Source organism: Bombina bombina, chromosome 5, assembly GCF_027579735.1.
Source record: "Bombina bombina isolate aBomBom1 chromosome 5, aBomBom1.pri, whole genome shotgun sequence".
Classification (NCBI taxonomy): Eukaryota; Metazoa; Chordata; class Amphibia; order Anura; family Bombinatoridae; genus Bombina; species Bombina bombina.
The window spans coordinates 50,057,019-50,201,197 of NC_069503.1; the positions used below are offsets into that span (position 1 = coordinate 50,057,019).

Below are 144,179 nucleotides of genomic sequence, written 5' to 3' on the forward strand. Positions count from 1 at the left end.
GAGCACTGGTCAGGATAGAAGGAATAATGTATGGGGCAAAATACCCTCAATTTCTTGAGTAAAATCTGCTACTCTCTGCCAGGAAGTTCTCAATGGGAAGAAGGTTTACCTTCAAACATGACAATGACCCAAAGCACACACCAACAATGACCACACAGTGGTTGAAGTACAAAAAGGTGAATGGCCTAGTCAGAGCCCAGACTTAAACCCCATTGAATATCTGTGGCATGACTTGAAAACTGCAGTCAACAAACAGTCACCATCAAATGTAACAAAACTGGAGTAGTACTGCAAAGAAGAGTGGGCAAATATTGCACTGTCCAGATGTGTAAAGTTAGTAGAGACATATCCCAACAAACTAAAGGTTGTAATTAAAGGTACAGTATAATATAAAATAGTTTTTTTTTTCCTTAATGTATTTCCAATTACTTTTTTTTACTAGCTGCAGAGTATAAAATGATGAGATTTGCTTTTTAGGGTTTGTGTATATGAAATAGCTGATTTTGTGTTTTGAAGCCACAACCTAATAGAATTGGTTGAGTTTGTAGGTATAATCAGATCTCATTACTTTATCACATTGTGTACATATACCTGCTTCTTTATCTTATATCTGTCCATAAACCAATCACCAATACTTGGATAGAACAATGGAACATTAACATTGTATTACCTTTATCTCTTCTATACCCACTGGGATTGTAATTTCTTCTGCTGTCTGTGTTTACACAACGTATCTATAGCTTGGCCCTAAGGCCAGAAACTTTCAGAATAGGTGGGGATACCACAGGCTATTTCAACTATGTCAAATGCCAATATAAGGATAAAGGAAATACTTGTAAACAATTTAATACACTTCCAGCATGTAAAGTTGATCATTGGGAACAAATTAAATGGAAGAAATATTTTGAGTAAACTGTCCCTTTAAAGCAAATGTGGTTCAAAAAATACTGATACAAGGGGGTGATCCTTTTTCCAACTCACTGATTCTGTTTTTGAATTGTTTTTTTTGCCTGATATGTTGGTGTTGTATCTTTCACTTGGGTGTTATAAGTTGCACTGAGTAATTACAACTGGATAAACAAAAACTGTGTCTGTCTTTATTTCAGGGGGTGATTATTTTTAATACCCGCTATATAGCCATAAATATAAGTGCATTAGAGCCCTTTGCCATATGTAGATGAAAACATGATAAAACATATGTATGCAATATTCATGTTTAATAAAGATTTTATCTATGTATTTTCATTTGCTAACATGAATATGCTACATTGTTTGCACAATGGATGCGAAAATGGGATTGCATTTGCGTAATAGTCGGGTGTTAGGTTTCTTTCCACTTTTTTTTTTCTCCATTGACTTCTATGGGGGATTACATGCATGCGATAATTTAAGTTAGGACTTTTTCGCTAGACCGGTTAACGCTTGCGCAAATTTTTTTTTTTTTTAACTTGTAATACGAGCGCAACCCGACAAACGGAAATGTTTTACCTTGCCACTTGTAATCTAGCCTTTTTTTAGTGAATACAAAATGTCTGACAGTGAGATTAGTAGGAAGTACAATTCCAATACTGTAGTATTAGATTTAACTTACACTTAATCAACTCTTATTTAACATTTCTTTTCAGGAATATTGTTGATGTGTAAGTGCCGCTCTTTCATAAATTATATTAAAAATGATTATAATATATTTGTAAAGCTGTAGTATGTCCCACTTATAAATAGATTGTCTACTCCTGAGCTTATATTTTAAAGTTTTTGAAAGATTAATATTTAAGGTGCAACTGTAACACCCACAGAGCTAACTGTACAAAATGCTTGTGCTGTATCAATAGCACATATGTAATAACCTAAACAGCTGATCTGTATCACATGAATTGTTATGTGTGCCTTTAATTATACCATACGTACAGTTAATCAGAACCATTATTTATTATTATCTGTCTAAACCATTTAATATACTTTTTACAGACACGGCCAGAGCACTGAGAGATATCAGGTATTGATGTAACTGGAGTGAATAAGGGAACCATTTTCCTGAGCACAGACATTGGAGCCTGTTATCAGCATGAACTCATATGTGTTAGGTGAGTAAAATAGATATTATGCTGACTTTAATTACTTTGAAATAGAATAGAGCACTCATTAAAAAAAAATTGTTTTTATGTTAATATATTTTCAATGACTTGTTATACTAGCTGCACTATATAAAATGTATCAGGAATTGCAATTTCAGGTTTATTTGTGTATATGAAGTAGCTGGTTTTGTGCTTTTAAACCACAGCCTATTACAATGGGTTGAGCTTCAGGTAATATCATATTTCATTATGTTATCACTTTGTGTACACATATTTGCTTCCTTATCTTATATTTGTCTGAAAAACTAAAGCTCAATACATAGAGAGAACAATGGAACATCATGTTATTATTTAACTATCCTGCACTGGCAGTGTAATTTCTTCTACTGGCCGTGTTTACTTAGGCTATTCAATAGCTGAGACTCCAGTATCAAAACTTTCAGTATAGATTGGGATTCCACAAGCTAAATCAGCTATTTCAAAGGCTGAAATAGGAGTAAAAGAGCTACTTGTAAACAATTTAATACACTCCAGCAGGTAAAATGGATCACTGGGAACAATTTAAATGGGAGAGCATTTTTGGGTGACCTTCCCTTTAACAGTGATTATTATTAAAAGTAATATTTTTTTGGCTGATTATATAAATAAAACAACTGCAACAGCAAGCTAAGAAACATCATAAGATCGCTGCTACTTAGCCTTTCAAAATATCTCACACTAATTATTAGTCTGTGATAATTAAGCCATCATATTCTCACCCAACTGGTTGAGTATGAGTCGGGCAGGGCTGTGTGTGCATTTGCTTGTACAATGTTAAATGAGGATGGTGGATGCCACCTCTTTTGCCCAGAATACAGATGTACTTGTTCCCTGGCTGAGAACATTATCCACCTGCACATTTTTTTATTTTATTTTAAAATATTTTTATTGAGGTAAAGTATGGCATACAAACAAATTATTTAAGCATTACATACGTACTATCACAGGAAACTTAGTACAAGATTCATCATACAGTGAATAAGATATAAGTATAAGTATTATTAGTAATCTCAGCCAATAAAATAACAGGGTAAATAGTGTTGATAATACTCTATATAAACATAATGCAATCCTGCCAATGTTAAATTAAGCCTCCTAGCACAATAAAAGGGCCACTCTTGGACCCCTGACCAGGTGGGATTTCTGTTACAATAGGGGGCTACCTGTATTAAAGAAGACCACTCATGGATCTTACTCTGTTTACCTCGGATTTTAAGTTTTGATATTGTCATAACTTATTCTCTAGGTAGGGGGAAGAATAAAATTGTTTTTCCTGTAGAGTAGATATACCATGAAAGTCTAAGATACAAGGACCTCTATGGAATCTAATCATGAATGGCATTCTAACATCAATAAAGCTGTATACCTTTAGAGGTAGGGGCGCATGTCTTATGGGGAACAGGGTTATGGTAACAACTATCATATCCCAACATGAAGCTAAGCTAGGATTTCTTTTTAATAGGGGTTATTATTAACACAGCTGTCACCAAATTATATACAGATATGAGACTTCTAATTGCTTTTAGGCAAATATAGGAACTCGCTGTCTCGGCCGCAGACAGCAAGACCCAGGTCATACAGAATGAGAGATAAAGGGCAATCACTCTCGGGTGCAGTTAGGGAGACCTAAATAAAAGTAATATTAATAAAATGATGGCTACACGATGAAAGAGAATAAAGATGTTTGACCTGCAAACATCTTAAAAGGGAAAGTTTAGTTATTGCAACTAGCTGCATTTACTCATGCCATCCCTGTTCAACTATTAAATCCTTTTTCTCAAGTCTCAATCTGTCAAATGTTGTAAACCTGCATATATGGAGTCTATCCAGATTAAATAGGCATCTAAATATAACCAGTTAAGAATATAAGGATAAACATACAGCTTCTAATATAGATGCTATTAAGTAATTATAAGAGGAGTATCGTCAGTTTTCTGCTCTACTTGTTCCATAAAATGACTAACTGGCAGGTACAAAATCACTGCAAAATTTATTAGCATTAAAGTACAGAAAGTATAATTAGAAGCCGTTCAATTGGGATATTGTGGGCACATTAAGTAGTTCTGTAAATAGACATTAAACAAGCATTCAACGTGTACTGTAATAGTCAACCAACATCTGCTAGCATGAAAAACATTTGTGATATCTCGCTCCAGCAGTCCCAATGAGTCTATAACTGGTAAACACATTAGGAATAAAAATGCAGAGGCATTATACCTCCAAACATAAGAACGTAACTGGCAACTGGAAAGTAAAAGTAAAACCTTGCGGTGCAAAATACCAATGAGCTGCGTTGCTCATGCATTAGTCCATTCATGACCATAGGTCTAGATCGTCTGTTAATGCTGGAACCTCCGTAAATCACCACCCAGCAGCTGTGACCACTGATAGCTTAATGTTTAGCCCACTCCTGTTTTATAATAAGCTAGTCCAGCATGTTGACCTGGATAGTTCTGGGAAACATTACGCCACATACTTGTCTTCCATCCGAGGCCCCTTAAAATGCTAGGTCTGAAATGAGATGGAACTAGGGCCAGAGCTGCAGCCGCAGCGGGTATGCGCACTTCACCTCCCAGTGTCGGCTTAACTAGCTTGAAGATCGCAGCATTAGTCTGCGCAGTGGTGCGTTGATCTAGCTCCTCTCCCATATCACATCTCACCATAGCTTCTGTAGAAACCGGAGCAGCAGGAGTTAGAGTAGGCAGAGACAGCATTACCCCATCCGTGTTAGTAAGCTCCATCTTGGGATCTTCTTTTCTGACAATGCCATTGTTAGGCTGCTGAGTGGGGTCAATGCTGTTTTCCCAAGCTGTCATAATAAGTTCCTTAATCTGTCTATATAAAATAGAGTTGTCAGGCTCCATTTGACAGATACGGTATTAGTTCCCCACAATGAATGGTGCAGTTGCAGTGGTGAAAGAGGTAGCACTGCTCCTTAATGACAGGTCTACAGAGAGCCCGCCGGGGGGTATAGATTGTGGTAAAAGTCCTTAATATGTCCTGGTAGTCCGGGTAGATGTGTAAAAATCCATAGCCACGAGGGAAGAAAGATGGCCGCCACTTGTATAAGTGCAGAGTAGAGCGCCGATCCTAATTAAAAAAATAGCATCTGAGAATAAATTTGGCTTACACCAACAGTTAGGAGAGAGTCCACGGTGTGTCCAAAGAATTTTTCAGAATTCGTCACTACGAAAAACAATGGATAGAGGTGTAAATTGGATAAGTAGGATCAGAGCAGCAAGATTATGCGGCCACTCTCATGGGCTCCAGACTCCGCCCCTCTCGGAGTGCTTAATTTATGATAATCACATAGCTGACACGCTGCTCTCCATACTGCCTAGTGTACCTTGTAAGTTTTTCATTCGTCCGATGAGTCCACCTGCACAATTTTAATGGGGACCTATAACATTTTTTAATCAATAATCTGTATTTTATTATATTATTATGATGAAGAAATATTTACATTATTTGTCTTCCGCTGTTTGAATTTTTGATTTACATGTTACTCAATTAAAAAATTAACACAAACCAGAAGACATTTTATGGAGTGTAAATAAATAATAGGATTTTTGATAAAGATGATTCTATTATGAAGAATAAACGTTTATTTTCTTTTTTCATTTCTTTTTATGTAGACAAACCCATCAATAGTTCTTATCCATCCTTCACGACAGGAAGCATCAGAATGATACCAAAAACTCCAAATGTCTTAAACACCAATGACTATTCACCAACATTGGGGAACTCACAGCAGATATTTGTTGAATTGACAGGAACTGGGCAGCAGTCATTATGTACAGAGAGTAATTTAATCATCAAACAAGAGGACGACATTTATGTCTTATCTAGTGAAATGATTATCCCAGAGGATAAACCACATGCACTTACTGGGTTTTCAAAACATTTAAAAAAAGGGGAAAGTCTTCAGTCTAGCCAAAAGATTCATACAAATAAGAAACCATTCAAATGTGCAGAATGTGAGAAAAGCTTCACATGTAATTTGCATCTCCTTGACCACCACACAGTTCACACAGTTGTAAAACCTCACACATGTACAGAATGTGGGGAATGTTTCACTTCCAAGGGAGACCTCACATCTCATAAAAATACCCACACGGACCAAAAAGCTTTAAGCCTTATACCTTATGAAAGGAACCACACAGGGAAGAAACCATTCATATGTACAGAGTGTGGGAAAGGTTTTAGATTTAAGTCTGATCTGAAATCTCATGAAAGAATTCACACAGGGCAAAAACCTTTCACATGTACAAAATGTGGAAAAAAATTTACACAAAAGAGTAATCTGAAAACTCATGAAAGGAGTCACACAGGGGAAAAGCCTTTCACATGTACAATGTGTGGAAAAAGTTTTACACATATAAGTCATCTGAAAACTCATGAAAGAAGTCACACAGGGGAAAAGCCTTTCACATGTAAAGTGTGTGGAAAATGTTTTACACAAATAAATAGTCTGAAAACTCATGAAAGGATTCACACAGGGGAAAAGCCTTTCACATGTACAGAGTGTGGAAAAAGTTTTACACATATAAGTCATCTGACATCTCATGAAAGGATTCACACAGGAGAAAAGCCTTTCATATGTAAAGAGTGTGGAAAAAGTTTTACACAAATAAATAGTCTGAAAACTCATGAAAGGAGTCACACAGGAGAAAAGCCTTTCACATGTACAGAGTGTGGAAAAGGTTTTGCACATATAAGTCATCTGAGAACTCATGAAAGGATTCACACTGGGGAAAATCCTTTCAAATGTACCGAGTGTGGAAAAAGGTTTTCACGAAAGGATAGTCTGAAAACTCATGAAAGGAGTCACACAGGAGAAAAGCCTTTCACATGTACAGAGTGTGGAAAATGTTTTACACAAATAAGTAGTCTGAAAACTCATGAAAGGATTCACACAGGAGAAAAGCCTTTCACATGTACAGAGTGTGGAAAAAGCTTTACACAAATGATTAGTCTGAAATATCATGAAAGGATTCACACAGTAGAAAAGCCGTTCACATGTAAAGAATGTGGAAAATGTTTTACACAAATAAATAGTCTGAAAATTCATGAAAGGAGTCACACAGGAGAAAAGCCTTTCACATGTACAGAATGTGGAAAAAGTTTTACACATAAAAGTCATCTGAAAACTCATGAAAGGATTCACACAGGGGAAAAGCCTTTCTCATGTACAGAGTGTGGAAAAAGGTTTACACGAATGGATAGTCTGAAAACTCATGAAAGGAGTCACACGGGAGAAAAACCTTCACATGTTTATAATGACATAGAGGGTAATACAGCAGAAAGTAGCATGTAGTGCTTGATGAAGACCAGGGTAGCTACCAATACCCTCAAAGTCTTGAAAATACTGTAATAGTCCACAGCACTGTGATAAAAATATCCTCTATTGGCACAAAAATGTAACAAACTAGTGACATTTGGGGTATCCCCCTTAATCATACATCTGATGTATGATTAAGGGGGATATCCCGAAACGTCACTAGTTTGTTACATTTTTGTGCCAATAAAGGATATATTTTTATTTATTTTTTCAAATCATTTTTATTGAGGATTTCAAGAATACAATAGCGAACATTGTACAACATAAAAAGAAAAAAGGAAACAAAGATGATGGTTAATTGCACTAAAAATGTACAAGATCTTCCACCGCTCATCTCTGCAAAATAATCATTTAAGACAGTGATAAAATTCGGGACTAACGGGTCATAACTGTCCATTCCCGAGGTGGACTCTAACGTTAAAGGGAGTGCTTTCCATATAACATGTGGACAATGTGTGTTCTTATAAGAAAGTGGATAGTAAGAAGAAGCAGAAAGAAGAGAAGTGTGGGGGGGGGAGAGAGGATGAATAAGGAGAGTGAGGAGGGGGAGGGGGAGGGGGGAAATGGGGAAAAAAAGAAAAGAAAAAAAAGGAGGGTGAGGAATAATGCTAATGCGTGTGAGTGCGCATTTACATCCACACGTGTACATGCAGGGCCATGCCTATGCAGCCATATGTAATGTCATAGCTGCAGGCAGCTCGCTCCTCCATAGGTTTTACCTGTTTGTTGAAAGATGTGTAGGTTAAGTCCATTCGTTAGGCCATTGAATGCATTACGTGATTAAACATGGTCTTTTTATGGAGTTGTATCCTGGGGGCGCACAGCCGGTTGAGCGGGAGAGTTGTACTTCTCCTATGTCTCGGTCAATAAACAGTGCAGGTCTAATTTGTTCGTTTTCATGAAGTGATATTGTTCCAGTACAATTAAGTCCGTCACCTGCGTACGCCAGTCACTTAACGTCGTTGGAGCTGCTGATTTCCAGCATTTTGGAATGAGCTTTTTAGCCCCATTGATCATTAATAGGAGTAGTGCCCTTGTGGCTTTGTTTTGAATTTTGGGGAGGCCCTGAAACATTAAAGTGTATATGTGGGGTAGTAAAGTAGTGCCTATTATTTCTGAGACTGCAGAAAACACGGTCTCCCAGTAGGGTATTATTATTGGGCAAGTCCACCATATATGGTACATTGTCCCACTCTGGCCACAACCCCTCCAGCACATGTCTGTGATCTGTGGATTAGTTCTATGTAGTCTTACAGGAGTGAGGTACCATCTACTCAAAAGTTTAAAGTGCATTTCCTGTATATTAGCAGAAGAGGATGCTTTTGCTGCAGTCTGAAATGCTATTCTCCAGTCGATGGGCTGTGTGTCTGTATTAGTCTCTCTATCCCACAATTGTGTGTAGGTTGTTAGTGACTGGTCATCACGTACTAACAGTAGCTTATATATAAGGGATATGGTATGCCTTGGGGAGTTCTGTTGTATGCACCATTGTTCAAAAGGGGTGAGTTCCCTATTAAACATGCTCTTATATCTATGTGAGGTAACAAAATGTTTGATTTGGGAGCGAGCGAACCAGGACGAGAACAAATTCTCGTCCCATTGTTGAAGAGTTTCCAAAGGGGCTATGTCACCCCCATCTAGGGCGAAATGCAATATCCCGTCTCTCAATTTATATGGTCGTCTATGTGCCAGTTTTTTATGTGTTAGTGGGATCCCTGGATGTTCTCTCAGGGGTAGGAGCGGGGAGTAAAGTGAAGAGATGGTTTTATCCCATTCTCTAAATGTTTCCCGCGTGATAGGGAAAGATTTCAAAGTCGAGGGTCTATGGCGCGGTTCGATCCATGCCAAAGTGGCCATATTACCTTTGGAGAAGATCTGATTGTCTAGATGTACCCATGCCTTCTGAGTATTGTTGTGATTATAATTTAAGATTGGGGAGACCCAATCCTCCTCTGTGTTTTGGCATATGTAGTGTTTGCCTACTTGTCCTGCCCTTCCTTCCCTGCCAAATATAATTATCAATAATTTTTTGTAGTTGAGTGAGATATATTTGGGGCAGTGGGATCGGTAGTGCCTGAAAGATATACAGGATCCGTGGTAGGATATTCATTTTTATTATGCCCATCCTGCCTAACCATGAAATGGGCTTGTTATTCCAGAGTTGTAGGTCATTCGCTATTTCATTTTTTAGCTTTTGATAGTTGTAAAGAATGATATCATTGTCTCTGCTTGCTAAATTAATCCCCAAATACTTCATGTGTTTTTTAGCTATTTGTATGTGGAGGGTATCTTCCATTTGGGTGATAGTTTGTGGGGTGGCTGAAATGTTTAAAAGTTCAGATTATGTGACGTTAAGGTGGAAGTTGGACACCTGACCATATCTATGTAGTTCCGATAGAATGTTTGGAAGAGTGGTTTCTGTGTTGGTGATAGTAAATAGTATATCATCGGCGTACATGATCATTTTATGTTCCCTATCCCCCACCAAAATGCCTGTAATGCTTTGATTGAGCCGTATAGAGACTGCTAAGGCCTCGATTGATAGCACAAACAACAATGGGGAGAGGGGGCCCTGTCATGTACCATTCATAATAACGAACGGGTCCGATAACATGCCATTGGTCCTGATCTTGGTGTTGGGATTGGAATATAGGGAGAACACCATGTTGAGGTAGGGAGTGCCAAAATTCATTTTGAGTAATACCTCTTTGAGGAAGCACCAGTCCACTCTGTCGAACGCCTTTTCGGCGTCCGATGAGAACAGAGTCAGCGGAACAGATTGTTGTTTGGCATAATTGATTAACTGGAAGACTCTTAAGGTGTTGTCCCTGGCTTCATGCCCTGGGACAAAACCCGCTTGGTCCGTGGATATTAGATCGGGGAGGTATCTATTAAGTCTAGTTACTAGCACTTTTGCCAGAATTTTGACATCAGTGTTCAAAAGGGATATGGACCTGAAGTTCCCTGGTTTATCTGGCTTCTTACTGGGCTTCGGTAATACTGTTATATGGGCCTCAAGCATGGAGGGGGGGTAGAGTTTTGGTTTTAGCTAATTCGTTAAATAGGGCTTGTAGGTGGTGAACGAGGGTGTATTTGAATATTTTATAATATTTAGGTGTAAGGCCATCTGGGCCCGGACTTTTCCCTGTTGGGAGGTTTTTTATTGCTTCGCATATTTCGTCTGATGTGATAGGCATGTCTAATGAACCGTAGTCCTCTGTTGTTAGTTTGGTTAGTGGTAAATTCGTCAAGTAGTCTTTTCTTAATAATTCCTTTGTGGTTATGTTGTCCTGCTTACTAAGTGTTGGGGCCCGGGGGGTCTAAGTTGTACAATTTGTTGTAAAAATCTCTCAGGGTATTTGCTATCCCCTTACTATCCTGCACTGTCCCTCCCTTACCATCTGTGAGTGTATGAATAAAGGTTTTTAGTCTTTTGCATTTTATTGACCTGGCCAAAAGTTTGCCTGGCTTGTTCCCCTGATCAAAATACAATTGTCTCAGGTATAGAGCTTGTTGTCGGGATTCAGCTGTTAATATGTCTCTAAGTTCTAATTTGGCCTGCTGCAAGTTATATGAGATGTCCTTATCTTGTGGGTTTGCTTTATGTGCCGTTTCTAATTTAGTTATTTTAGCATGGACTTGCTCATGACGGATCCGTCTTTCTTTCATGTTTTTAGCTTTCAACTTTAAGAATTCGCCTCTAATGACACATTTGTGCGCTTCCCAATTTGTTGTGCGAGAAGTATCAGTATGGTTATTAAATGAAAAATACTCCGTCAGTGCTGTGTCCAATAGATTCACTGCTGTCGGGTCTGTAAATATATGGTTGTCCAGTCGCCAAATGTAGTCAGGGGAACTTCCGGCCACACAATATCACATATTACTGGGGCGTGATCTGTCCATGTGTTTGACCCTATTTGACATGAGTGTATTATTGAGAGACTAGTTGAGTCAGTGAACCAGTAATCAATGCGAGAATATTTGTGGAAGACATTGGAAAGGTAGGTGTAATCCCTCCTCGTTGGATGGAGTGTTCTCCATATATCATGGAGGTTTAGGCTCGCTAGAGATGTTTTAATCGATTTCAATATCATTTTGGAGACACTGGACCCTGAGTTGGATGTATCTAATGTTGGTTGCAATGGAACGTTAAAATCCCCGCCCAGCATTACCGCACCCTTTGCATGATCTAGAAGTAGCCCAGTTATTTTTTTAAAAAAGCGGTGCTGCTGCATGTTAGGTGCATACACATTTAGAAGTGAGATTGGTCTCTCAAAAAGGAGGCCCACTAGAAGTAAGTACCTGCCCTCTGGGTCTTTGTGTGTTGATGAGATTTGAAAGTCTGTTGAGTTGTGCATTAAGATGCCCACTCCATTCTTTTTTTGGGGTCCCGATGCAAAGAAAGCAACAGGATACTTCTGTGATGACCATTTTGGCTCCCTCCCTCTCTGAAAATGTGTCTCTTCTAGGAAGACTATGGAACTGTGAATCCTAGAGAACTCTCGCATCGCTACAGAGCATTTCCCTGGGCTGTTCAGTCCGTGTGTGTTAATTGTCATCAAGGTCAAAGTATGGTCCCGTCTACGGGAGTGTGAGGTTTGCATTTTTGAGAAAAAAAACAACAAAACTTTATAGGGGAAGGAGGAGGGGAAGACTTACAGGGAAGAGGGGTATAAGAAGAGCTAGATAATAGGTAAGAGAGAGAAAGGATATAAGTAGCCTCTAGACTGAACAACCTGGAGCTATTGAAGTGAGCCTCAGATTGACAGCCCTGACTATCTATCAGTTAAAGAAATGAGAGAGTAGAAATGCAAGTGAGAAATAGAAAATCTCCTTGCTAGAGTGCACTATAAGAAGTTAGTACACTAATGGGGATGTGTCCTGGCAAAAGTGGAGGACTGTTATTTATGAGTTTGAGTTTTTCTTAGGGTATGTGGTTTTGTGTAATGGTCTTGTGGTAACTTGTATCATCTTGCCCGTCTTAATGGGTGCACAAGGTTTACCCTCAGGTGTATATGCTATTTTTGTGTCATGTTTTCTTTATGCGAGGATGGTGTGGTGTTGGTGAGCACTGTTGACTACGTGTGTGCGGGCTATGATAATAGATGTACGTACTTTCTGGGTTTCTGTGAAAATGCTGTATGTAAAAGGAAGAATGTTAACTGTGGACATGTCACTCACAACAATATTTACATCATATCACACCAAAGGTATAGTAAAACAATTGAAACAACATTCAAGATAAACAGTTAGACTATATTGTCATTTAAGGTATAACTGATCTCAACATTGTCCCCTCTTTGAAAAGTATTTTCTACAATTATTTAGAAAGTAACGAGGAGGAGCAGCATTGTTCCTATATTAATATCTTAGGGATTAGCCCAACATAAATAAAAACAGTCTTAAAAGTTGCTAAGATAACATTATTTTCAACAAAATTATAACTGGTCTCATATTTGTCCTTGCATTTGGGCATTGCCCAAGATTAGGCTGTAATACCCCGGGTGGATGCAGTCTGAGGCAGAGCATTATTATTCCTATTTTTATTGCCTCTATAACTGGTCTGTGGCAACCAGGTAAACAAATCAGGGTTCATAATGCCATTATACTTGCATCTCTGAAGTAAGGCAGCGACCTCCAGGAAGCAGCCGTTAGCAATATTGAGGGAGTCCAAGCTTTCTAATCTGTTTTAGTCCCCTGTCTCTGTGTGGGAGACTGCAACTTGTGTGGAAGAGCTGCCCTCTTCCCGTGTCTCATCTTGAGCATTTTGTGCTGCCTCTTCGGCTATCTGCGGGGGAGATGGAACCTCGATAGAAAGTTGTGTGCAGAATCGGGCAAGATCTTCTCTTGTTCTATACGTTACTGTCTTATTGTCCCTAGTGGCGACTATCGAAACAGGGAATCCTCATCTGTAGGGTATTTTATGTGCCTGCAGGACAGATGTAAGGAATGAGAGAGACCTGCGCTTTTGCAGGATGGTAGGGCTAATGTCACTGAATATTTGTATGTTGATCCCAGCGTGTCTGATTGGCTGCTTTGCTCTTGAGTATCTCAAAATGTCTTCCTTGTCAGGGAAATGGAGCAGTTTAACAATTCTATCCCTGGGAGGTGCTTTGGGTGGGGGCTTCGCCCTAAGCGCTCTGTGGGCTCTTTCAATAGGGACATCCGGTGCCCCGGGTGTCCCCCTAATGGTGCGGAAAAGGTATTCTAAATATCCCAAAACCGCATTAGGAGCAATGGACTCCGGTGCCCCCCTGATCCGCAAGTTACGGCGGCTGCGGTTTTCTAAATCCTCTATTTTCTCATGTAGTGCTTCAATAGAGTTCTCTTGTGCTGTGACTTTATTAGAAAGTAGTTTGAGTTCAGCTGAGACCGCGGAACTCCACTCCTCTACTGTTGTGACTCTACCTTTAAGAGTAGATATATCCTTGTGAAGATCTTTGTATAGGGTTCTGACCTCGTGCATTGCAACCCTTATATCTTCTTTAGAGGAAAGCAAGCTCAAATCAGCTTTAGTAACATAGCCTGTAGGTATTGAGTCCATTGTGGGTTCCTGGGCTGTTGCTGCAGTCTGTCTATCCTCTGCTGTATCAATCTGAGAGGGTGTATTATGGTCAATAGATTTCAAGTAATGTCCTATTGTTTTATTATTAGAGCCCTTTTCCGTTTTTTGGCCTTTCTTTTGAGGCATAGCACTGTATAATAATGAAAAAAAGAAAAGAAACAAAAGAACAAGGAAGCGTATGGGAGAGGTGCTCTTTCTTGCTTGATGAATTATATTTCTTCTGTTAAGTGTGATCAGTCCACGGGTCATCATTACTTCTGGGATATTACTCCTCCCCAACAGGAAGTGCAAGAGGATTCACCCAGCAGAGCTGCATATAGCTCCTCCCCTCTACGTCACTCCCAGTCATTCTCTTGCACCCAACGACTAGATAGGATGTGTGAGAGGACTATGGTGATTATACTTAGTTTTATATCTTCAATCAAAAGTTTGTTATTTTAAAATAGCACCGGAGTGTGTTATTATCTCTCTGGCAGAGTTTGAAGAAGAATCTACCAGAGTTTTTGTTATGATTTTAGCCGGAGTAGTTAAGATCATATTGCTGTTTCTCGGCCATCTGAGGAGAGGTAAACTTCAGATCAGGGGACAGCGGGCAGATGAATCTGCATAGAGGTATGTAGCAGTTTTTATTTTCTGACAATGGAATTGATGAGAAAATCCTGCCATACCGATATAATGTCATGTATGTATACTTTACACTTCAGTATTCTGGGGAATGGTACTTCACTAGAATTACACTGTAAGAAATACATAACGCTGTTTAATAACTAGAGATTATGTTTAACGTTTTTGCTGGAATGTAAAATCGTTTTCATTTACTGAGGTACTGAGTGAATAAATGTTTGGGCACTATTTTTCCACTTGGCAGTTGCTTAATCTGTTTTCTGACAGTTTCTGTTCTCCCTCACTGCTGTGTGTGAGGGGGAGGGGCCGTTTTTTGGCGCTTTTTCTACACATCAAATATTTCAGTCAGCAACTCATTGTATTCCCTGCATGATCCGGTTCATCTCTACAGAGCTCAGGGGTCTTCAAAACTTATTTTGAGGGAGGTAATTTCTCTCAGCAGAGCTGTGAGAATTATAGTTTGACTGAGATAAAAAACGTTTATTCTGTAATTTGTTTCCTGCTTTCAGAATTTGTTATCTTTGCTAATGGGATTAAACCTTTGCTAAAGTTGTGTTATTTACAAGGATTGAGGCTATAACTGTTTCAATTTATTAATTTTCAACTGTCATAGATCTTCTGTGCTTCTTAAAGGCACAGTACGTTTTAATATTATTCTAATTGAATTGTATTTCCAAGTTACAAGTTTATTTGCTAGTGTGTTAAACATGTCTGATTCAGAGGATGATACCTGTGTCATTTGTTGCAATGCCAAAGTGGAGCCCAATAGAAATTTATGTACTAACTGTATTGATGCTACTTTAAATAAAAGTCAATCTGTACAAATTGAACAAATTTCACCAAACAACGAGGGGAGAGTTATGCCGACTAACTCGCCTCACGTGTCAGTACCTACATCTCCCGCTCAGAGGGAGGTGCGTGATATTGTAGCGCCGAGTACATCTGGGCGGCCATTACAAATCACATTACAGGATATGGCTACTGTTATGACTGAGGTTTTGGCTAAATTACCAGAGCTAAGAGGTAAGCGTGATCACTCTGGGGTGAGAACAGAGTGCGCTGATAATATTAGGGCCATGTCAGACACTGCGTCACAGGTGGCAGAACATGAGGACGGAGAGCTTCATTCTGTGGGTGACGGTTCTGATCCAAACAGACTGGATTCAGATATTTCAAATTTTAAATTTAAACTGGAAAACCTCCGTGTATTACTAGGGGAGGTGTTAGCGGCTCTGAATGATTGTAACACAGTTGCAATACCAGAGAAAATGTGTAGGTTGGATAAATATTTTGCGGTACCGACGAGTACTGAGGTTTTTCCTATACCTAAGAGACTTACTGAAATTGTTACTAAGGAGTGGGATAGACCCGGTGTGCCGTTCTCACCCCCTCCGATATTTAGAAAAATGTTTCCAATAGACGCCACCACAAGGGACTTATGGCAAACGGTCCCTAAGGTGGAGGGAGCAGTTTCTACCTTAGCTAAGCGTACCACTATCCCGGTGGAGGATAGCTGTGCTTTTTCAGATCCAATGGATAAAAAATTAGAGGGTTACCTTAAGAAAATGTTTGTTCAACAAGGTTTTATATTGCAACCCCTTGCATGCATTGCGCCGATCACGGCTGCAGCGGCATTCTGGATTGAGTCTCTGGAAGAGAACATTGGTTCAGCTACTCTGGACGACATTACGGACAGGCTTAGAGTCCTTAAACTAGCTAATTCATTCATTTCGGAGGCCGTAGTACATCTTACTAAACTTACGGCGAAGAATTCAGGATTCGCCATTCAGGCACGCAGGGCGCTGTGGCTAAAATCCTGGTCAGCTGATGTTACTTCTAAGTCTAAATTGCTTAATATACCTTTCAAAGGGCAGACCTTATTCGGGCCCGGGTTGAAAGAGATTATCGCTGACATTACAGGAGGTAAAGGCCATGCCCTGCCTCAGGACAAAGCCAAAGCCAAGACTAGACAGTCTAATTTTCGTTCCTTTCGTAATTTCAAAGCAGGAGCAGCATCAACTTCCTCTGCACCAAAACAGGAAGGAGCTGTTGCTCGCTACAGACAAGGCTGGAAACCTAACCAGTCCTGGAACAAGGGCAAGCAGACTCCCTAAAACAGCATGAATTGAGGGCCCCCGATCCGGGATCGGATCTAGTGGGGGGCAGACTTTCTCTCTTCGCCCAGGCTTGGGCAAGAGATGTTCAGGATCCCTGGGCGCTAGAGATAATATCTCAGGGATACCTTCTGGACTTCAAATACTCTCCTCCAAGAGAGAGATTTCATCTGTCAAGATTGTCAACAATCCAGACAAAGAAAGAGGCGTTTCTACGCTGCGTACAAGAGCTCTTGTTAATGGGAGTAATCCATCCAGTTCCACGATCGGAACAGGGACAGGGGTTTTACTCAAATCTGTTTGTGGTTCCCAAAAAAGAGGGAACTTTCAGACCAATCCTGGACTTAAAGATCCTAAACAAATTCCTAAGAGTTCCATCGTTCAAGATGGAGACTATTCGGACAATTTTACCTATGATCCAAGAGGGTCAGTACATGACCACTGTAGATTTAAAAGATGCTTACCTTCACATACCGATTCACAAAGATCATTATCGGTACCTAAGGTTTGCCTTCCTAGACAGGCATTACCAGTTTGTGGCTCTTCCATTCGGATTGGCTACAGCTCCAAGAATCTTCACAAAGGTTCTGGGTGCTCTTCTGGCGGTACTAAGACCGCGGGGAATCTCGGTAGCTCCATACCTAGACGACATTCTGATACAAGCTTCAAGCTTTCAAACTGCCAAGTCTCATACAGAGGACAGGCTAACAAGACTTCAAAGTGCTTGCCGCACCCTTCATTCCATTCAACACCCGTCAGTGGCTCAATGCATGGAGGTAATCGGCTTAATGGTAGCGGCAATGGACATAGTACCCTTTGCACGCTTACACCTCAGACCACTGCAACTGTGCATGCTAAGTCAGTGGAATGGGGATTACTCAGACTTATCCCCTTCTCTGAATCTGGATCAAGAGACCAGAAATTCTCTTCTATGGTGGCTTTCTCGGCCACATCTGTCCAGGGGGATGCCATTCAGCAGACCAGACTGGACAATTGTAACAACAGACGCCAGCCTTCTAGGTTGGGGTGCCGTCTGGAATTCTCTGAAGGCTCAGGGACAATGGAGTCAGGAGGAGAGTCTCCTGCCAATAAACATTCTGGAATTGAGAGCAGTTCTCAATGCCCTCCTGGCTTGGCCCCAGTTGACAACTCGGGGGTTCATCAGGTTTCAGTCGGACAACATCACGACTGTAGCTTACATCAACCATCAGGGAGGGACAAGAAGCTCCCTAGCTATGATGGAAGTATCAAAGATAATTCGCTGGGCAGAGTCTCACTCTTGCCACCTGTCAGCAATCCACATCCTGGGAGTGGAGAACTGGGAGGCGGATTTCTTAAGTCGTCAGACTTTTCATCCGGGGGAGTGGGAACTTCATCCGGAGGTCTTTGCCCAAATACTTCGACGTTGGGGCAAACCAGAGATAGATCTCATGGCGTCTCGACAGAACGCCAAGCTTCCTCGTTACGGGTCCAGATCCAGGGATCCAGGAGCAGTCCTGATAGATGCTCTGACAGCACCTTGGGACTTCAGGATGGCTTACGTGTTTCCACCCTTCCCGTTACTTCCTCGATTGATTGCCAGAATCAAACAAGAGAGAGCATCAGTGATTCTAATAGCACCTGCGTGGCCACGCAGGACTTGGTATGCAGACCTGGTGGACTTGTCATCCTGTCCACCTTGGTCTCTACCTCTGAAACAGGACCTTCTGATACAGGGTCCCTTCAAACATCAAAATCTAACTTCTCTGAAGCTGACTGCTTGGAAATTGAACGCTTGATTTTATCAAGACGTGGGTTTTCTGAGTCAGTTATTGATACCTTAATACAGGCTAGGAAACCTGTTACCAGAAAGATTTACCATAAGATATGGCGTAAATACCTATATTGGTGTGAATCCAAAGGTTACTCTTGGAGTAAGGTTAGGATTCCTAGGATATTGTCTTTTCTACAAGAAGGTTTAGAAAAGGGTTTATCTGCTAGTTCATTAAAGGGACAGATCTCAGCTCTGTCCATTCTGTTACACAAACGTCTGTCAGAAGTTCCTGACGTCCAGGCTTTTTGTCAGGCTTTGGCCAGGATTAAGCCTGTGTTTAAAACTGTTGCTCCACCATGGAGTTTAAACCTTGTTCTTAATGTTTTACAGGGCGTTCCGTTTGAACCCCTTCATTCCATTGATATAAAGTTGTTATCTTGGAAAGTTCTATTTTTAATGGCTATTTCCTCGGCTCGAAGAGTCTCTGAATTATCAGCCTTACATTGTGATTCTCCTTATTTGATTTTTCATTCGGATAAGGTAGTCCTGCGTACTAAACCTGGGTTCTTACCTAAGGTAGTTACTAACAGGGATATCAATCAAGAGATTGTTGTTCCTTCTTTATGCCCAAATCCTTCTTCAAAGAAGGAACGTCTACTGCACAACCTGGATGTAGTCCGTGCTCTAAAATTTTACTTACAGGCAACTAAGGAATTTCGACAAACGTCTTCTCTGTTTGTCATTTACTCTGGGCAGAGGAGAGGTCAAAAAGCTTCCGCTACCTCTCTTTCTTTTTGGCTTCGTAGCATAATTCGTTTAGCTTATGAGACTGCTGGACAGCAGCCTCCTGAAAGAATTACAGCTCATTCTACTAGAGCTGTGGCTTCCACTTGGGCCTTCAAGAATGAGGCCTCTGTTGAACAGATTTGCAAGGCTGCAACTTGGTCTTCGCTTCATACTTTTTCCAAATTTTACAAATTTGACACTTTTGCTTCATCGGAGGCTATTTTTGGGAGAAAGGTTCTTCAGGCAGTGGTTCCTTCTGTATAAAGAGCCTGCCTATCCCTCCCGTCATCCGTGTACTTTTGCTTTGGTATTGGTATCCCAGAAGTAATGATGACCCGTGGACTGATCACACTTAACAGAAGAAAACATAATTTATGCTTACCTGATAAATTCCTTTCTTCTGTAGTGTGATCAGTCCACGGCCCGCCCTGTTTTTAAGGCAGGTAAATATTTTTTAATTTATACTCCAGTCACCACTTCACCCTTGGCTTTTCCTTTCTCGTTGGTCCTTGGTCGAATGACTGGGAGTGACGTAGAGGGGAGGAGCTATATGCAGCTCTGCTGGGTGAATCCTCTTGCACTTCCTGTTGGGGAGGAGTAATATCCCAGAAGTAATGATGACCCGTGGACTGATCACACTACAGAAGAAAGGAATTTATCAGGTAAGCATAAATTATGTTTTCTCAGTAACCACAGTGGTTTGTATCTGTTGAAGGGTTATTATTATTTATATATGTGGGTTTGCCATATACCAGGTAATAAAGCTGGCTTCCACTCCCTGCTTGTAATCTCCCCCTTATATTGCTGTTGTGCCTTCTATGTAGCCTGGCCGGTGTGTACCTCTGGGTCTTGGTCTACTTTTTCAGTCTCCTCTGTGCTGTGGTGCTTTGTGGGTTAGGGGATATATTATGCAGGCCGCGCCTGTTATACTCCTAATGACGGATGAGTACCCCTGAGGGCCCGGTACACCGGGTGTTTGATATGCGCTGTGAATGAATGGCCAGAGCATGTGATGTATTGCAGCACTTGCCTGTAGTTTATGGCGATGTTCTGAGAGTCCCCTTATTGATTTCTGCCTGTTTCGCACACTGAGGGAGCTGTGAAGGTTTGCGTGCGGTATCCACGTGGTGTGCCGATGTCCGTGAGGAGGTCTCGGTAGTTATAAGGAGTGACTTTTCACTTGCCGGTCATCTGCAAATATAGTCTCCGATGTTATCCCTTCATGTGTCCCATATATTCAGACCACCACTGCCACCAATTTAAAGTTTTATAAACCACTGCTACATATTATATTTAGCCCTCCAAGATTGCCAGGCCTAGTAGCTCTAACTGAACGCTGCCATTCAGCTCCGTGGCTAGACTCCGCCCCCCAATAAAGGATATTTTTATCACATTGCTGTGGACTATTACAGTATTTTCACATGTTTATAAAGTAGAAAAAGGTATCCCATGTGGAAACCTTCTAAAAATGATCATAAAGAGGACAAACTCTCTAAATAGAGTAAAAAAAGGATGGCATTGTAAATAATACTTTCTAAATCCCAGTTACAAAATCTCCATATTGGAAATGCTCTCCTGCAGTCATTTGTTCCTCTATATATGTGCACCTCAGTTTCTCTCATATCAATGTGATAGAATCCAAACACCACACAGGAATATACAGATCTATCCTCATAATGACCAGTTTAAACAACCATTCACCACCAAAGCACCCCCAGTGTTGTTTATTAATATGCCAGTGTTAGGATTTGTACGTTTTATTTACATAGGGGAGAAAATAATTACATTTACAGAATAAAGGAGTCTTTATATGAATAGAGTGCTAGAAAATTATATAAATATGAACATCAGCCTTTAATAATTTATATGTAGTCTCCTGTAGAAGGAAACAAAAGGGGTGCCTCATAGTGTAAATGTCCAATTCAAATTGAGATTAGAGTCGGGTATTATTACACTCGTGGTAAAGCACTAATGTGCTAGTCGAGCGTGCCGGGATCTCACAGCCTCTCGGCTGGTTCCTTTCCAGGACTAGTAACCCACACAGGTGAGCCCTCACTGAAGGATAAATCCAAAAGAGGAAGAGGGTGTGACTCTACAATTAAAAAGCCAATTTCACTAGTTTGCACATAACCTGCCACAGCATAGTGTGGTGTGGTTATCCTAGTGGCAGCTGGGTAGATTAAATCAACAGATAGCAGTCAAAAGTTAAAATATTTATTAAAAACTCGCACAGCAACGCGTTTCTCGACTGACATCCCCATTTCATCAGGCTGTATAAACAATATAAAATCCACTCTCTATTTAAAACCCTAAGGACCAATCACATTTACTTGAAATTATACATCCCCCTTAAAGGGTTAGTGGTATGTTAAACACATAACGGTTTAAATACAAACAATTTGTAGTATAAACGTTCTGCAATATATTACAATAGATCAAAAAGAATATATTTTAATACTTTAATCCCCATTCAACTAATAACAAAAATAAAAAATCAGTGATTTAATAACAATAAATTTAAAGTATGTAAATATATATCAATGGACCCACACTCAGTTGAGATGTGGGTTACTATCATAATCTATAATGTATCAATAGGTGCGCAATCCAAATTGCTGTGAATGTATGTGGTCGTGATGATGTGAATATATGATAAATAACTATATGCCTTTGTACGTGTAAACCTATATGTGATCAATTAACTTATAGAAAACAATAGGTATAAAGCTAAACAATGTTACTAAATGGAAGTGCAATAAAAAATTAAAATTCCTTCTGTTTATGTTAATTAAAAATAAGCCAAGTTAAATAGTGTGAATCTGCTGTCATGAACCTTTTGGTATGTGCTGCAACTATGTGGCCATCCAGTGCTATCATGACTATGTTGCTAAAAGTGTATCTAGTTACCATAAAATTATTATTCTACAATCAACATAGTAATATAACACCATAGTATGATGTGATTAATGTGAATCAAAAAATAAAAAATATGTATAGTGTATTTGGGGTATGTGTGTTAATCCAAGGCTGCCAAATCCATATGTATATTGAGTCCCAAGGGAGACAAAGTGTTCAATTTAAAGGGACAGTCTAGTCAAAATTAAACTTTCATGATTCAGATAGGGCATGCAATTTTAAACAACTTTCCAATTGACTTTTATAATTAAATTTGCTTTGTCCCCTCAATGGTATTTTTGAAAAGCTAAACCTAGGTAGGCTCAAACTGATTTCTAATCCATTGAAAACCGCATCTTGGCTCAGAGCATTTTGAAAGTTTTTCACAGTTAGACAGTACTAGTTCATGTGTGTCATATAGATAACATTGTGCTCACTCTCATGGAGTTATTTAGGAGTCTGCACTGATTGGCTAAACTGCCTGTCTGTCAAAAGCACTTAGATAAGGGGGCAGTCTGCAGAGGCTTAGATACAAGGTAATCACAGCGGTAAAACATAGATTAATATAATCTTTTTAAACAATAACAATTCTGGTGTAGACTGTCCCTTTAAGAATCCAAAAAGTCTCCCTTTGGCGCAATCTTTTATACCTTTTATAATTGTGAGAATTAGGGATGTATTCTATAGGTGTAATAGTGAAATATTCCAGATTTCCTCCATGAACAGAGTTACACTGTCTAGATACAGACTGACCTATTAGATTAATACGCATGTTCCTATGATGTTCAGACCATCTAGTACTCAGTCTCCTGCAAGTGCGACCTACATACTTAATTCTACAAATGCAATCCAATCGGTATATGACATCATTCTGTGCACATGTTATGTATGACATTATTGGATACTGGATAAACTTCCCTGTGTTTCCTTCAAAATTAGTATTCCCATGTGTTATATATTTACATATTTTACACTTTCTGGAACCACATCTGTAGGAACCATTCTTATTCTTTATCTTTAACAAATTACCCATAGTTCCAATTTTGCTTTTGTCTTTGTTACCATTGGACTTGTGTTTCAGCACCTTACTTGGTGCCAGATACTTTTTAAGGGTAGGTACTCTTTTGTAGACCACTCTTTGTTTTTCCCCAAGTATTTATTTCAAAACAGGGTCTTTTTTTAAACAATATTCCAGTATTTCTCTACAATATTTCTGATTTTTTTTTTATTCAGGAGCAGCTTAATAAGTTTGTAGCTACTCCGGAACATTATATTTTATTTTATTTATAAAATATTTTACCAGGAAGGATACATTGAGATTTCTCTTGTTTTCAAGTATGTCCTGGGTCCACAAAACATTGCATTGATACAATAGGGTACAATAAAATTCAAAAACAATAATAATATACAATAGATGCAAAAATTTTACATAGAACAGGTAAGAAATATATAATCAACCATGACAGGTGCATTCTGTTTTGAGATATGTAGAGAGGGATCTCTTAAAGGATATTAGGCTTGGGGAAGGTTTGAAAGTGTGCGGGAGGTCATTCCATAACTGTGGCGCTCGGTAGGAAAAGGAGGATCGAGCTGCTTTCTTTTTGTATTGAGGCAAGCTAAATAATGTGCTGGTACTGGATCGGAGGTTATAAGAGGTGGGAATAGCTGGGGAGAGCATTCTGCTCAGGTAGGGTGGGAGCTTCCCAGAAAGGCTCTTAAACACAAGGCAGGAAAGATGGAGGGTGAGTCTGGATTCCAGCGACAGCCAGTTTAGTTCTTTTAGCATGTCACAATGGTGGGTTCTGTAGTTACATTGTAGCACAAAGCAGCAGAACGAGTTATACAATGTATTAAGTTTATTAAGGTGCGTTTGCGGTGCAGGTGCATATACTACGTCCCCGTAATCCATGATAGGCATCAGCATTTGCTGTACAATCTTTTCCTTTACTGTAGGGCTGAGGCAAGATTTGTTTCTGTACAGGGCACCTAATTTTGGATAAAGTTAAGATGCAAGTTTTTCTATGTGGAGGCCAAAAGATAGATTAGGGTCTAAGAACATACCCAAGTATTTGAAAGAGTGGACTGCGGTAAGCGTGCAATTGGATTTTGTTTTGATGCGTAGATGGAAATTTTGTAATTTGTGTAATTTAGGCCCAGTTCCAAAGATCATTGTGAGTTTTGTCAGTGTTTAGGAAGAGTTTGTTTTTTGAGATCCAATTTTTTACCTCTGTGAACTGGTCTTGGAGCACTGCTTCAAGCTGCGGCAGATCAGATTTGTTTGCATAGATTACCGTGTTGTCTGCGTACATGTGTACAGTTGAGGATTGCAGACATTAGGCAAATCATTTATAAATAATGTGAATAGTAGGGGGCCGAGAATGGAACCTTGGGGAACACCACACGTGACTGGGAGAGGGAGGGAGTCACTGTTAGAAATAGAGACATATTCTGATTGATCCGATACATATGATCTAAACCAGGATAACGGACGATCAGCAATACCAGAGTTTTTTAATTTGAGTAGTAGTATGTCGTGGTCCACTGTGTCAAAAGCCTTAGCAAAATCAAGGAAAATAGCTCCAGTTAGGTCTCCTTGTTCCATGCCAGTTTGGATGTTGTTGCAAACTTTTAGGAGGGCAATTGTAGTGGAGTGATTCGGTCGAAAACCTGATTGATCAGGGGTCAGATAGTTAGAAAGTTGGTAATACTCGCATAATTACGTATGGACGCATTTTTCTAAGATTTTTGACAATACTGGAAGCAATGATAGGGCGATAGTTAGAAACCAAGGTTAACTCCCCACTTTTATGAATAGGCACTACTCTTGCAGTTTTCCAGAGTTTGGGTATGTATCCAGACACCAAGGATTAGTTAATTCGGGTTGTGACAGGCTTAGCAATTGCCGGCGCACTGAGCTTCAACAGCATTGCTGGGATTTGATCAGGTCCAGACTAGTTTTTTCATTTTTAGATTATTAAGGTGTTTCTTAACAACATTGATGGGTACAGGTCTAAAATTGAACTTCTCTATATTGGGTCTTTGCTGTTTTAGTGGGGCCTGATCAGCATTTGTAGCTTCAGGATGCGTGCCATTTATTAGTTTGTCAATCGGTGGTGGAGCATCCGACAAAATAATTGTTAAAGGCATTTGCTACTTCTAAGGGGAGTTGCAGGTTTTGGTTATCCACATTGACAGTGGAGGGTTGGGAGTGGATTGGTGGATTTTGTAAGTTATTTATGAGTTTCCAAAATTTTCTAGGGTTAGATATGTTATTGTTCAGATTTTCACAGAAATATTGGGCCTTAGCCAATTTTGTTTGTTTAGTGCATATATTTCGCCATTGTCTATATACACAGTGATCATTCATAGAGCCAGTATGCTTGAACCTTGACCACAATGAATCCCGAAATTGGTACATTTGAATGAGGTCAGCTGTGATCCAATTCAAGTGTGTTCCTTTTACTCTCACCTTACGCAGCGGTGCATGTAAATTCCAAACTTGTAGGAGTTCAGATTGAAAGAGTTCATGAGGGATCAAACAAAATGGTAATCCAAAAAACAGACCAATTTCAAAAAGAACTGATGGAAAATAAAAATAGAAAATTGGCAAGAGATCATGAGGATTACCTTAAAGCAGAAGTATACTCCTTTAATAGATAAAACTCAAAGATACAAATTAAACTGACTCTAGTTTGATTAGGGAGCCCTTAGTAATACCAACAGGGATGTTTGGACAATTGTGAATATGAACAACAGAATTAATAATAAGAAAATACATTTTAAAAATAAAAATTCCTATTCTAACAATTGCCAATTACCAAAGAAAGGGTTAAGAAAACAACATCTTTTAGAACTCCTATGGACAACCGCCCCTCTCACTGGGGAAACCCAAGGTAAAAAAAATCATGGTAATAATTCATATGCACTTTGCAGAAATTCAGGATATAACACTCCACATAGAGATTTAGAACATACTTATCAAAGAACACCACAATCTCATTATCACCAGAATGAGAGTGTTAGTAATGACAACTTTAGAACTAATAACCGTTATGAAGTGCTAAGTGAGCCATTAGAAAATGGAGGTAATACAAATCCCTCAACATCATCTAATCCTAATTAGAGTGTTTTTTTAGAACAGGGACCCAGACAATAAATATACTCACAACAAAAAATAGCAGTTTTTTTAATAACCTTTGACTACCCCATTTCCTCATTAAAAAGGAAAAAGAGACTATTCAGACGTGGGGCAATAGGAAGTGGCACAACCAGCAAAAATAATAGACTACATAAATTATTATCTGGTATTTATAAACTATCTAAACATAAACTTACTGATGATGATATCAGAGTATTGGGAAAAGGTTTGGCCTATAGCCTTTCTGATTCTCACAAGCTATTTGATTTGATTGTTGACCTAAATAGGTTCACTCGTAAATTGTCTTTGCAAAAATATGTTGCTGAGAAGAAACTAAAAAATCCTACTTTTACTCCAATTGTGGCAGATAATATGGACACAAGAATTGAGAAGAATGTAATTTATAGTGACACTGAAGATCTTAAAAAAACAAATCAAAAGAAGGCACCCATAGCGTAATACAGTCTTAAAAGGACACATGTGCTAGGTATTTGTATGAAAATTCACTCACATTTCTTGAAGCACTGTAATCGCAGGCCAGATATTCAATAGTAGTCTGGCTAACTCGCCTCTCGTGTTAGGGACCAGATCAAAGGTCTCTTTCTCCTCTGCTGGCTGGTGCAAATGGATCCAAAGGACTGGTGTATTGTTAGTTAATATAACCGCATAGATACCCAGACCAAAACAAGGTGTATACTGTGAGGGATTTTTCATACAAATACCTAGCACATTTGTCCTTTTAAGACTGTATTACGTTATGGGCGCCTTCTTTTGATTTTTTGGGGGATTTTAGAGAAGCAAATGGCCATTTCACTCCAGAAGAGCTGCTTATTTTTAACCCATTATTTCCTTGGACTGATCCTTTCACTTCAAACCATTTGGGGAACATATGAAAACATATGTGAACTAACTTCATTGTGAATTTATACCACAATTTATTATAAAATATACAAGTCTGCATTTATTACTAATCGGACATTCCCATTTGTTTTTGTACCATTGAGACATACTCTTGGAGAGATAAATATATATGTACACATATGTAAACAAGTGTACACTGTTATTTTGGTATATCTGTTATAGTTTTTATTGCAAACAAGTGTGCACTGCATTTTGAAATATTTCTTATAGTGTACTGTTTATAGTAATATTCTGAGCACTAATACCTTTTCTTTAGGCACACCTATTATCTTTCCTTACGGGAAGCACTTACCCAGAAGGTCTGTTTGATCATTTAAATAATGAATATATTCGTACAAATTAAAAAAATAAGTCAAATTTTTACCCAAAAATTCTAATAATCAATATATTGAGATTTATAGGGATTTACACAGAGAATCAGAGAGATGCACTCAACTAGGCTTAGAACTGAAGCTGGAAATACTTCCTTGCTTTGTCCTCCTTACTCCCAGGGTACAAACTCTTTCTGCACACTATGCCTTTCACAAAGGTAAAATCTCCTGTAGCATATCAGTCTGACCCTGCCACATGGCAGTCCAGCTCTGAAATTTAGTTATCAATGAGTTGGCCACTATTCCAAAAATATAAAGGAAAACAAAATTTGTATCTCAATGAGAAAAACGCCCTTGAATCTGTAAAAAAAAACAGTTTTGACATAATCATTCAACAAGCTGATAAGGCACGTAGAATCAGCTGATAAGGGAGGTAGAATCGAAGTCCAGAATCGTTGTGATTACATTAATGAAGCAAAATGAATTTTGGATGATGAGTCATACTACAGGAAGTTGGTGGTGACCCAGCATCCAAAATCTTAAATACATTTAAAGGAATTGTGGATTTTGCATTTAATGAATGGATTGTTACCAAAATGAAAAATAATATTTAATTCCCCAAACCCCTAATGTGGCTTTCTATTACTAGCTACCGAAAATCCACAAGGATAGAGAGGCCCCCCGGTAGACCCATCATAGCAGTTATTGGTAGTTTAACTGATCGTGCATCAGCATATGTTAACTTCTTTTTAAGAAAATATGTTCTAAATTTAGAATCTTATATTAGAGATTCTGCTGATCTATTTGTGAAACTTAACATCTTTAAAATTCAGAGAAACAATCTATGGATTACGTGTGATGTACAATCATTATATTCTAATATTTCCATCATTTGGGAATTGCAGCTACTTCCAAATATTTAGAGCAGGATTGGTATTTACTGTTTTATCAGAATTTATACTTCAATTGATTGGTTTTATTTTAGAACATAATTATTTTATGTTTATGGTTGATTTCTATTTACAGATCAAGGGAACGGCCATGGGAACCAGATTTGCTCCTAATTTTGCCAACTTATATTTAAGCATTTTGAGGAAGAATATATACTCAATGGCCCATCTAGTACAAATCTGGTATTCTATGGCTGTTTCATTGATTATTTGATTTTTATTTGGAACATGGATGAACATTCAGCTAAAGAGTTTATTGCACACCTCAATACTAACTTAATGAGATTGACTTTTACTAGCAATTTACTAGTATTTAGATTTATTGTTATAATTTAATGACAATGGCCATATGACATCTGTGACGAACCAAGGTTATCCAACCCTGCGCCAGTCACTTATTTGGCACAGAAAGGGTTATCAGCCCCCCTCTCGGCCACCAATAGGTCACAATCTAGCCACACCAGGCAAGCTTGTGATTCAGTTTAGTGGGTGCAAGAGTTAACTGCACTCCCTTAATCTGTACTAGACGTAAGAGAAATGCCCAACACTCCCTTTTAATGCCACCCACTATAAACTATCAATCCTATAGCTCCAATACTGCCACAACTTAAAATTTATTAAAGGGAAAATCCTAAGGAAAAACCCAGACTCTAGAAATACAATTTAGCAGAAAATAACCTAAATTATACAGTTCTAATATTCCAGTCTCTTTCAATAACGTGGTTCAATTATTAGACAAAGGCCAAACTTAATAAAGGAATTATTTATTATGCCAAAAATATTATGCACAATGCATTATTAATAAAAAGTTGTTACAAATAAAATTACACATGCAAACAGTGTTTTAAAATAAAAAGGAGAAAAACAGAATTGAATACTTTCCTAGCTTCAAGCTCTGTGCCCGGGGATGGCATGAAAATGATGGCTCCTTACTTCTGTACAGCAGCTCCCCTTGTAAGAATGACAATCTTATTTGTTAAGAAATAAGATTCTTAAACCTACTTTTCAGAGATCAAGTTGTCTAACCACACCCTCCTGGGCGGGCTAAGAAACCCCCCCCCTGTCTTTATGACCTTCAATAGACTAGTTTCTTACCTGAATTTATACAATCCATTATAATTCCTGCTAGGTAAGAAATTTCTATATTTACATATCTAGAACCTTTTAGTTTTATTTGGAGAATTGGTTTGATATCAAATATGCCATAGGTTGTCATATTTACCTTCCTTTAAGGTTATAACAGTTTTAACACACATATGTACATAATATACCAATGTCCTGTCAGTGACCTGGTCAGTTTTTGTAAGGAAGGGCCTGTTTTGCATCATGCATTCTATTGACAGCTTAAGCCATAAACTTTATCCTGTGTATCTCTGGGGCTAAGAGCTTGAGTGGTTTTATGACTCAATGCATACACAATAACATTTGGTGGGCTATTTAGGGGGCTTCTGGCACTTCAAAGAAAATACAAACACAATTCTTCTTGAAAACAAATAACTGTTTTGAGTTCAAGCTACACAAAGTTAACTCCTTAGCAGCTGAATCCTGAGATATTCGTGACACCTCCCCCAATAAGAGACGCAAGATGCATATCAAAAGGAGCTTCCACTTGCGGTGAGAACACCATTGCCAGACAGATTGCACCTAGCAGTGTTGGCAGCAGGATGCCCTCCTTTTAAAAGTGACGCACTAGTTGCTCTACCCAACTGATTGAATATATTGCAGGGCCCCTCCCATGCAGCCTGTAGCTGGTTCTGCCTCATGGGTGTTAGTACCAGAACATTTTGCCCCATCTCATATACTCCCTCTCTTGCAGTAAACTCCTGCAACTGTTGTTGTGCGAATATGGCTTCTCTGGGTTTTGCAGGGACCTTCCCCAATAAGGTATGCATCTTATCCATGAATAACACATCATCCCCTTGTACAGAGGTGCCTGGGAAACCTAGTGTCTTGCTACCTATGGTGTGCTCTCTAAACATATTGTGTGCTTTCAGTTGCTGCTTAACTACCATAGGCTCTTGCCCTCCCACTAGAGTAGAATTCCTGTACTCCTGCACTCTGTTATGGTTGGTAGGGGGTTGACTAACTGCCCCCCTCCTCCTCACTGTGGGTTCTAACTGCTGAGCCTGCTGGGGACACTGATGCTGCACATCTATCAGTGTATTTGCTGAATGGCACTGTGGGGCTGTGTAAATACACTTCTCTGTACTCCTCCCCCCTGTGCCTGCAGTCTGTGTCAGTCTCTGTCCCCTAGCCTGTGCAGTCTGTTTATAGGTCACAGCTGAGGTTACTGGGGTCTCTGTCACCCACAATCTTTCACACTCACTCTGGGGGTCCCTCAAAGAGTATCCTGTACCCTCCTCCCCCACACACTCTGAAATCTGTGGCTTTGCTGCTTCTGTCATAGAGTGGGCTAGTTTGCCCCCCTGCTCTCTCTCACAGTCAGTCTGCCACTCTGCATAATCACACAGAATCTGGGATCCTTTTGACACTGGTGCAGACAAGCACACATCTTCCTTCTGCCATTTATCCCAACTATTGTGTCTTTTCACAGGGTACGGAATTGTCCCTGGCAGAGACTGGCACACATCATCCAGCGGCCCAGTCGCCCAGTCATTCTCTCCCCGTCAATTTCACCTCTTTTTATAGAATCCACTGATTCAATCACAGGCAGACACGCACCCCTCATCTGCCTTCTCTCACAGACAAGTTCTTCCCGTACAGCTAAACTTGGTTCAGGCACAGACAGACCTACACAGTCTATCTGCCTTTCTCCCCCATCAGTCTCACCCTGTACAGCTAACGGTAATTCTGCCGATACTGCTGGTTTAAGTACAGGAAGACACACACCGTCTGTCTGTCGTTCTCCTCAGTCAGTCTCTCCTCTTACAGATTCACCTCTCAGCACAGACACCCCCAGTTCAGGCACAGCCCTGCGCACACATGCACTCTGTCCTCCCTCCTGGTCATAATGTCTCTGAGCATTTTTACACACAGCCCTTTCCACATAAGGGTCTGCAACTAATGTTACTAGGTCACATGTAGTATTGTCAGGCACATAAAGAGATAACAATCTACCCAAATCAGTACCCAGTAACACATCATTAGGAATATTTTCAGATACCCCCAGATTTCTTAAACCTCTCCCCACTCCCCAATCAAGATATACACGTGCCATAGGCACTGCAAGTTTCATTCCCCCAATCCCTTTAACTGCTAGAGTCTTTCCAGGGATAATGTTCTCAGAGTTCACTAGCTTTGGATGCACCATAGTCACTTCTGCACCCGTGTCCCGTAGCCCCAATGTTACCTTATCTCCAACAGTCACAGGTTGTAAGTTCTCATTGGTACTTTCCTCTGGCTGGGTTACAAACAAAACAGAAGATGATAATCCTGAGGAGCGGCCTCCTCCTGCTGATGCTGAAGGTTTCTTCCTCTCTGGGCAGTTAGTGCTGATGTGACCCATTTTTTGACAAGCAAAACACTTGCGAGTATCTCCCTGCCCAGATGCAGCACCCGCCCCTCCTTTCCCAGAGGGAGCAGACACACTGGATAAAGGCACAGCAGGTTTTGTGAAGGGGGGTCGTGCAGCAGCTCCTTTACAGGTGGATCCCCCCTTAGAAAAAGATTTCCTCTCATTCTCTGGAGACCTGTTAGCTGTGTAAAAATCAGCCAGCTCGCCAGCTTCCAATGCTGTTATGGGCTTCCAATCTAAAACCCATTCTTGAACTCCGGCTGGGCACAGCTGCATAAATTGCTCCTTCACCATCAAATCTTCCAGCTCCTCCAAAGTGGCAACTTTGAATCCTCTGACCCACTGTTTAAAGGCTGTCATCAAGTTCCCAACAGCTGTAATATAGCTCTCTGACAAACCTTTCTGCAGAGAACGGAATTTCTTTCGGTACACCTCAGGAGTAAGATTGTATCTCCTCTGCAGTGCAGCTTTAATGGAATCATAGTCCTGATCAAACTCTGGGGGTAGTTCAGCAAACGCCTCCAGTGCAGGACCTTTCAGGCCAGGGGTAAGGTACTTGGCCCACTGCTCCCTTGGCAACTGGAACTGTCTGCAAACTTTCTCAAAGCTACGCAGGAATACATCCACATCTCCATCTTTCTCCAGGGTGGGAAAATTCTCTGCACGCACTCTGGGAGCAGGGGGGTCTCTAGGTTCACTAACAACAGGTGAGACCATCCCTCTCTCCAACCATGCAAGCTGTAGCTGATACTCTCTCTCCGCCTGTCATTCAGCAGCCTGTCTTTCAGCTGCCAGAGCCTCTCTCTCAGCTGCCAGAGCGTCTCTCTCAGCTGCCAGAGATGCCTGTCTCTCAGCCACAGCAGCCTGTCGTTCAGCAGCCTGTCTCTCAGCTGCCAGAGTAGCCTGTCATTTAGCAGCCTGTCTTTCATAAAACTTTGTAATCATTTCCATGCGCAAACTTGCATCCACTGAGCCCATATGTTTAAGAACAGTTTGCAAATAACAGTCCAATGGATCCCCAGATCCTGATGAATCACCGCCCACAGCTGCAGACATCTCTCCTGAGACTTCAACTGGTGTGATTTGGCTGTTATCATATTCAACAAGAGCTTGTATTAGTAAATCTTTGTTCTTTGAACGTATTGGAATATCCCGCTCCTGGCATAGGAATATAAGTGCCTCTCTAGATCGCTGCTCATATGCCTCCATAGCAAAAATAAAATAGAAAAGAAAAACAGAGAATAGGGAAGGGGACTGTTTGCAATGTGTGACTATATAATGCACTGAGTTTTAGGCTTTGGAAATTGTAAGAAACAATTTCTTTTAGTACCGGGATTTTCACACTAGCAAATCCACAAGCACTAAAATCTAATAATAATTTTTTTTTTTTTTTTTTATAATTTTTTTTTTCCAATATATATACAATATAAGGATCAACAAAACATAGTTGCTTAAGCAGGATATCTCCCTGCGTTAGTACAACATATTAATATACATTCTCCAGAAAATACATACAAATTAAGAAACAAAAAACTGAATGAAGCAAAAACAAACAACACAACAAAGATAAAAAGAAAAAAGGTCAAAGGGATATACCCATAGACCCATCAATCTGACCTTATGTTCCTTAACCTGGCTTTTGATACAATACCTTCTCTTTACTTAAGAGAATTTTAACCTATCTTATTTAGCCTTGAGGGTGTGTGATTGGCTCATCTGTGTGTCCCTTATCGACCAAGTGTTGGGAGAGTCAGGGTCCCCACCTATTTACCCTTTAAATTTTTTGATTACCTTAACAATATTCTCCATAAAGCTGGTAGTTTACCTTCAATTATCCATTGTCGTATTAAATTTGATTTTAAGAGTGGTGTGATAATCTGTCTTTGTACTATCTCTGGTTGTATTTCAATTACCCTTAACCATTTATATAAATACATTTTGAGCATTCTCTGTGATTTTATTTTCATGTTATATTGTTCCATTATCGCCTGGTTTATCATTTCTGCTTTAAATTTAGAAATACTTGGCCCCTGGGATGATTTCCACTCAGCTAATATAAGTATACGTCCCTGTAGGATTGCCGTATTAATCAATTTTATGTTACTCGGTTGGCCCTGCATTTCATACAGGAATATAATCTGTTTACCACTAAGTTGACACCTTGATTCAAGAGTCGTATTTAACCAATATTGTATTTTTAACCAAAATTGTTTAATTTTTGGGCATGCCCAAAGACAGTGCTCCAAATCTGCTAATCTTGAACTGCATTTAGCACATACAATAGACTCATTCTTATACCAGTATGCCAATCTACTGGGTGTAATGTATAGCTGGTTTATTATTTTAAAATGTGCTTCTCTCCAAGAATTTATATTAGTGGTTTCAGTAATCCTTTTTAAACTAGATGAAATCTCTAGAAGTGTAAGATTGCTGAATGTTCTAATCCACTTCCCATGTATTCTTTTTATATGTATCTCAGTTCTATAACTCATATATAGGTTATATATCTTATTAACTGCATATTTTTTTTGAGTCAATGAGTTGATTACTTCCTCTAGTTCTCCCAGGCTCCAGTCTACTCCATATTTATTTTGTAAATCAAAAAATAAATGCCTAATTTGTAAGTATTCGTAAAACCCTTTTTTCGATAGATTGTATTCCCTGCTTAATGTTTCGAATGATTTACACGTATTTAATACCTTGTCTTGGAGTTGTATCACATAACTCAGACCTTGTTCTCTCCATTTTTTAAATATACCTTCTCCTGTACATCCTGGTTTAAAATTAGGGTTTCCCATAATCGGTAAATAACATGAGACTCTTGTGTTCCTTCCCAACATTTTACCAAATTTATGCCATGCATTTATCACATTACTAATTACCGTAAATTTAACTATTTCTTTTGGTATTTTCGTGTATTCACAATGTAGTAGTGCTTTCAGGGAATAAGGTTATATCTTCTTTTAACCAGTCTATAGCATATTTGACTAGAGTTGCCAAGTTGTATATCTTAAGGTTTGGGAGTGCTAATCCACCTGCCCTACTTGGCAGAGACAATATTTCATTTGAACATCTACTTTTTTTTCCCTTGCCAAATCAGTAGGGAACACATTCTATTGAATTTTACAATATCTTTTTGCTTAATGATTAAGGGTGTATTTTGCATTACATAGCATATACGTGGAAAGATAATTATCTTTATCAACATTACTCTAGCTAGCATTGAAATAGGAAGGGCTATCCATTTTTTGCAATCTATTATACATTTATCTAGGCATGTCGTAATGTTTTTGCTATACTATTGTCTAGGGTTCTTAGTTAAGAAGATGCCCAGGTATTTCATACATTCCACTTCCCTGAATGGGCATTCTCCTCTTTTATATTTTGGGTCAGATATCCACATGATTTCAGATTTGCTTATATTGATCTTATATCCTGAGAAGGAACTAAAACTATTGACTATCTTCAAGAATTGCCCAATACTCTGCTTCGTGTCTTTAAGGAATATTAATAGGTTGTCCGCAAACAGTGATAACACCACTTTGTGTTGTTGTATCTTGACACCCTCTAATTCTTGTCTTAACATAATAGCTAGCGGCTCTATAGCCAAGTTGAACAGGAGTGGTGACAACGGGCAGCCCTGCCTTGTTCCCCTCCTTAGATGAATATTTGGGGTTAATTCATCATTTACTATAATATTGGAGATGGGGTCTTTGTATAATGATTTTATTAATGTCTTCAAATTACCCTTTATCCCGAATCTATCCAATACTGTAAAAAGGTGGTCCCATGTTATACAGTCGAAAGCCTTTTCGGCATCGACTGAGAGGACCGCAATATCTGTTTCTCTTCCCTTTATATCTTGGTCCAATCTCTGTCTACAATAGTTAATCATTGTAAATATTCTACGTGTATTCTTTGCAGGGTTACGTCCTTCCATGAACCATGCTTGATCTGTATGTATTAATTTCTGTATAACCTTTTTAAGTCTATTTGCAATAATGTTTGTTAAAATTTTATAGTCATTATTTAGTAGTGAGATTGGGCGGTATGATGCAGGGTCTTCTGGATCTCTATCTTTCTTTCTGATTAAAGTTATAGAGGATGTCGCAAAGTATTTAGACTTCATTTCTCCTTTCAAAAAATAGCTATTATATAGATTGGTGAGTATTGGTGCTAATTCTTTCGACATCATTTGATAGAACTCTGCCGGTAACATATCTGGACCTGGTGCTTTATTTATTTTAGATTTATTTATAGTGTCCACTACTTCTTTTTCTGATATAACTTGATTTAAGTATTCATTGTCTTCCTCTGTTAGTTTGGTTGTGACTAATTTCTCCCAGAATATTTTTTTATTTTCTATATCAATCTCACTACTTGTATACAGTTGATGGAAGTATTCATATATTACTTGTTTAATTTCTTTGTTGGAGGTCACTCTCTTTGAGCCTATCTTGATTGCGGGTATATCATTTTTTTGTTTATTAATTTTGATGAGTCTGGCCAAGTATTTGGCCGATCTTCCATAGTACCCTCCGTATAGGGCTCTAACTTTCTTATCTTGCTGTATTGCACTCTGTTTTAGAAACACGTCCCTTTCCTGTTTACTAGTTACATAATTCTTCCATAATCTAGGGCTAGGGTTCCTTATATATGCTCTATAGCTATTCTTAAGTTGGTTTGATAGCTGTAAGCTTCTTTCTTGTTTTTTTTTTTCCTTTTACATATATATGCCTTAATAATGCCCCTTAGGAATGCCTTAGCTGCTTCCCAATAAATCTCCCATTTGCCCAAATATGCTTTATTAAAATGTTGATATTCTTTAAGTTTCTCATGGACATAGTTTCTAAAATGTATACTTTCTATCAGAAATCTGGGAAAAATAAATCTATTGATACTGGATTTTATCCCGACTGCATTTTGTAGTTCAAGGGATATAATTGCGTGGTCTGATATGACAATCTCTTTTATCTCCGTACAGGAGTCTAATCCCATTAGATTATCAGATAGCAAGAAGAGATCTATCCTCGAGAAAGTACTATGTGTCTTAGAGGCACAAGTAAATGTTTGTAGATCAGGATTCTGAATCCTCCATATGTCTCGTAGTTTAAGAGCCTTACAAAACCCGTTAAAAATTTTAGCTTCTCTCTTAATTTCCCTAGTATTACTGCATCTCATTCTGTCTATTATTGGCGATGGTGCTAAATTAAAATCACCTCCTACAATTATATTCTTACCTATATGCTTAATGAGTTTGTTGTTTAGCTCATCCCAGAATTCATTCTCTAATTTATTTGGCCCATAGATATTACAAAGTACCAAATTTAATCCGTTTATTTGTATTTCTGTTATAAGGTATCTAGCTTGCTCATCTATTTCTTGAGTTATAATTCTATATGACATATTTTTATTGAAGAGTATTGCTACTCCTTTCTTCCTTCCGCAATAAGGTGTAGCTAGTACCTCCCCCACCCATTTACTTTTCAATTTTATTATTTCATTTTGATTAAGGTGGGTTTCTTGCAGAAACACTATACTCTGTTTCATATGGCCTAGTTGTTTTAAAATCATTTTCCTTTTTATTGGCGACGTTATGCCCCCTACATTCCAAGATAGAAATTTGATGTTATTTGTCATTCCTCTTAAATATTATGTTAAGTGTTCTCATAATCCGGCTATAGAGACCCTCACCCCCCCAACCATGTTTAAAAGCTCCCATCACAACATAAAAATTAAATTCTGGCCTAATCATCTAATATTTACCTTTTTAAATTTTACAGACACGGTTATTTAGTCAATGCCTTGTTCTTTACAAAAGGCTTGAGCTTCTCTCACCGTGAGCAGGTTCTTTGTTTTACCGTTACTTTCAATACATATTTTAGCAGGGTATACCATCCTAGCTGCCCATTTTGCTTTGATTAATTTTGTACAGAACGGGGCCATTTCCCTTCTCTTTCTACTTGTTTCTGCCGAAAAATCTTGGAACAGTAAGATTCTTCTTTGCTCTATAATTAATTCTTGTTTCTTACGGAATTGGCGTAATATGGTGACTTTATCTTGAAAGTCCAATACTTTTATCATGATTGGTCTAGGTCTTTGTTGTCCCTGTTCTGTTCTTCTAGACCCTATCCTGTGTGCTCTTTCAATTTTTATAGGCAACTTTTCAGGGGGAAACCCTAAGCACTGCGGGAGTGTGTTGGATGCAAAAAACAACAGATCCTCATATTCATTGACCTCGGGTAGACCAATAACCTTAATGTTATTTCTGCGTGTTCTATCCTCGAGATCTTCTAGTTTGTTTTGTATGGAGACTATCTGTTTGTTCTGTGTACCTATAGTTTGGTCCATATTATACACTTGATCTTCCATTGTAGATATACGGGTTTCAGCCTCTGTAAGTCTATTGGCATATTGTCTAATCTCATTAGAGAGGTTAGTGATTTCTTGCTTAATGTTATTGAACTGTGGCAACATTATATCAGTGATTTGTTGTATTAATTGCTGGGATTCTACAGTATTTGTGTGTGACTCATCTAATGTTGTTTCTAATGTATGTTCACCACTTTTATTAGCTTGCTTTTTATCCTTTGTTTTGGGTGGCATGATTGGTGATCTAGATTTCATATATTTTTCCATAGGGCTGTATATTTATCTGTGGTGTGAATTAACTACTTTTACAGTGAATGTGCTAAAGAGTGAATAGCTTATGCCTACTTACATAGGGTAAAGAAAATATATCGATGAGGCCCTCTGTTCTGGCCTCTTACTAAAAGTGCTCCTTTTTACAAATTCTTACTTTATGTGCTTATCCAGCAAGTGCGGTGTCTATTAATGTGTTACTGCGTGGTCGGTCCCTCCACTTAGTGTGTAGCCCCTATTGGGGTGTGTTTAAACCCTTCACCTACTGCTCTTCTATAAAGAGCACGTTTTGTTTTAGACAACTCTTAAATTTAGTTAAACCTCTGTGTCAGAAATATCAAATTTTCGTGTTCAAATTAGTGCAAGTACAATCTAGTCACTAAAATAGACTAGATCTCACTAATGTGCAAAAAAAAAAAGAAAACAAGCAAAACCAAAGCAATCTAAAACTTCACATCACATATGCAAACTTAATTGTCTTATCTAGTAACACTTTCAGCCCAGTATCAGGTTTTATCTATTCAGCCACCCTTACACGGGCAATTCCCTTTCTCCTTTCAACTGTTAGCTTTTTAGAGTGGTGACATTTAATATAACATACTGCTTTTTGAATGTCCCATTGTTATTTCAAAGTTCATTTCTTTTTCAGTCTTTGAATTTTATATCATGTTCTTCAAATGAAATTTGATATAGTTCCACTTTATCTCTCTGTCCCTTTTTGTATTATTATTAAAATGTCCTTTGTAGCAGGAACAGTTCTTATAGTAATATACAATTTTGTATTTGTGTCCCCACAGTGCTCAAAAAATAGTCTCTCCTCAATTGAATCCCAGTTCTTAATATGGACTATTTCCTGTATCTTTATTTAGATTTTTGAGGGTTATATCAACTCCCCTTAAAGGGATCTCAAGGTAGTCCTGATCTTAATGCAGAACTGGGGTTCTACTGATAATAATAAAAGGGTACAGTTGTTATTACTTTTCAGGGCAGCTAAGCTTATATCTTGAAAAATGGTTTCTTCTTTTCCCTTAATATTCACCTCTCGTGGGGATAGCTACCCCCCCTAAAGTCCAGAGACACTTATCTTTATCACTGCCCCCTTAGTACTTGCGTTTGGCTTGACCGGTATCCGCTGTCCCTCTTAGATACTGTGCAGCTTGTCTTGTATTCAGCTGACACCCTGCAGCTGCTGTGCGGCTTGTCTGGTGCTCCAGGTAGCTTCCTCCAGATGGAATTATTTAGTTGGCAAGCTCGGCTGTAACCAGCTTTTTACTTTAGTGCCGCTCCTCAGGTCCTCCTCGTCTCCTATTCTCTTACCGGTATCTCCGGTACAGTTTCGGTGTATCCCAACGCACCTTCGCGCCGTCTGGGACTAACACCTCTTTTCCGGTCTGTGTGTGTTGTGGCCAGATGCCCCACTTCCTGTGTCTGGTTCCTTGCGCTAGGCCGCGACTGCGGCAAACCGGTCTTTTTGCCTCTGTTCGGCTTCTTGCGCTAAGTTTCACCCGGATAATCCTGGGTCTTGTGTCCAGCCTGGGATGATATCTAACTCGGCAAGGACTAATGCGCAGCGGTTGTTGTTACATGCTCTGTTGGTCAGGGAGCATGCATTCAGCAGTGATCCTGCAGTCTCCGCCTCCGGAAGCCCTGAATAATAATTTTTTTTTTTTTTTTTTTTTCTCTCAGCTGCCAGAGATGCCTGTCTCTCAGCCACAGCAGCCTGTCGTTCAGCAGCCTGTCTCTCAGCTGCCAGAGTAGCCTGTCATTCAGCAGCCTGTCTTTCATAAAACTTTGTAATCATTTCCATGCGCAAACTTGCATCCACTGAGCCCATATGTTTAAGAACAGTTTGCAAATAACAGTCCAATGGATCCCCAGATCCTGATGAATCACCGCCCACAGCTGCAGACATCTCTCCTGAGACTTCAACTGGTGTGATTTGGCTGTTATCATATTCAACAAGAGCTTGTATTAGTAAATCTTTGTTCTTTGAACGTATTGGAATATCCCGCTCCTGGCATAGGAATATAAGTGCCTCTCTAGATCGCTGCTCATATGCCTCCATAGCAAAAATAAAATAGAAAAGAAAAACAGAGAATAGGGAAGGGGACTGTTTGCAATGTGTGACTATATAATGCACTGAGTTTTAGCCTTTGGAAATTGTAAGAAACAATTTCTTTTAGTACCGGGATTTTCACACTAGCAAATCCACAAGCACTAAAATCTAATAATAATTTTTTTTTATCTACACCGCTGCCCACCAATTTGTGACGAACCAAGGTTATCCAACCCTGTGCCAGTCACTTATTTGGCACAGAAAGGGTTATCAGCCCCCCTCTCGGCCACCAATAGGTCACAATCTAGCCACACCAGGCAAGCTTGTGATTCAGTTTAGTGGGTGCAAGAGTTAACCGCACTCCCTTAATCTGTACTAGACGTAAGAGAAATGCCCAACACTCCCTTTTAATGCCACCCACAATAAACTATCAATCCTATAGCTCAAATACTGCCACAACTTAAAATTTATTAAAGGGAAAATCCTAAGGAAAAACCCAGACTTTACACATTAACTCTAGAAATACAATTTAGCAGAAAATAACCTAAATTATACAGTTCTAATATTCCAGTCTCTTTCAGTAATGTGGTTCAATTATTAGACAAAGGCCAAACTTAATAAAGGAATTATTTATTATGCCAAAAATAGTATGCACAATGCATTATTAATAAAAAAGTTGTTACAAATAAAATTACACACGCAAACACTGTTTTAAAAAAAAAAAGGAGAAAAACAGAATTGAATACTTTCCTAGCTTCAAGCTCTGTGCCCGGGGATGGCATGAAAATGATGGCTCCTTACTTCTGTACAGCAGCTCCCCTTGTAAGAATGACAATCTTATTTGTTAAGAAATAAGATTCTTAAACCTACTTTTCAGAGATCAGGTTGCCTAACCACACCCTCCTGGGCGGGCTAAGAAACCCCCCTGTCTTTATAACCTTCAATAGACTAGTTTCTTGCCTAAATTTATACAATCCATTATAATTCCTGCTAGGTAAGAAATTTCTATATTTACTATATTTACATATCTAGAACCTTTTAGTTTTATTGGGAGAATCGGTTTGATATCAAATATGCCATAAGTTGTCATATTTACCTTCCTTTAAGGTTATAACAGTTTTAACACACACATATGTACATAATATACCAATGTCCTGTCAGTCACCTGGTCAGTTTTTGTAATGAAGGGCCTGTTTTGCATCATGCATTCTATTGACAGCTTAAGCCATAAACTTTATCCTGTGTATCTCTGGGGCTAAGAGAACGAGTGGTTTTATGACTCAATTCATACACAATAACATTTGGTGGGCTATTTAGGGGGCTTCTGGCACTTCAAAGAAAATACAAACACAATTCTTCTTGAAAACAAATAACTGTTTTGAGTTCAAGCTACACAAAGTTAACTCCTTAGCAGCTGAATCCTGAGATATTCGTGACAACATCTAAAACACATTTTAAGGCAGTTTGATTCAGAAAGTGATATACTTAAAACAAGATTTAGGAAAAAGGGATACCCAGTAGAAATTATTGAAAAGGGATATTTCAGAGACAAAATGGAAGATAGTGGACTGACTATAAACCCCACACACATTAATATAAGTAAATCAGATACCTCAAATTTAGAGAATACTACTAGAGAAATTATGTTTATTACTGAATACAATAGTCATCATTAAAAAAATCAGAAATATTGTAGAGAAATACTGGAATATTCTTTAAAAAGACCTTGTTTTAAAAGAAATACTTGGGGGAAAACCAAGAGTGGTTTACAAAAGAGTACCTATCCTTAAAAAGTATCTGGCACCAAGTAAGGTGCTGAAATACAAATCCAATGGTAACAAAGACAAAAGCAAAATTGGAACTATGGGTCATTTTTTAAAGATAAAGAATAACAGGCCCATTTATCAAAGGGCTTGCGGAGAGCAATACGCTCTCCGCATTTAACATTGCACCAGCAGCTCACAAGAGCTGCTGGTGCAACGCCGCCCCCTGCTGACTCGCGGCCAATCGGCCGCCAGCAGGGAGCTGTCAATCAACCCGATCGTATTCGATCGGGTTGATGTCTGGCGATTCCTGTCCGCCTGTTCAGAGCAGGTGGACAGGGTTATGGAGCAGCGGTCTTTAGACCGCTGCTTCATAAGTTGTGTTTCTGGCGAGTCTGAAGACTCGCCAGAAACACGGCCCTTCAAGCTCCATACGGAGCTTGATAAATGGGCCTGTAAGAATGGTTCCTACAGATGTGGTTCCAGAAAGTGTAAAATGTGTAAATATATAACACATGGGAAAACTAATTTCTTCTGTTAAGTGTGATCAGTCCACGGGTCATCATTACTTCTGGGATATTACTCCTCCCCAACAGGAAGTGCAAGAGGATTCACCCAGCAGAGCTGCATATAGCTCCTCCCCTCCACGTCACTCCCAGTCATTCTCTTGCACCCAACGACTAGATAGGATGTGTGAGAGGACTATGGTGATTATACTTAGTTTTATATCTTCAATCAAAAGTTTGTTATTTTAAAATAGCACCGGAGTGTGTTATTATCTCTCTGGCAGAGTTTGAAGAAGAATCTTTTAGCCGGAGTAGTTAAGATCATATTGCTGTTTCTCGGCCATCTGAGGAGAGGTAAACTTCAGATCAGGGGACAGCGGGCAGATGAATCTGCATAGAGGTATGTAGCAGTTTTTATTTTCTGACAATGGAATTGATGAGAAAATCCTGCCATACCGATATAATGTCATGTATGTATACTTTACACTTCAGTATTCTGGGGAATGGTACTTCACTAGAATTACACTGTAAGAAATACATAAAGCTGTTTAATAACTAGAGATTATGTTTAACGTTTTTGCTGGAATGTAAAATCGTTTTCATTTACTGAGGTACTGAGTGAATAAATGTTTGGGCACTATTTTTCCACTTGGCAGTTGCTTAATCTGTTTTCTGATAGTTTCTGTTCTCCCTCACTGCTGTGTGTGAGGGGGAGGGGCCGTTTTTTGGCGCTTTTACTACGCATCAAATATTTCAGTCAGCAACTCATTGTATTCCCTGCATGATCCGGTTCATCTCTACAGAGCTCAGGGGTCTTCAAAACTTATTTTGAGGGAGGTAATTTCTCTCAGCAGAGCTGTGAGAATTATAGTTTGACTGAGATAAAAAACGTTTATTCTGTAATTTGTTTCCTGCTTTCAGAATTTGTTATCTTTGCTAATGGGATTAAACCTTTGCTAAAGTTGTGTTATTTACAAGGATTGAGGCTATAACTGTTTCAATTTATTAATTTTCAACTGTCATAGATCTTCTGTGCTTCTTAAAGGCACAGTACGCTTTAATATTATTCTAATTGAATTGTATTTCCAAGTTACAAGTTTATTTACTAGTGTGTTAAACATGTCTGATTCAGAGGATGATACCTGTGTCATTTGTTGCAATGCCAAAGTGGAGCCCAATAGAAATTTATGTACTAACTGTATTGATGCTACTTTAAATAAAAGTCAATCTGTACAAATTGAACAAATTTCACCAAACAACGAGGGGAGAGTTATGCCGACTAACTCGCCTCACGTGTCAGTACCTACATCTCCCGCTCAGAGGGAGGTGCGTGATATTGTAGCGCCGAGTACATCTGGGCGGCCATTACAAATCACATTACAGGATATGGCTACTGTTATGACTGAGGTTTTGGCTAAATTACCAGAACTAAGAGGTAAGCGTGATCACTCTGGGGTGAGAACAGAGTGCGCTGATAATATTAGGGCCATGTCAGACACTGCGTCACAGGTGGCAGAACATGAGGACGGAGAACTTCATTCTGTGGGTGACGGTTCTGATCCAAACAGACTGGATTCAGATATTTCAAATTTTAAATTTAAACTGGAAAACCTCCGTGTATTACTAGGGGAGGTGTTAGCGGCTCTGAATGATTGTAACACAGTTGCAATACCAGAGAAAATGTGTAGGTTGGATAAATATTTTGCGGTACCGACGAGTACTGAGGTTTTTCCTATACCTAAGAGACTTACTGAAATTGTTACTAAGGAGTGGGATAGACCCGGTGTGCCGTTCTCACCCCCTCCGATATTTAGAAAAATGTTTCCAATAGACGCCACCACAAGGGACTTATGGCAAACGGTCCCTAAGGTGGAGGGAGCAGTTTCTACCTTAGCTAAGCGTACCACTATCCCGGTGGAGGATAGCTGTGCTTTTTCAGATCCAATGGATAAAAAATTAGAGGGTTACCTTAAGAAAATGTTTGTTCAACAAGGTTTTATATTGCAACCCCTTGCATGCATTGCGCCGATCACGGCTGCAGCGGCATTCTGGATTGAGTCTCTGGAAGAGAACATTGGTTCAGCTACTCTGGACGACATTACGGACAGGCTTAGAGTCCTTAAACTAGCTAATTCATTCATTTCGGAGGCCGTAGTACATCTTACTAAACTTACGGCGAAGAATTCAGGATTCGCCATTCAAGCACGCAGGGCGCTGTGGCTAAAATCCTGGTCAGCTGATGTTACTTCTAAGTCTAAATTGCTTAATATACCTTTCAAAGGGCAGACCTTATTCGGGCCCGGGTTGAAAGAGATTATCGCTGACATTACAGGAGGTAAAGGCCATGCCCTGCCTCAGGACAAAGCCAAGACTAGACAGTCTAATTTTCGTTCCTTTCGTAATTTCAAAGCAGGAGCAGCATCAACTTCCTCTGCACCAAAACAGGAAGGAGCTGTTGCTCGCTACAGACAAGGCTGGAAACCTAACCAGTCCTGGAACAAGGGCAAGCAGACTAGGAAACCTGCTGCTGCCCCTAAAACAGCATGAATTGAGGGCCCCCGATCCGGGATCGGATCTAGTGGGGGGCAGACTTTCTCTCTTCGCCCAGGCTTGGGCTAGAGATGTTCAGGATCCCTGGGCGCTAGAGATAATATCTCAGGGATACCTTCTGGACTTCAAATACTCTCCTCCAAGAGAGAGATTTCATCTGTCAAGATTGTCAACAATCCAGACAAAGAAAGAGGCGTTTCTACGCTGCGTACAAGAGCTCTTGTTAATGGGAGTAATCCATCCAGTTCCACGATCGGAACAGGGACAGGGGTTTTACTCAAATCTGTTTGTGGTTCCCAAAAAAGAGGGAACTTTCAGACCAATCCTGGACTTAAAGATCCTAAACAAATTCCTAAGAGTTCCATCGTTCAAGATGGAGACTATTCGGACAATTTTACCTATGATCCAAGAGGGTCAGTACATGACCACTGTAGATTTAAAAGATGCTTACCTTCACATACCGATTCACAAAGATCATTATCGGTACCTAAGGTTTGCCTTCCTAGACAGGCATTACCAGTTTGTGGCTCTTCCATTCGGATTGGCTACAGCTCCAAGAATCTTCACAAAGGTTCTGGGTGCTCTTCTGGCGGTACTAAGACCGCAGGGAATCTCGGTAGCTCCATACCTAGACGACATTCTGATACAAGCTTCAAGCTTTCAAACTGCCAAGTCTCATACAGAGTTAGTGCTGGCATCACATGGATGGAAGGTGAACGAAAAGAAAAGTTCACTCGTTCCACTCACAAGAGTTCCCTTCCTGGGGACTCTTATAGATTCTGTAGAAATGAAGATTTACCTGACAGAGGACAGGCTAACAAGACTTCAAAGTGCTTGCCGCACCCTTCATTCCATTCAACACCAGTCAGTGGCTCAATGCATGGAGGTAATCGGCTTAATGGTAGCGGCAATGGACATAGTACCCTTTGCACGCTTACACCTCAGACCACTGCAACTGTGCATGCTAAGTCAGTGGAATGGGGATTACTCAGACTTATCCCCTTCTCTGAATCTGGATCAAGAGACCAGAAATTCTCTTCTATGGTGGCTTTCTCGGCCACATCTGTCCAGGGGGATGCCATTCAGCAGACCAGACTGGACAATTGTAACAACAGACGCCAGCCTTCTAGGTTGGGGTGCCGTCTGGAATTCTCTGAGGGCTCAGGGACAATGGAGTCAGGAGGAGAGTCTCCTGCCAATAAACATTCTGGAATTGAGAGCAGTTCTCAATGCCCTCCTGGCTTGGCCCCAGTTGACAACTCGGGGGTTCATCAGGTTTCAGTCGGACAACATCACGACTGTAGCTTACATCAACCATCAGGGAGGGACAAGAAGCTCCCTAGCTATGATGGAAGTATCAAAGATAATTCGCTGGGCAGAGTCTCACTCTTGCCACCTGTCAGCAATCCACATCCCGGGAGTGGAGAACTGGGAGGCGGATTTCTTAAGTCGTCAGACTTTTCATCCGGGGGAGTGGGAACTTCATCCGGAGGTCTTTGCCCAAATACTTCGACGTTGGGGCAAACCAGAGATAGATCTCATGGCGTCTCGACAGAACGCCAAGCTTCCTCGTTACGGGTCCAGATCCAGGGACCCAGGAGCAGTCCTGATAGATGCTCTGACAGCACCTTGGGACTTCAGGATGGCTTACGTGTTTCCACCCTTCCCGTTGCTTCCTCGATTGATTGCCAGAATCAAACAAGAGAGAGCATCAGTGATTCTAATAGCACCTGCGTGGCCATGCAGGACTTGGTATGCAGACCTGGTGGACATGTCATCCTGTCCACCTTGGTCTCTACCTCTGAAACAGGACCTTCTGATACAGGGTCCCTTCAAACATCAAAATCTAACTTCTCTGAAGCTGACTGCTTGGAAATTGAACGCTTGATTTTATCAAGACGTGGGTTTTCTGAGTCAGTTATTGATACCTTAATACAGGCTAGGAAACCTGTTACCAGAAAGATTTACCATAAGATATGGCGTAAATACCTATATTGGTGTGAATCCAAAGGTTACTCTTGGAGTAAGGTTAGGATTCCTAGGATATTGTCTTTTCTACAAGAAGGTTTAGAAAAGGGTTTATCTGCTAGTTCATTAAAGGGACAGATCTCAGCTCTGTCCATTCTGTTACACAAACGTCTGTCAGAAGTTCCTGACGTCCAGGCTTTTTGTCAGGCTTTGGCCAGGATTAAGCCTGTGTTTAAAACTGTTGCTCCACCATGGAGTTTAAACCTTGTTCTTAATGTTTTACAGGGCGTTCCGTTTGAACCCCTTCATTCCATTGATATAAAGTTGTTATCTTGGAAAGTTCTATTTTTAATGGCTATTTCCTCGGCTCGAAGAGTCTCTGAATTATCAGCCTTACATTGTGATTCTCCTTATTTGATTTTTCATTCGGATAAGGTAGTCCTGCGTACTAAACCTGGGTTCTTACCTAAGGTAGTTACTAACAGGAATATCAATCAAGAGATTGTTGTTCCTTCTTTATGCCCAAATCCTTCTTCAAAGAAGGAACGTCTACTGCACAACCTGGATGTAGTCCGTGCTCTAAAATTTTACTTACAGGCAACTAAGGAATTTCGACAAACGTCTTCTCTGTTTGTCATTTACTCTGGGCAGAGGAGAGGTCAAAAAGCTTCCGCTACCTCTCTTTCTTTTTGGCTTCGTAGCATAATTCGTTTAGCTTATGAGACTGCTGGACAGCAGCCTCCTGAAAGAATTACAGCTCATTCTACTAGAGCTGTGGCTTCCACTTGGGCCTTCAAGAATGAGGCCTCTGTTGAACAGATTTGCAAGGCTGCAACTTGGTCTTCGCTTCATACTTTTTCCAAATTTTACAAATTTGACACTTTTGCTTCATCGGAGGCTATTTTTGGGAGAAAGGTTCTTCAGGCAGTGGTTCCTTCTGTATAAAGAGCCTGCCTATCCCTCCCGTCATCCGTGTACTTTTGCTTTGGTATTGGTATCCCAGAAGTAATGATGACCCGTGGACTGATCACACTTAACAGAAGAAAACATAATTTATGCTTACCTGATAAATTCCTTTCTTCTGTAGTGTGATCAGTCCACGGCCCGCCCTGTTTTTAAGGCAGGTAAATATTTTTTAATTTATACTCCAGTCACCACTTCACCCTTGGCTTTTCCTTTCTCGTTGGTCCTTGGTCGAATGACTGGGAGTGACGTGGAGGGGAGGAGCTATATGCAGCTCTGCTGGGTGAATCCTCTTGCACTTCCTGTTGGGGAGGAGTAATATCCCAGAAGTAATGATGACCCGTGGACTGATCACACTACAGAAGAAAGGAATTTATCAGGTAAGCATAAATTATGTTTTTGAAGGGAACACAGGGAAGTTTATCCAGTATCCTATAATGTCACACATAATATGTGCACAGAATTATGTCATACATCGATTGGATTGCATTTGTGGAATGAAGTATGTAGGTCGCACTTGCAGGAGACTGAGTACTAGATGGTCTGAACATCATAGGAATATGCATATTAATCTGAAAGGTCACAGTGTATCTAGACAGCATTGGATATAGATAGCATTGTATTGCCACATAGTTGCAGCACATACCAAAATGTTCATAACGGCAGATTCACACTATCAGGCCCATTTATCAAAGGGCTTGCGGACCTGATCCGACACTGCGGATCAGGTCCGCAAGACCTCGCTAAATGCGGAGAGCAATACGCTCTCCGCATTTAACATTGCACCAGCAGCTCACAAGAGCTGCTGGTGCAACGCCGCCCCCTGCTGATTCGCGGCCAATCGGCCGCCAGCAGGGAGCTGTCAATCAACCCGATCGTATTCGATCGGGTTGATGTCTGGCGATTCCTGTCCGCCTGTTCAGAGCAGGCGGACAGGGTTATGGAGCAGCGGTCTTTAGACCGCTGCTTCATAAGTTGTGTTTCTGGCGAGTCTGAAGACTCGCCAGAAACACGGCCCTTCAAGCTCCATACGGAGCTTGATAAATGGGCCTGTCAGTCTTGGCTTATTTGTAATTAACATAAACAGAAGGAATTTTAGTTATTGCACTTCCATTTAGTAATTTTTTTAGCTTTATACCTATTGTTTTCGATAAGTTAATTGAGCACATATAGGTTTGCACGTATATAGGCAAATAGTTGTTTATCATATATTCACATTATCACGACCATAAACATTCACAGCAATTTGGATTGTGCACCTATTGATACATTAGAGGTTATGATAGTGACCCAACTCTTGCTTTAGAGGATCTAGAGTGTGGGTCCATTGATATATATTTATACACTTTAAATTTGTTGTTAAATCACTAATTTTTGTTATTAGATGAATGGGGATTAAAGTATTACAATATATTCTTCTTGATCTATTGTAACGTATATATTACAAATTGTATTTGTTTTTAAACCGTGTGTTTAACATACCACTAATCCTTTAAGAGGGTGTGTTCTTACAATAAATGTGATTGGTGCTTGGGATTTTAAATAGAGAGCGGGTTTAAAATATTGTTTATATAGACTGATGAAACGGCAATGTCAGCCGAGAAACTTATCGCTGTGCAAATCTTTAATAAATATTATAACTTTTGGCCACTTTCTGTTCATTCAATCTACCCAGCTGCCACTAGGATAACCGCACTACACTGTACTGCGGAGGGTTATGAACAAACTAGTGGAATCGGCTTTTGAGTGGTAGCGTCAACTAGCACATTAGTGAGTGCAATAATACCCGACCCTAATCTCAATTTGACATATTACACTATGATGCGCCTCTTCTTTTGTTTCTCTCTATAGGAGGCTGCACATGGATTTTTTTTATATTTGGAGAGTGCTGCCAACTATTCTAGTGGACATTTAAAGAGACAGTCTAGTCCAAAAAAAACTTTCATGATTCAGATAGGGCATGTAATTTTAAACAATTTTCCAATTTACTTTTATCACCAATTTTTCTTTGTTCTCTTGGTATTCTTAGTTGAAAGCTTAACCTAGGAGGTTCATATGCTAATTTCTTAGACCTTGAAGGCCGCCTCTTAAGAATGCATTTTAACAGGTTTTTCACCAATAGAGGGTGTTAATTCATGTTTTTCATATAGATAACACTGTGCTCGTGCACGTGAAGTTACCTGGGAGCCATCACTGATTGGCTAAACTGCAAGTCTGTCAAAAGAACTGAAATAAGGGGCAGTCTGCAGAGGCTTAGATACAAGATAATCACAGAGGTAAAAAATATATAAATATAACTGTGTTGTTTATGCAAAACTAGGGAATGGGTAAACAAGGGATTATCTATCTTTTAAAACAATAACAATTCTGGTGTAGACTGTCCCTTTAACAATTTGAAAACTTATGGTATAATTATTGTTTTATGCATTTTGCTCCCTCCCTTTTGTGAAATATTTTTTATTTCGGTTTTGTATATTTTAATAATTTTATCTATGAGATATATTTATTGTGCACATCATGTGGATAAACCTTTTCTTATAGCAATAGATGCTTAGCATTGTACATGTTATATACCAGAGGAATTACTGAGGGGAAACTGATTTAATGAGACTCAGTGGGCTAGATTACACGTGGAGCGCTAATTTGCCGTTTGTGGGTGCGCAATAAATAACCAGCCATTATAAGTGGCTGATTATTGCTAACGTGAGATTGTGGTAGCAATTAGTGCTTATAAAATTAACCAGAGATCAGATCTCTGGTTCATTTTATAAATGTCCACCAAAAGTTCCTCAATGTAAGTGTATTCAGAATGATCCATTTCATTTTTATTTTCATTTTTTTTACTTGTATACATTATATTGTACCATTACAATGGGTATAAACACATAGCACCCTCTTGTGATTCATCACATATCTTTGTCTTTAAATGTAGTATTTTTAAAAAACAAAACAAAACAAAAAAGTCACTTTTTGGGGGCTAAAGTGGTGTTAGAAAAGGCAGCACTGAAAAGTGCCTTTACATTGCGGTCTATGGGAACTGTGTGTTCCCTGTAAATATACTGTATATGCTTTTATATATTTATATTTGCTGCCATCGCTGCACAACTTACCCCCTGCGCTGGGCTTGTTCTCATGCTGTGTCTCACGGCATGAGGATGAAGTTCACATTGGAGCCTATTGAAGCACGCTCTCTTGAGTGCAATGTTTTCATGCAATGCGAATGTGAGGTGGTGTTCGCATTGCACCTCCCCTTTAATACCAGCGCACATTTGAGTGCACTTGTATTACGAAATTGATATTTTGCGCTCCATTTATAATCAGGCCCAGTATCAGTAACCGGTACATACGTGATCATAATCAGTTTAATTTAAATGGCTACTATAACCTACATGTATACTGGGTATGTAATATGTGTGTCATGTGATCATAATCAGTTTAATTTAAATGGCTACTATAACCTACATGTATACTGGGTATGTAATATGTGTGTCATGTGATCATAATCAGTTTAATTTAAATGGCTACTATAACCTACATGTATACTGGGTATGTAATATGTGTGTCATGTGATCATAATCAGTTTAATTTAAATGGCTACTATAACCTACATGTATACTGGGTATGTAATATGTGTGTCATGTGATCATAATCAGTTTAATTTAAATGGCTACTATAACCTACATGTACACTGGGTATGTAATATGTGTGTCATGTGATCATAAGCAGTTTAATTTAAATGGCTACTATAAACTACATGTATACTGGGTATGTAATATGTGTGTCATGTGATCATAATCAGTTTAATTTAAATGGCTACTATAACCTACATGTATACTGGGTATGTAATATGTGTGTCATGTGATCATAATCAGTTTAATTTAAATGGCTACTATAACCTACATGTATACTGGGTATGTAATATGTGAGTCATGTGATCATAATCAGTTTAATTTAAATGGCTACTATAACCTACATGTATACTGGGTATGTAATATGTGTGTCATGTGATCATAATCAGTTTAATTTAAATGGCTACTATAACCTACATGTATACTGGGTATGTAATATGTGTGTCATGTGATCATAATCAGTTTAATTTAAATGGCTACTATAACCTACATGTATACTGGGTATGTAATATGTGTGTCATGTGATCATAATCAGTTTAATTTAAATGGCTACTATAAGCTACATGTATACTGGGTATGTAATATGTGTGTCATGTGATCATAATCAGTTTAATTTAAATGGCTACTATAACCTACATGTATACTGGGTATGTAATATGTGTGTCATGTGATCATAATCAGTTTAATTTAAATGGCTACTATAACCTACATGTATACTGGGTATGTAATATATGTGTCATGTGATCATAATCAGTTTAATTTAAATGGCTACTATAACCTACATGTATACTGGGTATGTAATATGTGTGTCATGTGATCATAATCAGTTTAATTTAAATGGCTACTATAACCTTCATGTATACTGGGTATGTAATATGTGTGTCATGTTCTGTAACTTGATATTATGTCTGTTAGATGTTTTCATGTTAGTTAGAATCCACAAGAACTGATAATAGCACATACTGTATATATAAAGGGAACATTATATGTCTGATAAATCCCTTTGTATCAAGAGCACAAGTGTTAGGTATATTTATATCATTGTGTGCATATATCATGTAATGCTGCTGTTTACTATATAATGATATACAATGTTTTTTCATGCAAATAAAAATGATTGTAATCCAGACCAGTATTTTGTGTTTTTTGTATAATTAAAAACCCAATATCACATAATAATTAGGAAAACATCATCAAAAACAGAAGGCAAATCTGACAGTGAAAGTTAAACACTGATAATTTATATAGAGCAGCAATTTTACCCAACTTTCTAATTTATTTTTATTATCTAATTTGCTTTGTTCTTGTGGTATCCTTTGTTAAAGAGTAATTCTAGGAGGCTGATCTGAACTTTGCAACTATGTATAACATTACTATACATGTTGTTGCAAACTCTGCGGCCTGAATACATGTTAACACTTCTGAGCTCACCTAGGATTACTCTTTGACAAAGGATAACAAGAGAACTAAGCACAAAGGATAATAAATGAAAATTGGAAAGTTGTTTAAGTTGTCATGTTCTATCCAATTCTTTTGTTTAATTTTGACATTACTGTCCCTTTAACAGTATATAAAACAATATCAAATTAACCCCTGACCGTCACCAATCCAGATAATTAATCACCAGCAAGACTTAATACACACACATTTTCTGTTACTTAAAGGGACAGTCTAGTCCAAAATAAACTTTCATGATTCAGATAGAGAATGTAATTTTAAACAATTTTACAATTTACTTTTATCACCAATTTTGCTTTGTTCTTTTGGTAATCTTAGTTGAAAGCTAAGCCTAGGAGGTTCATATGCTAATTTCTAAGCCCTCAGGGCATTTTGACACTTTTTCGCCACTAGAGGGTGTAAGTCCATGTGTGTCATATAGATAACACTGTGCTCATGCATGTGGAGTTCAGATGAGCCAGCTCTGATTGGCTAAAATGGATGTCTGTCAAAAGAACTGAAATAAGGGGGCAGTCTGCAGAGGCTTAGATACAAGATATTACCAGAGGTAAAAAGTGTATTTATATAAATGTGTTGGTTGTGCAAAATTAGGGAATAGGTAATAAAGGGATTGTCTATCTTTTTAAACAATATAAATTCTGGTGTAGACTGTCCCTTTAAATCAAACAAAGGGATTGGAAATTACACTTTCATGATTCAGATTTTATGACAAGTTTAATTTCACTTATGTTATCAATTTACTTTGTACTCTTGGTATCCTTTGCGGGAAAGAATATGTATATATCCTCACCAGCATCAATACACGACAGGGATCTAGCTAGCTGCTGATCGGTGGCTACACACATTTGCCTTTTGTCATTGGTTCACCAGATGTGCTCAGCTGGCTCAGAGTAGTGCATTGCTGCTTTAGAGCCAATTTGCAATCGGCTAGATTACGATATTTAATTATAGTGTAGTGTTAGGTGTAATTGTAACTTAGGTTAGGTTTTATTTTATAGGTACTTTTGTATTTATTTTAGCTAGGTAGTTATTAAATAGTTAATAACTATTTAATAACTATTGTACCTAGTTAAAATAAATACAAAGTTGCCTGTAAAATAAAAGTAAACCCTAAGATGGCTTCAATGTAATTATTAGTTATATTGTAGCTATCTTTCGCCTAGATTACGAGTCTTGCGTTAGCCTTAAAAAGCAGCGTTGAGGGGTCCCAACACTGCTTTTTAACGGCCGCTGGTATTACAAGCCTTGCAGGTACAGGTTTACCGCTCACCGATTTTAGCATACCGCAAATCCCCTTACGTCAATTGCGTATCCTATCTTTTCAATGGGATTTTCCTAATGCCGGTATTACGATTGACACCCATAAACTACCTATTAACCTCTAAACCGAGGCCCCCCACATAGCAAACACTATAATAAAATTATTTAACCCCTAATCTGCCGACCGGACATCGCCGCCACTTTAATAAATGTATTAACCCCTAAACTGCCACACTCCCGCCTCGCAAACACTAGTTAAATTTTATTAACCCCTAATCTGCTTCCCACAACGTCGCCGCCACTATTCTAAATGTATTAACCCCTAAACCTAAGTCTAACCCTAACACCCCCTAACTTAAATATAATTTAAATAAAACGAAATAAAATTACTACAATTAAATAAATTAATCCTATTTAAAAATAAATACTTACCTGTTAAATAAACCCAAACGGCTAGATTACGAGTTTTTGTCGGTAATGGTGTGCGGTGCTAATGAGCCTTTTTTTCTCACCACTCACTTAAGACAACGCTGGTATTACGAGTTTTCTGCAACCCGGCGTTAGCCTCAGAAAAGTGAGCATTGAGCAAAATTTAGCTCCACATCTCACTGTAATACCAGCGTTGCTTACAGTAGCGGTAAGCTGGCTGAACGTGCTTGTGCACGATTTCCCCATAGGAAACAATGGGGCAGAATCAGCTGAAAAAAGCCTAACACCTGCAAAAAAGCAGCGTTCAGCTCTTAACGCAGCCCCATTGTTTCCTATGTGAAAAAAAAATGTCTACACCTAACATGAACCCCGAGTCTAAACACACCTAATCTTATACTTATTAACCCCTAATCTGCCGCCCCCGACATCGTCGCCACCTGCATTATTTTATTAACCCCTAATCTGCCGCTCTGGACACCGCCAACACCTACATTATACCTATGAACCCCTAATCTGTCGTCCCCAACATCGCCGACACCTACATTATAGTTATTAACCTCTAATCTTCCGCCCCCAACGTCGCCGCAACTATATTAAATTTATTAACCCCTAATCTGCCGCCCTCAACGTCACCACCACTATAATAAAGTTATTAACCACTAAACCTAAGTCTAACCCTAACACCCCCTAACTTAAATATCATTTAAATAAATCTAAATAAATATTACTATCATTAAATTAATTATTCCTATTTAAAACTAAATACTTACCTATAAAATAAACTCTAAGGTAGCTACAATATAACTAATAGTTACATTGTAGCTAGCTTATGATTTACTTTTATTTTACAGGCAACTTTGTATTTATTTTAACTAGGTACAATAGTTATTAAATAGTTATTAACTATTTAATAACTACCTAGTTAAAATAAAGACAAATATACCTGTAAAATAAACCCTAAGTTACAATAACACCTAACACTACACTATAATTAAATTAATTCCCTAAACTAACTACAATTAATTACAATTAAATTAAATAAACTAAATTATGAAAAACAACAAACACTAAATTACAGAAAATAAAAAAGAAATTACAATTTTTTTAAACTAATTACACCTAATCTAAGCCCCCTAATAAAATTAAAAAATTCCCTACCCTATACTAAATTACAAATAGTCCTTAAAAGGGCCTTTTGCGGGGCATTGCCCCAAAGTAATCAGCTCTTTTACCTGTAAAAAAAAAATACAATACCCCCCCAACATTAAAACCCACCACCCACACACCCAACCCTACTACTAAGATAGCTACAATATAACTAATAATTACATTGAAGCCATCTTAGGATTTACTTTTATTTTACAGGCAACTTTGTATTTATTTTAACTAGGTACATAACTATTTAATAACTACCTAGCTAAAATAAATACAAAAGTACCTGTAAAATAAAACCTAACCTAAGTTACAATTACACCTAACACTACACTATAATTAAATTAATTACCTAAACTAACTACAATTAAATACAGTTAAATTAAATAAACTAAAGTACGAAAAACAATAAAAACACTAAATTACAGAAAATAAAAAAATAATTACAATTTTTTAAAACTAATTACACCTAATCTAATCCCCCTAATAAAATTTAAAAGCAAAAACCAAAATAATAAAATTCCCTACCCTATACTAAATTATAAATAGCCCTTAAAAGGGCCTTTTGCGGGGCATTGCCCCAAAGTAATCAGCTCTTTTACCTGTAAAAAAAATACAATACCCCCCAACATTAAAACCCACCACCCACACATCCAACCCTACTCTAAAACCCACCCAATCCCCCCTTAATAAAACCTAACACTAACCCCTTGAAGATCACCCTACCTTGAGACGTCTTCACCCAGCCAGGCCGAAGTCCCCCAAGTAGCCGGGCACAAGTGGTCCTCCATATGGCAGAAGTCTTCATCCGATCCGGGCAGAAGAGGTCCTCCAGACGGCAGAAGTCTTCATCCAGGCGGCATCTTCTATCTTCATCCTTCCGGCACGGAGCGGGTCCATCTTCAATCCAGTCGACGCGGAGCATCCTCTTCAAACGAAGTCCTAACGAAGAATGAAGGTTCCTTTAAATGATGTCATCCAAGATGGCTTCCCTTCAATTCCCATTGGCTGATAGAATTCTATCAGCCAATCGGAATTAAGGTAGGAAAAATCCTATTGGCTGATGCAATCAGCCAATAGAATTGAGCTTGCATTCTATTGGCTGATTGGAACAGCCAATAGAATGCGAGAACAATTCTATTGGCTGATTGGATCAGCCAATAGGATTGAACTTCAATTCTATTGGCTGATTGCATCAGCCAATAGGATTTTTCCTACCTTAATTCCGATTGGCTGATAGAATTCTATCAGCCAATCGGAATTGAAGGGACGCCATCTTGGATGACGTCATTTAAAAGAAACTTCATTCTTTGTTACGACTTCGTTTGAAGAGGATGCTCCGCGTCGGCTGGATTGAAGATGGACCCGCTCCGCTCCGGCTGGATAAAGATAGAAGATGCTGCCTGGATGAAGACTTCTGGCAGTCTGGAGGTCCTCTTCTGCCCGGATCAGATGAAGACTTCTGCCCCTCTGGAGGTCCACTTGTGCCCGGCTGGGTGAAGACGTCTCAAGGTAGGGTGATCTTCAAGGTTGTAGTGTTAGGTTTTATTAAGGGGGGATTGGGTGGGTTTTAGAATAGGGTTGGGTGTGTGGGTGGTGGGTTTTAATGTTGCAGGGGGGTATTGTTTTTTTTTGACAGGTAAAAGAGCTGATAACTTTGGGGCAATACCCCGCAAAAGGCCCTTTTAAGGGCTATTTGTAATTTAGTATAGGGTAGGGAATTTTATTATTTTGGGGGACTTTTTTATTTTATTAGGGGGATTAGAGTAGGTGTAATTATTTTTTTATTTTATGTAATTTAGTGTTTGTTGTTTTTCGTACTTTAGTTTATTTATTTTAATTGCAATTAATTGTAGGTAGTTTAGGTAATTAATTTAATGATAGTGTAGTGTTAGGTGTAATTGTAACTTAGGTTAGGTTTTATTTTACAGGTAAATGTGTCTTTATTTTAGCTAGGTAGTTATTTAATAGTTAATAACTATTTAATAACTATTGTACCAAGTTAAAATAAATACAAAGGTGCCTGTAAAATAAAAATAAACCCTAAGATAGATACAAATGTAACTATTAGTTATATTGTAGCTATTTTAGGGTTTATTTTATAGGTAAGTGTTTCGTTTTAAATAGGAATAATTTATTTAATTATAGTTATTTTATTTAGATGTATTTAAATTATGTTTAAGTTAGGGGGTGTTAGGATTAGACTTAGGTTTAGGGGTTAATACATTTAATATAGTGGTGGCGACGTTGGGTGCTGCAGATTAGGGGTTAATAAATGTAGGTAGGTGTCGTCGATGTTAGGGACGGCAGATTAGGGGTTAATAAAATTTAACTAGTGTTTGCGAGGTGGGAGTGCAGCGGTTTAGGGGTTAATATATTTATTAAAGTGGCGTCGATGTCCGGTTGGCAGATTAGGGGTTAATAAAATTTATTATAGTGTTTGCGATGTGGGGGTGGCCTCGGTTTAGGGGTTTATAGGTAGTTTATGGGTGTTAGTGTACTTTTTAGCACTTTAGTTAAGAGCTTTATGTTACGGCGCTAGCCCATAAAACTCTTAACTACTGACTTTTAAATTCGGTAGGAGTCTTGACAGTAGAGGGTGTACCGCTCACTTTTTCCAGCAATCGTAATACCGGCATTAGGAAAATCCCATTGAAAAGATAGGATATGCAATTGACGTAAGGGGATTTGCGGTATGCTAAAATGCTGGAAGAAAGTGAGCGGTACACCTATACCTGTCAGACTCGTAATACCAGCGGGTGTTAAAAAGCAGCGTTGGGACCCCTCAACTCTGCTTTTTAAGGCTAACGCAAGACTCGTAATCTAGGCGAAAGATAGCTACAATATAACTAATAATTACATTGAAGCCATCTTAGGGTTTACTTTTATTTTACAGGCAACTTTGTATTTATTTTAACTAGGTACATAACTATTTAATAACTACCTAGCTAAAATAAATACAAAAGTACCTGTAAAATAAAACCTAACCTAAGTTACAATAACACCTAACACTACACTATAATTAAATTAATTACCTAAACTAACTACAATTAAATACAGTTAAATTAAATAAACTAAAGTACGAAAAACAATAAAAACACTAAATTACAGAAAATAAAAAAATAATTACAATTTTTTAAAACTAATTACACCTAATCTAATCCCTCTAATAAAATTTAAAAACAAAAACCAAAATAATAAAATTCCCTACCCTATACTAAATTATAAATAGCCCTTAAAAGGGCCTTTTGCGGGGCATTGCCCCAAAGTAATCAGCTCTTTTACCTGCAAAAAAAATACAATACACCCCCAACATTAAAACCCACCACCCACACATCCAACCCTACTCTAAAACCCACCCAATCCCCCCTTAAAAAAACCTAACACTAACCCCCTGAAGATCACCCTACCTTGAGCCGTCTTCACCCAGCCGGGCACAAGTGGTCCTCCAGAGGGGCAGAAGTCTTCATTCTATCCGGCTAGAAGAGGACATCCAGAGGGACAGAAGTCTTCATCCAGGCGGCATCTTCTATCTTCTTCCATCCGGAGTGGAGCATGTCCATCTTGAAGACATCCGACGTGGAGCATCCTCTTCCATCCGACGGCGACTGAAGAATGAAGGTTCCTTTAAGTTACGTCATCCAAGATGGCGTCCCTTGAATTCCGATTGGCTGATAGAATCCTATCAGCCAATCAGAATTAAGGTACTAAAAATCCTATTGGCTGATGCAATCAGCCAATCGGATTGAAGTTCAATCCAATTGGCTGATCCAATCAGCCAATAGGATTGACCTCGTATTCTATTGGCTGATTGGATCAGCCAATCAGATTGAACTTCAATCCGGAGGACCACTTGTGCCCGGCTGGGTGAAGACGGCTCAAGGTAGGGTGATCTTCAGGGGGTTAGTGTTAGTTTTTTTTAAGGGGGGATTGGGTGGGTTTTAGAGTAGGGTTCGGTGTGTGGGTGGTGGGTTTTAATGTTGGGGGGTATTGTATTTTTTTTTACAGGTGAAAGAGCTGATTACTTTGGGGCAATGCCCCGCAAAAGGCCCTTTTAAGGGCTATTTGTAATTTAGTATAGGGTAGGGAATTTTATTATTTTGGTGGGCTTTTTTATTTTATTAGGGGGATTAGATTAGGTGTAATTAGTTTTAAAAAAATTGTAATTATTTTTTATTTTCTGTAATTTAGTGTTTGTTGTTTTTCGTACTTTAGTTTATTTAATTTAATTGTATTTAATTGTAGTTAGTTTAGGTAATTAATTTAGTTATAGTGTAGTGTTAGGTGTAATTGTACCTTAGGTTACAATTTATTTTACAGCTAAATTTGTACTTATTTTAGCTAGGTAGCTATTAAATAGTTAATAACTATTTAATAACCATTGTACCTAGTTAAAATAAATACAAAGTTGCCTGTAAAATAAAAGTAAACCTTAGATGGCTACAATGTAACTATTAGTTATATTGTAGCTATCTTAGGATTTATTTTACAGTTAAGTATTTAGTTTTAAATAGGAATAATGTAGTTAATTATAGTAATTTTATTTAGATTATTTTAAATTATATATAAATTAGGGGGGTTAGGATTAGAGTTAGGTTTAGGGGTTAATATATTTATTATAGTGGCAGTGACGTTGGGGACGGCAGATTAGGGGTTAATAATTGTAGTTAGGTTGCGGCGACGTTGAGGGCGGCAGATTAGGGGTTAATAACTATAATGTAGGTGTCGGCGATGTTGGGGCAGCAGATTAGGGGTTCATAAGTATAATATAGGTGGCGGCGGTGTCCGGAGCGGAAGATTAGGGGTTAATAATATAATGCAGGTGGCGATGATGTCGGGGGCGGCAGATTAGGGATTAATAAGTGTAAGAATAGGGGTGTTTAGACTCGGGGTTCATGTTAGGGTGTTAGGTGTAGACATATTTTTATTTTCCTATAGGAAACAATGAGGCTGCGTTAAGAGCTGAACGCTGCTTTTTTGCAGGTGTTAGGTTTTTTTTCAGCCGATTCTGCCCCATTGTTTCCTATGGGGAAATCGTGCACAAGCACGTTCAGCCAGCTTACCGCTACCGTAAGCAAAGCTGGTATTACAGTGAGATGTGGAGCTAAATTTTACTCAAAGCTCACTTTTCTGAGGCTAACGCGGGCTTGCAGAAAACTCGTAATACCAGCGTTGTCTTAAGTGAGCGGTGAGAAAAAAAGGCTCGTTAGCACCGCACACCATTACTGACAAAAACTTGTAATCTAGCTAAATGTTTGTGCACAAGTGATAATAGGTTTATCGCTGAGGTTTGCGCTCATTGGGCGTATCACTGGTATTACAAGTTGAAAGTAAACGCAATCGCTTGAGCACAATTGCGATTTATGCAAAAATGATTACCGCAACTTTCGAGCTCTGGTTAACTGTTTCACAAAAATAAAAAGTTGCACAATATACATCAAAAATACCTTACAAAATACAGTTACACTTATAATAACACTATATAATAAATATAGCTTACACAGTACAGTTATACTTATAGTAACACTATCTAATAAATATGCCTTACACAGTACAGTTACACTGATAATAACACTAATAAATATACATTATACAGTACAGTTACACTTATAATAACACTATCTAATAAATATACCTTACACAGTACATTTACACTTATAATAACAATATCTAATAAATATACCTTACACAGTACAGTTACACTCATAATAACACTATCTAATAAATATACCTTACACAGTACAGTTACACTTATAATAACACTATCTAATAAATATACCTTACACAGTACAGTTACACTTATAATAACACTATCTAACAAATATACATTACACAGTACAGTAACACTTATAATAACACCATCTAATAAATATACCTTACACAGTACAGTTACACTTATAATAACACTATCTAATACATATACCTTACACAGTACAGTTACACTTATAACAGTGGCGGCTGGTGACTTTTGAAGATGGGGGAGCACTAGCCCCGCCCCTCAGATGGCTCCGCCCATTTTAGTGTGTGTGTATATATATATATACACATACATACACACACACATAGCCCACCCACAGACACACAGCCCCCCACACACACACACACAGCCCCCCACACACACACAGCCCCCCACACACACACAGCCCCCCACACACACACAGCCCCCCACACACACAGCCCCCCACACACACACAGCCCCCCCCCCCCACACACACACACAGAGAAGGGACTGGAAAGCACATTGTATTTAGTATAAAGTTACTAGTAGACCATCAGTTCTTCACATCTAGGAGCAAAATGGTTAATAAAAAGGCTGTGAGCTGCAGGGAGAAGGGTTGAGACCTCTTGCCCTGTAGAGCAATACACATCAAAGAGGCTTGAGTCCTTTAAAAATAAACAGGAGACATGAGTAAAAGCTACCCTTGTCTGTCTTCCCTCTTACCTTGGTTCACAAACTATCTCCTGCCTGAACATTCATCATGACCTGTGTGCAGTGCACTGGCTCAAGCAGAGGATCAGGATGTCAGCATGACTGCACCACACATGGGCAGGGAGAATGGGGGGCCGTGGGGTGAACTTCCATGATGATTTGTGCTGTGTGTCATTAGCATGGCGTGTGGGACTAAGAAGGTGGGGGAATCGGATTACAGTTAGCACTAAAGTCAATCTAGTAGTCTGCAGCCATTAACCCTAGCATTGCCAAATACACCCCATCCATGATCATCAGTATTAATTCACACTGGACTACAGACAGTATTACATGATTTGTCTGCCTGCCTGGAACACAGTGTGTGTGTGACAGAGAGAGAGACTGTGCCTATGTGACAGAGAGAGAGAGAGAGAGAGAGAGAGAGAGAGACTGTGCATGTGTGACAGAGAATGAGAGACAGCGTGTGTGTGACAGAGAGAGAGTCTGTGCGTGTGTGACATAGAGAGAGAGAGACAGTGTGTGTGGCAGAGAGACGGTGTGTGTGTGACAGAGAGAGAGACTATGTGAGTGTGACAGAGAGAGAGAGACAGTGTGTGTGTGTGACAGAGAGAGACAGTGTGTGTGTGTGTGTGAGACAGAGAGACAGTGTGTGTGTGTGAGACAGAGAGACAGTGTGTGTGTGACAGAGAGAGAGACTGCGTGTGTGATAGAGAGAGAGAGTGTGTGTGTGTGTGTGGCAGAGAGAGACAGTGTGTGTGTGTGACAGAGAGAGACTGTGTGTGTGTGTGTGGCAGAGAGAGACAGTGTGTGTGTGTGACAGAGAGAGACTGTGTGTGTGTGCATGTGTGTGTTTCTCAATTACTGAGCCCCAGGCCCCTAGAAGATTGGAGCTAGATGAATCCCTATATATTTATATATATATATATATATATATATATATATATATATATATATATATATATATATATATATATATATATATATATATATATATATATATTTTAAAGAAAAATAATATTTAACCCAACACAAGTAACAAGTATAATATTTTTATTATCATTTACACTGACTTCCCCCCTTTAGATGAATACTTTAAGTATTCATCTAAAGGAAGGGTGTCAAAGTATAAATGATAATAAAAATAATATTTACTTTGTGCATTGCAATATTGCATATTTTTTCAACAAGAAAGTGAAACTTTGGAATGACACAGCCCAGGTGCACAAACAAAAATGGAAGTTTTTTGCAAGAAACTTGTTTGCATATATAGATATATATTCCAACACTCTCAAGCACACATCAGAAAGACACTACATCACAAATAACACTTGTACCTTTTTGCCTCCTGCCTGCCTTGATATACTGTATGTATATATATATATATTTTACCTGCTTAAATGTCCAGTCATATTCTTATGCAAATATCTACAATTGGACTCACAGGAGCAAAGGAGAAAGTGAAAGTTACAGCCTGCTACCGATCTGAAGGAGACTAAGGATTGCATTCCTGACATTCTCTCGGTAGCAGGCTGTCCAGATTTTCAGCTCTTAGGCTTTAATTTATTGCAAATTGTGCTTTCAGGGGTCATAAGAGAAGTCATGTAATAAATTGTATGTAGTTGTACTGCCAGAGTGAAACCATCCAGTGCACATCAGACAGGGCTTATAAACTGCCGTAACATGTTCCCTGCAGCAAGATACAATCTGTCCTCTCATTTGCAGCGTAATTAATAATAGGCAGCACCATACATGATGAAGCTGCAGCAGATCATGATCCAGGTTTAAATTCCTATTCAGGCACACCCCGGGCAAAGCTAAACTGTTTCTGACCATCACCCACCTGACAATAATGCTGCACATAGCCTGCACTTCTAGAGTTCTGGTTGTAGCTGCAGGATGGTCCAACTTCAACACAGCAGAGCGCGCTTTCCAGTAATATTTTCTCCTAGGCTAGAGCCTAACTACAAGCCCTGCCCCCACAAAGCATAAGACACCCACATTCAGACCCACTTGTTTTAAGGCAACAGCAACACTCACAAGTGACTAAATAACTTTATACATGGGGGCTATACAAAAAAAATTAAAAACAGAACCTTAGCCTGCAGCTGCCTGTAGTCCAAGTTGCTTGCTTCCGGCTCCTTCCCTCGCCTAGCCTGAGTGAGTCGCAATCTTCTCCTCCAGCACACATGCCCACATGCTGCTATGCTGCTCCAGCCCCTAACTTTATGCACAGTTGCGCATGGCCCCTGGGTGGGGTGGGAGCTGGCTGCTGACTGACTGTCTCAGTGACTCACTCTAGCTGGCAGTCCGTCCCGGCTCCGCCTCCTCGCTGCCTCTCTGCCCACAAAACAATACTCCTCCTCCCACACACACAGCTCTTAGTGTGCGAGGGTCACGTGACAGCTGGCTCTCGCACACTAAAATCTGTGCGGTTAGGAGACCTATGGGCTGGCCTGTAGGTGGCACTGCAGTCAATGCAGTTTTAAAGTGGAAAGGACTTTTGCCTATAATTCTATCTATCGCACTGCACAGCATGTGCGATATAGATAGAAGTATTAGGCAAAAGACCATTCCACTGTAAAACTGCATTGACTGCAAATAAATAAATAATTAGAAACAGCAATTTTAATGGAGCCTGGAGGATTTTTTAATATAAATAAGCAAAAAAGGTTTAAAAATTAAAAAAAAAAAAATATTTCTCAATCTTTTTTTTTTTTCTTTTTTTTTTGTTCATCAGGGGTCAGGGGGTTTGGTCAGTGGGTTTGGTCAGGGGGTTCACGTGCTCAAGTGCTCCTATAGAGGAGCCTCCACTGACTTATAATAACACTATATAATAAATACACCTTACACAGTACAGTTACACTAATAATAACACTATCTAATAAATATACCTTACACAGTACAGTTACATTTATAATAACAGTATCTAATAAATATACATTACACAGTACAGTTACACGTATAATAACACTATCTAATAAATATACATTACACAGTACAGTTACACTCATAATAACACTGTCTAATAAATATACCTTACACAGTACAGTTACACTTATAATAACACTATCTAATAAATATACCTTACACAGTACAGTTACACTCATAATAACACTATCTAATAAATATACCTTACACAGTACAGTTACACTCATCATAACACTATCTAATAAATATACCTTACACAGCACAGTTACACTCTTAATAACACTATCTAATAAATATACATTACACAGTACAGTTACACTTATAATAACACTATCTAATAAATATACCTTACACAGTGCAGTTACACTCATAATAACACTATCTAATACATATACCCTACACAATACAGTTATACTTATAATAACACTATATAATAAATATACCTTACACAGTACAGTTACACTTATAATAACACTATCTAATACATATACCTTACACACTACAGTTATACTTATAATAACACTATCTAATACATATACATTACACAGTATAGTAACACTTATAATAACACTATCTAAGACATATGCATTACACAGTACAGTAACACTTATAATAACACTATCTAATACATATACCTTACACAGTACAGTTACACTTATAATAACACCATCTAATAAATATACATTACACAGTACAGTTACACTTATAATAACACTATCTAATAAATATACCTTAGACAGTACAGTTACACTCATAATAACACCATCTAATAAATATACATTACACAGTACAGTTATACTTATAATAACACTATCTAATAAATATACATTACACAGTACAGTTATACTTATAATAATACTATCTAATAAATATACATTACACAGTACAGTTACACTTATAATAACACTATCTAATACATATACCTTACACAGTACAGTTACACTTATAATAACATTATATAATAAATATACCTTACACAGTACAGTTACACTCATAATAACACCATCTAATAAATATACATTACACAGTACAGTTATACTTATAATAACACTATCTAATAAATATACATTACACAGTAAAGTTACACTTATAATAACACTATCTAATACATATACCTTACACAGTACAGTTACACTTATAATAATACTATCTAATAAATATACATTACACAGTACAGTTACACTTATAATAACACTATTTAATAAATGTACATTACACAGTACAGTTACACTTATAATAACACTATTTAATAAATATACATTACACAGTACATTTACACTTATAATAACACTATCTAATAAATATACATTACACAGTACAGTTACACTTATAATAACACTATCTAATAAATATACATTACACAGTACAGTTACACTTATAATAACACTATGTAATAAATATACCTTACACAGTACAGTTACACTTATAATAACACTATGTAATAAATATACCTTACACAGTACAGTTACACTCATAATAACAATATCCAATAAATATATCTTACACAGTACAGTTACACTCATAATAACACTATCTAATAAATATACCTTACACAGTACAGTTACACTTATAATAACACTATCTAATAAATATACCTTACACAGTACAGTTACACTTATAATAACACTATTTAATAAATATACATTACACAATACAGTTACACTTATAATAACACTATCTAATAAATATACATTACACAGTACAGTTACACTTATAATAACACTATCTAATACATATACATTACACAGTACAGTTACACGTATAAAAACACTAATAAATATACATTACACAATACAGTTACTTATAATAACACTATCTAATAAATATACCTTACACAGTAAAGTTATACTTATAATAACACTATCTAATACATATACATTACACAGTACAGTTACACGTATAAAAACACAAATAAATATACATTACACAATACAGTTACTCATAATAACACTATCTAATAAATATACCTTACACAGTACAGTTACACTCATAATAACACATCTAATAAATATACCTTACACAGTACAGTTACACTTAAAATAACACCATCTAATAAATATACCTTACACAGTACAGTTACACTTATAATAACACCATCTAATAAAAATACCTTACACAGTACAGTTACACTTATAATGACACTATCTAATAAATATACCTTATACAGTACAGTTACACTCATAATAACACATGTAATAAATATACCTTACACAGTACAGTTACACTTATAATAACACCATCTAATAAATATACCTTACACAGTACAGTTTCACACATAATAACACTATCTAATACATATACATTACACAGTACAGTTACACTTATAATAACACTATCTAATAAATATACCTTACATAGTACAGTTACACTTATAATAACATTATATAATAAATATACCTTACACAGTACAGTTACACTTATACTAACACCATCTAATAAATATACCTTACACAGTACAGTTACACACATAATAACACTATCTAATACATATACATTACACAGTACAGTTACACTTATAATAACACTATCTAATAAATATACATTACACAGTACAGTTACACTTACAATAACACTGTCTAATAAATATACATTATACAGTACAGTTACACTTATAATAACATTATCTAATAAATATACCTTACACAGTACAGTTACACTTATAATAACACTATATAATAAATATACATTACACAGTACAGTTACACTTATAATAACACTATCTAAAATATATACATTACACAGTACAGTTACACTTATAATAACACTATCTAATAAATATACATTACACAGTACAGTTACACTTATAGTAACACTATCTAATAAATATACATTACACAGTACAGTTACACTTATAATAACACTATATAATAAATATACATTACACAGTACAGTTACACTTATAATAACACTATTTAATAAATATACATTACACAGTACAGTTACACTTATAATAACACTATTTAATAAATATACATTACACAGTACAGTTACACTTATAATAACACTATCTAATAAATATACATTACACAGTACAGTTACACTTATAATAACACTATCTAATAAATATACCTTGCACAGTACAGTTACACTTATAATAACACTATCTAATAAATATACCTTACATAGTACAGTTACACTTATAATAACATTATATAATAAATATACCTTACACAGTACAGTTACACTCATAATAACACCATCTAATAAATATACATTACACAGTACAGTTATACTTATAATAACACTATCTAATAAATATACATTACACAGTACAGTTACACTTATAATAACACTATTTAATAAATATACATTACACAGTACAGTTACACTTATAATAACACTATCTAATAAATATACATTACACAGTACAGTTACACTTATAATAACACTATCTAATAAATATACCTTACACAGTACAGTTACTTATAATAACACTATCTAATACATATACCTTACATAATACAGTTACACTTATAATAACACTATCTAATAAATATACATTACACAGTACAGTTACTTATAATAACACTATCTAATAAATATACATTACAGAGTACAGTTACACTTATAATAACACTATCTAATAAATATACCTTACACAGTCCAGTTTTTTATAATAACACTATCTATTACATATACCTTACATAGTACAGTTACACTTATAATAACACTATCTAATAAATATACATTACACAGTACAGTTACACTCATAATAACACTATCTAATAAATATACCTTACACAGTACAGTTACACTTATAATAACACTATCTAATAAATATACCTTACACAGTACAGTTACACTTATAATAACACTATTTAATAAATATACATTACACAATACAGTTACACTTATAATAACACTATCTAATAAATATACATTACACAGTACAGTTACACTTATAATAACACTATCTAATACATATACATTACACAGTACAGTTACACGTATAAAAACGCTAATAAATATACATTACACAATACAGTTACTTATAATAACACTATCTAATAAATATACCTTGCACAGTAAAGTTATACTTATAATAACACTATCTAATACATATACATTACACAGTACAGTTACACGTATAAAAACACAAATAAATATACATTACACAATACAGTTACTCATAATAACACTATCTAATAAATATACCTTACACAGTACAGTTACACTCATAATAACACATCTAATAAATATACCTTACACAGTACAGTTACACTTAAAATAACACCATCTAATAAATATACCTTACACAGTACAGTTACACTTATAATAACACCATCTAATAAAAATACCTTACACAGTACAGTTACACTTATAATGACACTATCTAATAAATATACCTTATACAGTACAGTTACACTCATAATAACACATCTAATAAATATACCTTACACAGTACAGTTACACTTATAATAACACCATCTAATAAATATACCTTACACAGTACAGTTACACACATAATAACACTATCTAATACATATACATTACACAGTACAGTTACACTTATAATAACACTATCTAATAAATATACCTTACACAGTACAGTTACACTTATAATAACAATATCTAATACATATACATTACACAGTACAGTTACACTTATAATAACACCATCTAATAAATATACATTACACAGTACAGTTAAACTTATAATAACACTATCTAATAAATATACATTACACAGTACAGTTACACCTACAATAACACTGTCTAATAAATATACATTATACAGTACAGTTACACTTATAATAACATTATCTAATAAATATACCTTACACAGTACAGTTACACTTATAATAACACTATATAATAAATATACATTACACAGTACAGTTACACTTATAATAACACTATCTAATAAATATACATTACACAGTACAGTTACACTTATAATAAAACTATCTAATAAATATACATTACACAGTACAGTTACACTTATAGTAACACTATCTAATAAATATACATTACGCAGTACAGTTACACTTATAATAACACTATCTAATAAATATACATTACACAGTACAGTTACACTTATAATAACACTATCTAATAAATATACCTTACACAGTACAGTTACTTATAATAACACTATCTAATACATATACCTTACATAGTACAGTTACACTTATAATAACACTATCTAATAAATATACCTTACACAGTACAGTTACACTTATAATAACACTATCTAATAAATATACCTTACACAGTACAGTTACACTCATAATAACACTATCTAATAAATATACCTTACACAGTACAGTTACACTCATAATAACACATCTAATAAATATACCTTACACAGTACAGTTACACTTAAAATAACACCATCTAATAAATATACCTTACACAGTACAGTTACACTTATAATAACACCATCTAATAAAAATACCTTACACAGTACAGTTACACTTATAATAACACCATCTAATAAATATACCTTACACAGTACAGTTACACTCATAATAACACATCTAATAAATATACCTTACACAGTACAGTTACACTTAAAATAACACTATCTAATAAATATAACTTATACAGTACAGTTACACTCATAATAACACATCTAATAAATATACCTTACACAGTACAGTTACACTTATAATAACACCATCTAATAAATATACCTTACACAGTACAGTTACACACATAATAACACTATCTAATACATATACATTACACAGTACAGTTACACTTATAATAACACTATCTAATAAATATACCTTACACAGTACAGTTACACTTATAATAACAATATCTAATACATATACATTACACAGTACAGTTACACTTACAATAACACTGTCTAATAAATATACATTATACAGTACAGTTACACTTATAATAACATTATCTAATAAATATACCTTACACAGTACAGTTACACTTATAATAACACTATATAATAAATATACATTACACAGTACAGTTACACTTATAATAACACTATCTAATAAATATACATTACACAGTACAGTTACACTTATAATAACACTATCTAATAAATATACATTACACAGTACAGTTACACTTATAGTAACACTATCTAATAAATATACATTACGCAGTACAGTTACACTTATAATAACACTATCTAATAAATATACATTACACAGTACAGTTACACTTATAATAACACTATCTAATAAATATACCTTACACAGTACAGTTACTTATAATAACACTATCTAATACATATACCTTACATAGTACAGTTACACTTATAATAACACTATCTAATAAATATACCTTACACAGTACAGTTACACTTATAATAACACTATCTAATAAATATACCTTACACAGTACAGTTACACTCATAATAACACTATCTAATAAATATACCTTACACAGTACAGTTACACTCATAATAACACTATCTAATAAATATACCTTACACAGTACAGTTACACTTATAATAACACTATCTAATAAATATACCTTACACAGTACAGTTATACTTATAATAACACTATTTAATAAATATACATTATACAATACAGTTACACTTATAACAACACTATCTAATAAATATACATTACACAGTACAGTTACACTTATAATAACACTATCTAATACATATACATTACACAGTACAGTTACACGTATAAAAATACTAATAAATAGAGGGGCGGAGCCTGGCCGTGCAGAGAAATGGCTGCCTAAATCCTGGCTTTTAAGCCCCACATCCAAATTAAGCAAGAATAGGGATAAAGGATGCCCAATATTTTATTTTAGAAAGGACTCTGTAAGTGGCTTGGAGGTGCAGAACGCATAGGTGACTCGTGAAACAGAAGAGCTGTGATAATTTTAGTGCCGCGGCTCATACCGGCCCTGCATTGACAGACCTTAGAGACGGATCTCAAACAACAAGGAGCAAGAGGTATGTCCTGGTCTCCCCACGGAGCTACAAACAAAGAGTGCTCATCACCACACAAAGGTCAGGGGGGTGACGGCTGCGGCACTTGTTAGAGGCGGGAGTAACCGCGACATAGACCCGGCATTAGAAAATTGGCAGAGAGGAAACCAGGCCGCATCTAGCACACTGCAAACGGCGAGACAAAATCGGTGAGTACTCTCACAAACAGTAGTGTGAGTGGAGTAATTAGGGGCTTGCCGGATTGACAAAAACAACTACGGCTGCAAAGTAACACTAGCTTGTGATCCCTAAAACGGAAAGTGCCACCATAAGCACTGGCATCAACAGGGAAATAAGATCGGTGAGTACTCTCACAAACAGTAATGTGACTGGAGTAATTAGGGGCTTGCCGGACTGATAAAAATAATTACGGCTGTAAAGTAATACAAGTTTGTGATCCCTGAAACAGAAAGTGCCACCAAAAGCATTGTCATTAGCAGGGAAATGAGATATTTACTAACTGCGTCACAGACGGAGTAAATTGGAGATCAGGCCTTAGGCAGTGAGCAGCTCAGACACCTGGTGGAAGAGCAAGAAAGGAAAGCAGTCTAACACACTAGCACTGCAGATTGAAAAGAGAGTTATATCAGAGAGACATTGAACAGCTCAAAGGTATTGGAATACAGTCATCTGAGTGCATATGTTATAAGCTGGCTATAGAACAGTGACAGCAGTAGCTCATTAACATAGAATACAAGTGAGACTACAAATTGGAGTACTGGATACTAAGCAATATGTCAAATAAAAAAGGTAATAGAACTGACAAAGGAAATAAGAACAACAGCTTAACAAGCTATTTAAAAATGACAATAACTGCTGAAAAGGAAGACACTGAAATATCAAGACCAGCACCCTCAGCACCTAGTGCACCTAGTGAGAGGCCCATAATAGACACATTACCACAGGAGCCCCTTACAAGGGAGGACTTGAACACTATTTTTTCTAAAGCTGACATCAATATAGTACTGACAGAAATTAGATCATTGTTTGGAGATTTAAAAAAAAAAACCTGAACAGCGTTAACCAGCAAGTGCAAACTCTCAAAACCAAACATGAGACATTGCAGAAGGTGGATGTAAACTCACAACATATACAAAGCCATGAAGGAGATATACAATTCCTGTTGTCCAGAATTGAGGACCTGGACAACAGAGGAAGGCGCAATAATATGAGGATCAGAGGAGTGCCTGAAACAGTAAGCAATAACGCCATAGAAGGATACCTTCAGGATCTATTTCGGACTATAAAGGGAACGCCAAGCGCTCCAGAAGTGCCCATGGAAATTGCGCACAGGGCGCTGCGTCCAAAACCTTCCCCTAAAGCGCCGCCACAAGACATTATAGTCAAATTTATGAGCTATAAGGACAAGGAACTTATCTCACAAAAGGCGAGGGCCTTGAGGACTGTGACCCATGCAGGTATCCAAATCCAAATCTTCTCGGACCTGAGCCAAATAACGCTCCAGAAACGGAGGGATCTAAAATTCATCACTAGTGTCCTCCAAAAACATGGCGTTCCATATAAATGGGGATTCCCGGTGAGCATTATTGCCACCAGGGATGGAAAACAAGCTACATATAGAACATCTGCTGACCTCCCAGATTTCTGCAAGGTCCTGGATCTGGACATTCCACCGCCAGAACAGGAATCTACATCACAAGACGAATGAGACCCAGGAGACAGTAACTATGCATATATTGTAATGTAGAGTGAAATGGAACTTTAATTGACAGTACCCTGGTGTTTGAGCTGTTACACACCAGAGGGCTTAAAGGTCTCAATAGTTTAAATATAGATGTGTTCTCTGACTCTTTATTAACATGTGTATAGGGGGCAGGTCAACTGTCTATAGAAGCAGAATTTTAGTGAAACAATCAAAACTATAGTACATAACGAGCTGTCTAATTCCTACACATAGTATTAGGACCTACACAACCCCAGATAAACTCACACTCGATCTAGCATGAAGAGGCAATAATGACCACAACTTGAATGTAAAGATATAGTTCCTTTGATAGGCCTGAAACACTAAGGAATAATGAAGTATGAAAAGCGGCTCATCTGGTAAATTGGTGAGCTGGAGATTCATGTAGTGTAAAGGCCCACTGAGAGAAATACATTTGACCTTCGATGAAGGGTTTGGTACACTGTTATGGCTGAACTTAGTTAGAAAAGAATTAGGAGGGAAAATATAGTATTGTGCCTAACACTTATAAACATGGTCTTTGCACTCCAATGGTTTAAGGTGCGGTGGGATTAATAATTATTCTTTGGTGAGAGTTAATGTTGATGTTGCGTTATAAAGTTAATGAAACTTGTGTATTGTTGGATTATTATAATATGTTGAATTTAAACTTATGCTTGTATTTAGATATTAATGCCACAAATTGGAACAGCAATTAGAATTGTTCATCTGAGCCCAGAAGCAACTGGGCATCTTTGACCCTAAATATACTATTACCTGACACTTTTGTTTGCCCTTAGCTAACCTGTCAGGTAAACCTACCCGCTTTAGGGTATTTCTATTCTTCTATCATCCCTTATTTTTTACATTCTAGAGGACACCCAGAGATAATAAGAATTATCTGAACTAAACTATAAATAAGAACTCTACGGGGTGTATTTAATCTTTATATTAACTCTTGGTCCTCGTATATCTTTTAATCTAAACTTTCCTCTACTCTTCCCCCTCCCCCTTTTTTTTTTTTTCTTCCCCCTCCTGCCCTCCCTAACCCTCCTCATCAGTATGCCTCCACACGTGACACATAACCTGTCAATTATGACACTTAACACAAAGGGACTGAACATCCCAGAAAAAAGGTCACACCTAATGAGAGATGCTCAAAGACTGAAATGTGATATACTATTCTTGCAGGAGACCCACTTTAAGCGGGGCAGGGAGCCGAGATGGCATTGTCCTAAATTCCCTACCACCTTTTTTGCCTCAGGTAACCAAAAAAAGAATGGGGTAGGGATAATGATTAAACACTCTTCCCCATGGATTACTATTCATGAGGAAAAAGACCCGGAGGGAAGATTTTTAATCCTAATAGGCAAACTATATAACAGAATGGTGACTTTGGTTAACGTGTACTCACCAAACCAACATCAAAACAAATTTCTGAAGGCCCTTACAAATAAGATTTTGGAGCTAAGTAAAGGAGCACTAATAATAGCGGGAGATTTCAACATACCATTGGATCCCCAATTAGACACATCGAGAGCTACAGTCTCTATCTCTAAGAGAGTGGTTAAACAATGTAACAATCGGTTGGATGGACTGGCAGTACACAATGTGTGGCGAGTTTTGCATCCTATGAAACGAGATTACACTTTCTTTTCCCACCCCCACAGCCTCTTTACAAGAATAGACTACATATTTACAGACCAATCCACGCTGGCACTAGTCACAGATGCACAGATACTCCCAATGACATGGTCAGACCACGCACCGGTAATCTGCAAATTGAACTGGCCCACGATACCCACACAGCCATATATATGGAGATTTGACGATTTTATGCTCAATAACCAGGTTATTAAAACACAAATAGAAAACACACTGCGAGAATACTTCCAGTACAACTCAACACCTGACCTGCAAACTAACACTATTTGGGAAGCACATAAGTGCGTTCTCAGAGGTGAACTCATGAAACAGAAATCTCAGCTGGCTAAGCAAGCCAGAATAAAATATACCTCTCTTCTGAATAAAATACAAGACTTAGAAAAGCACCATAAAAAACTCCCGACTAACAGCTCCCTTAAAACAGACCTACTTCAAGCTAGGGAGGAGTTGCAAAACTTACACTCTATAGAACACCAAAAGACTGCACTAAAGCTTCAACAAAAAATTTATGAATTCGGGGATAAACCTGGCAAACTTTTAGCAAGAGCACTGAAGAGAGGGCAGCTAAAAACACATATACACACTATCCTAGATAGAAAAGGGAAGCCCTGCACAAATAGCCCCGCAATAGATGATGTCCTAAAAACATATTACCACAAATTATATAATATACAGAATGTGGGAGAGGTTCGGGAGGGTGGGGACAGCGATGTTTGCACACTAGAAATTGACAAGTATCTTAGCTCGGTCACGTTACCCTCCCTCACATGCGAGGAAGCAGGGGACTTAGAGTCACCCATTACCACTGAAGAAGTGGCTAGAGCCATAGACGATTTACCTGCGGGCAAGAGCCCTGGCCCTGATGGGTTTAGTGCCAAGTATTATAAACTGTACAAACACATCCTTGCACCACAACTGATGACCTTATTCAATGAAATAGGGACGACACAAGAATTCCCACCAACCATGTTATTAGCTCACATCACCACAATCCCAAAACCGGGGAAGCCAGCGAATTGCCCTGAAAACTTTAGACCTATCTCGCTACTGAATGTGGATCTAAAACTATTTGCTAAAGTACTCTCCACTAGGTTGAACAGATTTTTTACCAAACTTGGTGTCACCAGATCAAATCGGTTTTGTCCCGGGCCGAGAGGCTAGGGACAACACCATAAAAGCATGCCTTCTGGTGAATTACTCCCAATGCAAAAACATATCATCCATTTTGGTATCAACAGATGCTGAAAAGGCCTTCGACAGGGTGAGTTGGCCTTTTCTTAGGGCCACCCTGTCGAAGATGAACTTCGGGCCCCATTTTATGAGAAAAGTTCTCTCACTTTACACAGTACCCACGGCACAAATTAAAATAAATAACATATTGTCTGAACCCTTCCACATCAGTAACGGCACCCGACAGGGTTGCCCGTTGTCCCCTCTACTTTTCGCCTTGACAATTGAAGTATTGGCGCAGAAAATTAGGGAAAACCAAAAAATATCAGGGATAAAGATAGGTCAAAAGGATCATAAACTGTCATTATATGCCGATGATGTTCTATTATCATTGTCCAATCCGCTCCTGTCCCTCCCAGAAACCCTAAGGGAATTTGAAGAATATAGTAGGGTGTCCAACTTTCAATTAAACCAAAGTAAGTCGGAAATCTTAAATATAAATCTTACACAGGCAGAACTGTGTCATCTTATAGACAAATGCCCATTAAGGTTACAAACCCGAACACTTAAATACCTGGGAATTAACATAACAGCATTACCTGAATCACTGTTTGAGGCCAATTATATTGAACTACTACATTCAATCACATGTGACCTGTCCTCATGGAAAAGCAAAAAAATATCCTGGTTAGGGCGAATCGGCGTAATCAAAATGAACGTGCTTCCACAAATCCTGTATTACATGCAGACACTCCCGATTCCCATCCAAAAGACTTACTTGCAAAAGTTACAGAACACACTAGAGGAATATATATGGGGGGGTGGAAGACCAAGGGTAGCAAGAAGTACACTATATCAGACGAAGGAAAGGGGAGGGCTAGCGATCCCCAACCTATTACAATATAGAAGAGCAATAGCCCTACAACACCAAATAGAATGGAGTATTAACCATGAGCAGAAAACTTGGGTACAGATAGGAAGGGAGATAATAGGTGTTGACAATGTAGGTTCTCTGGGGTGGATCTCTCCCAAGGCCAGGCCTAAGGCAATCCAATCCTACATATTTATAAAAGAGTTTTTCTCCAACATAGGTGTGTCCGGTCCACGGCGTCATCCTTACTTGTGGGATATTCTCTTCCCCAACAGGAAATGGCAAAGAGCCCAGCAAAGCTGGTCACATGATCCCTCCTAGGCTCCGCCTTCCCCAGTCATTCTCTTTGCCGTTGCACAGGCAACATCTCCACGGAGATGGCTTAGAGTTTTTTGGTGTTTAAATGTAGTTTTATTCTTCAATCAAGAGTTTGTTATTTTAAAATAGTGCTGGTATGTACTATTTACTCTGAAACAGAAAGGAGATGAAGATTTCTGTTTGTATGAGGAAGATGATTTTAGCAACCGTTACTAAAATCGATGGCTGTTTCCACACAGGACTGTTGAGATGAAGTAACTTCAGTTGGGGGAAACAGTGGGCAGACTTTGCTGCTTGAGATATGACACATTTCCAACAAGACTTGGTAATGCTGGAAGCTGTCATTTTCCCTATGGGATCCGGTAAGCCATTTTCTTAGTTTTAAATATAAGAATAAAGGGCTTCACAAGGGCTTTAAAGACTGGTAGACATTTTTCTGGGCTAAAACGATTACTTTATAAGCATATTTAATGGTTTATAACTTTGAAGAGTTATTTTAATCTTGGGAATTGTGTTAAAAAAACGGCAGGCACTGTATTGGACACCTTTTTCACTGGGGGCCTTTTCTAGTCATAGGCAGAGCCTCATTTTCGCGCCACTAATGCGCAGTTGTTTTTGACAAGCAAGGCATGCAGATGCATGTGTGAGGAGCTCAGATCCACTGAAAAAGCTTATTGAAGGCGTCATTTGGTATCGTATTCCCCTCTGGGCTTGGTTGGGTCTCAGCAAAGCAGATACCAGGGACTGTATAGGGGTTAAATGTAAAAACGGCTCCGGTTCCGTTGTTTTAAGAGTTAAAGCTTTCAAATTTGGTGTGCAATACTTTTAAGGCTTTAAGACACTGTGGTGAAATTTTGGTGAATTTTGAACAATTCCTTCATACTTTTTCACATATTCAGTAATAAAGTGTGTTCAGTTTAAAATTTAAAGTGACAGTAACGGTTTTATTTTAAAACGTTTTTTGTGCTTTGTTATCAAGTTTATGCCTATTAACATGTCTGAACCATCAGATAGACGATGTTCTGTATGTTCGGAAGCCAAGGTTCCTCTCCATTTAAATATATGTGATGAATGTGACAAACAAAGTAGGGACAATGATGCCACTGATAATAATGTTGCCCAAAATGATTCCTTAAGTGAGGGGAGTAAGCATGGTACTGCATCATCTCCTTCTATGTCTACACCAGTCTTGCCCACTCAGGAGGTCCCTAGTTCATCTAGTGCACCAATCCTCCTTACTATGCAACAATTAACGGCTGTAATGGATAATTCTATTAAAAACATTTTAGCCAAAATGCCCACTTATCAGCGAAAGCGCGACTGCTCTGTTTTAGATACTGAAGAGCATGAGGACGCTGATGATAATGGTTCTGACATGCCCTTACACCAGTCTGTAGGGGCCAGGGAGGTTTTGTCTGAGGGAGAAATTTCAGATTCAGGAAAAATTTCTCAACAAGCTGAACCTGACGTTATTACATTCAAATTTAAATTGGAACATCTCCGCGCTCTGCTTAAGGAGGTGTTATCTACTCTGGATGATTGTGACAATTTGGTCATTCCAGAGAAATTATGTAAGATGGACAAGTTCCTAGAGGTCCCGGTGCCCCCCGAAGCTTTTCCTATACCCAAGCGGGTGGCGGACATTGTAAATAAAGAATGGGAAAGGCCCGGCATACCTTTTGTCCCTCCCCCTATATTTAAGAAATTATTTCCTATGGTCGACCCCAGGAAGGACTTATGGCAGACAGTCCCCAAGGTCGAGGGGGCGGTTTCTACTCTGAACAAACGCACCACTATCCCTATAGAAGATAGTTGTGCTTTCAAAGATCCTATGGATAAAAAATTAGAGGGTTTGCTTAAAAAGATGTTTGTTCAGCAAGGTTACCTTCTACAACCAATTTCATGCATTGTTCCTGTCACTACAGCAGCGTGTTTCTGGTTCGAAGAACTAGAAAAGTCGCTCAATAAACAATCTTCTTATGAGGAGGTTATGGACAGAGTTCAAGCACTTAAATTGGCTAACTCTTTTACCTTAGACGCCACTTTGCAATTAGCTAGATTAGCGGCGAAAAATTCAGGTTTTGCTATTGTGGCGCGCAGAGCGCTTTGGCTAAAGTCTTGGTCAGCGGATGTGTCCTCCAAGAACAAATTGCTTAACATCCCTTTCAAGGGGAAAACGCTGTTTGGCCCTGACTTGAAAGAGATTATTTCAGACATCACTGGGGGAAAGGGCCACGCCCTTCCTCAGGATAGGTCTTTTAAGGCTAAAAATAAAACAAATTTTCGTCCCTTTCGCAGAAACGGACCAGCCTCAAATTCTACATCCTCTAAGCAAGAGGGTAATTCTTCTCAAACCAAGCCAGCCTGGAGACCGATGCAAGGCTGGAACAAAGGTAAGCAGGCCAAGAAGCCTGCTACCGCTACTAAGACAGCATGAGATGTTGGCCCCCGATCCGGGACCGGATCTGGTGGGGGGCAGACTCTCTCTCTTCGCTCAGGCTTGGGCAAGAGATGTTCAGGATCCTTGGGCGCTAGAAATAGTTTCTCAAGGTTATCTCCTGGAATTCAAGGAACTACCCCCAAGGGGAAGGTTCCACAGGTCTCAATTGTCTTCAGACCAAATAAAAAGACAGGCATTCTTACATTGTGTAGAAGACCTGTTACAAATGGGAGTGATTCATCCTGTTCCATTAGGAGAACAAGGGATGGGGTTTTACTCCAACCTGTTCATAGTTCCCAAAAAAGAGGGAACATTCAGGCCAATTTTGGATCTCAAGATCATAAACAAATTTCTCAGGGTTCCATCGTTCAAAATGGAAACCATTCGGACAATTCTTCCTACCATCCAGGAAGGTCAATTCATGACCACGGTGGATTTAAAGGATGCGTATCTACATATTCCTATCCACAAGGAACATCATCGGTTCCTAAGGTTCGCCTTTCTGGACAAGCATTACCAGTTTGTGGCACTTCCATTCGGATTAGCCACTGCTCCAAGAATTTTCACAAAGGTACTAGGGTCCCTTCTAGTGGTGCTAAGGCCAAGGGGCATTGCAGTAGTACCTTACTTGGACGACATACTGATTCAAGCGTCGTCTCTGCCACAAGCAAAGGCTCATACGGACATTGTCCTAGCCTTTCTCAGATCTCACGGGTGGAAAGTGAACGTAGAAAAAAGTTCTCTATTCCCGTCAACAAGAGTTCCCTTCTTGGGAACAATAATAGACTCCTTAGAAATGAAGATTTTTCTGACAGAGGCCAGAAAATCAAAACTTCTAAGCTCTTGTCAAGTACTTCATTCTGTTCTTCTTCCTTCCATAGCGCAGTGCATGGAAGTAATAGGTTTGATGGTTGCGGCAATGGACATAGTTCCTTTTGCGCGAATTCATCTAAGACCATTACAACTGTGCATGCTCAGAGGGATGAGTTTCCGCAGACCAGAGTGGGTCATTGTCACGACCGACGCCAGTCTGGTGGGCTGGGGCGCGGTCTGGGAACCCCTGAAAGCTCAGGGTCTATGGTCTCGGGAAGAATCTCTTCTCCCGATAAACATTCTGGAACTGAGAGCGATATTCAATGCTCTCAAGGCTTGGCCTCAACTAGCAAAGGCCAAATTCATAAGGTTTCAATCAGACAACATGACGACTGTTGCATATATCAACCATCAGGGGGGAACAAGGAGTTCCCTGGCGATGGAAGAAGTGACCAAAGTAATTCAATGGGCGGAGATTCACTCCTGCCACTTGTCTGCAATCCACATCCCAGGAGTGGAAAATTGGGAAGCGGATTTTCTGAGTCGTCAGACATTTCATCCGGGGGAGTGGGAACTCCATCTGGAAATCTTTGCCCAAATAACTCAATTATGGGGCATTCCAGACATGGATCTGATGGCGTCTCGTCAGAACTTCAAGGTTCCTTGCTACGGGTCCAGATCCAGGGATCCCAAGGCGACTCTAGTAGATGCACTAGTAGCGCCCTGGACCTTCAACCTAGCTTATGTATTCCCACCGTTTCCTCTCATTCCCAGGCTGGTAGCCAGGATTAATCAGGAGAGGGCTTCGGTGATCTTGATAGCTCCTGCGTGGCCACGCAGAACTTGGTATGCAGACCTGGTGAATATGTCATCGGCTCCACCATGGAAGCTACCTTTGAGACGGGACCTTCTTGTTCAAGGTCCGTTCGAACATCCGAATCTGGCCTCACTCCAACTGACTGCTTGGAGATTGAACGCTTGATTTTATCAAAGCGTGGGTTCTCAGATTCTGTCATTGATACTCTTATTCAGGCTAGAAAGCCTGTAACTAGAAAAATTTACCATAAAATATGGAAAAAATATATCTGTTGGTGCGAATCTAGAGGATTCCCATGGAACAAGATAAAAATTCCTAAGATTCTATCCTTTCTACAAGAGGGTTTGGAGAAAGGATTATCTGCAAGTTCTTTGAAGGGACAGATTTCTGCTTTATCTGTTTTACTTCACAAAAAGCTGGCGGCTGTGCCAGATGTTCAAGCTTTTGTTCAGGCTCTGGTTAGAATCAAGCCTGTTTACAAACCTTTGACTCCTCCTTGGAGTCTCAATTTAGTTTTTTCAGTTCTTCAAGGGGTTCCGTTTGAACCCTTACATTCCGTAGATATTAAGTTATTATCTTGGAAAGTTTTGTTTTTGGTTGCAATTTCTTCTGCTAGAAGAGTTTCAGAGTTATCTGCTCTGCAGTGTTCTCCTCCTTATCTGGTGTTCCATGCAGATAAGGTGGTTTTGCGTACTAAACCTGGTTTTCTTCCGAAAGTTGTTTCTAACAAAAATATTAACCAGGAGATAGTTGTGCCTTCTTTGTGTCCGAATCCAGTTTCAAAGAAGGAACGTTTGTTGCACAATTTGGATGTAGTTCGTGCTCTAAAATTCTATTTAGAGGCTACAAAGGATTTCAGACAAACATCTTCCTTGTTTGTTGTTTATTCTGGTAAAAGGAGAGGTCAAAAAGCAACTTCTACCTCTCTCTCTTTTTGGCTTAAAAGCATCATCCGATTGGCTTATGAGACTGCCGGACGGCAGCCTCCTGAAAGAATCACAGCTCACTCCACTAGGGCTGTGGCTTCCACATGGGCCTTCAAGAACGAGGCTTCTGTTGATCAGATATGTAAGGCAGCGACTTGGTCTTCACTGCACACTTTTACCAAATTTTACAAATTTGATACTTTTGCTTCTTCGGAGGCTATTTTTGGGAGAAAGGTTTTGCAAACCGTGGTGCCTTCCATCTAGGTGACCTGATTTGCTCCCTCCCATCATCCGTGTCCTAAAGCTTTGGTATTGGTTCCCACAAGTAAGGATGACGCCGTGGACCGGACACACCTATGTTGGAGAAAACAGAATTTATGCTTACCTGATAAATTACTTTCTCCAACGGTGTGTCCGGTCCACGGCCCGCCCTGGTTTTTTTAATCAGGTCTGATGAATTATTTTCTCTAACTACAGTCACCACGGTTTCATATGATTTCTCCTATGCATATTCCTCCTTTACGTCGGTCGAATGACTGGGGAAGGCGGAGCCTAGGAGGGATCATGTGACCAGCTTTGCTGGGCTCTTTGCCATTTCCTGTTGGGGAAGAGAATATCCCACAAGTAAGGATGACGCCGTGGACCGGACACACCGTTGGAGAAAGTAATTTATCAGGTAAGCATAAATTCTGTTTTTACACAATGGGATAACATTTTGTCGGAATTTCCTCACATTTCCACAAACCCCTCTCCACTAACCACATATACACAAAACCCGGACTTTCCCTTTACGAGTGCACAGAGGCCCCTATCGAATAGAATGCAACTAGAACGGACTATATTCCACAGACTAATTGCAGATAACAAGCTTAAAGGTTGGGAGGAATTAGCAGACTCAGGTCTTGATGTCTCCTGGTACTTCTATATGCAACTCCGACATTTCATGGGGTCGTACAAACAGGCAGAACTCCTAACCAGGCAATTAACGATACTAGAGAAACTCAGTTTACTCCCAGAAAATCCGGGACATTTGATCACCATAATGTACCGAACACTATTGTCACACGAGAGGACGCCTCTGCCGTCCTTTGCTGCCCAGTGGGGCAAAGAGCTGTGCTCATGCCCCACGGACAGTGAATGGAAATTTTTTTTAATTAATCACACAAAGGCTTCTGTATCCGCTAAAACAATTGAATCAAATTACAAGTATCTGTCTCGGTGGTACCTTACTCCCGGCAGATTACAAAAGATCTATAAACAAACTGATGGGAAGTGCTGGAGAGGGTGTGGGGAACAGGGGACTCTCTCACACATATGGTGGAATTGTCCGCTGATCGAGGCTTACTGGAGGAATATTCTAGACAAGATAGATAATAATTTACAGATCAAACTAAACAGGAGCCCTAACCTATTACTATTTCATAACCTCCCCAAGATTGTTGACAAACCCAAGAGGCAACTCTTGTATATATTGCTCAATAGCGCCAAATCCCTAATCCCTAAAAATTGGAAAACAACAAATATACCCTCTATCTCAGATTGGACAATCTGGGTAAATAGGAACCTACAGCTGGAACGCTATAGGTACTGGAGAGATGACAGAATCAAAATACATGAGTACATGCTGGAGTTGTGGAAACCCATGAATACTTGAACACATAGGCATAACGTATGTAGTCTACTACTGAAACTCGTCCCATTCCACCTACCCCTCCCTTACTTTTCCTTCCTCCCTCCCACTCCCTTTTTTTTTTTTTCTCTCTCTCTTTCTCTTCTTTCCCTCTGATGATTTTTTAATCAGTTACTTACATCCCCTGGTGTGCGCTATAACACCAGTAGCATAAGTAAAATTTATTTCTGTTGAAATTAACAATGCTTTGTAAAAGACTAGGGCCTAGATTTGGACTTTGGCGGTAGCCGTGAAAACCAGCGTTAGAGGCTCCTAACGCTGGTTTTAGGCTACCGCCGGTATTTGGAGTCATTCAAAAAAGGGTCTAACGCTCACTTTTCAGCCGCGACTTTTCCATACCGCAGATCCCCTTACGTCATTTGCGTATCCTATCTTTTCAATGGGATCTTTCTAACTCCGGTATTTAGAGTCGTGGCTGAAGTGAGCGTTAGAAATCTAACGACAAAACTCCAGCCTCAGAAAAAAGTCAGTAGTTAAGAGCTTTCTGGGCTAACGCCGGTTTATAAAGCTCTTAACTACTGTGCTCTAAAGTACACTAACACCCATAAACTACCTATGTACCCCTAAACCAAGGCCCCCCCACATCGCTGACACTCGATTAAATTTTTTTAACCCCTAATCTGCCGACCGCCACCTACGTTATACTTATGTACCCCTAATCTGCTGCCCCTAACACCGCCGACCCCTATATTATATTTATTAACCCCTAACCTGCCCCCCACAACATCGCCGCCAGCTACCTACAATAATTAACCCCTAATCTGCTGACCGCCACCTACGTTATCCTTATGTACCCCTAATCTGCTGCCCCTAACACCGCCGACCCCTATATTATATTTATTAACCCCTAATCTGCCCCCCTCAACGTCGCCTCCACCTGCCTACACTTATTAACCCCTAATCTGCCGAGCGGACCGCACCGCTACTATAATAAAGTTATTAACCCCTAATCCGCCTCACTAACCCTATAATAAATAGTATTAACCCCTAATCTGCCCTCCCTAACATCGCCGACACCTAACTTCAATTATTAACCCCTAATCTGCCGACTGGAGCTCACCGCTATTCTAATAAATGTATTAACCCCTAAAGCTAAGTCTAACCCTAACACTAACACCCCCCTAAATTAAATATAATTTTAATCTAACAAAATTAATTAACTCTTATTAAATAAATTAATCCTAATTAAAGCTAAATACTTACCTGTAAAATAAACCCTAATATAGCTACAATATAAATTATATTTATATTATAGCTATTTTAGGATTAATATTTATTTTACAGGTAACTTTGTATTTATTTTAACCAGGTACAATAGCTATTAAATAGTTAAGAACTATTTAATAGCTAAAATAGTTAAAATAATTACAAATTTACCTGTAAATTAAATCCTAACCTAAGTTACAATTAAACCTAACATTACACTATCAATAAATAAATTAAATAAAATACCTATAATTATCTACAATTAAACCTAACACTACACTATCAATAAACAAATTAAATACAATTCCTACAAATAAATACAATGAAATAAACTAACTAAAGTACAAAAAATAAAAAAGAACTAAGTTACAAAAAATAAAAAAATATTTACAAACATTAGAAATATATTACAACAATTTTAAACTAATTACACCTACTCTAAGCCCCCTAATAAAATAACAAAGCCCCCCAAAATAAAAAAATGCCCTACCCTATTCTAAATTACTAAAGTTCAAAACTCTTTTACCTTACCAGCCCTGAACAGGGCCCTTTGCGGGGCATGCCCCAAGAAGTTCAGCTCTTTTGCCTGTAAAAAAAAACATACAATACCCCCCCCAACATTACAACCCACCACCCACATACCCCTAATCTAACCCAAACCCCCCTTAAATAAACCTAACACTAAGCCCCTGAAGATCTCCCTACCTTGAGTCGTCTTCACCCAGCCGAGCCAAATTCTTCATCCAAGCGGAGCAAGAAGAGGTCCTCCATCCGGTAGAAGTCTTCATCCAAGCGTAGGCAGAAGAGGTCTTCCATCCGATTGAAGTCTTCATCCAAGAGGCATCTTCTATCGTCATCCATCCGGAGCGGAGCGGCAGCATCCTGAAGACCTCCGGCGTGGAACATCCATCCTGGCCGACGACTGAACGACGAATGACGGTTCCTTTAAATGACGTCATCCAAGATGGCGTCCCTCGAATTCCGATTGGCTGATAGGATTCTATCAGCCAATCAGAATTAAGGTAGGAATATTCTGATTGGCTGATGGAATCAGCCAATCAGAATCAAGTTCAATCCGATTGGATGATTGGATCAGTATGGAATTGTATTTAAAATAAATACAAATTTACCTGTAAAATAAATATTAATCCTAAAATAGCTATAATATAATTATAATTTATATTGTAGCTATATTAGGATTTATTTTACAGGGAAGTATTTAGCTTTAAATAGGAATAATTTATTTAATAAGAGTTAATTAATTTCGTTAGATTAAAATTATATTTAATTTAGGGGGGTGTTAGTGTTAGGGTTAGACTTAGCTTTAGGGGTTAATACATTTATTAGAATAGCGGTGAGCTCCAGTCGGCAGATTAGGGGTTAATAATTGAAGTTAGGTGTCGGCGATGTTAGGGAGGGCAGATTAGGGGTTAATACTATTTATTATAGGGTTAGTGAGGCGGATTAGGGGTTAATAACTTTATAATAATAGCGGTGCGGTCCGCTCGGCAGATTAGGGGTTAATAAGTGTAGGCAGGTGGAGGCGACGTTGTGGGCGGCAGATTAGGGGTTAATAAATATAATATAGGGGTCGGCGGTGTTAGGGGCAGCAGATTAGGGGTACATAGGGATAATGTAAGTAGCGGCGGTTTACGGAGCGGCAAATTAGGGGTTAAAAATAATATACAGGGGTCAGCGATAGCGGGGGCGGCAGAATAGGGGTTAATAAGTGTAAGGTTAGGGGTGTTTAGACTCGGGGTACATGTTAGAGTTTTAGGTGCAGACGTAGGAAGTGTTTCCCCATAGGAAACAATGGGGCTGCGTTAGGAGCTGAACGCGGCTTTTTTGCAGGTGGTTTTTTTCCAGCTCAAACAGCCCCATTGTTTCCTATGGGGGAATCGTGCACAAGCACGTTTGTGAGGCTGGCCGCGTCCGTAAGCAACTCTGGTATCGAGAGTTGAAGTTGCGTTAAATATGCTGTACGCTCCTTTTTTGGAGCCTAACGCAGCCATTCTGTGGACTTTCAATACCAGAGTTATTTTAAAGGTGTGGCCAGAAAAAAGCCAGCGTTAGATACGCGGGTCGTTACCGACAAAACTCTAAATCTAGCCGTTGGAAAATTATATTGGAAAAAAGGCAATAACATGTAAATCTTTACTGCTGTGTGAACAGTGGTGGGCTCACATTGTAACAAGAGACAAGTCTGTTATATAAATGTTGTGTTAATAAAGATTTCAAAACTTAAAAAAAAAAAAAAAAATACTAATACTAATAAATATACATTACACAATACAGTTACTTATAATAACACTATCTAATAAATATACCTTACACAGTAAAGTTATACTTATAATAACACTATCTAATACATATACATTACACAGTACAGTTACACGTATAAAAACACAAATAAATATACATTACACAATACAGTTACTCATAATAACACTATCTAATAAATATACCTTACACAGTACAGTTACACTCATAATAACACATCTAATAAATATACCTTACACAGTACAGTTACACTTAAAATAACACCATCTAATAAATATACCTTACACAGTACAGTTACACTTATAATAACACCATCTAATAAAAATACCTTACACAGTACAGTTACACTTATAATGACACTATCTAATAAATATACCTTATACAGTACAGTTACACTCATAATAACACATCTAATAAATATACCTTACACAGTACAGTTACACTTATAATAACACCATCTAATATATATACCTTACACAGTACAGTTACACACATAATAACACTATCTAATACATATACATTACACAGTACAGTTACACTTATAATAACACTATCTAATAAATATACATTACACAGTACAGTTACACTTATAATAACACTATCTAATAAATATACCTTACACAGTACAGTTACTTATAATAACACTATCTAATAAATATACTTTACACAGTACAGTTACACTTATAATAACACTTTCTAATAAATATACATTACACAGTACAGTTACACTTACAATAACACTGTCTAATAAATATACATTATAACACTGTCTAATAAATATACCTTACACAGTACAGTTACACTTATAATAACGCTATCTAATAAATATACCTTACATAGTACAGTTACACTTATAATAACACTGTCTAATAAATATACCTTACACAGTACAGTTACACTTATAATAACGCTATCTAATAAATATACATTACACAGTACAGTTACACTTATAATAACACTGTCTAATAAATATACCCTACACAGTACATTTACACTTATAATAACACTATCTAATAATTATACATTACACGGTACAGTTACTTATAATAACACTATCTAATAAATATACATTACACAGTACAGTTACACTTATAATAACACTATCTAATAAATATACATTACACAATACAGTTACACTTATAACACTATCTAATAAATATACATTATACAGTACAGTTACACTTATAATAACATTATCTAATAAATATACATTACACAGTACAGTTACACTTATAATAACACTATCTAATAAATATACCTTACACATTACAGTTACTTATAATAACACTATATAATAAATATACATTACACAGTACAGTTACACTTATAATAACACTGTCTAATAAATATACCTTAAAAAGAAAGCAGCTTGATCCTCTTTTCCACAATTATGGAACGACCTCCCGCACACTTTCAAACCTTCCCCAACTTATAATAACACTATCTAATACATATACCTTACATAGTACAGTTACACTTATAATAACACTATCTAATAAATATACATTACACAGTACAGTTACACATATAATAACACTATCTAATAATTATACATTACACAGTACAGTTACTTATAATAACACTATCTAATAAATATACATTACACAGTACAGTTACACTTATAATAACACTATCTAATAAATATACATTACACAATACAGTTACACTTATAACATTATCTAATAAATATACCTTACATAGTACAGTTACACTTATAATAACACTATCTAATAAATATACATTACACAGTACAGTTACACTTATAATAACACTGTCTAATAAATATACCTTAAAAAGAAAGCAGCTTGATCCCCTTTTCCACAATTATGGAACGACCTCCCGCACACTTTCAAACCTTCCCCAACTTATAATAACACTATCTAATACATATACCTTACATCAGTGTTTTTCAACCAGTGTGCCGTGGCACACTAGTGTGCCGTGAGAGATCCTCAGGTGTGCCACGGCAGACTGACAACAGTGTGACATATTTTTTAAACTTTGCTTGTTTTTTACTCCCAGTGCAGGGGTAGTTTGTAGGAGGCATGGCATAACAGCACAATACATACAGTATGTGTGTGTTTGTGTGTATGTGTATATATATATATATATGCTGTATTAGGCTACAATGTGTGATTTTTTTAAAATTTGTGGTGCTGTGCCACAGGATTTTTTAATGTAAAAAAGTGTGCCACGGCAAAAAAAAGGTTAAAAATCACTGCCTTACATAGTACAGTTACACTTATGATAACACTATCTAATAAATATACATTACACAGTACAGTTACACATATAATAACACTATCTAATAATTATACATTACACAGTACAGTTACTTATAATAACACTATCTAATAAATATACATTACACAGTACAGTTACACTTATAATAACACTATCTAATAAATATACATTACACAATACAGTTACACTTATAACACTATCTAATAAATATACCTTACATAGTACAGTTACACTTATAATAACACTATCTAATAAATATACATTACACAGTACAGTTACACTTATAATAACACTATCTAATAAATATACATTACACAGTACAGTTACACTTAAAATAACACTATCTAATACATATACCTTACATAGTACAGTTACACTTATAATAACACTGTCTAATAAATATACATTACACAGTACAGTTACACTTATAATAACACTATCTAATAAATATACATTACACAGTACAGTTACACTTATAATAACGCTATCTAATAAATATACCTTACACAGTACAGTTACACTTATAATAACACTATCTAATAAATATACCTTACACAGTACAGTTACACTTATAATAACACTATCTAATAAATATACCTTACACAGTACAGTTACACTTATAATAACACTATCTAATAAATATACCTTACACAGTACAGTTACACTTATAATAACACTATTTAATAAATATACATTACACAATACAGTTACACTTATAAGAACACTGTCTAATAAATATACATTACACAATACAGTTACACTTATAATAACACTATCTAATAAATATACCTTACACAGTACAGTTACACTTATAATAACACTATTTAATAAATATACATTACACAATACAGTTACACTTATAATAACACTATCTAATAAATATACCTTACACAGTACTGTTACACTTATAATAACACTATTTAATAAATATACATTACACAATACAGTTACACTTATAATAACACTATCTAATAAATATACCTTACACAGTACAGTTACACTTATAATAACACTATTTAATAAATATACATTACACAGTACAGTTACACTTATAATAACACTATCTAATAAATATACCTTACATAGTACAGTTACACTTATAATAACACTGTCTAATAAATATACCTTACACAGTACAGTTACACTTATAATAACAATATCTAATAAATATACCTTACATAGTACAGTTACACTTATAATAACACTATCTAATAAATATACCTTACACAGTACAGTTACACTTATAATAACACTGTCTAATAAATATACATTACACAGTACAGTTACACTTATAATAACACTATCTAATAAATATACCTTACACAGTACAGTTACTTATAATTACACTATCTAATAGATATACCTTACACAGTACAGTTACTTATAATAACACTATCTAATATATATACCTTACACAGTACAGTTACACTTATAATAACACTGTCTAATAAATATACATTACACAGTACAGTTACACATATAATAACACTATCTAATAATTATACATTACACGGTACAGTTACTTATAATAACACTGTCTAATAAATATACATTACACAGTACAGTTACACTTATAATAACACTATCTAATAAATATACATTACACAGTACAGTTACACTTATAATAACACTATCTAATAAATATACCGTAACCTTACACAGTACAGTTACTTATAATAACACTATCTAATAAATATAACTTACACAGTACAGTTACTTATAATAACACTATCTAATAAATATACCTTACACAGTACAGTTACACTTATAATAACACTATCTAATAAATATACATTACACAGTACAGTTACTTATAATAACACTATCTAATAAATATACATTACATAGTACAGTTACACTTATAATAACACTGTCTAATAAATATACATTACACAGTACAGTTACACTTATAATAACACTATCTAATAAATATACCTTACACAGTACAGTTACTTATAATAACGCTATCTAATAAATATACCTTACACAGTACAGTTACAGTTATAATAACACTATCTAATAAATATACCTTACACAGTACAGTTACACTTATAATAACACTGTCTAATAAATATACAAAACACAGTACAGTTACACTTATAATAACACTATCTAATAAATATACATTACACAGTACAGTTACACTTATAATAACACTATCTAATAAATATACATTACACAATACAGTTACTCATAATAACACTATCTAATAAATATACCTTACACAGTACAGTTACACTCATAATAACACTGTCTAATAAATATACCTTACACAGTACAGTTACACTCATAATAACACTATCTAATAAATATACCTTACACAGTACAGTTACACTTATAATAACACTATCTAATACATATACCTTACACAGCATAGCTACACTTATAATAATACTATCTAATAAATATACCTTACACAGTACAGTTACACTTATAATAACACTATCTAATACATATACCTTACACAGTACAGTTACACTTATAATAACACTATCTAATAATTATACCTTACACAGTACAGTTACACTTATAATAACACTATCTAATAAATATACATTACACGGTACAGTTAGACTTATAATAACACTATCTAATAAATATACCTCATATAGTACAGTTACACTTATAATAACACTATCTAATAATTATACCTTACACAGTACAGTTACACTTATAATAACACTATATAATAAATATACATTACACAGTACATTTACACTTATAATAAGACTATCTAATAAATATACCTTACACAGTACAGTTACACTTATAATAACACCATCTAATAAATATACCTTACACAGTACAGTTACACTTATAATAACACTATCTAATAATTATACCTTACACAGTACAGTTACACTTATAATAACACTATCTAATAAATATACCTTACACAGTACAGTTACACTTATAATAACACAGTCTAATAAATATATCTTACACAGTACAGTTACACTTATAATAACACTATTTAATAAATATACCTTATATAGTACAGTTACACTTATATTAACACTATCTAATACATATACATTACACAGTACAGTTACACTTATAATAACACTATCTAATAATTATACCTTACACAGTACAGTTACACTTATAATAACACTATCTAATACATATACATTACACAGTACAGTTACACTTATAATAACACTGTCTAATAAATATACCTTACACAGTACAGTTACACTTATAATAACACTATGTAATAAATATACATTACACAGTACAGTTACACTTATGATAACACTATCTAATAAATATACATTACACAGTACAGTTACACTTATAATAACACTATCTAATAAAAATACCTTACACAGTACAGTTACACTTATAATAATAGCATCTAATAAACAGACATACCAACTCTCCCGGAAGGGCCTGGGCATCTCCCGCATTGAAATAGCGGCTCCCTGACACCTGCAAATGAAACACAATCTCCCAGAAATAGCGGTGCCAGAGAAAATCAAATGTGTGCCTGCACTTTTCATTTCTACCTCTAGGTATCACTGTTCCATTATATCTCAATGTAAATAGTAACTGCGTTCCTCTCTAGACTTTTTCCCTCCTTCCTGATCTCTACTCTAGTGCAGTGCGAGACAGCAGCAGACCTGATTATAGGTGAGATGTGCAGACTCCCATACCTCTATATTGTGCAGACTCCCATACCTCTATATTGTGCAGACTCCCATACCTCTATATTGTGCAGGCTTCCATACCTCTCTATTGTGCAAGCTCCCATACCTCTCTATTGTGCAGGCTCCCATACCTCTCTATTGTGCAGGCTCCCTTACCTCTCTATTGTGCAGGCTCCCAAACCTCTTAGACATCCCAAACTGCAAAAACTCATTTTAGGGAGGTGGCTTCACCCACTACTGCGCCACCACCCCCCTTCCCTCCCAGTTATATAATGGACACCTTGAAACCCTAAATAAGATAGAGACTTATCATTAAAGTAGCTTCCCACTAAAGTCACATTAAAAAAAATAGCTTTATTGCACAACCACAAACAACAAACCTATTTTCCAGTACGCTTATTGAATGCTTAAATATTTTAGAATACAAAGTTTAATTACGTGCAGTAAATAAGGTAGTGTTTGTGTTTTATTTTATTAAAATCAGTGGGGGCTTTTTAGTTACTGATGCATGCTTTGAGGATCTATAACGTCCCAGCAACTAAAGGCATTCCTTAAAGAAACACTTTTCCGGATTTGGGCCACATTGGATCATGGTACTTGGAATTTCAGGGAGATTGCATTCCATTTGCTGGCATCAGGGAGCCCATACCCCTCTATTATACAGGCTCCCATACTTCTATTGTGCAGGCTCCCATATCTCTCTATTGTGCAGGCTCCCATACCTCTCTATTGTGCAGGCTCCCATACCTCTCTATTGTGCAGGCTCCCATACCTCTCCATTGTGCAGGCTCCCATACCTCTCTATTGTGCAGGCTCCCATACCTCTCTATTGTGCAGGCTCCCATACCTCTCTATTGTGCAGACTCCCCATACCTCTATATTGTGCAGGCTCCCCATACCTCTATATTGTGCAGGCTCCCCATACCTCTATATTGTGCTGGCTCCCCATACCTCTATATTGTGCAGGCTCCCCATACCTCTATATTGTGCTCCCCATACCTCTATATTGTGCAGGCTCCCCATACCTCTATATTGTGCAGGCTCCCCATACCTCTCAATTGTGCAGGCTCCCATACCTCTCTATTGTGCAGGCTCCCATACCTCTATATTGTCCAGGTTCCCATACCTCATTATTGTTATGGTGAGAGAAAGGTAATCTAAGTTCAGTTTTACAATTTCTGCCATGAGCTGTACAACGTCTGGATAACATTATATATTTATATTAATATATATATATATATAATTTGGTCAGGTAACAATTTAAAGGGACATTAAACCACTTTTTTTTTGGGGGGGGGGGGGTGCGCAGTAGCCGATGAAGCCACCTCCCTGAAATGAGTTTTTGCAGGTTGGGATGTCTGTAATACACACTGTGTAGCTCACTGTGCTAGTGAAGGGTTAATACACACTGTGCTGCTCTTTGCGCCAGTGAAGGGCTAATACACACTGTGCTGCTCTCTGTGCTAATGATGGGTTAATACACACTGTGCTGCTCTCTGTGACAGTGAAGGGTTAATACACACTGTGCTACTCTCTGTGCCAGTGAAGGGTTAATACACACTGTGCTGCTCTCTGTGCTAGTGATGGGTTAATACACACGGTGCTGCTCTCTGTGCTAGTGAAGGTTTAATACACACTACTGCTCTGTGCTAGTGAAGGGATAATACACACTGTGCAGCTCTATGCTAGTGAAGGGTTAATACACACTGTGCTGCTCTCTGTACTAGTGAAGGGATAATACACACTGTGCTGCTCTGTGTGCTAGTGAAGGGTTAATACACACTGTGTAGCTCACTGTGCTAGTGAAGGGTTAATACAAACTGTGCTGCTCTTTGTGCCAGTGAAGGGTTAATACACACTGTGCCGCTCTCTGTGCTAGTGATGGGTTAATACACACTGTGCTGCTCTCTGCTAGGGAAGGGTTAATACACACTGTGCAGCTCTCTGTGCTAGTGAAGGGTTAATACACACTGTGCTACTATCTGTGCTAGTGAAGGGTTAATACACACTGTGCTGCTCTTTGTGCCAGTAAAGGGTTAATACTCACTGTGCTGCTCTCTGTGCTAGTGATGGGTTAATACACACTGTGCTGCTCTCTGCTAGGGAAGGGTTAATACACACTGTGCAGCTCTCTGTGCTAGTGAAGGGTTAATACACACTGTGCTGTTCTTTGTGCCAGTGAAGTGTTAATACACACTGTCATGAGATGCAGGACATATGCAGGACACAGCAATGATGGTACAACTCTATTTTATTACAGAGCATAGGAACATACATCTAGTCAGGTTGATTGTACTAACTAACTGCGACACAGACTACCGGACCTAAGCCCCACCCCCAAACTAGTGACATCACATCCTGCTCTCATCACATCTTCCCCTTTTTCAAAGGTGAAGCATACATTTGAATCTAACAAATAACAAGGTATACGAACAGAGTATACAACAAAATTTTTTGAACAATATATAAACAAATAGGTTCAGAAAATATAAACACATAAATTACATCCAAATTTGGACATCGGGGTAGACTACCCTAGTCCACAGTGACCATGGGATTATTCTGCCCATACTTCCAGTCACTGTTCTAGCTAAAGTCAGTCCCTATATCGGGCCGGAAGTTTCAGCACTCTTCCGCTTGATGTAACTTTGCATGAACTGTCCTCTGATACAGAAGATGGTGAATAAGAGTCCGCTGGAGGCAAAGATATATCCCCGCTGTGATCTTGTTGAGGGGAAGGCACCTCTCTTAGGACAGGGAATCCCACCGGTGGTGGTACTGAGGCATCCAGTTCCAGACTCTCAGGTACAGGCTGAAGATGTCTTCGGTTACGGCGAGTAACCATCCCTCCATCAGTAAGGACCACATAAGACCTTGGTTCTGGAGAGCGGCCAATTACCGTAGCAGGCGTCTTCCATTTCTTCTCATCATCCAGTTTAATTCTGACAGTTTGCCCCGCATTCAGTTCCTGTAAGGGCCTGACAGAATGTCTCCTGTCGTAGAAGAAACGATAACCCTTTTGGCCTCTTCATCCCTCCTAAGGACTTTGTCCCGAGGAACAGGGCCAGACGGCTTGAAGACACCCACTGAGGGTAAAGTGGTGCAAATCTGGTGTCCTAGCATCAGCTGTGTTGGGCTAAACCCGGTGGCTTGAATGGGGTGTCGCCCTGTATGACAAGAGGGCTAGGTACGGCTCAGATTGCTTTAGAATGAATTTTGTTGTTTGAACTGCCCTTTCAGCCATTCCGTTGGCCTGCGGATAATGTGGACTGGACGTGGAATGTACAAAGTCATATTCCCTGCTGAAAGCACTGAACTCTGTAGAAGCAAACTGCATACCATTATAACTCACCAGCTCCATTGGAATGCCCCACCAGGCGAACAAGCTCTTCAGATGAATGATAACGGCTTGACTTGTGATATCATTCAAAGGTGCAATTTCCAAATACCTGGAATAGTAGTCGATCACAACAAGGAACTTTTTCCCATGCAGTTCACACAAATCAGCAGCTATTTTCTGCCACGGCCCCGCAGGCAGCGGAGTAGAAATCAAGGGCTCCCTTCTCTGAGTAGGCCGGCGTTCCCGGCAAAAGGCACATTTAGACACGTGATTTGCAATGTCAGAGCTGATCCCAGGCCACCACACAGCTGTAGCTGCCCTTTCTCTGCACTTTGTAATGCCTAAGTGGCCATCGTGAATCCTGTTTAACATCTCCTTCCTCATGCTGACAGGAATTACGATGCGGTCTTGGAACAGCACCAACCCCTCCAGCTCCGTGAGCTGCGACCTCTCTGGCTGGTAAGAACTTAAAGACATCCAGGCTGCCCGGCTCTTGGGCCAGCCTTCTTTTATGTACTTTATAATCTCTTGCAGATCTGTGTCCAAATATGTCTCTTTCTTTATTTCCTCCAGTTTCCTTGAGGAAATGGACTTAGAGGCCAGAACTGAATCAACATACACTTTCACATCAGATTCGGTGGAGGATTCTTCGGCAGCAGACAGCGGGAGCCTGGATAGTGTATCTGCCACAACCAGTTGTTTCCCCGGCACATGCACTTCCTGAACATTGAACCTGAGAAGTCTCATTAAAAGTCTCTGGCGATTTTTATATAAAAAATATAAAAAAATAAAAATAAAAAAAAAGTCTCTGGCATCTTAAGGGTGTTTTGTCGATATCATAAGAGTTGATTAGTGAGACTAGCGGTTTGTGGTCAGTCTCCAGACTAAATTTCTGCAAACCCACTAGATAACGCTGAAAGCGCCCACAGGCCCAAACTGCAGCCAGGCACTCTTTCTCAATTTAAGCGTATTTTGACTCCGCAGGCATCAGTGTGCGGGAACAGTAGGCGATGGGCTGTAGTTTATTTTCATTTAACTGCAGGAGAGCAGCCCCCAACCCATAACTGCTTGCATCAGCACTAACCACAGTCTTTTTGGAAGGGTCGTAGAACCCCAGCACTGGGGCAGACCCCAGCAGGGACTTGGCCTGCGTAAAAAAAGTGATAGGGTGTAGAACTGTTGATAAATCTGGAAGAAACTTGCCCACATAATTTACAAGGCCCAATATCTGTCTCAGCTCATGTACATCAGAAGGACTTTTCATCTGTTCAATAGCACAAATTTTCTCGGGGTCTGGCTTGATGCCATCCCCATTGATGATATGCCCAAAGTAGCATAATTCAGTTTTCCTAAAGTGGCATTTTTCTTTATTCAACTTCAACCCAGACTCTTTGATAGCCTGCAGCACACAACTTAAACGCTGATCATGCTCCTCCACTGTAGACCCATACACTAGAATGTCATCCATGACGACTGCCATGCCCACGTGGTCACTCAGGAGAGAACTCATTTCCCTTTGAAAGATTTCAGGAGCAGAGGATATCCCAAAGGCGAGTCTGCAGAAGCAGAACTGACCTACCGGTGTGATAAAGGTAGTCAGTTTGCGGCACTTTGGATCCAGGGGGATCTGCCAAAAGCCGCTAGAAGCGTCTAATGTGGAAAAAAACTTCGCCCCAGCCAACTTTGGAGCTATATCCTCTAATGTCGGCAGCACAAATCTCTCTCTCTTCACTGCCTCATTCAACCTTTTCAGGTGCACACTTTTCCATTTTTCTTTGCAACAGGAACAATGGGGCACACCAATCAGTCGCTTCAACAACCTCTTCAATAACCCCCATAGACTTCATGCGCATAAGCTCCTTCTCCACTTGAGGCATGAGCGGGAACGGAATTCTACGGGGAGTAGAAATACTGTATGGTACTGCATCACTTTTAAGCGATATACGGACTGGTTTGCAGTTCAGTAGGCCCAATTCGCCAAACATATGTTCAGAGACCTCATTCACTCTGGCCACGAGGCCAAAGTCACAGGCTACTTTTCTGCTCAATAAATTGCTAACACACTGACCTCGAATCACATGCACCCATATAGTGAACTTTCTTTGCTTGTACTCACAGCTGGCAATCGATGCAGCCACCAGGACTATGGACATTTGTAGTAACCTTCGCCAGCTGGGGCTGTCGAGGCAGTTTCATAAATGCAGCAAAAGACATTACAGTGATATCTGCTCCTGTGTCAATCTTAAAATCAACTTTGGCTCCCATTACAGTAAAAGTAACCTTCCAATCTTCCTCTGAACTTGGCCGTTCCACAACAGACCCCACAAAAGACACTTCCTGACCCTCCTGGTCACTGTCCACCTGCATCTCCTTAATGTATTCAGTTTTACACACCACTTCAAAATGGCCTATTCTGTTACATTTTCTGCATCTTTTATCTCTGGCCGGGCATATAACACTCTGATCATGGGCACGGTAGCACCATGTGCATCGGACATGCTGTGCCCATCCACTTCTAGGTCTATACGCTACTTTAGATCTACCGCTCACACTGTGCCTTTCACTAGCAGTTTTCCTGAACTGTTGCACTTCATCCACAATACTCTCAGACCTCAGGTCATCCTAATAGGGCCATCCTAATAGCCCCGTCTAATGTTAAATCAGACTCTAATTGTAGCTTCAGTGAGACTTCAGCATCTGCAATTCCAATAACTATTCTGTCTCTGATTTGCTCTTCTTTAGCAACACCAAACTCACAGAATTCAGCTAGTTCATACAGGCTGCGCACAAATGACTCCACAGATTCTCCCACACGCTGAGCACGTTTGTGAAAACAAGCTCTCTCATGAATCACATTTCTTTTGGGCACAAAGTGGGCACTGAGTTTATCCATAACTATTTCAAAGTTAAATTCTTCCCCTTATTGGAAAGTAAAGGCATTGGACACTGGCTCCACATCTTTCCCCATAGAGTATAAAAGAGAATTAACTTGTGCTTCACCATTTTCCTTGTCCAGCTTGGAAGCAATCCTGAAGCGCTGAAACCGCTGACGCCATGTGGGCCAAGCTGCAGGCTGAGAGAAGTCAAAAGGCTCAGGTGGGGTAAACTTTGACATTGCAATCGATCAGGAACAGAAGCGCAGGCCAGAACTTCTGACACCATGTCATGAGATGCAGGACACATGCAAGACACAGCAATGATGGTACAACTCTATTTTATTACAGAGCATAGGAACATACATCTAGTCAGGTTGATTTCACTAACTAACTGCGACACAGACTACCTGACCTAAGCCCCGCCCCCAAACTAGTGACATCACATCCTTCTCTTATCACACATACTGTGCTGCTCTGTGTGCTAGTGAAGGGTTAATACACACTGTGCTGCTCTCTGTGCTAGTGAAGGGTTAATACACACTGTGCTGCTCTCTGTGCTAGTGAAGGGTTAATACACACTGTGCTGCTCTCTGTGCTAGTGAAGGGTTAATACACACTGTGCTGCTCTCTGTGCTAGTGAATGGTTAATACACACTGTGCTGCTCTCTGTGCTAGTGAAGAGGTTAATAGAAATTTAAGCTCTTCTCAGTGCTAGTGAAAGTGCTTATATATATTGTGTAGCTTTATGTATATAGTGTAGCTGTAATGCACTAGTAGAGGATATGACAGTGACAATGTTCTCAGTGCTAGTGAAAGTGCTAATATATATTGTGTAGCTTTATGTATATAGTGTAGCTGTAATGCACTAGTAGAGGATATGACAGTGACAATGTGCTCAGTGCTAGTGAAAGTGCTAATATATATTGTGTAGCTTTATGTATATAGTGTAGCTGTAATGCACTAGTAGAGGATATGACAGTGACAATGTGCTCAGTGCTAGTGAAAGTGCTAATATATATTGTGTAGCTTTATGTATATAGTGTAGCTTTATGTATATAGTGCAGCTGTAATGCACTAGTAGAGGATATAACAGTGACAATGGGCTCAGTGCTAGTGAAAGTGCTAATATATATTGTGTAGCTTTATGTATATAGTGTAGCTGTAATGCACTAGTAGAGGATATGACAGTGACAATGGGCTCAGTGCTAGTGAAAGTGCTAATATATATTGTGTAGCTTTATGTATATAGTGTAGCTGTAATGCACTAGTAGAGGATATGACAGTGACAATGGGCTCAGTGCTAGTGAAAGTGCTAATATATATTGTGTAGCTTTATGTATATAGTGTAGCTGTAATGCACTAGTAGAGGATATGACAGTGACAATGTGCTCAGTGCTAGTGAAAGTGCTAATATATATTGTGTAGATTTATGTATATAGTGTAGCTGTAATGCACTAGTAGAGGATATGACAGTGACAATGTGCTCAGTGCTAGTGGAAGTGCTAATATATATTGTGTAGATTTATGTATACAGTATAGTGTAGCTGTAATGTACTAGTAGAGGATATGACAGTGACAATGTGCTCAGTGCTAGTGAAAGTGCTAATATATATTGTGTAGCTTTATGTATATAGTGTAGCTGTAATGCACTAGTAGAGGATATGACAGTGACAGTGTGCTCAGTGCTAGTGAAAGTGTTAATATATATTGTGTAGCTTTATGTATATAGTGTAGCTGTAATGCACTAGTAGAGGATATGACAGTGACAATGTGCTCAGTGCTAGTGAAAGTGCTAATATATATTGTGTAGCTTTATGTATATAGTGTAGCTTTATGTATATAGTGTAGCTGTAATGTACTAGTAGAGGATATGACAGTGACAATGTGCTCAGTGCTAGTGAAAGTGCTAATATATATTGTGTAGCTTTATGTATATAGTGTAGCTGTAATGCACTAGTAGAGGATATGACAGTGACAATGTGCTCAGTGCTAGTGAAAGTGCTAATATATATTGTGTAGCTTTATGTATATAGTGTAGCTGTAATGCACTAGTAGAGGATATGACAGTGACAATGTGCTCAGTGATAAAGTGCTAATATATATTGTGTAGCTTTATGTATATAGTGTAGCTGTAATGCACTAGTAGAGGATATGACAGTGACAATGTGCTCAGTGCTAGTGAAAGTGCTAATATATATTGTGTAGCTTTATGTATATAGTGTAGCTGTAATGCACTAGTAGAGGATATGACAGTGACAATGGGCTCAGTGCTAGTGAAAGTGCTAATATATATTGTGTAGCTTTTTGTATATAGTGTAGCTGTAATGCACTAGTAGAGGATATGACAGTGACAATGTGCTCAGTGCTAGTGAAAGTGCTAATATATATTGTGTAGCTTTATGTATATAGTGTGGCTGTAATGTACTAGTAGAGGATATGACAGTGACAATGTGCCCAGTGCTAGTGAAAGTGCTAATATATATTGTGTAGCTTTATGTATATAGTGTAGCTGTAATGCACTAGTAGAGGATATGACAGTGACAATGTGCTCAGTGCTAGTGAAAGTGCTAATATATATTGTGTAGCTTTATGTATATAGTGTAGCTGTAATGTACTAGTAGAGGATATGACAGTGACAATGGGCTCAGTGCTAGTGAAAGTGCTAATATATATTGTGTAGCTTTATGTATATAGTGTAGCTGTAATGTACTAGTAGAGGATATGACAGTGACAATGTGCCCAGTGCTAGTGAAAGTGCTAATATATATTGTGTAGCTTTATGTATATAGTGTAGCTGTAATGCACTAGTAGAGGGTATGACAGTGACAATGTGCTCAGAGCTAGTGAAAGTGCTAATATATATTGTGTAGCTTTATGTATATAGTGTAGCTGTAATGCACTAGTAGAGGATATGACAGTGACAATGGGCTCAGTGCTAGTGAAAGTGCTAATATATATTGTGTAGCTTTATGTATATAGTGTAGCTGTAATGCACTAGTAGAGGATATGACAGTGACAATGTGCTCAGTGCTAGTGAAAGTGCTAATATATATTGTGTAGCTTTATGTATATAGTGTAGCTTTATGTATATAGTGCAGCTGTAATGCACTAGTAGAGGATATAACAGTGACAATGGGCTCAGTGCTAGTGAAAGTGCTAATATATATTGTGTAGCTTTATGTATATAGTGTAGCTGTAATGCACTAGTAGAGGATATGACAGTGACAATGGGCTCAGTGCTAGTGAAAGTGCTAATATATATTGTGTAGCTTTATGTATATAGTGTAGCTGTAATGCACTAGTAGAGGATATGACAGTGACAATGGGCTCAGTGCTAGTGAAAGTGCTAATATATATTGTGTAGCTTTATGTATATAGTGTAGCTGTAATGCACTAGTAGAGGATATGACAGTGACAATGTGCTCAGTGCTAGTGAAAGTGCTAATATATATTGTGTAGATTTATGTATATAGTGTAGCTGTAATGCACTAGTAGAGGATATGACAGCGACAATGTGCTCAGTGCTAGTGGAAGTGCTAATATATATTGTGTAGCTTTATGTATACAGTATAGTGTAGCTGTAATGTACTAGTAGAGGATATGACAGTGACAATGTGCTCAGTGCTAGTGAAAGTGCTAATATATATTGTGTAGCTTTATGTATATAGTGTAGCTGTAATGCACTAGTAGAGGATATGACAGTGACAGTGTGCTCAGTGCTAGTGAAAGTGTTAATATATATTGTGTAGCTTTATGTATATAGTGTAGCTGTAATGCACTAGTAGAGGATATGACAGTGACAATGTGCTCAGTGCTAGTGAAAGTGCTAATATATATTGTGTAGCTTTATGTATATAGTGTAGCTTTATGTATATAGTGTAGCTGTAATGTACTAGTAGAGGATATGACAGTGACAATGTGCTCAGTGCTAGTGAAAGTGCTAATATATATTGTGTAGCTTTATGTATATAGTGTAGCTGTAATGCACTAGTAGAGGATATGACAGTGAGAATGTGCTCAGTGCTAGTGAAAGTGCTAATATATATTGTGTAGCTTTATGTATATAGTGTAGCTGTAATGCACTAGTAGAGGATATGACAGTGACAATGTGCTCAGTGATAAAGTGCTAATATATATTGTGTAGCTTTATGTATATAGTGTAGCTGTAATGCACTAGTAGAGGATATGACAGTGACAATGTGCTCAGTGCTAGTGAAAGTGCTAATATATATTGTGTAGCTTTATGTATATAGTGTAGCTGTAATGCACTAGTAGAGGATATGACAGTGACAATGGGCTCAGTGCTAGTGAAAGTGCTAATATATATTGTGTAGCTTTATGTATATAGTGTAGCTGTAATGCACTAGTAGAGGATATGACAGTGACAATGTGCTCAGTGCTAGTGAAAGTGCTAATATATATTGTGTAGCTTTATGTATATAGTGTGGCTGTAATGTACTAGTAGAGGATATGACAGTGACAATGTGCCCAGTGCTAGTGAAAGTGCTAATATATATTGTGTAGCTTTATGTATATAGTGTAGCTGTAATGCACTAGTAGAGGATATGACAGTGACAATGTGCTCAGTGCTAGTGAAAGTGCTAATATATATTGTGTAGCTTTATGTATATAGTGTAGCTGTAATGTACTAGTAGAGGATATGACAGTGACAATGGGCTCAGTGCTAGTGAAAGTGCTAATATATATTGTGTAGCTTTATGTATATAGTGTAGCTGTAATGTACTAGTAGAGGATATGACAGTGACAATGTGCCCAGTGCTAGTGAAAGTGCTAATATATATTGTGTAGCTTTATGTATATAGTGTAGCTGTAATGCACTAGTAGAGGGTATGACAGTGACAATGTGCTCAGAGCTAGTGAAAGTGCTAATATATATTGTGTAGCTTAATGTATATAGTGTAGCTGTAATGCACTAGTAGAGGATATGACAGTGACAATGGGCTCAGTGCTAGTGAAAGTGCTAATATATATTGTGTAGCTTTATGTATATAGTGTAGCTGTAATGCACTAGTAGAGGATATGACAGTGACAATGTGCTCAGTGCTAGTGAAAGTGCTAATATATATTGTGTAGCTTTATGTATATAGTGTAGCTTTATGTATATAGTGCAGCTGTAATGCACTAGTAGAGGATATAACAGTGACAATGGGCTCAGTGCTAGTGAAAGTGCTAATATATATTGTGTAGCTTTATGTATATAGTGTAGCTGTAATGCACTAGTAGAGGATATGACAGTGACAATGGGCTCAGTGCTAGTGAAAGTGCTAATATATATTGTGTAGCTTTATGTATATAGTGTAGCTGTAATGCACTAGTAGAGGATATGACAGTGACAATGGGCTCAGTGCTAGTGAAAGTGCTAATATATATTGTGTAGCTTTATGTATATAGTGTAGCTGTAATGCACTAGTAGAGGATATGACAGTGACAATGTGCTCAGTGCTAGTGAAAGTGCTAATATATATTGTGTAGATTTATGTATATAGTGTAGCTGTAATGCACTAGTAGAGGATATGACAGCGACAATGTGCTCAGTGCTAGTGGAAGTGCTAATATATATTGTGTAGCTTTATGTATACAGTATAGTGTAGCTGTAATGTACTAGTAGAGGATATGACAGTGACAATGTGCTCAGTGCTAGTGAAAGTGCTAATATATATTGTGTAGCTTTATGTATATAGTGTAGCTGTAATGCACTAGTAGAGGATATGACAGTGACAGTGTGCTCAGTGCTAGTGAAAGTGTTAATATATATTGTGTAGCTTTATGTATATAGTGTAGCTGTAATGCACTAGTAGAGGATATGACAGTGACAATGTGCTCAGTGCTAGTGAAAGTGCTAATATATATTGTGTAGCTTTATGTATATAGTGTAGCTTTATGTATATAGTGTAGCTGTAATGTACTAGTAGAGGATATGACAGTGACAATGTGCTCAGTGCTAGTGAAAGTGCTAATATATATTGTGTAGCTTTATGTATATAGTGTAGCTGTAATGCACTAGTAGAGGATATGACAGTGACAATGTGCTCAGTGCTAGTGAAAGTGCTAATATATATTGTGTAGCTTTATGTATATAGTGTAGCTGTAATGCACTAGTAGAGGATATGACAGTGACAATGTGCTCAGTGATAAAGTGCTAATATATATTGTGTAGCTTTATGTATATAGTGTAGCTGTAATGCACTAGTAGAGGATATGACAGTGACAATGTGCTCAGTGCTAGTGAAAGTGCTAATATATATTGTGTAGCTTTATGTATATAGTGTAGCTGTAATGCACTAGTAGAGGATATGACAGTGACAATGGGCTCAGTGCTAGTGAAAGTGCTAATATATATTGTGTAGCTTTATGTATATAGTGTAGCTGTAATGCACTAGTAGAGGATATGACAGTGACAATGTGCTCAGTGCTAGTGAAAGTGCTAATATATATTGTGTAGCTTTATGTATATAGTGTGGCTGTAATGTACTAGTAGAGGATATGACAGTGACAATGTGCCCAGTGCTAGTGAAAGTGCTAATATATATTGTGTAGCTTTATGTATATAGTGTAGCTGTAATGTACTAGTAGAGGATATGACAGTGACAATGTGCCCAGTGCTAGTGAAAGTGCTAATATATATTGTGTAGCTTTATGTATATAGTGTAGCTGTAATGCACTAGTAGAGGGTATGACAGTGACAATGTGCTCAGAGCTAGTGAAAGTGCTAATATATATTGTGTAGCTTTATGTATATAGTGTAGCTGTAATGCACTAGTAGAGGATATGACAGTGACAATGGGCTCAGTGCTAGTGAAAGTGCTAATATATATTGTGTAGCTTTATGTATATAGTGTAGCTGTAATGCACTAGTAGAGGATATGACAGTGACAATGGGCTCAGTGCTAGTGAAAGTGCTAATATATATTGTGTAGCTTTATGTATATAGTGTAGCTGTAATGCACTAGTAGAGGATATGACAGTGACAATGTGCTAGTGAAAGTGCTAATATATATTGTGTAGCTTTATGTATATAGTGTAGCTGTAATGCACTAGTAGAGGATATGACAGTGACAATGGGCTCAGTGCTAGTGAAAGTGCTAATATATATTGTGTAGCTTTATGTATATAGTGTAGCTTTATGTATATAGTGCATCTGTAATGTACTAGTAGAGGATATGACAGTGACAATGTGCTCAGTGCTAGTGAAAGTGCTAATATATATTGTGTAGCTTTATGTATATAGTGTAGCTGTAATGCACTAGTAGAGGATATGACAGTGACAATGTGCTCAGTGCTAGTGAAAGTGCTAATATATATTGTGTAGCTTTATGTATATAGTGTAGCTGTAATGCACTAGTAGAGGATATGACAGTGACAATGTGCTCAGTGCTAGTGAAAGTGCTAATATATAATGTGTAGCTTTATGTATATAGTGCAGCTGTAATGCACTAGTAGAGGATATGACACTGACAATGTGCTCAGTTACTAATTCTATGAATTTACAGCATTTAAACAATGTTAAAAAGCATCCGATTTGTCTTTGAAATGTTTGCATTTTTTCTTTTGTCTGATTGGCTGCTGCTTAACATGTGACTTCTCTGCATGTATTCTGGGAGATGTAGTTCAGTATTGAACTGACCTTTGTTCCCCTCCCATTTACTTCCTGTGCAGCTGCTGCTGGGTGAGTGAGTCAGGCTGTGTGTATTGTGTGATAAAACGTTTTAGTCACTTTCTGGTCTTCTTAAAAGTTTATAATTATTATAAATGTTGTTCTTTTATTGTATATTATTTACCTGCTTGTGCCAGACAATTGGTACTAAGTGCTGTTCAACTATTTTACCAGGACATACTTGAAAATGAGAGAAATCTCAATGTATCTTTCCTGGTAAAATATTTTATAAATAATAATAAATAATAATTTGTTTTAGTGAAGGTCTAATACACACTGTGCTGCTCTCTGTGCTATAGTGAAGGGTCAATACACATTGCTGCTTTCTGTGCTAGTGGGGGGTTAATACACACTGTCCTGCTCTCTGTGCCAGTGAAGGGTTAATACACACTGTCCTGCTCTCTGTGCTAGTGAAGGGTTAATACACACTGTGCTGCTCTCTGTGCCAGTGAAGGGTTAATACATACTGTCCTGCTCTCTGTGCCAGTGAAGGGTTAATACACACTGTGCTGCTCTCTGTGCTAGTGAATGGTTAATACACACTGTGCTGCTCTCTGTGCTAGTGAAGGGTTAATACTGTGCTGCTCTCTGTGCTAGTGAAGGGTTAATACACACTGTGCTGCTCTCTGTGCTATAGTGAAGGGTCAATACACATTGCTGCTTTCTGTGCAAGCGGGGGGTTAATACACATTGTCCTGCTCTCTGTGCCAGTGAAGGGTTAATACACACTGTCCTGCTCTCTGTGCTAGTGAAGGGTTAATACACACTGTGCTGCTCTCTGTGCCAGTGAAGGGTTAATACATACTGTCCTGCTCTCTGTGCCAGTGAAGGGTTAATACACACTGTGCTGCTCTCTGTGCTAGTGAAGGTTTAATACACACTGTGCTGCTCTCTGTGCTAGTGAAGGGTTAATACTGTGCTGCTCTCTGTGCTAGTGAAGGGTTAATACACACTGTGCTGCTCTCTGTGTTAGTGAAGGGTTAATACACACTGCTGCTCTGTGTGCTAGTGAAGGGTTAATGCACACTGTGCAGCTCTCTGTGCCAGTGAAGGGTTAATGCACACTGTGCTGCTCTCTGTGCTAGTGAAGGGTTAATACACACTGTGCTGCTCTCTGTGCCAGTGAAGGGTTAATACATACTGTCCTGCTCTCTGTGCCAGTGAAGGGTTAATACACACTGTGCTGCTCTCTGTGCTAGTGAAGGGTTAATACACACTGTGCTGCTCTCTGTGCTAGTGAAGGGTTAATACTGTGCTGCTCTCTGTGCTAGTGAAGGGTTAATACACACTGTGCTGCTCTCTGTGCTATAGTGAAGGGTCAATACACATTGCTGCTTTCTGTGCAAGCGGGGGGTTAATACACATTGTCCTGCTCTCTGTGCCAGTGAAGGGTTAATACACACTGTCCTGCTCTCTGTGCTAGTGAAGGGTTAATACACACTGTGCTGCTCTCTGTGCCAGTGAAGGGTTAATACATACTGTCCTGCTCTCTGTGCCAGTGAAGGGTTAATACACACTGTGCTGCTCTCTGTGTTAGTGAAGGGTTAATACACACTGCTGCTCTGTGTGCTAGTGAAGGGTTAATGCACACTGTGCAGCTCTCTGTGCCAGTGAAGGGTTAATGCACACTGTGCTGCTCTCTGTGCTAGTGAAGGGATAATACACACTGTGCTGCTCTCTGTGCTAGTGAAGGGTTAATACACACTGTGCTGCTCTCTGTGCTAGTGAAGGGTTAATAAACACTGTGCTGTTCTCTGTGCTAGTGAAGGGTTAATACACACTGTGCTGTTCTCTGTGCTAGTGAAGGGTTAATACACACTGTGCTGCTCTCTGTGCTAGTGGTGTGGTATTCCAAAATGTGTTACAGTCACGTATAATCCCATTAATAATATAATGGTGTAATTGGAAATAGGCAAATCTTTGATTTGGAGGAATATGGTCATTTCTGCAGACAATGTTAAAAGGTAAGACTGATTTTGTGGAGTCATCTAGAAGTTTTCTCAAATTTTTGATGCCCAACAGTCCCCAGTTGTGGAAGACAGGATACAGGGATCCCAGGATGAATGTAGGATTTCCACATATAGGTAGGTATCTTGAGTGCAAGGGGTCTAAGCCAATATGTTTTTGTAACATATGCCATGTTTGGAGGATATTTCTAAACATTGGGTGGTAATGGAGCGATATTTGAAATTCTGAAGGGGCCGCATGTGGTAGAAAGGCTTTCTCCAGATGTAAGGGTGAGAAGTGTTGTGTACCTAACTGCCAATCCAGATCGAATTTGGCCAGAGATGCCTAGTTGTAATAGGCGATGTTGGGGAGACCCAAACCACCTCTAGCATAAGGCAGGTATAATCTATCTAAGCTGATTCTCGGTTTACCTCCCCTCCACAGGAATGTCTGAAACGTACGTTCTAGGGCTATCATGTCTCCATGTCTTATAAGTATGGGTAACATTTGTATTGGGTAGAGGAGTTTGGGGAGCACATTCATTTTGATCACATGCACCCTCCCCATTAACGAAAGGGGTAGGTTTTGCCAAGCGTTTAAGTCAGTTTTTATTTTACTAAATATTGGAGCAAGGTTGTGATCATACCATTTGAATGGGTAAGCTGAGATATGAATGCCTAAATAAGTAAGGTAAGTATCAACCATGTGGAAGGGCGAAGAAAATTAGTTTCCCTCCTCCGCACGCACGAGCCATAGGATTTCAGATTTACTCACATTGATTTTATATTCAGAGAATTCTCCAAATGATTGTATGGCTTCTAGAATTCTGGATATATTAACCCCAGGCTTGGAGACAAAGAGAAGCATGTCGTCCGCATAGAGGGCTATCTGTAATTTATGGGATTGTAGGTCAATACCAGGGAATATGGTTCTCAGATAAACTGCCAAAGGTTCTAGGGCCATGTTGAAGAGGAGCGGGGATATGGGACATCCCTGTTGGGTTCCCCTTTGTAGGTATACTAGGGACGAGTAGAGATTATTAATTAGTAAATATGCACTGGGACTGGTGTAGATGTGTTTAATAAAGTCGAGAAAGCAACATTTTATGCCGAAATTCCCCATGGAGCAGAATAGGTGGTTACACTCCACTCTGTCGATAGCCTTCTCTGCATCCAGATACAGCAGGAAGGCCTCCGGCAAAACCGAACTGGTCCGATCCTCCCCTCGCCAGCTAATAGTGTGTTACCGCGTGTAACACACGCCAGATATTATACACTGAAGAGCCGCCCTCTGAAAATACAAAATGTCTCAGTGAGGATCTGTAGAAAGTTCAATATCAATACTGTAGTATTAGATTTAACTTACATTTAAACAACTCTTATTTAACATTTGTGTAAATGCTGCTCTTTGATATAAATAATGGGGAAAAATTATAATAATATATTTGAAAAGCTGTAGCATGTCCCACTCATAAATAGACTGTCTACTCCTGAGCTCATATTGTAAGGTTCTGGAAAGATCAATATTTAAGGTCCAACTGTAACACCCACAGAGCTAACTGTACTAAATGCTTGTGCTGAATCAATAGCTCATATGTAATAACCTAAACAGCTGATCTGTATCACATGAATTGTTATTATACCATACGTACAGTTAATCAGAACCATTATTTATTATTATCTGTCTAAACCATTTAATATACTTTTTACAGAATCAGCCAGAGCACTGAGAGATATCAGGTATTGATGTAAGTGGAGTGAATTAGGGAACCTTCTACCTTAGCATAGAAATTGGTGCCTGTTATCAGCATTAACTCATATGTGTTAGGTGAGTAAAATAGATATTATGCTGACTTTAATTACTGGGAAAATAGAATAGATCACTCATTAAACAAATATAAACTATTATATCTGCATTTTTTAAGAACATTTGTGTCAACACCTGCTATCAGAACACCTGCAACTCTACCTTCCTCTGTCCTGAACCCGCTGATGGAACTCCCATAAATACACTTACGCCTACCTTGTTCCCATGTGTGGAATACCCACAACTCCCCCAGTGAGTGTTCCCCACCCAGAACCGCCACTGATTTGTGTGCTTAATTTAACAGTGAGTATTATTAAAAGTATTAATATTTTTGGCTGATTATATAAATCAAACAACCACAGCTGGAAGCTAAAAAGTATCATAAGATCACTGCTCCTTAGCCTTTCAAAACATCTCACACTGATTATTAGTCTGTGATGGCTAAGACACCATATTCTAACCCTACTGGTTAAGCATAAGCCGGGCAGGGCTGTATGTGCAGTTACTTGTGCAATGTTAAATGAGGGTGGTGGATGCCACCTCTCTTGCCTAGAATACAGATTTACTTGTTCCCTGGCTGACATTATCCACCTGCATCTTGTTTAATGTGACCCTATAACTTTTTTTATTCAGTAATTAGTGGTTTAGTTTATTATAATGTAGACATATTTACTTTATTTGTCTTTTGTTGTTTTAATTTTTGTTTTACGGGCTAATCAATTTAAAAATTAACACAAAACAGAAGCCATATTATTAACTGTAAACAAATAATATGATTCTTGTATTAAGAACGATTCCATTACAAAGAATAAACATTCTTTATTTTCATTATTCCTTTTTTTTTTTATGTAGACAATCACTTGAATAGTTCATACCCATCCTTCACTACAGGAAGCATCAGAATGATACAACAAACTCCAAAAGTCTTAGGCACTAATGACTATTCACAAACATTGGGGATATCACTGCAGATATTTAAAGAAGATGGTGAATGGGCAGGAACCGGGAAGCAATCATTATGTACAGATAGTAATTTAGTCATCAAACAAGAGGACAACATTTATGCCTTCTCTAGTGAAATGATTATCCCAGAGGATAAACCACACATATTTACTGAGTTTTCAAAACATATTAAAGAAGATACAAGTCTACAGTCTTGCCAAATCATTCAAACAAATGAGAAACCATTTGAATGTACAGAATGTGAGAAAAGCTTCAGATGTAATTTGCATGTCCTTGAACACCACACAGTTCACACAGTTGTGAAACCTCACACGTGTACAGAATGTGGGAGATGTTTCACATATAAAGGAAGCCTTAAATGTCATAAAAAGACCCACACAGGGGAGAAACCTTTCACATGTAATGAGTGTGGAAAATGTTTTACCCAAAAGAGTACTCGGAAAACTCATGAATGGAGTCATGCAGGAGAAAAGCCTTTCACATGTACAGAGTGTGGAAAATGTTTTCCAATAAAGACTAATCTGAAAATTCATGAAAGGACTCACACAAGAGAAAAATGTTTCATATGTACAGAGTGTGGAAAATGTTTTACACAAATAAGTCATCTGGAATGTCATGAAAGGAGTCACACAGGAGCAAAGCCTTTCACATGTACAGAGTGTGGAAAAAGGTTTACACAAATAAATAATATGAAAGCTCATGAAAGGAGTCACACAGGGGGAAAGCCTTTCACATGTACAGAGTGTGGAAAAGGATTTACAAGCAAGACTAATCTGAAAATTCATGAAAGGATTCATACAGGAGAAAAGCCTTACACATGTACAGAGTGTGGGAAAATGTTTACACGAATAGATAATATGAAAGCTCATGAAAGGAGTCACACAAGGGAAAAGACTTTCACATGTACAGAGTGTGGAAAAGGATTTACAAGAAAGACTAGTCTGAAAATTCATGAAAGGAATCACAAAGGAGCAAAGCCTTTCACATGTACAGTGTGTGGAATAAGGTTTACACGAATAGATAATATGAAAGCTCATGAAAGGAGTCACACAGGGGAAAAGCCTTTCACATGTACAGAGTGTGGAAAAAGGTTTACACGAATAAATAATATGAAAGCTCATGAAAGGAGTCACACAGGGGGAAAGCCTTTCACATGTACAGAGTGTGGAAAAGGATTTACAAGCAAGACTAATCTGAAAATTCATGAAAGGATTCATACAGGAGAAAAGCCTTACACATGTACAGAGTGTGGGAAAGGATTTACAAGCAAGACTAATCTGAAAATTCATGAAAGGATTCATACAGGAGAAAAGCCTTACACATGTACAGAGTGTGGAAAAGGATTTACAAACAAGACTAATCTGAAAATTCATGAAAGGATTCATACAGGAGAAAAGCCTTACACATGTACAGAGTGTGGGAAAATGTTTACACGAATAGATAATATAAAAGCTCATGAAAGGAGTCACACAAGGGAAAAGCCTTTCACATGTACAGAGTGTGGAAAAGGATTTACAAGAAAGACTAGTCTGAAAATTCATGAAAGGAATCACAAAGAAGCAAAGCCTTTCACATGTACAGAGTGTGGAATAAGGTTTACACGAATAGATAATATGAAAGCTCATGAAAGGAGTCACACAGGGGAAAAGCCTTTCACATGTACAGAGTGTGGAACAGGATTTACAAGCAAGACTAATCTGAAAAATCATGAAAGGATTCACACAGGAGAAAAGCCTTACACATGTACAGAGTGTGGAAAAAGTTTTACACAATTAAATTATCTGAAAAAGCATGAACGGAGTCACACAGGAGAAAAACCTTTCACATGTACAGAGTGTGGAACAGGATTTACAGGCAAGACTAATCTGAAAAATCATGAAAGGATTCACACAGGAGAAAAGCCTTACACATGTACAGAGTGTGGAAAAAGTTTTACACAATTAAATCATCTGAAAAAGCATGAACGGAGTCACACAGGAGAAAAACCTTTCACATGTACAGAGTGTGGAACAGGATTTACAGGCAAGACTAATCTGAAAAATCATGAAAGGATTCACACAGGAGAAAAGCCTTACACATGTACAGAGTGTGGAAAAAGTTTTACACAATTAAATCATCTGAAAAAGCATGAACGGAGTCACACAGGAGAAAAACCTTTCACATGTACAGAGTGTGGAAAATGTTTTACAGTAAAGAGTACTCTGAAACATCATGAAAGGATTCACACAGGAGAAAAATCTTTAACATGTTTAGAAAGTTGAAAAATGTATCCTGTGCCAGTCATGTATCACAAAAACTCCAAATATTTACACATAAAATAAACTTTACAGGGGGCGGAGTCTAGCCACGCTGGAAGGTAGCTACTAGTTAGAAGGGCTCCCATCTCCTAAACTGACTATCAGCACTTATTGATGGTATGAAACCCCAAATCCCCCTTTCCTAAACTCCCGCCTGCTAGCAGAGACAGCTTGCAGTGTTTTTTAACCTGTCCGAAACTTAAGCCACCTCTACCTCCAGGGATTTTACTGCAGCCCAACACCACATCAGCAGTGAAGCCTGCAAGGCCCTAACACCAGCTAGCTCATTCACAAGCCCTGCAAACTGGACTACGATCGCTCCTTACATTACTACAATGAGCAGGCACGGAACAGAGAGACTCATCTGCGCCACAGCACCAATACAGCGTGGCACCGTCGGGAGGTAAATCATTTGTTGCAGACGGACACACCATATAATAAACAAAAAGCAGCCTTCATGGCGTATGGTGCGTTGTTGATACACTTGCACAGTGTCCCACATTAATATATTGAACAACAAACAAAAGAACAACAAAAATGACTTTTTCGAGTAAACTTGCTGAATATAGTACGATCTGCACTAACTCTGACAGAGTCCTTCCCTACAATTCACTCAGCAGATCTCCTCAAATATTTGTCGTACTCAGACTCCTCTATAAGGGCTTCAGGATCAAGCTAGAAACTTTAGGCCACACACAGCAACATAGCAGAGATCCAGTGGTGGTTCACTAATTAGCTCACAACTGCAGAGACTCTCAGCGTTGTTACTGTTCACCCCACCTTTATACTTGGGTAATGCCTTGCAAAAGGCAAAATAAAGGAGACAAGACCCCTTCCTCAAAGACACTCAACCAATTTTTAATACCCCGTGAACTGCAGACACCTACATACACAGAAGAAGTTACAGACATGCAGGCATCTTCATCAGCACAAACGCAGCCAGGGGACCCCAGCCTGGGCTCCTTTGTTACTAAAAAAGACATTACACATTTGTCATCCAAAGATGATATTAAAGTAGTCCTGCATGAGATGAGAACCCTGTTTGGGGATCTTCGAAAAGATCTAGGGGCCATAGATAAAAGAGTTATCTCCCTGGAAGCAAGCCAAGGCGCCTTCATGACTGAGGTTCAATCTAATTCCTCTAACATTCAGGAACATGATATTAAAATACACATACTCTTTGAAAAGCTGGAGGATCTAGAAAATCAGTGTCGCCGAAATAATCTTAGTATACATGGTGTCGCTGAATCCATTTTCCCTCCAGCAATTGAAGGTTACCTCCAGGCTCTTTTTAGAGTAATAAAAGACAACACCTCGGCTGAAGATATTCAGACACAAAGGGCTCATAGAGCTTTAAGACCTAGGTTTCCTCCTAAAGCCCCTCCGAGAGATATCATAGTCAAGTTCATTAGGTATAAAGATAAAGAGGAACTTCTTCACTGCGCCAGAGAGAAGCACTGAATCTCACACGCGGGTGAGGAAATTCAGCTGTTCACAGATTTATCCCCAATCACCCTCCAGAAAAGAAGGGATCTACCCACATTACTACCATCCTGAAAAATTACAAAGTCCAGTACAGATGGGGCTTTCCAGTCTCACTGATAGCTACTGTTAATAATAAAACGGCTATCTTTAGATCAGGGACAGACCCCAACCTCTTTTACAAAGAACTTTCTTTGCCTTCTGCTCCGGACAGCGACATTCCCTCCCAAAGCTCAAGAGATGGACAGATCAATGAGGAGTCCAGGGGCAACAACACTATTCCATGCAGACTCTCCCTTCAATGGATTCTATTTCAGTTACCCTGCACTGCATCTACGTCAGTATGATTACAAAATATTCAAAAAAGGACACAGCCTAAAGCAGATAGTGCCAACTCTTCAGGCTGGACAATGCACTTGTTACTCTCGGAGACCTCCTAAGCAGGCCCACTAAGTTCTCTTAATAAAGGGATATGGGTCACTCACTGCTGTATCCTTTTATAAAAATTTTTTTTATATATAGGTACAAACGCTCAGACTAAATTTTATAGTTCTGAGCAAAAGTTCTTATTGTTATTTGTTACTATGTTGTTGTACACCTCAAAAAAAAAAAGAGGACTTCATTATTTAGGGGTAATGATGTCCCATCTACTGTTTAACCACTTTAGACAGGTACAGACATCTTCCTTGGTGGGATAGAAATCTCACTAATTTAATGCTCAGTTATTCTCTCTAATTGTTGGTTTGGACCGTTTGACTTTATCTAATAAGAGTTTGCCCAAATGTTTATATAATTCTAGTGTTTATGTACTATGGGTTTTAAAATGTTTTATTGTCAGCACGGCATCTACTCTAATCTATTCAAACAAGGCTTAAGTAGTGAACATAGGAATAACACTGTTAGATGTCCCATAAAAGTATTATGGAAGATCACCTGTTAGCTATAAACAACCACTTTTATGACATTATTTAGACCTTGCCCCTAGGTGGATTTGGTTTGGGCCCCCTTATATTCAGGGATACGTCTTCACAGTGGATTAGCTACCAAACCGCTAGTTGATTACGACCAATCCATAGATTAACTAATTTCTCAAAACAATTAATTCGCTTTTATTTTTATTAGCGGTTCCTTTTGCAAGTATATCACATTTGGGGTTTGCCTCCCCTCGGACTAATTCCTCAATACCTTTTTTAATTGCACTCCCCAGTTCCTTCTCTCTTCCCTCTCCTTCCAGCCCATCTCTTCCCCCTCCTCCCCTCTCCCTCCCTTCATCCCAATCCCCCCCTTCATACCATCTAATATAATCATTTTCAAACACATATTCCACTGAGTCGGTAGTGGAGATAATTCCTCTGTTTAGACATTCTATACAGGTTTCTCTGCACCATAAGAGGCGTACTGGTTAAATAAGATGTTTTGGTCGCTCTGGTTGACCATATACAAGGGTTCTTTATCCTTACTGCCTGTATTTTAGGCACTCTCTCTCTCCTCTCACTTTTCAGTCTACTCTTTTCTCTACCTTTTCATCTTTTCTCCTCTTCTCCCCTTTTTTTTTCTTTCTCCCCCCTCCTGCAACATGCCCCATAAACTCAGTAGGTTCCAAGACCACTCCTTCCAACTGACTTCCATAAATGCCAAGGGACTTAACAGTCCGGGTTAAAGATCCATAGCACTTAGGGAACTGAACAAACTAAAAAGCCAAATTATATTGATACAGGAGACACATTTTCCAAAAATGTGGAGAACCACATTGGACTCCCATGCACTACCCCATATCCTGTTTTGCTTTTAGGGCCAAATAAAAAAGGAGGAGTGGGCATTATTATTCACAAATCATTACCCTTACAGGTTACACACAACATCAAAGATCCAGAGGGCCACTATATTCTCCTAGTAGGCCTACTCTATGGCCAGCAACTCACACTCTTAAATATATATGCCCCTACCCAAGCCCAGAATAACTTTTTCAAAACAATTTCAAATCTACTGCTAGATCATGCCAAGGGGGTGGTAATCATGGCTGGAGATTTTAATCTCTTATTTGACCCTTTGGTAGATGCTTCGAGAGGGGCTAACAGTGTTCCCAAATCCGTGCTCAGAGTAGTGAAGAACTCCCTGAACAATCTCTCACTCCATGATGTATGGAGAACTTTGCATCCAAACGTAAAAGACTACACTTTTTACTCTTCTCCCCATAATTGTTACACGCAGATAGATTACATATTTACAGACTCTCTTGGCCTCTCCCTTACTAATCAATGCGACATAGGCAATATAACATGGTACTGCCTCATCGCCTCTAGTTGAATGGGAGGCGCATAAATCCGTAATACGCGGCTTATTTATTAAACACAGCACGAAGATTGCCAAACAATCTAGAGAACAGATTATGAAAAAGTGGAGATAGTAAGGGCGCTCAGAGCTAAAGATACCTCTAATTTTAAGTATAACAATATTACATCAAAAAAAGTTTTGTCAAGATACTAATGGCAAGTGAAACAGTATCAGTAAAATATTAAAAAGTTTATTAACTAGAACAATAGTGTAGCTAAAATGGTTGCAACTAAAATATAGGGACATCTCCCTTAGTAAATATGTTTAGGCAATATGAACAGAAATTGGATTCCAAGTACTAAAATCTAAACCCATATAAGATTACACAGTCAACTTTCAATATTGCCAGATAGCATAAAATAACATAACATATGATAGAGCATTTAGAAAACAAGAGTAAATCTTGTGACCAATATGTGACTTCGTTAAGATTGTCTACAGAGCACTAAAAAGAAAAAGTTTCCACCTTAAACCAGACTGTTGGAATTAATAAATGTCTGACTAACCGGAGTAACAGAGCAGGGAAATAAAAGGGAGAATAAAATTCCACCTTTAATTAGATCGTCTGAAAGATCAACCAATGAGGCTCAAACTGCTCCTTTAAAAAAGGGATCTGAGTATAGTTATTCTTGATAAAGCTCTTCCCAGAGTGAAATGCGTTGAAAATAGTGACCATACATCCCTTATCTTCCAAGGATCTACTACTGCTGTACATCATTTTTCAACCCGGGTTGTTTCATGAACCACTACTTCACCTTCAACTGTTAATAAGTTTTCGTGCATAGCACTAAGAGCAAGCTTTTACTATCCTAAAGATTTTCGTATACAACTAGGAGCAGAGGGGTAAATCCCTATACATCTATTAAATTATTGAGAGATTCAGCTGGTCGGGCTAGGACGAGCCCCCAGAGTGTCATCCGTGATGTCAGATGCTGAAGTCACGAGGAGTAAACTCACAGGCGAGCAGACCGGAGTACACAATGGAATATCTCTTCTCAAAGACCCTTAAATAAAAGTACAAATTTGATACTGTTACACAGGACTGAGACTTTTTGAGAGAGTGATATGACAGTCACAAGAGTCTAATGTTGGCAGTAAATATTATCTCTCCCTGCTTGTTACTCCTATATGAACGACTATATCGTATGAACTCTGTAGACAATCTTAACAAAGTCACAGATTGGTCACAAGATTTACTCTTGTTTTCTAAATGCTCTATCATATGTTATGTTATTTTATGCTACAGTATCTGGCAATATTGAAAGTTGACTGTGTAATCTTACATGGGTTTAGATTTTAGTACTTGGAATCCAATTTCTGTTCATATTGCCTAAAAATATTTACTAAGGGAGACGTCCCTATATTTTAGTCGCAACCATTTTAGCTACACTATTGTTCTAGTTAATAAACTTTTTAATATTTTACTGATACCGTTTCACTTGCCATTAGTATCTTGACAAAACATTTTTTGATGTGATTAGAGGCGGTCAGAAGATGCTTAGATACAAGTTAGTTTTAGAAGTAAAAAGTGTATTAATATAACAGTGTTGGTTTTGCAAAACTGGGGAATGGGTAACAAAGGGATTATCTATCTTTTTAAACAACAAAAATTCTGGTGTTGACTGTCCCTTTAAGACTTCGAGTATAGCAAGACATTTCAATGGGTTACACTTTAAAAATGTTTCTAACGTTAATATCAAGGTGATTGATGTTGTTAGATTGCCACCGAAAGGTGGTAACAAATATAAGATTCTCATGAAGAAGGAGTTATACTGGATTCTCTTATTGAATGCCAGAGAGCCTAATGGCCTTAATAAAGAATGGGACATCAGTCTCTTTATAGATTAATTTATAATACATTTCTTTAACTTTAATATTTGTTACTTGTCAGTAATGGACCCTGGCTTATACTTATCCTGTGTAGAATGTAGAATTCATCTATACAGTGTATTTGTTTTAATATATTAACTTGCTATACCCTCGAATTGAAGCATCATTGTTTTGTTATTTTTAATGTAATTTCAAATCTCTCATGTATTTAGTATATTAATGCTTCTTCACATATTCTGGTCTTTATATTAGGTTAGCACAGTTAGATGTGGGGTCATGTTGTCATATTACTGACTCTTTGTGAAACGGATAAGACACTATTATGTGCATATTCCCTGAATTAAGACAACCTATATGTCTATGTGACATGTTGATTATTTACTTTCAATATGATGGGTCAAAATCCGTTTCTTCAATAGATTAGTAAATTACATTTCCGTTCAAGTAATTTTCTTACTTTGTATTAGGCTGTTATGTTACATTTTTCTGTTTCACTTTGCAAGCGGTGTTAGTTTAGCATTGTTTGACACTGTTAAACTTAAGTAACTATCATGTAAGTTCCTTTTTCTTGTGTATCTAATCAGTATGTATTTACGTTGTCACTCCCACAAATGAGTATTTTACTCTGATTGGTGGTGGCAGGGTATTTACTCACCTTGTTTGTGCTCATTCACTATCCTATGACTAAGTGCCACACAGCAAGAAACGCGTAAGGCCACGCCCCCTGCTCACGCATGTTGTCTTTCGTGTGTCTTTTTTTTCATGGATTAAAGCTTTGCTTTTATTGCAATCCTGGTGTGCTGCCTTTTCATTTTTTTTTACACTTATTAACCCCTAATCTGCTGCCCCGACATTGCCGACACCTACATTATATTATTAACCCCCTAATCTGACGCTCCGGACAACGCTGCCACCTACATTATAGTTATGAACACCTTATCTGCTGCCCCCAACATCGCCGACACCTACATTATATTTATTAACCCCTAATCTGCCGCCCCCAATGTCGCCGCAACCTACCTACACTTTTTAGCCCCTAATCTGCCGCCCCTATAATAAACATATTAACCCCTAAACCGCCACACTCCCGCATTGCAAACATTAGTTAAATATTATTAACCCCTAATCTGCCATCCATAAAATTGCTGCCACCTACCTACATTTATTAACCCCTAATTTGCCGCCCCCAACGTCGCCGCCACTATATTAAAGTTATTAAGCCCTATACCTAAGTCTAACTCTAAACCTAACACCCACTAACTTAAATATAATTTAAATAAATCTAAATAAATATTCCTATCATTAACTAAATAATTCCTATTTAAAACTTAATACTTACATATAAAATAAACCCTAAGCTAGCTACAATATAACTAATAGTCACATTGTAGCTATCTTAGTTTTTTTTATATAACTAGGTAGAATAGTTATTAAATAGTTATTAACTATTTAATAACTACCTAGCTAAAATAAAACCTAACCTACATTACACTTACACCTAACACTACAATATAATAAAATAAATTAACTAAATTAAAAACAATTACCTAATTTAATTAGCTAAAGTACAAAAAAACAAACTAAATTACAAAAATAATAAACAAATTACAGATATTTAAACTAATCTAATAGCCCTATTAAAATAACCCCCCCACCCCAAATAACAAAAAAAACCTAGCCTAAACTAAACTAGCAATAGCCCTTAAAAGGGCCTTTTGCGGGGCATTGCCCCAAAGTAATCAGCTCTTTTACCTGTAAAAAAAAAATACAAGCAACCCCCCCAACAGTAAAACCCACCACCCACACAACCAACCCCCCAAATAAAATACTATCTAAAAAACCTAAGCTCCCCATTTCCCTGAAAAGGTATTTGGATGGGCATTGCCCTTAAAAGGGCAGTTAGCTCTTTTGCCACCCAAACCCTAACCTAAAAATAAAACCCACCCAAAACACCCTTAAAAAACACTAACCCCCTGAAGATCGACTTACCGGGAGACGTCTTCATCCAAGCCGGCCGAAGTCCTCAATGAAGCCGGGAGAAGTCTTCATCCAAGCCGGGCAAAGTGGTCCTCCAGACGGGCAGAAGTCTTCATCCAGACGGCATCTTCTATCTTCATCCATCCGGCGCGGAGCGGGTCCATCTTTAAGACATCCGACGCAGAGCATCCTCTTCATCTGAAGACTAAAGCTAAATGTAGGTACCTTTTAAGTGATGTCATCCAAGATGGCGTCCCTTAGATTCCGATTGGCTGATAGAATTCTATCAGCCAATCAGAATAAAGGTAGAAAAAATCCTATTGGCTGATGCAATCAGCCAGTAGGATTGAAGTTCAATCCTATTGGCTGATCCAATCAGCATATAGGATTGAGCTTGCATTCTATTGGCTGTTCCAATTGGCTGATTGGATCAGCCAATAGGATTTTTTCTACCTTAATTTTGATTGGCTGATAGAACGGGGTCGGGTGTACCACTTACTTTTTGGCCTCCCAGGACAGACTCGTAATACTGGCGCTATGGAAGTCCCATAGAAAAAAGACTTTACGAAATTTACGTAAGTTGTTTTACGGTAAGGCAAAAGAAGTGTGCGGTGACCCTAAACCTTCAAGACTCGTAATAGCAGCGGGTGTAAAAAAGCAGCGTTAGGACCTCTTAACACTGCTTTTTTACCTTGACGCACAACTCGTAATCTAGGCGTTAGTTTCCTTACTTTCCCCAAAGTAACACTAGGGCTTAATCCCCCCTCACAGAAGTAACCATGTTTATAAAGGATATGACTCAGTTGCAAGTATATTACATTTTTACACCTGTGTGCCTAGTAGTTTGCCCCTGGTTACTAGTTAGTTAGTTTATTTACAGAGCTGATCCCAAGCAAATATACCTAAAATGATCTATTAGCATTTCATCTTTTAGCAACAAGGGAATAATATAAGGGCACTTCTTGCATAAACAACAGATTATCACATATCATCCTGTATATATATAATAATTAACTCCATGTGAGATATTATATATTAGAGGAGAACCTCTATACAAGTACATAGGTTATGCGCTGATAAGTGTGAGGCTTTCTTTTCACCGATATACAGCGGTATTCAACCACATCACGATAGTTACATCGAAAAGTTCAATCATAGTTCAAAAAGAAAATCCTCCTGATTGAGGGTATCATGCACCGCATAAGTAATTTCCTTTATATTAGGCAGTTCAAGTAGCTCCTCCCTTAAACAACTTTAGGGCCTATAACCACTAATCCCATCATAATAAGAAGCCGAATTAGCTAGGATAGGGTAGAGGATAGTCCGATGTAAATATAGGGCCGTCCTTTTGATATTCCTTTATGCCTAGCTTCTCTGTTTGCCTTTAATATGAAGCTGTGATTAGGGATATAAATGTGGTGTTCACAAACCAATGACCATGTCCCACAAAAGTCATTCTATATTTCCAAACCGCTGGAGTTTACAGCACCACAAATCCTATTAACGGATTATAAACATATAGCTGAGCTGCTCCGTATGACATTGAGTGGGCAAAGATTGTGACCCAGACTATACTGCTGCCCCAAACAGATGGACCCAGATGTATTGAGCAAACAACACAAAAAGAAAGCTCCTCTCTTCTTAGCTTCACCCTGACATGAATCAGGGACTTACTGTTTAATCGTCACGAGGTAGCTTGTTCTTCCCCTTATGCACTTCCAAGTCGGCCTGACAGGGGGGTTTGCTGGTTCTTCGGTTTAAGGAAGATTGAGAGCAGGGGCGAGACAAGTGCAGTAACCAGTATAATTAAAAAAACATTGGGTCTCCCTGGCAATGCTCCATTTCATTCTGAAGTGGCTTGCATCCCAGGCCGTACAATCTAGGCTGTTTCCGCCTCCTGTGCACATGCGGCTTGTCCTCTCCCCCAGTGGGGTCTCCTGGAAAATGACCACAGCAATCCGGCCTCTAGCCGTGGAGCAGGTTCCACACGCCAACGTCTAAGCATCTGCAGGATACGGGCCGTAGCGGGCTTTCCTCGGCCAAGGAAAAATGGCATATCGGTGTGGGTGTTGCACACCAGGGCTAAGGAGCACGCAACTGCTGTGCACGTAGTGTCTCCTCTCACTGGAACCCCCTCCTAACTATTCTTTTTTTTAAACTTTTATTTATATCCAACAATGCAGACATACATAACAACATGATATTGTACCACGCAGGGTAGAAAAAGAAAACCGATACACCACACAGGATGCAAATTGAGATATTTGAGGTTTCAATAAAGCCATGTTCACATGACAATCATGTAAAATCTCAGTCGCCACTGTAACCCTGTTTAGTGTCTTAGATATCTACATTGTTGGGGATTTTCTTTTTTTAAACACATTAGGTATTCCTACAACCTAAACTAACTAAATAAAAGTAAATGTTAACAATTGGGCATCAACTTCTATATACCATGCAAGTGGGTAAAGTTGAAAGCTATAGAGTCACAACAACCCCATCTCTGTGCTTTACTTGATATCTTGGGTATATAAGTAGGCTATAAAGTAACATAATATTGCCTAGGTGGAGACATAGGGCCTTGAGTCCTGTTAAAGATTCACAGGACATGTTATGTTAGGTATACTTTGCGGAGTAATAATATTACCAACAATAAAATCACATTTGTCCCCCAATGTGTGATATAAAATAAATACTAGAGGTAAGGAAATATTGATGCATAATATCTAAGTAAGTGTGGGAGCACTCTCAACGAATATGGACAAGACTTCTATTGGTTATGCAAGTAAATGCAGTCCGCTGGAAAGTATGGAGTCACAATAACCCTGTGACTATGCACCACCCGATAATTTGGATATATAAGTGGGGTATGAAGTGACCTAATATTGCCTAGGTGGAGACATAAGGCCTTGGGTCCTGATATAGATTCGCTGGACATTTATGTTAGTTATACGTCACAGAATAACAGTAGTATAAACATTTATGTCTCCTAATATATGGTACAAGAAAAATACTAGAGGGAAAGAAATCTTCATGTATCGTAGCTGAATATATGTGGTGACACTATCAACGAATATATAGGCAATGCTTCTATTGGTTATTCAATTAAATACATTTGGTTGGGAGCAATGAAATCCCAGTATCCGTAGAGCTATGCTCCACTCGGTATTCTGGATATGTAAGTAGGATATGAAATGACTCAATATTGCCTAAGTGGGTACATATAGTCTTGGGTCTCATGAAAGATTTTCTGGACATTTTATGTTGGGTACACCATGCAGAATAATAATAAAACAAACAACAGAGTCACATTTGTCTCTTAGTGTATGATGCAAGATAAATACTGAAGGTGAAGAAATATATGCGTCATATCTGAATATGTGCAGTGCCACTATCAATGAATATAGACAGTCAACAACTTGAGGGTTTTGGCTTAAGGATGAGTAAGTGGCTGACTAAGGATAGTCTACCTAGAGACATAGAACTGAAGATCCCAATAAAGATTTACTTTGTCATATGGTGTTCAGATCCATTAGCTGTTCTTTGATATAAATGGTGGCCTATGTAAGAAATGTACAGTTTGCAGCACAATAGCACCACCTGCAGGAAGCATGTGAATTCCAAGAGTAAAACAAAATGGAAATAATAAGAACATACATGTCCCATAAATGAGTATGTGGCCCAGTACTAATAAGAAAAAATAAAAATAAAATAGAATAACATAACCCCCCCCCAAAAAAACAAAAACAAACTAGTAATTACATAACTAAGTAAATAACAAGAAAATAATGCTTAGCACGTTCTACAAGTGTGGACAGATTGTTAGACAACAGTATTAGTTGCTGTGTGAAGCACTCTTTTTTTGTCCAGTTCTACTGTTCAAAATACTATTATGCAGAGTTTTCAGTGATAGTCTCTTCTGTATGAAGACAACTTTATGTATAAGGGCACCTGTAGCAGAATGTGGTCCGGTGTACTTAGCAACTTCACTCTGTGAGATGCCATCTGCAAATGGGGTTTCTCTCACAGCTTAGCCAACCCCCATGCGTTCATAGTAGTGTGAAGATATTAATACATGAAAAACTTGCAGGATCCGATGAATAGAGCCCTCTTTAGATTGCTGCATAGTGGTTGTTGTGAATCACTGGGGTTCTGTTATTTTAAGCGGGGTTAATCAAAACACAACATTTAAGTCGGCAATATCTGTCCATGTCCGGTGCCATAACGTGGTGTATATAGAAGGCTGTACGACATAAAGTTAAGGTCTATCCGACTCCTCTGCGAGTTATTCCATGATCGCATCCTGAATCATCTTGATTCCTTGCAGTATCGATACATGCTGTTGCTGAGTGGTTTGCGTGCGATGCTGGCCGATATAATTTGAGCTGTTGTCGCACGTGTGCATAATGTGTAGCCTTCAAAAGCCTTAGCGGTGTGATGATCCAAGCTGTATCCTGCATAGGGGAGCACAGTAGATCAACTTGCTGTGAGGCCCCTAAGATGTTGTCTCCCGGTGTGGGTTGTGATCCATTGCGGGCGTCTGCAGTGAGCGGGGGAAATCCGCTGTTGCCTGAGTTGGGTTGCAAGTTGTCTGACCACATGTTACCACGATGATTATTATGTGCCGATAAGTGGGCAGGTGCTGTAGTAAGTGTCAAGGGAGTTATCCGTATTGATGTCTTTCCCTCATTTACAGCATCAGATCCGATAGTTGCTTGCACTGCTTCATGTAGCCGTTCATAACTTATGAACAGACGTTCAAAAGTAGGTAAAAAGGTAGTACGCAGCTGCTTAACAATGTCTCTTGTTAGGTCCATGGCTCTGCAATCCCTTGTGGGTTTTATCTTCAGTAAATTGACCTCCAGGGAAGAAGTAGTTGACAGGCTTCTATCTGCTAAAAGTTCCCGGACACCTTATCTGTCAAGGGAGATGCAGATGGCATAGAAGAATGGTGAAATTGCAGTCATAAGAAGAGAATTTCTTCAGAGCTAAGAGAGCTCGCTGCCATCTTCTAGAGCCGCCCACCGGAAGTCGTCGAGAATACCCCTCCTAACTATTCTTAGGTAAGTTGCTAGTGAAGTGTTAATACACACTGTGTAGCTCTCTGTGCTATTGAATGGGTTAATACACCCTGTGCAGCTCTCTGTGCTAGTGAAGGGGTTAATACACACTGGGAAACTCTCTGTGCTAATGAAGGGTTAATACAAACTGTGCTGATCTCTGTGCTGCTAGTGAAGGGTTAATACACGTTGTGCTGCTCCCTGTGCTAGTAAAGGGTTAATACATACTGTGCTGCTCTCTGTGCTAGTGAAGGGTTAATACACACCGTGCAGCTCTCTGTGCTAGTGAAGGGTTTATACACACTGTGCTGCTCTCTGTGCTAGTGAAGGGTTAATATACACTGTGCTGCTTTCTGTGCTAGTGAAGGGTTAATACACACTGTGCAGCTCTCGGTGCTAATGAAGGGTTAATACACACTGTGCAGTTCTCTATGCTAATGAAGGGTCAATACACACTGTGCTGCTCTCTGTGTTAGTGAGGGGGTCAATACACAATGTGCATCTCTGTGCTAGTGAAGGGTTAATACATACTGCTTCTTTCTTTGGTAGTGAAGGGTTTATACAAACTGTGCTGCTCTCTGTGCTAGTGAAGAGTTAATACTGAACTCACTGTGTAGCTCTCTGCGATAGTGAATGGGTTAATACACCCTGTGCAGCTCTCTGTGCTAGTGAAGGGGTTAATACACACTGTGCAGCTCTCTGTGCTAATGAAGGGTTAATACAAACTGTGCTGCTCTCTGTGCTAGTGAAGGGTTAATACACCCTGTGCTGCTCTCTGTGCTAGTAAAGGGTTTATACACCCTGTGCTGCTCTCTGTGCTAGTAAAGGGTTTATACACCCTGTGCTGCTCTCTGTGCTAGTGAAGGGTTAATACACACTGTGCTGCTCTCTGTGCTAGTGAAGGGTTAATACACACTGTGCTGCTCTCTGTGCTAGTAAAGGGTTTATACACCTTGTGCTGCTCTCTGTGCTAGTGAAGGGTTAATACACACTGTGCTGCTTTCTGTGCTAGTGAAGGGTTAATACACACTGTGCTGCTCTCTGTGCTAGTGAAGGGTTAATACAAACTGTGCTGCTCTCTGTGCTAATGAGGGGTTAATACACACTGTGCTGCTCTTAGTGCTAGTGAAGGGTTAATACACAATGTGCAGCTCTTAGTGCTAGTGAAGGGTTAATACACAATGTGCAGCTCTTAGTGCTAGTGAAGGGTTAATACACACTACACCTCTCATGTACTTGGGCATGGTGTAGCGATAACCTTCCTGGATTCGAATTTGGGTACATTACAGAGTACACTTACACTTATTAACACTGTCAAATAAAAATTATTTTTAAAAAAATATTGCAGGGCTCAAAGATTTGCGATCTCGAGTGTTAGAAATAAAAACCCGCCAAAGAGATCTTACATAGATTTACATACAGATATTTTTTATTTTAAGAATTAGAGCAGGTTTTATTAAAATGACATTTTTACGTTACAACGCCCAGTCTCCATTAGAAGACTAAGCACATTACATAAGAATAATCATGCGTCTCTGTATTCTGCTTCGTTCCTTGTGTGCGCTGCATATAAATAAATGCTTTTATAGGCGTAGTGGGTTTGTGTAGGCAACAGGGAGACCCTATCACATTCTTATGTGTCGTAGTGTCTCTGTTGGCAACAGGGAGTCCCTATACAATTCTCATGTGTCGCAGGGTCTCTGTAGGCAACAGGGAGTCCCTATACAATTCTCATGTGTCGCAGGGTCTCTGTTGGCAACAGGGAGTCTTTATCCAATTCTCATGTGTCGTAGGGTTTGTTTAGGCAACAGGGAGTCTTTATCCAATTCTCATGTGTCGCAGGGTCTCTGTAGGCAACAGGGAGTCTTTATCCAATTCTCATGTGTCGCAGGGTCTCTGTAGGCAACAGGGAGTCTTTATCCAATTCTCATGTGTCGCAGGGTTTGTGTAGGCAACAGGGAGTCTTTATCCAATTCTCATGTGTCGCAGGGTCTCTGTAGGCAACAGGGAGTCCCTATACAATTCTCATGTGTCGCAGGGTTTGTGTAGGCAATAGGGAGTCCCTATACAATTCTCATGTGTCGCAGGGTTTGTGTAGGCAACAGGGAGTCCCTATCCAATTCTCATGTGTCGCAGGGTCTCTGTAGGCAACAGGGAGTCTTTATCCAATTCTCATGTGTCGCAGGGTCTCTGTTGGCAACAGGGAGTCTTTATCCAATTTTCATGTGTCGCAGGGTCTCTGTAGGCAACAGGGAGTCCCTATACAATTCTCATGTGTCGCAGGGTCTCTGTAGGCAACAGGGAGTCTTTATCCAATTCTCATGTGTCGCAGGGTCTCTGTAGGCAACAGGGAGTCCCTATACAATTCTCATGTGTCGCAGGGTCTCTGTAGGCAACAGGGAGTCTTTATCCAATTCTCATGTGTCGCAGGGTCTCTGTAGGCAACAGGGAGTCTTTATCCAATTCTCATGTGTCGCAGGGTCTCTGTAGGCAACAGGGAGTCTTTATCCAATTCTCATGTGTCGCAGGGTCTCTGTAGGCAACAGGGAGTCTTTATCCAATTCTCATGTGTCGCAGGGTCTCTGTAGGCAACAGGGAGTCCCTATCCATTTCTCATGTGTCGCAGGGTCTCTGTAGGCAACAGGGAGTCCCTATCCAATTCTCATGTTTCGCAGGGTCTCTGTAGGCAACAGGGAGTCCCTATCCAAGTCTCATGTGTCACAGGGTCTCTGTAGGCAACAGGGAGTCCCTATCCAATTCTCATGTGTCGCAGGGACTCTGTAGGCAACAGGGAGTCCCTATCCAATTCTCATGTGTCACAGGGTCTCTGTAGGCAACAGGGAGTCCCTATACAATTCTCATGTGTCGCAGGGTTTGTGTAGGCAACAGGGAGTCTTTATCCAATTCTCATGTGTCGAAGGGTCTCTGTAGGCAACAGGGAGTCTTTATCCAATTCTCATGTGTCGCAGGGTCTCTGTAGGCAACAGGGAGTCCCTATCCAATTCTCATGTGTCGCAGGGTCTCTGTAGGCAACAGGGAGTCCCTATCCAATTCTCATGTGTCGCAGGGTTTGTGTAGGCAACAGGGAGTCCCTATCCAATTCTCATGTGTCGCAGGGTCTCTGTAGGCAACAGGGAGTCCCTATCCAAGTCTCATGTGTCGCAGGGTTTGTGTAGGCAACAGGGAGTCCCTATCCAATTCTCATGTGTCGCAGGGTTTGTGTAGGCAACAGGGAGTCCCTATCCAATTCTCATGTGTCGCAGGGTTTGTGTAGGCAACAGGGAGTACCTATCCAATTCTCATGTGTCGCAGGGTCTCTGTAGGCAACAGGGAGTCTCTATCCAATTCTCATGTGTCGCAGGGTTTGTGTAGGCAACAGGGAGTCCCTATCCAATTCTCATGTGTCGCAGGGTTTGTGTAGGCAACAGGGAGTCTTTATCTAATTCTCATGTGTCGCAGGGTCTCTGTAGGCAACAGGGAGTCCCTATCCAATTCTCATGTGTCGCAGGGTCTCTGTAGGCAACAGGGAGTTCATATCCAATTCTCATGTGTCGCAGGGTCTCTGTAGGCAACAGGGAGTCCCTATCCAATTCTCATGTGTCGCAGGGTCTCTGTAGGCAACAGGGAGTCTTTATCCAATTCTCATGTGTCGCAGGGTCTCTGTAGGCAACAGGGAGTCCCTATCCAATTCTCATGTGTCGCAGGGTCTCTGTAGGCAACAGGGAGTCTTTATCCAATTCTCATGTGTCGCAGGGTCTCTGTAGGCAACAGGGAGTCCCTATCCAATTCTCATGTGTCGCAGGGTCTCTGTAGGCAACAGGGAGTCTTTATCCAATTCTCATGTGTCTCAGGGTCTCTATAGGCAACAGGGAGTTCATATCCAATTCTCATGTGTCGCAGGGTCTCTGTAGGCAACAGGGAGTCCCTATCCAATTCTCATGTGTCGCAGGGTTTGTGTAGGCAACAGGGAGTCCCTATCCAATTCTCATGTGTCGCAGGGTCTCTGTAGGCAACAGGGAGTCCCTATCCAATTCTCATGTGTCGCAGGGTCTCTGTAGGCAACAGGGAGTCTTTATCCAATTCTCATGTGTCTCAGGGTCTCTTTAGGCAACAGGGAGTCCCTATCCAATTCTCATGTGTCGCAGGGTTTGTGTAGGCAACAGGGAGTCTTTATCCAATTCTCATGTGTCGCAGGGTCTCTGTAGGCAACAGGGAGTCTTTATCCAATTCTCATGTGTCGCAGGGTCTCTCCAGAATAAGTTCCAGCATTGCATGAGAAGGAAAAGAACAGAAAAGGGAGCACAGATTACTTTTATGTAACAAGTTGTGATCGGAAGGGGCGCATCAGGAAGTTTGTATTGTTTATAAACAGAGATACATATAATATATATGTACATCAATTCACAGGGTAATGAAACAGATTTATTTCCCTTTTCCTTTTTTAGCAAAATCTACCTAACAATGAAAGAGGGAGTTTATCCCAATTTTTCAATTTATCTATACTATCCTGAAGAATAACCATAATGTTATCTTTATCCCATTTGTTAGGGTTGGCAGATAAATAAATTACCAAGTATTTTAGTGATATCGTTTCTGTGAATGGATATTTCTGTTTTAGGTTAACTTTCTTCAACCAAAATTTTTTAAACTTTGAGTAGTTTATTTTATATCCTGAAGCCCTGCTATATTATTCCAATTGGTTTATAATTCCATGCAATTGCTTATCTGGAGTAATTATACACAACAAGCTCCTCCCTCATGATTGAATAACATTCTAGTGGGTGGTCATCTGGGCCTGGCGCCTTCCATTTTTTAATAGATTTAAAAAATTTAAGTCATCCTCAGAGATTTTGAGGAGCTTTACTTCCTTCAGATAGTTAGTGATGTCTTCCTTCAAAGGATTTTGAAAGGTATATAGTTTCCTTAAATAGTACTAAAATAGGACTATCATTTCCTCTACTTTATTAGTAGTTTACCTCCCATTCCTAATAGTAATAATAGATTTAATTTTCTTAACCCCTTTAAAAATATTTGAGAGATATATATGTAAATATATGTGTGTGTGTGTGTGTGTGTGTATATATATATATATATATATATATATATATATATATATATATATATATATATATATATATCCCTTGTAAATAACTGCACTCACATGTCTTTTTTCAAGTGGAGAACAACAAAAGTCTCTTTTAATGTAACGTTTTCAAGGAGCTGGTCCCCGTCATCAGCATAACAACAGTGTCAAATTTACACATTAATATACCACAATGTTAATTAAACAAATAAACAATACCTGTGAACACTCAGTGAGAAAACCGCCAAACTTTCGTGTTTGGAACACTCTGTTTGCGTTCCACTCTATCAAACCGGATGTATTATCCATCACATGACTTCCGGTATGTGCTGTCAAAATATTTATGTGAAATAAACAAACAACATTGGTTTAAATGAAATTAGTTTAAATAAACTTATCCAAGTGCTGTTATAATCCGTGTGTCTTATAGTTTATGTGCCTCTGTCTATTGATTATGTTAAAGTGCTAATTTTCACAGTCCAAATTCCATTACCCTTTGATGTGGTTCTGTGATTACCTTACATATGTATATTTTTCTATTGTGCACCCATATTATATCCTTTGTGTATCTAGTGTACATTTTAAGCTCTTATTTGTACTGTGATCTATGCCCATTTCTAGATCTCCTATTACAGATCTCTTGTTGCGGGAGTGCTATATACGGCTTACCAGGTTACCATGGCAACTCTGGAGTGCCGATTCTGTAGAGCGTATTGATTTGTATGCTGAACTATTTAGCTGGTCAGCTGTAGTGCATTGCATTACGCTGTTCTTGTCTGTCACTTGCTTAAAGGTTTTGCCCCTGTTTTTACTATGTTCACACCTAGTCAGTGGGATATTGGACTACTATAATTCAGGTCTTTAAATACGCCCTCCCACTTGTAAGTTTGTACTTAAGGTTAAAATTAGAACATTTGTAAAGCACACGTATATACATTAACAAGACACTTATCCGATATTGGACCTAAAACAAAAATAAGCAATTTGCTATTTGCAATCAAACTCTTATATTTTATACTGCTCAGTAGCTGTTGAGTCTTAATACCTTCTGACATATGGTTTTATGCATATTTGTATTACTTAAGGTTAACATTTCTGATCCTGATATACCTTATTTATGTCTTATTTTTTTTATACATATACATTGATATTTCAATCTACTGTCTTCATATAATACCGTCCATATACCCAATATATAAATTGATACATCTCAATCTATGAGTTGTTTCATCACTTAATAGGTTATTATGTCCCTTTTTGCTCCAACCCATCTAGGGCCTTGTATTCTTGAAAATGTATTGACTCCTCCGATGTATTCTTGCCATAGTGTCCATATAGGTTATAAGGTTTGATTTATATTAGGCTGTTGAGTACATAAGTACAGGAGAGTAACTATTATGGTAACTTGCCTGGTGTGTGTCTTATCCACTGAATAGTAGGGGTCACTCCCGTGTCCCCCCTTATTCATATCAGCGTTGTTGGTTAGGAAGACTACCCCCCATGGGGCCTGTGTCCCCACCACCCCGTGATTAGGTGCACTATACCTTTTCGGCATACCCTAGAACGTTTCTCCAACCTATATCAGCGCCTTAAAATCTGGTGCCGAATTGAGACCAGCTCCCTGAAAACGTTACTTTAAAAGAGACTTTTGTTGTTCTCCACTTGAAAAAAGACCTGTAAGTGCAGTTATTTACAAGTGATATCTATTGCATTTCTGCACCCAGGCAGATGACTAAAGGAGGGTATAACCTGTATACTGGACGGTATTATATATATATATATATATATATATGTACACATATATAGATATTATATACAGTATATATATATATATATGTTTGTACATATGTATTTATTTGTGTATATATGTATTTACAGACATGTATACACATATTAACACATTAACATATATTTATTTATAAAATATTTTACCAGGAAGGATACATTGAGATTTCTCTCGTTTTAAAGTATGCCCTGGATACACACATATGTACACACACACACACACACACACACACACACACACACATATATATATATATACATATATATATATATATATATATATATAAAGTGCATCTTATGCCATTAAATAGATGAAAACATGAAAAAACATATTTATGCAATATTCATATTTAATAAAGGTTTTAACTAGGTATTTTCTGTAAATATTTCATATTCCAATATTCTGTAAATAGTACACTATGGCCTAGATTTGGAGTTTGGCGTTAGCCGTGAAAACCAGCGTTAGAGGCTCCTAACGCTGGTTTTAGGCTACCGCTGGTATTTGGAGTTGTGTAGGTAAGGGTCTAACGCTCACTTTTCAGCCGCAACTTTTCCATACCGCAGATCCCCCTACGCCATTTGCGTATCCTATCTTTTCAATGGGATCTTTCTAATGCCGGTATTTAGAGTCGTTTCTGAAGTGAGCGTTAGAGCTCTAACGACAAAACTCCAGCCGCCGAAAAAAAGCAGGAGTTAAGAGCTTTCTGGGCTAACGCCGGTTCATAAAGCTCTTAACTACTGTACCCTAAAGTACACTAACACCCATAAACTACCTATGTACCCCTAAACTGAGGTCCCCCCACATCGCCGCAACTCGATATAAATTTTTTAACCCCTAATCTGCCGACCGCCACCTACGTTATACTTATGTACCCCTAATCTGCTGCCCCTAACACCGCCGACCCCTGTATTATATTTATTAACCCCTAACCTGCCCCCCTCAACGTCGCCGACACCTGCCTACACTTATTAACCCCTAATCTGCCGAGCGGACCTGAGCGCTACTATAATAAAGTTATTAACCCCTAATCCGCCTCACTAACCCTATCATAAATAGTATTAACCCCTAATCTGCCCTCCCTAACATCGCCGACACCTAACTTCAATTATTAACCCCTAATCTGACGACCGGAGCTCACCGCTACTATAATAAATGGATTAACCCCTAAAGCTAAGTCTAACCCTAACACTAACACCCCCCTAAGTTAAATATAATTTAAATCTAACGAAATTAATTAACTCTTATTAAATAAATTATTCCTATTTAAAGATAAATACTTACCTGTAAAATAAATCCTAATATAGCTACAATATAAATTATAATTACATTGTAGCTATTTTAGGATTAATATTTTTTTTTTTTAACCTAACACTACCCTATCAATAAATTAATTAAATAAAATACCTACAATTACCTACAATAAAACCTAACACTACACTATCAATAAATAAATTAAATACAATTTCTACAAATAACTACAATTACATAAACTAACTAAAGTACAAAAAATAAAAAAGAACTAAGTTACAAAAAATAAAAAAATATTTACAAACATAAGAAAAATATTACAACAATTTTAAACTAATTACACCTACTCTAAGCCCCCTAATAAAATAACAAAGCCCCCCAAAATAAAAAAATGCCCTACCCTATTCTAAATTAATAAATTTAAAAGCTCTTTTACCTTACCAGCCCTGAACAGGGCCCTTTGCGGGGCATGCCCCAAGAAAATCAGCTCTTTTGCCTGTAAAAAAAAACATACAATACCCCCCCAACATTACAACCCACCACCCACATACCCCTAATCTAACCCAAACCCCCCTTAAATAAACCTAACACTAAGCCCCTGAAGATCTTCCTACCTTGTCTTCACCTCACCGGGTATCACCGATCGGTCCTGGCTCCGATATCTTCATCCAACCCAAGCGGGGGCTAGACATCCACTGAAGAAGTCCAGAAGAGGGTCCAAAGTCTTCCTCCTATCCGGCAAGAAGAGGACATCCGGACCGGCAAACATCTTCATCCAAGCGGCATCTTCGATCTTCTTCCATCCGGTGCGGAGCGGGTCCATGTTGAAGCAGCCGACGCGGATCCATCCTCTTCTTCCGGCGTCTCCCGACGAATGACGGTTCCTTTAAGGGACGTCATCCAAGATGGCGTCCCTCGAATTCCGATTGGCTGATAGGATTCTATCAGCCAATCGGAATTAAGGTAGGAATATTCTGATTGGCTGATGGAATCAGCCAATCAGAATCAAGTTCAATCCGATTGGCTGATCCAATCAGCCAATCAGATTGAGCTCGCATTCTATTGGCTGTTCCGATCAGCCAATAGAATGCGAGCTCAATCTGATTGGCTGATTGGATCAGCCAATCGGATTGAACTTGATTCTGATTGGCTGATTCCATCAGCCAATCAGAATATTCCTACCTTAATTCCGATTGGCTGATAGAATCCTATCAGCCAATCGGAATTCGAGGGACGCCATCTTGGATGAAGTCATTTAAAGGAACCGTCATTCGTCGTTCAGTCGTCGGCCAGGATGGATGTTCCGCGGTGGAGGTCTTCAGGATGCTGCCGCTTCGCTCCGGATGGATGCCGCTTGGATGAAGACTTCAATCGGATGGAAGAACTCTTCTGCCCCGCTTGGATGAAGACTTCAGCCGGATCATGGACCTCTTCAGCCCCCCGCTTGGGCTTGGATCAGGACATCGGAGGAGCTCTTCTGGACCGATCGGTGAACCTGGTATGGTGAAGACAAGGTAGGATGATCTTCAAGGGCTTAGTGTTAGGTTTATTTAAGGGGGGTTTGGGTTAGATTAGGGGTATGTGGGTGGTGGGTTGTAATGTTGGGGGGGTATTGTATGTTTTTTTTTACAGGCAAAAGAGCTGATTTTCTTGGGGCATGCCCCGCAAAGGGCCCTGTTCAGGGCTGGTAAGGTAAAAGAGCTTTTAAATGTATTAATTTAGAATAGGGTAGGGCATTTTTTTATTTTGGGGGGCTTTGTTATTTTATTAGGGGGCTTAGAGTAGGTGTAATTAGTTTAAAATTGTTGTAATATTTTTCTTATGTTTGTAAATATTTTTTTATTTTTTGTAACTTAGTTCTTTTTTATTTTTTGTACTTTAGTTAGTTTATGTAATTGTAGTTATTTGTAGAAATTGTATTTAATTTATTTATTGATAGTGTAGTGTTAGGTTTTATTGTAGGTAATTGTAGGTATTTTATTTAATTAATTTATTGATAGGGTAGTGTTAGGTTTAATTATAACTTAGGTTAGGACTTATTTTACAGGTAATTTTGTTATTATTTTAACTAGGGAACTATTAAATAGTTCTTAACTATTTAATAGCTATTGTACCTAGTTAAAATAATTACAAAGTTGCCTGTAAAATAAATATTAATCCTAAAATAGCTATAATATAATTATAATTTATATTGTAGCTATATTAGGGTTTAATTTACAGGTAAGTATTTAGCTTTAAATAATTTATTTAATAAGAGTTAATTTATTTCGTTAGATTTAAATTATATTTAACTTAGGGGGGTGTTAGTGTTAGGGTTAGACTTAGCTTTAGGGGTTAATACATTTATTAGAATAGCGGTGAGCTCCGGTCGGCAGATTAGGGGTTAATAATTGAAGTTAGGTGTCGGCGATGTTAGGGAGGGCAGATTAGGGGTTAATACTATTTATGATAGGGTTAGTGAGGCGGGTTAGGGGTTAATAACTTTATTATAGTAGCGCTCAGGTCCGCTCGGCAGATTAGGGGTTAATAAGTGTAGGCAGGTGTCGGCGACGTTGAGGGGGGCAGATTAGGGGTTAATAAATATAATATAGGGGTCGGCGGTGTTAGGGGCAGCAGATTAGGGGTACATAAGGATAACGTAGGTGGCGGCGCTTTGCGGTCGGCAGAGTAGGGGTTAATTATTGTAAGTAGCTGGCGGCGACGTTGTGGGGGGCAGGTTAGGGGTTAATAAATATAATATAGGGGTCGGCGGTGTTCAGGGCAGCAGATTAGGGGTACATAGGGATAATGTAAGTTGCGGCGGTTTACGGAGCGGAAGATTAGGGGTTAATAATATAATGCAGGGGTCAGCGATAGCGGGGGCGGCAGATTAGGGGTTAATAAGTGTAAGGTTAGGGGTGTTTAGACTCGGGGTACATGTTAGAGTGTTAGGTGCAGACTTAGGAAGTGTTTCCCCATAGGAAACAATGGGGCTGCGTTAGGAGCTGAACGCAGCTTTTTTGCAGGTGTTAGGTTTTTTTTTCAGCTCAAACTGCCCCATTGTTTCCTATGGGAGAATCGTGCACGAGCACGTTTTTGAGGCTGGCCGCGTCCGTAAGCAACTCTGGTATCGAGAGTTGCATTTGCGGTAAAAATGCTCTACGCTCCTTTTTTGGAGCCTAACGCAGCATTTTTTTGAACTCTCGATACCAGAGTTAATTTTATGGTGCAGCCAGAAAAAAGCCCGTGTAGCGTTAACAGCCCATCTACCGCCAAACTCCAAATCTAGGCCTATGTATTTGTAAATAGATATTCCTATATATGATTATATCTTTAACTTTATGTATTTATATATATATATATATATACAGTTGCAAGAAAAAGTATGTGAACCCTTTGGAATGATATAGATTTCTGCACAAATTGGTCATAAAATGTGATCTGATCATCATCCAAGTCACAACAATAGACAATCACAGTCTGCTTAAACTAATAACACACAAATAATGAAATGTTGCCATGTTTTTATTGAACACACCATGTAAACATTCACAGTGCAGGTGGAAAAAGACTAATGACATCTCCAAGAGCTAATTGGAGTGAGATGTCAGCCAACTGGAGTCCAATCAATGAGATGAGATTGGAGGTGTTGGTTACAGCTGCCCTGCCCTATAAAAAACACACACCAGTTCTGGGTTTGCTTTTCACAAGAAGCATTGCCTGATGTGAATGATGCCTCGCACAAAAGAGCTCTCAGAAGACCTACGATTAAGAATTGTTGACTTGCATAAAGCTGGAAAGGGTTATAAAAGTATCTCCAAAAGCCTTGCTGTTCATCAGTCCACAGTAAGACAAATTGTCTATAAATGGAGAAAGTTCAGCACTGCTGCTACTCTCCCTAGAAGTGGCTGTCTTGTATAGATGACTGCAAGAGCACAGCGCAGACTGCTCAATGAGGTGAAGAAGAATCCTAGAGTGTCAGCTAAAGACTTACAAAAGTCACTGGCAAATGCTAGCATCCCTGTTAGTGAATCTACAATACGTAAAACACTAAACAAGAATGGATTTCATGGGAAGATACCACAGAGGAAGCCACTGCTGTCCAAACAAAACATTGCTGCACGTTTACAGTTTGCACAAGAGCACCTGGATGTTCCACAGCAGTACTGGCAAAATATTCTGTGGACAGATGAAACCAAAGTTGAGTTGTTTGGAAGAAACACACAACCCTATGTGTGGCGAAAAAGAGGCACAGCACACCAACATCAAAACCTCATCCCAACTGTGAAGTATGGTGGTGGGGGCATCATGGTTTGGGGCTGCTTTGCTGCATCAGGGCCTGGACGGATTGCTATCATCGAAGGAAAAATGAATTCCCAAGTTTATCAAGACATTTTGCAGGAGAACTTAAGGCCATCTGTCTACCAGCTGAAGCTCAACAGAAGATGGGTGTTTCAACAGGACAATGACCCAAAGCATAGAAGTAAATCAACAACAGAATGGCTTAAACAGAAGAAAATATGCCTTCTGAAGTGGCCCAGTCAGAGTCCTGACCTCAACCCGATTGAGATGCTGTGGCATGACTTCAAGAAAGCGATTCACACCAGACATCCCAAGAATATTGCTGAACTGAAACAGTTCTGTAAAGAGGAATGGTCAAGAATTACTCCTGACCATTGTGCATGTCTGATCTGCAACTACAGGAAACGTTTGGTTGAAGTTATTGCTGCCAAAGGAGGTTCAACCAGTTATTAAATCCAAGGGTTCACATACTTTTTCCACCTGCACTGTGAATGTTTACATGGTGTGTTCAATAAAAACATGGCAATATTTCATTCTTTGTGTGTTATTAGTTTAAGCAGACTGTGATTGTCTATTGTTGTGACTTAGATGATGATCAGATCACATTTTATGACCAATTTGTGCAGAAATCCATATCATTCCAAAGGGTTCACATACTTTTTCTTGCAACTGTGTGTATATATATATATATATATATATATATATATATATATATATACAGTATCTCACAAAAGTGAGTACATCCCACATTTTTGTAAATATTTTATTATATCTTTTCATGTGACAACACTGAAGAAATTACACTTTGCTACAATGTAAAGTAGTGAGTGTACAGTCTGTATAACAGTGTACATTTGCTGTCCCCTCAAAATAACTCAACACCCCTAAATGGAGTACACCCCTAAATGGAAATGTCTAAATTGGACCCAAAGTGTCAATATTTTATGTGGCCACCATTATTTTCCAGCACTGCCTTAACCCTCTTGGGCATGGAGTTCACCAGAGCTTCACAGGTTGCCACTGCAGTCCTCTTCCACGACGACATCAGAGAGCGCTCCCCCACCTTCCGTTTGAGGATGCCCCACAGATGCTCAATAGGGTTTAGGTCTGGAGACATGCTTGGCCAGTCCATCACCTTTACCCTCAGCTTCTTTAGCAAGGCAGTGGTCGTCTTGGGGGGGTGTTTGGGGTTGTTATCATGTTGGAATACTAACCTGCGGCCCAGTCTCTGAAGGGAGGGGATCATGCTCTGCTTCAGTATGTCACAGTACATGTTGGCATTCATGGCTTCCTCAATGAACTGTAGCTCCCCAGTGCTGGCAGCACTTATGCAGGCCCAGACCATGACACTCCCAGCATCATGATTGACTGTAGGCAAGACACACTTGTCTTTGTACTCCTCAACTAGTTGTCTCCACACACGCTTGACACCATCTGAACCAAATAAGTTTATCTTGGGCTCATCGGACCACAGGACATGGTTCCAGTAAGTGAGTGGTGTACTCACTTTTGTGAGATACTGTGTATGTGTATATATATATATATATATATATATGTATAAATATATATTTGTTTAATAAACCATCAGATATAAGTATAAATATTTATTTATGAATAAATAGAACATATTCCGTTAAGTAAAGAACATTGGACTATAAAATATGCCTATATTCATATTGCATACAACAAGTGTACAATATGGGTTGATACTTTCCCTTATGAGGTCTGAACCGCAGCCGTCCCACAGGTGTGCTAAATGGAGGCGCTGGTTCACTTGGTTGATCGCTTGTGTCCTTCTTTTTCCTCCTCAGTTTTGTATACTCATGTCTCTAGGTACAAAGGATTCGTGCTGAGATATCAAACTTAGGCACCAAATAAAGGTGTATATATACTCACAGTATATATTGCAGACTACCGGCTCCTTCCCAATGCTAAAAGCGATATCACAGATAAATTGATAATAAATGTATCTTTATTTTAACCCAACGTGTTTCAACTGACCCAGCCGTCTTTATCAAGAGCAATAAAAGTGCTTTACAAACCAAAGCATACCTTACCGCTACACAGGCGGTCTTTAAATACATAGTTAATTACGCTCAATTTCTATTGTTTACGGCTGCAAGCGCCGTTTTTATGCCTAAGGATGAGAAAGACATAGATGTTATTTACAAGAATAAAAGGGTATATCAACATTTTCTTTTAGGTTGAAAAAGACATCGATATTATTGGGAGATTTAAAAAGACATAATCCTTAATTTTAAATATCATAAGAAAGATATAGTAATTGTTCACAAAAATAAAGAAATAATTCATCCCTATCAGGTTTTTTAGACATTATAACTAAATTGAAAAAAGACATTGATGTTACTTCTATATTTAAGGATACATAATCCTCAATTTCAAATATTATAATTATACAAATATTATGCTTTATGTAAGCTTTAGAATCTTTTACACAATATGACAAACTTGTTGCTATGCAAAGACAACACTTCTTGTATCTTTATTTTAACCCCATTAAATATATGTTTTTAATGCACAATAAACTGTTGCAATTAATGGTTGTTACACGAAGGCAGCAATTCTTGTATCTCTATTTAAACCCCATTGGGCATATGTTTTTATCGTGTGTATCCATTTTAGTTCTCTTTGGTCCAGTTGTTTGGCCAAATTTCCCCCTCTCCAGTGTAGTTCAACTTTCTCAATTCCTATCCATAAGAAGGATTCCTTTGAAAAATGTTTACAGTTGTTGCAGTGTAGCGGCACTCCATGGTCATCATGATTTTTTTCTATTTTATTTAGATGTTCCATGATTCTTGTTTTTAAAAAGCTGGACGTTTGTCCTAAATACTGGATTTTGCAGCCACATTGCAACAAATAAACATAATTTTTACTCTTGCATGTAATAAATTCCTTTATTTCATATTTTTTCCCTGTAACTGTGGAGTTGAATGTTTTGTGTGTTCTTCTAGTATAGTTACAGCCCTTGCATTTCCCGCAGGTAGAAAAAACTATCATATTACTTATTGGAGTGTTTTTTGGGGGCTATGCCCTTTATCAATGAAGGTGCTAGTTTTTGTTTTAGATTTTGTCCCTTTCTAAAAATGACTGTAGGTTTAATAGGGTCCAAAGGTCCTAAATTTTCATCCTCCTTTACAGTGTGCCAATGTTTTTCTATAATGTTTTTGATTGTTTGATGTTCTACATTAAAGGTGGTCACAAATTTAGGAAAGTTATCCTTAACTGGATTTTCTTTTTTTTTTTTTTCTTTTTTTTTTATAATCTTTTTATTAAGTAACCATCAGGGATACAGAAAGAAAAAAGAAAATCATAATACAAGTACTTGCATGGGGGTTATTCATACACAATGAAAATTTGACAAGAGAAGTTGATAAATCCATTCAATCAAAAATAAACATAAAAGTAATAATTGTTTTCATTTCTATCCCCCAGCTCTTCCATTTCTTTAAGAGACATATAACACTTAACTCCTCCCTGATTGGGTTCTCTTTCCAATTCAAAACAGCCTTGTAGGCGGCAAAAAACTGATAGAAAGAAAAAGAGGAGAGAGAGAAAATAAGAAGAGAAAAAAAAAAAAATTAAATTAGTCCTGTCCTCAACCACTCCCCACCCCAGGCTCAATATACTTGTGGTAGTTCATTCCTTATTATGGCATTCATTACATAACCTGTAGATCTAAGTGGATAGATAATTCTTTTTTGCAGCTCATTTGGCTGTGAGTATATAAATATCTCCCATTTTTTGAAAAAT

At 38.5% G+C, this 144,179-nt stretch overlaps 1 protein-coding gene across 1 annotated transcript; it reads left to right on the plus strand.

Annotated features, from left to right (window-relative positions):
- Positions 1 to 1,967: 1,967 nt before the first annotated feature.
- On the plus strand, positions 1,968 to 115,312 carry LOC128659821 (zinc finger protein 585A-like). The gene is made up of 3 exons (XM_053713392.1): positions 1,968 to 2,084; positions 5,750 to 7,252; positions 113,379 to 115,312. Exons 1-3 carry the CDS (start codon positions 2,066 to 2,068, stop codon positions 115,289 to 115,291), a joined length of 3,435 nt encoding a protein of 1,144 aa, XP_053569367.1. The 5' UTR covers positions 1,968 to 2,065; the 3' UTR covers positions 115,292 to 115,312.
- The last annotated feature ends 28,867 nt before the right edge of the window (positions 115,313 to 144,179 follow it).

Coding starts and splice junctions, on each gene's coding strand:
- LOC128659821 (XM_053713392.1), top strand. Junction 7,253..113,378: donor AAAAAGTTTTACACATAAAA/GTCATCTGAAAA, acceptor TCACATATAAAG/GAAGCCTTAAATGTCATAAA.